The following is a 144,179-nucleotide window of genomic DNA, read 5'->3' as shown; positions in this document are numbered from 1 at the left end:
AAAACAATATTTATTTAATAGGGCGCAACAAATTTCACGGGGAACATGGCATTCTCTTTAACATTTTTTTTATTTAGATCGTTTTGGCTCCCAGGGCTGACTCCCGCCGCCCCCTAGCTATAGCCCTGAACGTGGGACTATAAGAATATCAGATATTGACGTTGCGAGCGAAGCGAGCAAGAAAATTTTACGAAATGTACTTTTATTTGTAAAAAAAATTGAAATCGAGGGAGCAATTGCCCCTCTTTGTCCCCTGCAAGTGCCCTTAGCCGTCTGGAGGAAAATAGCAAGAAACACTTGAAAACTAATTCCAACTTGAGTAACCATTTTGTTCTACTATTCTTAGATTCTGCTAGTCATGTTTCTTTACTTCAATGTTTGCCCCCTCCCAGATTGGACTTCCGTTCAAGATTGGGGGGGACAATGCCCCTACCCCCTGTGGTTGCAGCACTGTTTGTGATTGTCTCTTCATCAATTTCACGTCACTCCCTCTCTCTATCACATGAATCGCTATTACCAAAAGGTAGACTTGGGAAACAAAAAATTATGCTGTTCAAACTTCTTAGCAACACATCCAAGAAAAACATCCAAATACATTAGGCACTTTTAATACAAGACTACTCAAAATATCACAACTGTTCTACATACTGAAAATTGATAAATCATTTCCCGAAGTTTGAATCTGGAAGAGATTTTATTCCCCAAATCCTGATGCGACATTATACGGAATCCCACACACCTTCATAAATCACAAAATCAATAAATGTCTTTGTTATGTTGCTAGAGTAATACAGGATCAAATTGTAAAGATTAGTGAGAATTCCAGGTATATGTATTCTGTACTTTTTACACGGGGGGCAGTTGCCCCTCTGCCCCCTATAGCTACAGGCCTGCTGTGACGTCACCTACGTAGGTGAAACTTCTTCCGAGGGTCGCCATTTCAGCAACGAAAACATGTTGATTTGAAGAAGGGGGGCGTATGTCAGGCTCACACAAAGCATTTGTGGGGGGGCAGATTCGAAAGTGTTGAATGCTCAATTGATTGAATTAGGTTATTTACGTCGTTTTCTGCCACTTTGGCTAATCACGGCGATGAGGATGAGTGATGATATGATGAAATTCATATGAGAACATTCACAATGAACATCCATGCCCAGGCCGGGCATCGAAATACACGTAGAACGAAACAATTTAATAATGATTGACTACTATAAATGTGGAGCTGAAAAAAAGGAAGGGGTGGGCTGACATCTGATTGGTGTCGTTCTGTCCGAGTCACTAAATAGCTATCCAGGTTCTTTACTCTGGTAGTGAGAAATTGGAATTTCAATAATAATCCTTTGTAATGTGATAACTAGGGCTAGGATTTTGATGCAAATGCATATTTTTTTTGGTAAGGCAGAAACATTGCATAAGTAGATAGGAACGTATTTTACACGTAAGTGAATAAATGGGAACGCCACTCTTTGGGCATTTTATTGCAATTCTTTGAACCTTTTTGAAGTAAATGTAAGTTTTTAGACTATTTAAACCGTTTGTCATTTTTCGGCCATTTTTTAAGTCATTTTATGAATTTTCTACATTTTGGTGAAAGAAGGGACATTTTACATGCAAATGTAACCCTTTGAAGGAGAGAGGTTCCCGACTCTCGTCTCATTGTCTTCAGCGCAGTTCTGAATGACTGTGTTTGAAGAAACAAAGAAATTCTGTGCAGGATTGTTGACAGAAGGTGTTGTATAACAATTCAGCTCAAACAATGTGATTTCCCCTATATCAGTACATATATATTCGCGAGACGGATTATTGTAAAAAAAAAAACAAAGGGTACAAAGTTTTGTGTTCTGTATCGGATATTTTGTCAGGGAGCAATTTGCACTCTATGGAATTGAAAGTGACTTAACAGGAAGTGATATTGTTCATTTCAAGTAAGCTACTCTTGTGCAGGTGGAAGTCGAGAAAAAAAATCCGTGTACAAGGCTCTCTTGTCCAAAAACCGACAATCATTCGTTGTGTACTGCAACTCAGTACTTAAAGTGTAAAAGATGACAAAAAGTGAACTTTCTTACTTGTACTACCACCATACGCAATGAGCATGTGATAGATACTGTAACGTTGATTTGTAATTTGAATTTCTCTTGGTAGTTTATAAATTTGTTTTAAAAATCTTTCAGAATTTTTAGGTCATTTTTCTAAGTTTTTAGCGCATTTTCTTGCATGTATTAGGTCATAAATGCATTTACAATGTACTTAAACCTGAGTTGAAGAAATAAAGATGAATAAAAAATAATAGAAAAATTGGTATTCTAGGCAATATTATATAATATGGGCAGGCCCGTACCCAGGGGAGGGGGCAGGGGGGGCATGCCCCTCCTCGAACTATGAAATATTTAAATGTGAACTTACAATAAGCTACGAAAATAACATCGACGATTTTTCAAATTTGTAAAATTCCAATTTTCTTCTTGCAAAAATGAATGTGTTTGTTGTGTAGAGAGGCAGACATCAGAAGTTTGCAGTCTGCAATATTGTGTATTTTTAGTTCTATTTTACAATCATTGATGCAAGGGGGGATTCTCTTCGAGATTCAGACTTCGGGAAATGATTTCGCAATTTTCAATATCTAGAACAGTTGTGGCATTTTGAGTAGTGTTGTATTAAAGTTCCCTAATGTGTTCGGATGTTTTTCTTAGATGTGTTGGTATGAACTTCGAACTGCTTAAATTTTTGATTCCCAAGTCTACCTTTTGGTAATATTGATTCATATCATATGAATCATATGGTAGAGAGAGGGAGTGGATATTTAATTTTTGTTACTTAGCTTTGCTTTTGTGCAACTTCTAGCTAATCGCAAAATTAGTGATGACATGAAATTGATAAAGAGACACTCACAAACAGTGCCACAAGTACAGGGGTGAAGGGGGCATTGTCCATCCCCCCTCCCCGACCTTGGATTGAGTTCATTCTAGGGGAAGCAAACATTAAGGAAGAAAGAAAAACAAGGACAAATGGATACTCAAGATGGAATTAGTTTACACGTGTTCCATGCATTTTTCTTTCAGACGGCCGAGGGCACTTGCAGGAGGGCACAGAGTGGAAATTGCCCCCTGGATTTCAAATATTATACAAATAAGAATACATTTCGTAAAATTTTCTTGATCGCTTCGCTCGCAATATCTTCGCACTTATAGTACAAATTCAGCCGCGCGTTCATTATATCCCCATCGGCAACCCTTTGATAAAACTTAACACTGGAAACAATAGCCAACAATAGCCAGACCGCTTCCGATAAGCGCGTGCACTCAGACGTTGTTGCCACATTTTCTTTACATTTCTTGTAGTTGCAAGGCGGAGCAGGCGGGTGCGTGAGCCTCTCGTTATTTTTGCGCCATAACCACGTGCGGGGTTGATTTTCTTAACTAATTGTGTTGTGTTGTGTTATTTCTTTGTTGTGTTATGGTGCTGTGTTGTTGCTTTGTTATAGTGTTGTGCTTTTAGTTTTTATATTAGATTTTGGTTTTGTTATTAGCATGTGGAGACCGTGGGTTGCAAACCAGGTTCCTTTAGCAAACGCTGTTGCGCAGGAGAATTTAACTGACGAAAGTGACCCCCAGCCAAGTACTAGCAGCGGCAGTTCCAGAGTGCTGAGGAAAAGAAAGAGAATTCTGAACAAACAAGCTCAAGAATTTGTATGCAGTGTGCACGAATATGTCTCCAGGAATAATTCAGGAAGAGGACCAATATCGGAGACAGCAAATATTTTAAAATTAGACAGGAAAACAGTGCGAAAGATCAGAGAAAGAGGTCCAGTTACACCAAAGAAGCCTGGTAATAAATAGAAAAAAATTCATACAGTGGACGAGTTTGTTTGCGATTTTGTTAGGAGAGAGATTTACAATTATTTTTCTAAAGGACGCGCACCAAGTGTCTGTGAATTATTAACACAACTGAAACTAATATCAGACTTTCCTTACAAACAAACTACGCTTCGAGAGCTTCTGAAGAAACTTGGTTTTTCTTTTCGTCAGCTGATGAAAAGAAATGCAATAATGGAGTCGACAAGAATTATTGCTTGGCGGTATCGTTACCTTCACAAACTCAACAAGTTGAGATCAGAAGGCTGCCAGATCGTTTATTTAGATGAAAGTTGGTTCGACACTCACGACGTCGTCAAAAAAGGGTGGGACGATGGTACTTGCAACTGTATTTTGAAGTCGCTGTCAGCACGAGGATAATATATTTTTCGAGTAAATATGTGTAAATATGAGGATTTATAATATGCCTCTTTCCTATCTTTATTAATATTGTCCTTTTTAATCTTTATCTGTATTTCTTTTCTCTTTACATATTCTTTAATTTGTTTGTTTCTCTTTCTTTTTCTTTACCCTTTCCTTCAATTTGGCAACATCGCTTTCCTACTCCAGTTTCTTCAAAAGAAAACCGCCCGCTTGGGTGTTTCTTTTAACAAAGAGCACCGCTCCCTTTGTTAAAGTCCGCGCGTTCATTATATCCCCAGCGGTTAACAAAGGGAGCGGTGCTCTTTGTTAAAAGAAACACCCAAGCGGGCGGTTTTCTTTTGAAGAAACTGGAGTAGGAAAGCGATATTGCCAAATTGAAGGAAAGGGTAAAGAAAAAGAAAGAGAAACAAACAAATTAAACAATATGTAAAGAGAAAAGACTCACGCACCCGCCTGCTCCGCCTTGCAACTACAAGAAATGTAAAGAAAATGTGGCAACAACGTCTGAGTGCACGCGCTTATCGGAAGCGGTCTGGCTATTGTTGGCTATTGTTTCCAGTGTTAAGTTTTATCAAAGGGTTGCCGATGGGGATATAATGAACGCGCGGACTTTAACCGCTGGGGATATAATGAACGCGCGGACTTTTACCATGGGGCGGCGGGAGTCGGCCTTGGGAGCCAAATGATCTATGTGGGGGAAAAAATGTTAAAGAGAATGGAGCCCCGTAAAAATTATTTGCACCCTTTTAATTAAATTTCTCTCTATGAAACTTCATATGAAATATTAATGATGCCACTGTAATCCAAGAAGTAACTGATCAATCAAGGGATTCCAATTTGTTTGTTGGGTGTCAAACACATTTATTTCAACAATAAAATAACAAAATTCACACAACATTTTGCAAAATGATTAACGTAACCAGGAGGCAAACATTGTCTGTTGTGATGCAAGAGTCTCTGCCCTTTGAAGGAAATAGAAACCGTGGTGGACTAAGGGACCCATGTTTTAGCAAGTAGAAAAAAAATATTACAAAGTTTTACATAATTTATCATCAAAGTGTAGATAATATGTAACCATTATTATTTAATTAATTCGATTTTTCTTGCATAACACAACACAATGGTGTTGTTGGTTTCTCGTTAGATTCCTTTGTGAGTAAAAATCTTGCATACTGGAAACTAGTGGGAAACATTATGAAGCACGATTTATAAAGGACTCCGTTAATCAGCTCTGCAGAGAGGCCCAAAGCTGGTGTTTTTCTGGCTTTGATTCTCGGGATGGGTTATCTAAGGTTGGTACTTTTCCGGCCTTGTGCCTCCAAGGTTCACCCACCCTTATATCAATGGGTACCCGAGAGTAAATCAACGTGGTAAAGGCTGCCGGAGCGTAGTGATCACATCACCTCCAAAATGGTCGAGATCGAGAATGTGTGGGCCCCACCCTTGCATATGCCATCATGGCACGGTCATAGGAGCCGACTCCATGGGGCTTGGGGGGCTCGAGCCCCCCCCCAATGTTAATGATATGGGAGAAGAGACCCTCAAATAATTTTGCTTAAGAGAATCTAATGTATTATTTTGCTTCTCTTGTAAAGTTTACTCTGAATTGTGCAACATGAACTTAACTTAAAATACACATTTGAAATGTTCTAGACCATCAAATTTGGGGGCTGAGACCGCTAAACCATCAACTTTTTGGGGGGGGGTGCTATTAGCGGAGACAGCAAAACACGTGACTTATTACTATATACTAAGTATATAATTATGAGTATTGATAATATTTTTACTAAAAAGAGTTTCAAAATAACGAGGTGATATGACAATTATACCAGTATGTTGTTTAGTTAAATCGGAACAATTTGAGGTCGTAAACACGACTTTCAGGCAATATTGATATGTACGATATTTAGTTATCCTCGAAATCTCTTCCTCTAGTCCAAAGAATAAGGGGAAAATAATTCTAAAGTCTTTGAGTTTATTTAACACTGGCTTGCAGTAAAGTACGCAAGGAAAGCTTATGAAAAGTCTGTATTGCGAAAGTGGGAAGGGCTATGATCAAAGGCATTATTGCTAAAGCACGGCGTGCTATGTGTTTATTTATTATAAAAAAAATAAATTTAAAAAGTAAAATATTGTAGCAAGAACAAAAAAGTAAAACTATTTGCCTGCGATTTGTGTTAGCATTTATGTAAATAATTAAATAAAACTGTTAAATATTGTAAATATTCGCTATTTTTATGGGTACGTCAACACTAAGGTTCTTTGCACCCGTCACATGTCCTTTCTTTACAAATCTGTTGCGGACATTAAAACACACCCATGCCCTCGCCGGGACTCGAATCCGACACCTCCGGATCAAAGCGAGTTGAGCCGACCACCCAACACGCTCGGCTACCGAGGCCGGCATAAAACTGTTATGTTGGCCCCTTAATGTAAATACATAGCCTACTTTTAAATAAAAATGTTAATTGTTATCTAAAAAACAAATGAGCAGACACACGTTTTTCATGTTACATTTCATTTGCATGAGGAATATAATAGCTGCTTAAATCTGCTATACGAAGACGTAATTTTTATTTTTAAAAAGGGAGGGAGTGAGTCATTCATTCATTTATTTCAGTGATCAGAGCCACCCCAATAATTTTGACAAGTCGGCGCCCCTGGGCACGGTGTTATATGCACGGGAAAATTTACATTACCTTTACCTATGGAACTCACCAGAATACATGTTGCTAAATTCCACTGAGTCTATTTTTGCGTTCAAAAGTAAATTTTAAAAAATTGCAACGCATTAATCACTTCTAGGCTATTCAGAAAGCACTTCATCAACATTATTTACTGATGTAGATGTAGATTCAGTACCACTTGAGAGTTCACAAGGGGATACGAAATCAATACCGGGAAGAACGTTCGCAATAACGACGACCCAATGCGACGAGGAAAGGAATTTTCACAATTCTGGCAAGAGTCACCGCGTGACTTTTTTTGGGCGGCGGGGAGCGGGAATGCAAAATTGAATTTTGCGGTGGCGGTAGCTTACATGGTTTAGACATATCGAAAGTTCTCAAACGACACTGTAAAGATTCGTGATAAACCTCCAATACCGCTCTCCAAATTTTCCATTATATAATCAAAGCTCAAGAATGGGTTTAAACTCGGTACACTCAGTGCACTCCACTGATGTTCACTCCACGTGAACACATCACAGGAAGGCAAGTTCTTCGAGCCGATGTGACGATGACGTCACAGAATTTTCAGACCGCGAGGGTTGACAAAATCCCATTCATTCTCTTTGCAAAAGGGGACCTTCAGGCAGTGGGCAGAGAACACAACGTAACTTGACTGCGGGACAGAAGGGATGCCTTCTTGCGAGGCATAGAGGACCAGTCGTCCTTGAGCGAGGGAAGGTTGGGGGAGAGACGAATCCATTGACCATAGTTTGATGTCGTGCGTAAACGATTTCTTTAAAAACAACCCGCAAACTCCGTGCTGTGACTTCCTGCGTGATGTAGGCTTTGTCTTGGTTGGGACCAGAGGCGCAAACACGAATTTTTGTCTGGGGGGGGGGAGGCAAGTACCAGGATAATCGTACCAATAATAATAATAATAATAATAATGTTAATAAAATAATGTTAATAATAATGTTGCTAATAATGTTATTGTAACATTATTATTATTATTGTTATTATTGATTTACTTTATTTTACTTCTCTTCTTGTGCCGATCACCACTACTAATTAGCAGTCTTAAAAATATTCCCGAATCAAACGATAGTATTATATATATTGTAATATTGGGCAATGTTTGTTAGAAGTTTTAATTTAAATTTTAGATTAACTGAATACTTAAGAAGAAATTATGCCTCTCGCTCGAGCGCGTTCGTCTCCCGAGTTTTTCCCATTTACTTCTGAAAGAAGTAATCAATTCCACTTCTCCGTAACTATTGGACTTACGACCTTCAAATTTTTATGGGACACTTTTCAAAGGTTTATTTCATAATCTATTCATTCAAATTTTCATTCTCACAAATGGTTTGATATTTGGTTTTATTTACATTAAATTTGGCAATGTTCATTCCAAATGCCATAAACAGGAGATGTCAAAATCGACCCTTTACACGGAACGGGGTCTTTCCCGGCGGTTGGAGTTTTCCCCCCTCATTTCGGCAGGACCGCGAAGGAAGTGAGGGGTGCTGCTAATGGCCCGCCTGCTTTTGACCACAGAATGCTTGAACCTCCTTTCAGTGTGTTTTACGAAGCAACGGGAGTTTGTGTTATTTGTAACAAGTGCCAAACCTTCGTTGGAAGAGTAAACCTTCAAGAAATGGAAGATCGAAGAGAGAAAAGGCGCAGAACACCATATTCAAAGGTTCCAAAGAATAAATCTCGGCAGGGTGCTCTTCTTCGGAATTAATGGAAAAACCACCATTCATCTCTTTTCATTTAGATCGTTCGGCGCCCAAGGCAGACTCTCGCCACCCCCAGCTACGGTTCGGAACTTGATAATACTAAGAAAATCAGGTACTGCTAGCGAAGCGAGGAAGAAAATTTTACGAAAAGTATTTTTATTTACATGAAATTTCACAATATTTTTTATTAGCTTTATTTTTGCTTCAACGTTTGTTCACTTTTTGGCTAATTTGCGAAGACGGGGATGAGTGATTATATGATGAAATTGATGAATGGACACTCACAAACATCCATGCCCAGGCCGGGAACCCGAGACCCCTGGCGTTGGAGCGCAATGTGCTAACCACTCCGCCACGGGAGCCGGCTGAGTTCACAATGAAAATTGTTTGCATGTCCGGGTAAAAACAAATATTTAATTTCGATTTTGTGGTTTGATTGAATTGGTTTATTTTATTTGCTTTTCTGCCACTTTTAGCTAATCGTGAAGATGAGGATGATTGATGTTCTGATGAAGCGACACTCACAAAGAACAACCATGAAAAGCCCTGGCTTCGAACCTTGCATCCCTGGCATTGTTGCGCACAGTGCTAACCACAGCGTCATGTAGGTCGGCGATTTGGTGTATTAAAAATAAACAGAGAATCCTTGTGTATTAAATCATTCTTAAGCGAAGTGATAGCAAGGGACACCAGATCACCAAAAATAAAAAAAAAATAAAGACAAAATGAAATAAAAATAAAGAATACTGCTTCGGTAGTCTACTCGGTAGGGCGTCTGACTGCCACGTGGGAGACACAGTTTCGATTCTGGAGGTGGGCCTTGTCTCCTCATAAAGCGGCTCTGAGGCTCACCTAGCCTCTAATCAATGTGTATCTGGGGGCAACCCTTGGGATAAAGGCGGCCGGATCGTGGTGCTGATCACATGACCGAAACCGAGAATGTGTGGGGCCCTACCTCGCGTCCCCTAAATGTGTGTTATGGCACGGTGAACTTTGCTTTACCTTACCTGTGAAAGTAATGACGTCCTATACAGAAATTTATCCACGCACCCCTAACGACTACAAAATTTCTCAACTCTCACCAAAAGTTTTTCACTGAAGTCAAATTTATGATTATTTCGGCTCTAAATTTACCCTTACACTTCTGTAAAATTCTAGGTTGACCCCTGGTCATATAAAATCAGTATCGTTCGGCTTGCAATTGCAAAACAGTGATAGACTTTTTGCTAGCTTCCTAGTAATACAAACTTTCTAGTAGAACCATATCAAATTCTTACTTATTATACTTGGAAAATATTTCTACTTAGTAACAACTTTTCTCCCGAAAATTTTGGCCAGGGTATGAGGCCGGAGGCCACTCACCATCGTGAGCAAATTGGGGAGCAAGGAACGATTAGCGTAATCAGGTCGTGGAAACCTATAACAACAACTGAGGGTTCGTCGTGCTAATCACACGTCATCCCGTAACTGGTAGCATGACAGAGGCGGAACCACGAATTTTTTAAATTTTTGTCTGGGGGGGGCAAGTACCATAATAAACGTACCAATAATAATAATGTTATTATTATTGATTTTCTTTATTTTACTTTGCTTCTTGTGCCACTTTTGACTTATTTGCGAAGATGGGGATGAATGATATGATGAAATTGATGAATTGACACTCAAGCCGGGATTCGAACCCGGGACCAACATTATTATTATTATTATTATTGGTAGTAGTAGTAGTAGCGGTAGTAGTAGTAGTATCAAAGACGTTATTACCCTCGTAAATTATGCAAAAAGGGGTAGAAGTTGGTGCTAAAGTATTTGTTTTCGATCAAACGATCTAAATTATTTTTCAACACGTTCAATTTCACATTAATAATGGAAAACAAGTACTCAAACTATTTTTGAAAAATAGTAATGCTTGATAAATGCATTCCAAATATAATTCCCTTTTACATTAACATGTATAACTCATGCACGATATATGTTTCGCACATATGCAACACTAAATTGTGTACGTATTCAAAGTTTCTTTAATGCATATTATATACACTATAATATATTATTTAAATACATTACACAATAAATTCATCCATCTCACAATTAACCAACAGCAAAAATTACATAAATTGTGCACGCTCCTTTTCCTCAACAATTGCTCATACATTTAAAACAAAATCAATTAATAAAAGTGTTACTCTCTCTCTGGTAATTTACAATGCATTACAGAAAACAACCTGCGAGCAAGAATATTTTTAGATCCATTTTTTTTTAAATTTAATAGGGGGCAAATAATTTCACGGGACGCCAACGCATTCTCTCTTTTACAACTTTTTAGCTTCCCCGATGGCGTAGTGGTAACGTCGTCACCTTTTGATGGAGTCCCGGGCTCGATACCCGGCGGAGGCACATGACAGTGCTTCGGATCCCACTTTAAACTGTACGTCCAGTCCCTATTAGCCTTTCTGTGCATAAAGTGGACTTAAAACCACAATTCATCTCTTTTGATTTAGATCGTTCGGCGCCCAAGGCCGACTTTCGCCATTCCCAGATATGTTTCGGGACTTGATAATACTAAGAAAAGCAGGTACTGCAAGCGAAGCGAGGATGAAAGTTTTACGAAAAGCATTTTTATTTATATAAAATTTGAAGTTGTGGGCGGTAATTGCCCCTTGCAGATGCACTTGGCCGTCAATGTTTCCCCCCCGCCGAACTCATTTCCGTCCAAGGTTGGGGTGGGGGGCAATGTCCACCTGTAGTTGCGCCACTGTTGCATGATCTCCCTCTTCTGAGGCATGTGGGAGTGATGCCGGCAGTATCTTGACCTGCTTGGACCTTTGCGCCATGGGTTATAATTAGTGTTGCCCACGAGACGAGACTTTGGCCTGTCTCGTCTCGTGGAAATGCTGTGAAATGCTGTCTCGTCTCGAAAATATTCGTTTGTCTCGGGACACATGATCAATCTCGTCTAGTCTCGAATTTTTAAAAGCCTGTCCCGTCTCGTCCCGTGGGCAACACTAGTTATAATTATAATTATTGTTTACACGGAGAGAGAAATTGTATTGTATACGCTTCATCATCCTCATAGTCCCGATTAAGCTAAGAATTATAAAAGCAACGAAAATAATAAATACAGTCAGTTTATGTGAATTATAAGACTGTGTTTTCCATAAAGACCTCGTATGCTTTCTTTCAATTTTCTTTATCTTGAAACTTTTTCCCATCAAAGTTGATCTAACGGTGAGGTGAATATAAGTGTAATAAACTTAAATATATTGCTCTTTATATCATTAGATTAAGAAAGACGAGATGGAGGAATAAAAATATGAAACTGGGAGGAAGAGCCTCCATTATGGTTGCATCTTAGAATTTATCCGGAGTGATTAAGTACAAACTGATACACGTACCTATATTTTCTACATTTAATGGACAGCCTCAGTGGCCAAATGATTTGAGTTATCGACTCAAAATCTCACCGCCGAAGATTCCAGGTTCGAACTTCGCCCTGGGTAATGTACACGTTTTCTTGAAAATTCTATTAATGTTTGAATTAGTAAGATTTTCGGACAGATTTCATTAGTATATATCCCACGACATATATTGATCGCTGATCATATAAATTAGAAACTATCTGTTGAAAATATAAATTACAAATTTGCGCTGTCTGGATGTCGTTCAATTTGTCTTTCGAACATGGATTCGTATAAAGTGTACGCAATTGAGGCTTTTCAAATCTCATTTCACAGTGGATGTTTTTTATGTGGAAGCAATTCTGTGAAGACGGGACTAAATATAATATAAAAACTAATTTCTGACATAAGCACAGAAATAAGCATAATATTTCAAATACGCCTTCTTTGACGAGATCACAAGAGAAGAAATGGAGGACCTCTTCAACCTGGACATTAACGATAGGTTAATTATCATCTCTTAAACATGTAATTCAATTTCTGTAACAGTGCATTAATTATTATAATAGGCGCGAACCCGAAGTGACATTGGAACATGCTCTTCACAGGAATATTAGAAAATGGAATCCAAGAAGTTAAATGAAGATAGAAGTGTTTTAGTGTTCCAAGGTAAAAACCTGCAATTTTGTGACTGTCTTCGTTTGGATATCACTTTAATTCATTCCTGAATTAACATACTTACGGACAGAAAACGGCAGCAAAAGTTTCACTAGAATAACTTACAAAAAAAGAAGCTCAGTTGTAATAAAATAAGCCAACTATTTTTTCAGCGAGTTTGCAGATTCAAAATAAAATACCAGGCTGTTCCAGAAGACCTGCACCATACTAGAACGAAAACGAAACACAGAATATCAGAAACAAAGACAGACTTTATTCAGCAAAGTACAGGCCTCCATGTTCAGTTACCTTCACCCACCTCTGCGACAACAGTTCAATCTGATGGCGATACCAGGTGGCAGGTTTAGAATTGAAAACCTCACGACAGGCAGAATTTACCTCATCATATGAACTGAAGTGCCGACCACACAGGAAATGAGAGAGAGCGAAACAAACCGTAATCCGATGGTGCAACTTCCCGACTATAGGCGGGATGAGGTAACAACTCAAATCCGTCAAGCTCAGCTAGTGTGTTGGCCACTCTTCGAGACCGGTGACTGGGAGCATTGTCATTTTGCAGCAGTAACCTCTTCCTCCTCGTTAATGCCGGGTATTTCCCGTCCAGAATGGCATACGCTCGGCGTAATTGTTCAGAATACATTTCACCTGTTACAGCATTGTCTTCTGGAACAAACTCATAATGGACAATCCCGTCAATATTCCACCACACACTCAGCATGAGCTTTTTCCCAAATCTGTCCTGTTTCACATGGGCGATGGCCTCCTGCCTTCTTTTCACCCACTGTTTACGTGTATCGGGGTTTTCAGAAACACATACTTCTCGTCTCCTGTCACAATTCTCCTCCAAAAACGAAGATCATGCGGGTTTTGTAGCAATGTCTGGCAAATTGCAACTCTGCGCTGGGCCTGCACCTCTGTCAGCTTGTGTGGACTTTGTCGAGACTGTTTATTGGTGTAATCCATGTCATGCAAGCGAAGTTTTATTGTCGATTTGGATGCCCCAACGACTCTGGCTAACACGTGTGCTGGATTGTGGTGTAGCATGCACAGCATCCTGCAGAGACTCGTTAATGTCCATCGGAGGTCACCCCGTGCGGGCCTTGTCCGCGAGGCGTAGATCACCCGAAGCGAAATTTTTAAACCAACGGGAAGCTGTCCATCGATTCACCACTTTTTCGTTCTCCACACGACAAATTTCCTCCGCTGCCGCTTTTGCTGTTAGACATTTTTTCCATAAAAAAGCTAGCACTGCACGAAGTGCAATTTGGTCCTCACTCATCGTGCCCACTTTAGTTTCAAAGGAACACTCGCTACACATGCTGTGCGTGCCTTCACTTGATCCCACGAACCTGTCCTCTATGCCTGCCAACAGCCTTTCACCGGTGGCGCCACCTACCCTCGCAAACTTCATCTCTTGGGGCTCAGTGTGCTGATGGTGCAGGACTTCTGGGACAGCCTGGTATTAGTGTTGAACTAGTGTTTATTGACTAAATTATATATTTTACGCATGTACATATTTGTTGTGTGTATATGATAGGACAGGGTTTCGCCGATAAGCTGTCATTCTTCTGCTGGCTTCCTGCTTAATTGACTTCTATAGTGAGTACAGTTTTAATTAAAATTATTGATTTGATTTGCTTTATTTTACTTCGCTTTTTGTGCCATTTTTGTCTAATTTGCGAGGATGGTGATGAGGAATGATATGATGAAATTGATAAATGGACACTCACAAACATCCATGCCCAGGCCGGAATTCGAGCCCAGGACCCCTGTCGTCGTAGCGCGATGTGCTAAGCACTCCGCCACGGGGGCCGGCAGTTTTAATTACACAATTAAAATCAATCAATTTAATAAAACAATAATCAATTTTATACGGAATAATATTATATATTTTTTATCAGAAAGGGGTTTGTCAATAATAATGATCAGAAATTAATTTAATGATGACGGCTTGAGGAACTTATATGCAGCGGCGGCTCGTGACTTTTCAAAGATGCGTGCTACAACTGATGCTTTTTTTCATGCACTTATAATGACTCCCCCCCCACACACACACACATACGTGCTGGTTCTGTGGCCGCGAACGTTAAGTGGTCGACTTTCGATCTCGCCATCGAAGTTCCGGGTTGGAATCTCGGCCCGGGTATGGGTATTCTTTGTGAATGCCCCTTCATCATATCATCTCTCATCCTAATCGTCGCGATTAAACAAAATAGATAGAAAAGCGTCGCAAAAGAATACCAGTGAAAAATGTTTTGTTTTACTCACCAACAAAGAAAATAAAATAAGAAAGCTTCCATGCATTAACTCACCTATCGCCTGAAGGTTAATTCCATTCTTCTGTTCTTCCTTGAGCAAAATTTTTCTATCACCTCCGCGTTGAAGTCACTCATATTTGTCACCAGCCTCTTCTCAATTGATAGCATAGCAAGGGCAGTCAAGCGGTCCTGGGCCATTGTATTTCTTAGAAAAGTCTTGATTCTTTTCAGGGAAGAGAAGCATCGTTCAGGTTCGGCGGTTGTCATCGGCGTTGTGGCTACGATTCTTAGTAAAATGGTAATTTGGGAAAATGTATTTTCCAAATTATTCTTTAGAATCACGTTCAAAAGAGGGATGGCTCCTTCTACAGAACGGAAGTCATCTCGTTCGTACACACAAAATCGAATGAAACGCCCCCCCTTACGGTTATGCAACCCGGAATTTTATATCATCTAGTTTCGCCTGGTAGAGTAGTTCCCGAGAGGAGCAGTGTTTCCAAACCTATAACCGTAGTGTTTCCAACCCTGTATTGGTTGGTTGGTTGGTTGTTGATTTGGTGTTTTTAAGTCCACAATGCACAGTATGACTAATCGGAACTGGACCTACAGTTTAAAGTGGGATCCGAACCACTTTGTGCCTCCACCGGGACCCCTTGATTACAAGGCGATGACGCTACCACTGCGCCATCCAAGCCTGTATTGCTTCGTAGAAGACTAAACCCTCACGTAAACTTCTTCATTCGTGAGTTACATTTGGTTTACAGACTCACATTACAGGACACTCTTTTCCTGAATTGCATGTTGTCTGGAGCATTTATTTTTCCTTCTGCGGAGAAAATTCTGTTATTATTTTACATCTTATTTTTCGCAGCTTCTCTACCATTTATTGGCTAATCGCAACAATGAGGATGAATGATGACTCGATGAAATTGATAAAAGGACAGTCATAAAGGAACCATGGGGGGCTAGATTCATATTATTATTATTACTAATATCTTTATTTTTTTTACTTTACTTTTGGCTAATCGCAACGATGAGGATTAGTGTATGATAAAATTCATGAAGGAACACTCATAAACAATCATACCCAGGCCGGGACTCCAACCCGGGAATTTCGGCTGCGAGATCAAAAGCCGACGGCTTACCACGCTCGGGCAAAGCGGCGGCCAATTATTATTAGTGCATACAATCATGAAACGGATGAAAATTAAAATGTTAAAATAGTTGCCTACTTTCTTTTTTTAAGCTTGCAATATAAACCCATACTGCACGAAGCCAAATTGTGGGAATACGAAACAGAACCAACTTAACATATCTTGACCGTGGAAAGTGTTAATACAAAATCTAGAAAAGAGCCATGTAATAGTTGCCTGATTGTTTTTCCATTTGTTGTATGGGAAGAATTGTCTGAAATGTGTGTGTAGTGGCAGGCAAAAGAGAATACAAAGATCGAATAGAGAGGCAACACTGTCACTGTTCTGCACTGCACAGACAACGCGTCTCGTCGAGTGGGCGGGGCACTGTGGGTGCGAGCGAGCTGCTGTTGCTTCTGCAAAAAGAACACTCACAAACAACTGAATGACGCTCCGCATAAAATATTTTCAATCGAGAAAGGATTTGTTGAGGAAGTGAATTGAAATATAAACGCCAGAATTTGGTCTAAGCCTATAATGGTTACTCGCAATAAGAGCTGATCAATTTTTACATTTGGTTTTTGGTTTGAGTTGGTGTTTTAAGTCCACTTTGTGCACAGTAAGGCTAATCGGGACTGGACCTACAGTTTAAAGTGGAATCCGAACCACTATGTGCCCCCTCCACCGGGTATCGAACCCGGGACCACAATTTTTACATGTGGAATTCTGTAATGAAAGAGGCAACAGGCCGCACTCCACAACTTTAGCCTGGTAACACTAATAAATCATCTCATTATATGCTTTCGGTTATGCTGATAGTCATGTTTAATTTTACGCTTTACTTTCATGAAGATATTGTAGCAATATAATCATTCCGCTCCATTTTTGTATTCTCAATTGAACTCGCACTATTTTTTTCCAGAAGTTGAGCCCCACCTCCTTTCTCCCACCTTAAAAATTCTTGGGTAAGAGGCTACAAACTATACTAAAACTGAATTACAGACAATACTTTACGACTCAAAGTGACGTGACCTAGAACGTAGTGAAAAATCACTGGTGCAAATTTCAACGTAATGATGATAAAATGAAGGTAGGAAAATGGATGTGCTACAAAGTTTTACATACATACACACACATAGCTAGTTCCGTGTAGAAGATATTTCTTCACATTTTTCTCACCTTGGCTTCCTTGAATTCACGAAACTGTAAAGCCATGAACGCGTTAACCCCCTATAATCACGGAGTCCCAGGTTCGATTCCTGGTGGAGACACAACTGCCTAGTGGTTCGGATCCAACTTTCAACTGTAGGTCCCACTTCGGGTAGCCTTTCTGAGCATGAAATGGAATTAAATCAAAATTGGAACACGATAACCCATCACAACACACGCGCAGAGGGCGTTGAACTTAATGACTGACAACTATTATATACATCGAACTTTCAGCGAAGCTGGAATAAGGTCTATTTGCCATGCCAAATAGTGTGAATTTTCAGTCTCGTGGTGCCTTCTATACGAAGTGAACGCAAGTTATCTAAAAAAAAAAAAAATCAAATATGAGGGTGAGTCGAGCTATGTTTCATTCAATAAGACTCTTCACTTCTAACTTATTTTGCTCTATAGCTCTCGATTTCGAATGGGCATCTAAGACTGGTTGCTTAGCGGACCGGATTTGGAAAAAATCACGGACTGTCATAGTTCCAATCACACTACAGACATAGCAAACATTGTTCGTCTGAAGATGAGAGAAGAGGTGATATCTTGATATGTCTCGAAATATATAGATAGAATATATAGTCAATCAAAAAGAAAAACAATGGATAATGTCCAATTAAGTCGAAACGCTGTTTGAACCGGTTTTCATTCACAGAGCAGAAGGGTTATTTTGACAAAATCCTGTTTCTCTGCTGGCTGCTTCGGGGAGAAGGGCTTTGTAAAGTTGCCGCTTCTTGCCCAAGAGGTAGGCCTAATTCGTTGTTTGGCCACGAGTTCCTTCGTAGGTAAACGCGGCAACAGATGATCACTGCCATAAAGGTGGTTCCCGCGCCGGCTGAAAGAGCGACGGGAAATTAAAGAACCATTGTCACTAACTTCAGACAGACATCTAATCATTTCCTTAGGTTTCGAAGCTGATCCGAAGGGACAACAAATACCAAAAAAACGACATGAATTAAATGATCGATTGGTCCGTCATTCTGTTGATGGATGGCAATTCATATTAACAATAATAATCGTAAGCTTATCATTAAAGAATCAACAATCAAAGCTAATACGCATCTATTGATCAGAAATTACTAGAGTGTTAAAGTTCTTTTTGTACCTTTTGTTATGTTAAGTCGCTCTTCTGCCACTTTCGGCTAATGAGGATGAGTGACGATTAGATTAAATTGACACCATGATACCAATAGTGAAGCCGTGGCTCGAACCCGGAAATTTCGTGGTATCGGAAGTGGACCACTTAACGCGCTTGGCCACCAAAGAGAACCGGCTCTGCGGCCAAGCGAGGTTAGTGGTGGACTAACGATCCAGACACCGAATGTTCCGGGTTCGATTCCCGCCCGGACCTTTGTCAATTTCTAAATCGTCAGAAATCCCTTCGCAATCTAAGACATAACACTTTATCAAAACTTCATTCCCCTCCCCTCGACCTCAAATTTAATACTCAATCTTCCCAACAAAATTCCCATGCCAATTTTAGACTTCCTGTTGATATTGCTCCCTCCAAAAAAGCAATCTAAGACGTAATAGTAATACACAAGAGTTGGGATTCCCTGCCCCCCAAAATAATTATCAATCCCGCAACCTGAAAATACCACTAACTTCATTAATCGCCCACCATAATTTCCCTATCAATCTAAGGCCTAATATATAAGAGTTGGATATCGCCCCCCACCAATATTACTTATTATCCGTAACAATTCCCCTGACAATCTACAAATTACTATTTGTATAACAGCAATGGCTAATTGATAACGTAATTCAATTTGTGCCCTGTTTACTCAGTCAAATTTCCATCACAGTCTGCGCTTCCCCCTGGGCACCACTGATCTAGAACTGTGACAACGTGATAGGTGTAATGTAACTAACAGTTAAGTGTTAGGAATGGGTGCATGTGTGCTGCGCATTTGAATTTCATGTGAATCAAATCTGTCAATAATGTGAATATTAATATTATAGAATATAATATAATGGTGCAAGTGTGTGAAAAAGTAACCATGAGCACCAAGGTATCAATAAGAAAGATTTGGAAACATAAGTTGCATATGGAGATGTGTGTAATTAGTTTTGTTCTGTGATGTAACAAAGAACATCGGTTAAACCGTGCGGGGTTTCAATACTGTGTCCACCCGCCGTTGGATTCAAGCACTGCATCTAGTCGACGAGGCAAGGATTCCACGAGCAGATGTTTGGTCATCTCCTTAAACTCTCCCAAACATCAAACACGTGAGCCAGTACAGCTTCCATTGTTCTCAGCTGTCTAGGTTCCCACTATCTCACCATCAACGCCCAAATGTTTTCGATTGGGAGACTTCGCTGGCCAATCAACTCTTGAAATTCCTGGGTGCTGATTAAACCAGGTGGTGTTCGCTTTCGATGTATGAACGCTGCTGTTGTCTTGATCGAAACTCACGTGCGGAATCTCATCTTCAAGGTGTCTCTCTCTCACGCTTTAAGCATGTGGTTTTCCAGAACTGCGACGTATCCCTGCGAATTCATTCTCGAGGACACTTCCACCAATCCATCTACTCCAGACGAACTGATCCATCCCCACACCGCCACGGATATCCTGCCACTCCTAGCATGGGTAGAAATGTTCTCGGGGCCGTAGCGAGTGTTGTCGCGCCTCCAAACATAAACCTGACCATTTTCGTCAGACGAAAATACTTTCTCGTCGCTCAAAATTACGTTCTGCCAAAATTCTTGAGGAGCTGGTAAATATTGTAAAGCAAAACTGATCCGTGTTTCTTGATGCAAATGCATCATTGCTTCTTTCTTTGCCGCTCGACGGTGCCGAACTGTTGCAGCATGTCACTCCAGTTTCAACTCTTGGCGAATCTTCCTTGCAGCCATGAAGGGATTGCCCTCGCTCATCTCAATGATGCCTGCATCTTCTTCCCTGGTTGTCTTCCTCGGCCGGCCTTTGTTGGGTCTTCACTTCATTCCTTGGTCCCCTTCTTCCTCGTAACACCGAATCCAACGCCTGACGCATGAATCGCCCACACCAAGAGTCGTAGCAATCTGAAGTGCAGGAGATCCGCCGCACAAAAAAATGCGGACTATATTCTCTCTTGTAAATTCCGAAGTGTAAGGCATGATGAAATGATATCGTAAGGGAACATTCGGACCGAAGGAACATGCTGCACTTTGCACATGCCTCTTGAAAACAACTTATCATTGGTGCATGTAGAGTTTCACGCCCATTCCGGTGCAGAAAGTTTCATTTTATTGGTTCCGTTGCAAGTGACATGCTCAAGGCATAGATACGAGTAAAACTGCTGCAGTATCTCGAACGAAGCACCTACCGGGGCTCGAATTAAAGCCAAAGCGTGGTGGCAAAAGGCAACCGCGAAGTTACTGCATCTGATATTTACGTCAAGCAGGGCTTGCGTGGTGTGTGCAAAGAAACTCACGCTTGCTTTAGGAAATAAGGATACTAATGAATCAATGCAATATAAAAGAGTATATACAGTAAAATATACATTATTATTGACTCATGCATTCCCTGAAAAAAATGCAATGTTTTCTCTCACATTTCTTCCCGCAATGAATATAAATGTATAATCTATTTAATTAAGCAGGTGCATGCAGATTTAAAAATATTGATAAGATGATTCAATTGAATTGAATTGAATTGTTGTTTTTTAAGACCACTTTGTGCACAGAAAGGCTAATTGGGACTGGACCTACAGTTTATTGTGGGTTCCGAACCACTATGTTCCTCCACCGGGTATCGAACCCGGGACCCCTTGATTAAAAGGTAACGACTCTACGACTGCGCCATCGGGGAGGCCCTAGTCCTCTTACGGAGATAATTCGTTCAGAGCAATAGAAATGCCCTATCAAAACAATTGTGGAATATTATTTTCAATGTGGATATTCTTCGGAAAATATGTTTCTAACAACAGTTTACCTAAATAGAAGAGAGAGAGAGGGAAAGCACACAATTTTCTGTTTAGTGCAAACCTTTGGGATTGCTTTTTCCTACCGCACCAAAAACACAATACGTATAACCCAAAAACAACCCAAACCTTCAATGGCGAAATTGTGAGTCAATCACTCAACTGGAATAAAAAGTAAGTATTTAAATCTAGGAGGCCAGAAGATAGTTATTGCGCTACCATGTGCCAAAAAAAATCCACTTTGCCCGCGAGAATTGTCATGCCTGAGTGACATGTAGTTTACGTTAATTGTGAGAGTTGCTTCAATTCCATTGCCTACCAAGAATAATGATAGCGCTGAAAGTATAAAATACGGAAATGTGCATGTTTGGCGAGCTATGAGAAAAGTAGATCCTTGTGTTTTCTTTTCGAAATTTACTCATTTTATGTCAAGTTTTACATATAGCCAATGGCGACAGAGGATGAATGATGCTTCAGGGAAATTGATGAAGATTGAAGAAACAACGAAAAGGCTAGGACCCAAGAACCCTGGCTACGCAGCATGTTATGATATTTAAGTATATCACGGATTGCTGCTAAATCCTTTCCTAGATATTTGTAATGAATGAACCCCCGCCCACGCTACGAGAAAAAGAAAGATTACAAGATGTGATTGATTGATTGATTGATTTAGTTTATTTTACTTCGCGTTTTGTGCCTCTTGGCTAATTTGCGAAGATGGGGATGAGTGATGAAATGATGAAATTGATGAATGGACATTCACAAACAACCAAGCCCGACCGGGATTCGAACCCGGGACCCTTGGCGTCGCAGCGCGATGTGCTAACCACTCGGCCACAGGGTCGGGCTACAAGATGTGAAACATTCACAATGTAATTGCATTGCCTTACATCGCTTTTGGCTGTATTCCAAATGTAGTAAGAGTAGTAGTTTTTTTTGTTGTTTTTTTTTGCCAAGGTATAAGTGTATTTGAGCGCAAGGGCTACCTATTTCATCATTTATAAAGAGTTAACTTCATCGTTCTACTAGCACCAGGCACAAATGCATCAATTTCTATTTCGGTTATTTTACATCACTCTTCTGCCTCTTGAGTTAATCGCGATAATACGGATGGAATATCAATTTATAAAATTGTGACGGGACAAACTCAGTGATACATTCATGCCTGACCAGAGTTCGAATCTGGAACATATGACCTCGCTTCGCTAAAAAGGCTGGCAGAAATGTATCGGAAAAGTATAGGAGCACCAAGAACCGGTTTCACCCAGCACAGACGATGAAATCATTTACAGCGACTCGCTGTGGCAGTGTTGCTCTTCACCCCCTCCCCCTCGCTCGCAGATAGCATAGCCTTCTCAGCACCCCACCTGCTGATGGAAGAGTGGAACCACAAGCAAAACAACCTGCGCAGACCCACGACTCCTGTTCACCGTACTCCCGCGAGGAGGGGCGGGGGAGAGTGGACCATGCTTCCTTATGGTCCGAGCTGAAGGGAAGAAGGGAAATCTGCGCGGGGACTTTTCGTCCCAAGGATTTTTTCCCTTGTGGTCGATCTATACTTTTCGTTTCAGGCATATTCCGTCTGGAAGGTTTCTGGCACCCCTCAGCCCCCCCCCCCTTCCCATCATGGTTAATAAATGAGACCCTTGCACTTTCAAAACCCTTATCCCAAGAAAAAGCTGGCATCAATTTTACACCACCATACAATAAGATTTACACGGGAAACATTTCCTAACATATTTTCTTGATTCGAACTAAGGGCAAATTAAATAGTCAAAGGAATTATACACAAGAGAATTAAATTACTGAAAATATGGAAAAGCACGATACCGAAATCTGTAACGAGTGCGAAGGGAAAATCGAGAAAAGGAAAAAAAAAAAGTATAAAAGTATTCGAATAACCAGATTAACAGAGAAAGTTATCACGGCTCGAACAATGCAAATGAAAAAAAAACGGGAAAAGAACTAATACGAATTGAAATATACGACAATCGGAAGTAGGCTGAAGGAAGCAAATTTTAATAAACGTGGAAAGAAAACATAATCAAAGGAGCGCTGGTTCGATTCGCGACGGAAGCTCATATTTGTTGTTCGAATCCCACTCTACACTGTATGTCCAGATGCATTTACATTTAAAACAAACTTCGTAGAACTTTTTCCAAATCAGATGTCGCCAAAAATTTAAAAACAAAAGGAATAACTGAAGGAAAAATGCCGAAAGCGTTATTGCAAAATGAAAAAAAAAAAAATCTTCACATATTCGTTCGGAAGTGGTAAAAGAATAATAAAAAACTCAAGCAGAAAAGTTAATAACACTTGATATTATTACAAGAGACATTCTCAAAATAAACTTGTCCTTTGAAATCAAATCAAGAGGAAAGCAAGATCTCCACCCATTCGCGTGAATCTGTAGCTATTCAAGAGTTGGAAACACTACGCTTCTCGCGAGCTGCTCTTCCTGGCGAAACTAGATGATATAAAATTCCGGGTTGCATAACCGTAAGGGGGGGGCGTTTCATTCGATTTTGTGTGTACAGTACGGAGAGTTCAGTATGCAACTCCCTTTTGTTAAGGACTGGATAACTTCGGACTGCTATGTCCAATTCGCGTTCTGGAAAGTCATTCGTGTATTCCGGGAATCTTGAAGAGTTAAGCAATTGCGCAGAATCCAAATGATTTGAGAATTCAAATCTGTGTGAAGCTTCGGTGGTGATGCGATCGCACACTTCTTTTGCATCTGATGTCAGATCTGATTCACGACGCATTTCCAACGTTCTTTTCACGCTCACTTCAGCGACTCTTGTCATTGGAAACCGAGGTTGAAAGCAGTGGCGGCTGGCCAAGTGCAACAAGTGCAGATGTTTTCACCTAATTTTCAAATTAATATTGACATTTTTCATTTGCTTATTAAATTAAACTATTTCCCAGCAGAACGCACACGATAATACTCAAATAACACGCCGCTCGGCGCTACACACGTATTGAGTTCGTCCCAACCCAAGAGCAAACACCGCTAGGTTGCGGAAGACTTAGCCGGTTGTCATGGCAACGGTGACGTCACCTAGCGTTAGCCTTGAACATGGTGTCGCCCTCTACGTGAATCAGTTCTCTCGTCGGAGAAAACATCGCATCCAGTGCTTGTGGCAAAATCTTCGCGTTCTCGCGAGATCTTGTTCCGCGTGTGTGTTTCGCGTTTCCTATCGTGTGTTGTGTTCATGTGTTGAGCTGTGGTTTCTACAATGAACCCAGTAAATGACTTAGTGTGTAATTTGTTGCAGACACCATTTTCCAGATGGACGGATGAAGACAAAAAAGGCGTTTTAAATTGGGGTGGGGGGCACTGGCACTTACTATTTGTTTTCATTGCCTATAAATATACTTCTTCACCTGTTATTTTAGGCACGAGCCGCTACTGGAAAGAAAGAAAGCCAGAATACAAATTCGCGATCCTCCAGACTGTGACGCAGGCCTCGCGCTTCTTGAATGGTTGTGCATGACGCTGAATTTTCCAAGTCATGCAAACAGTTTGCAAGTTCTTCTTGATATTCGTACACAACATTTACCGTACGCGACTTAAAATTCCACCGTGTTCTTGAGCCAGAAGGAATACGACGTGCAACCTCGGTTTCCAATGACAAGAGTCGCTGAAGTGAGCGTGAAAAGAACGTTGGAAATGCTGACAAGCTGCAAGAAAACACCCTAGCTGATTGATTTTGGGAAGCAGCTCGCTCCATTATTAAATTCAATTGGTGCGCATAACAGTGAATGTAATGAGCAAGTGGAAAGTGTTCTTTGATGCGAGATTGAACTCCATTTTTCTCTCCTCTCATCACCGAAGCTCCATCAAATGTTTGGGCAATTATTTTATCCGGTTGCTCACCAAATAAACTGTTCATCTCTTTCATGATGCAACGGGAAATTGCCTCTGCGTTCTGTCCGTCCGGATTAAGGAAGCTCCAGAATCTTTCGTGTACAACCCCCTTAAGTTCGTACCTGTATACGAGAACCAACTGCAACTGATCGGATACGTCTGTGGTTTCATCACACATCAATGCCACAAATTTTGCTTCCGACATTTCTTTTACAATTTTCTCCTGGCACACCTCAAGCATACAGTCTAATAATTCATTTTGGATGGTTTTCGAGGTGCCTTTAAATACAGTGCTGTTGTTAAGATGTTCTTTAACAGCATTGTCTAAACTGCTGACAAAATCAACGAGCCCCAAAAATACCCCAGGGTTTGCGGAGGAATCTGTTTCATCGTGGCCACGCAGGGCCAACTCAAAAGCTCCACAGAACTTGATGCAGTCTATGATTTTTGACAAGACGTAGAGATTTTTTTCAACTTGTTCATTATGCTTTTGAAGCGATTCTAGATAAGCGCTGCTTAACTGCGTTGCTATGTTGACAGTTCCGAGAGAGACAAAATTTAACTCATTATTCATGTGCTTTTTGCTTTCACTGTGCTTTCTCATATATTCACTTAAATGTCCTAGATCTTTTACCCCTCCTTCAGACCACGAATCATTACTTCCAAAAAGTATGCAAGGAAAACAAAATAATGCATTTCGAATTTGACACCCACAAAGCCATGGTTCACTATCGTACAGTTTTCTATTAAATCGCCTTTTATATGTAGCGTTCTTACCTCCCTTTGCATTTTGCGATAGATCCAAATCTGGCAACGGCCGTCCTAACGCTTTTATTTCCAACTTTTCTTCAAGTGTTCTTGAAGAGAAAGGTCGCTGCAACAAAGAATCCACCGAATTCATCGTACACTAACACACACTCACTTTCACTTCTAACAACAACAAAAAGCTAATCCTTAACAACAATGACCACCACTTCACGCGCCACGCGATTTTAACACAATGAACCGCGCGGAAAATTTTTGGGTCTGAAAGCCGGGGAAAAATGACGGTACTCTGCAAGTTTGTTTCTGGACGATTGAAGTGCTACATAAACGTAAGGAAATATATTTCTAGCATTTAAAAACAGGTAATTTAGATAAAATATAAAATTAAAATTTCCTAAATATAAATTACATAGCAGAATCCACTTTCGGAAGCAAGAAAGGCACGGACTATAGTTTCAGAGTTGCAATATATACAACTTACCACCGAAATAGATAAAACGCTAAGGGATAATGTCAATTCGCGTTCCAACTTTTTGCAGGTGCTGCTAATGTATACGACATGTTACAAACATTACATAAGTCTACACTGATAACGTAGAGAACGTTTGAAAGTGACATTAATAAACGTTGTTCTGACAGAGGTTGTCGTAGACTTTCTTCTTGTCCTGAGATGGCACACTTACCGTGCTGAGTCTGCCTGTAGCACGCTAGCAGACGATCTTCTCGAGCCGAGACCCTATCCCCCGTACGAATCGAGGAGTGGGGGTGTACAGTATTCATGCGCGGAGGGATGAAAAAGGGGCGAAAACGTGCTGTTGAGATTCGGTATTCCTTATAGCACCAACAGCGCGAGGGAAATATGTGGCGCCGCTGTTAAATGTTGAGGCTCTTAACATGAGAAGTTTCATTTCACTTTGGGGCTTCATTAAACTTCTTGCATCTCTGAGATTTGTTTTTTCTTCTTTTCATTTTATCAAATTTAGCAACGTGCTATAGCACGGTAGCACGTATTAAGCAGCCGCCGCTGCTTATATGCTATAATATTGCATTGCTCCAGTGATTGGTAACTAATTTAAATTTATATTTGTCAGTCTTTATGATTATACCACACTTTCCAATTGTTAGTATAAACTATAAAAAAAATGAAAAGTATTTACGAATAAATTTGTTGGGATTGGGCATCGTCCTATAAAATAAAAAAATACTAGGCCGAGGTCTCGAAAAGGTTGAGAACCACTGGGATAGAGTAACCAACCTACCATCTGCTCTGTGTTCCTATGGACACAAGCAAGTGGAGAATAGAAGCTGCTGCGAATTTTGTCACGCTGCCCCTGCCCATGGCTATGGTAAAAGGCCGAGGCTATTTATTCTGGAGGAGGCAGTTCACTCCCCCCTCCCCTCTCTCTCAATCCCTCCCATCGGGCGAAACACTAGAAACCACTGCCCGCTCGGTCCCGTCGATTCTCGAAACCTGTTTTGTTTACCCTCGGAATCGGAAAGTGAGAAGCCGACCATTTAGTGAGGCAATTGTACGCTGTTACCAAACTCAATATAATTAAAATCAAGTATGAAATCATTATTGCTACAGAGAATTTGAGTGAATAGATTATGAAATAAACCTTTAAAAAGTGTCCCATAAAAATATGAAGGTCGTAAGTCCAATAGTTACCGAGGAGTGGAATTGATTACTTCTTTTACAAATAAACGGGGAAAACTCGTCTTTCTAGGAAAGGGAGGGGGAGACGGTCGCGCTCGGGCAAGGGGCATGATTTCCTCTTAAAATACTATTTTTATATTTATAAAGTTACTGGACAAATGACAGTTATACAAAATTTTATTGCTTGAGACCTCAATTCGAGATGTTGGAATGAGCTCTAATTTATATGACTGAAAATGTAAGAACATAACCATCAACAAAATTTTCAATATGCAGTTATTCTCACAAAATACTTTAAAAATGAGTATTTCACAAAATAATCGTTTATTTTTTAAAAATAGATTTATTGATTTAGTGTGAAAGTTTATACTATTTGGAGCACTTCTGAGAAAACCAGACATTCATAGGCGTCACCGTTCCCGAGAAATATCAAACCAAAATAAATCTAATACGGTGGACTATTTTGAACATGGGAGGCATCGGCACGCACATAGCGATTGGCTCCTCGACTGAAAATTCCTTAAATGGCATAACAATTATACTACCAAGTCTCTTGCTTTTATCAAAAAGTGTAACAATTCGTCAATCATTAGGGACTTAGCCGCTGGACAGTGATCAAGATTGTGGGTACGAGTCCTCTATTTGGAGACACATCTTATGGCGATTCTTTGATTAAATACATTAAAAGTTATATCAGTTTAACGCTTATAAATTAGGCTATAATTTTTATTCCAAATAATATTCTGTCGCATAATTTATCTGATAGTTACAATCGAGAAAATTCTAAAAGTACAGGAAGACTTGTCTCTATTTTACAGGGGAAGACAAGACTTGTCTTTATTTTAAAAGATGATTTCTTACATAACGTGAAAACCACTTACATTCGTATCATTGCCTATCCTTCCAATTTTCATTTATTTCGAATTGAAATAAATGAATATCCCACATCTATCACCACGTGGGATCGTACTACGGGTAATGTAGCTCATTCATCATTCATCGCCCCCAACTATTGGCATACTCGCTGTTCATGGCAAACCTGATGGTAAGGTGCAAGTGGTACTGACTAAACACATACGTGTGGCTAGGGTTAGCACTTAGCAGATCGCTGTAAGGGAAATGTAGGACATGCTATCCAAAATGTAGGTAGGACACAAAACATTCTCAATAAATAATAGATATTTCTATAGAACACTTTAGAAAGTAGTTGAAAAGTTACACTTTTCAGTTTTAAAAAAATTAATTCTTAATGAATTTTTAAATGCAAAATTTCAAAACTTGCAATCATACTAATCAATGCACCTCTCACTACATGATTTAAGCGGTACTTCTCAGAGGAGACAATCTTTATCAAAATTTCAGGTTTAGCCAAACTATATTTATGTTAGAGTGGACAGTCAAACTCTTTGAAATTATAGGGACCAGTGCCAAACAAACATTTTACAGACTTCATGAAAAAATAATTTCTCTCGTGAGTCTGTTGTGCTGATGGTAATGAAAGTACTCTCTCAACATTTGAATTATGACCTGTAATGGCAAACAAATATTCAGCAGTTACCGTAATTGAAAATGGTTCGAGAAGTTTCATCTTGAGTAGTGTCCAGGGTGTCTACCAAAATAACACATCCAGAATTCTTGACTTTTTCTGGACTTTTCTATACCTTTTTCCGTTTTTCTTAATGTCTATTTATTCGACCGCTACTTAGGTAAAGTTGAAAATTAGTAATTAAGAAAATAAATATTTATTTAATGAAAAACCCTACTAAAGAGCCTGAACTGTGTTTGGCAGATAAGCGAGGCTTTGGCGTCTACTCATGTGGGGCTTGTGTCGGTTGTCCCTATATGTTTGTGACTGTCTCTTCATCCATCTTATCTTACCACCATTCATCCTCATCTTCGCGATTAGCCAAAGGGACAGAAAAAAGTGAAGTAAAATAAACTAAATCAACTAATCAGTCATTTTGATAGCAAAACTTCTTGACCACAAGAATAATTTATTGCCTTTTTATTGACTTCTTGACCTACTTGTTAATATATTTACTTTTTCTTGACTACCATGACTTTCTTGACTAGCAGACACCATGAATAATTTTGTTATCTATACCCCTGCTTTACAATCAAATTGTATTGAATATTGAATCAGAATGGGCAAGACCTTGTTCCATCAGTATAAACCCTAAGGCAAGAAATTCTGCTCAGGCATTGAACAGTGACGTTATCAGAAAGTGGTCCCAAAACTTTGTTCATTAAGTGCTTCCGTTTTCCTGTTTGTTTAATAGCAGGACAAACTTTTTTTTTGGGGGGGGGGGGGGAATGACTCATGGCCGCGTTCACCAACTCCGATTATTTCGAAGTTCAGATGAACGAGATCAATTTTAATCCACAATAAATGAACTTGGTTTCCGTTCAACTGATCCGAGATTAATTTGTAAGGCTATACCTGATTGGTTGGCTAACACAAATCACAACCAAGAACTCCATAGAGTAATGTGATGTGGTAAAGTATCAACATGTAGGAGAAGAAGATAATTCGGGCTGCAAACTTCTCTGAATTTGAGAGATGTACTAATCAACCTTGTCAATATGTACAAGGATGTAGTGGAGTGTAAAGAAATAATGATATTAAAAAGAACTGACGGCACAACACAAAAGGAGGAGAAAGCATGGAACCTTCTTCTACGGGACTTTAATGCCTTACGAAATACATTCGATTTTGAGAGAACAGTGTACGCTGAACCTCGCCAGCAATAAAGATATATTATTATTATTATTTCTATTATTACTGTACTGTGGTAACTATTTGAATTTTTCATTTCTTAATTCTTATATATTTATATTGTCGTGTCGTGTAAATAGCCAGTAACATGTATTTTCGTAAATTTATACAATCATATTTCCAACACCATGTAGCAATATCGTAAACATTGCTGTGTTCTAATTTACCTTGCGCGTAATATATGACATTTATATATGTTTTGTGTTCTGGGATAGGAAGTACAGTATTTATAAATATTACAACTTTGCACCACAGAACCACAAATTATTATTATTATTTTAACAGTTTTTAGTTTACATAGTTCTCGAATTATTAGCATTGTACATCCAACATCTCTAGCGTTTGCACGCCCTCGATATCACTTTCCGCTCTTTTTATATTAAAAAACAACTGCCTGCAGTCGAAGCGTCAGTATTGTGAACCAGGATCACACACCAAAACGGTCGCGAATGGCCGATCAGAAGGTAAACAAGTGTTGAACCGTCTTCGTGCAATGGAATTTTCCAGTGATCCTTTCCCGATCCGAGTTTAAAATTTGATCTTCGTTCGTGCACACGGACATCAATGACTGAAGCAAAATAAATTTCACTATTGAGTTTGGAAGCGTAGTCCATAGACTTGTAACTAGCATGATTTCTTTCTGTTACCTATTTTCCTAATTAATATTTTGTGACGCTCAAAATGTAGAACTTTTATGATATTTTTCAAATTCCTCCCGGACGCCGAACATAAGGCTAAAATGTAGGACATGTCCGGGAAAAACCGGACGTCTGGTAACCCTACGTGTGGCAAGACACACCACTTGAGTTTTAAACCCCCAAAGACTGGATCAACATGGCTTATTGGAAAGGGTATACTTTTCTCTGCACTACTGAAGATATGCGATGAGAGGTTACGCTCGAGACTATACAAAGAGTCTGACTTGCGACTCGTCTCGACACGGTCTTCCCAAGGCGTCCTCTTATCTCTCTTCGTAATCCTCGTACTCGCTCCTCGATTGACTGACTTAGAACTGACCACTGACCTCTCTCCTTCCAGACATTTATTCCAATCGAATTTACTCAGTAATGCCGACTCAGTTATCTGTAGACTCTTCCTTGATTGCGATCGTTTACACCTGTTTGCAACGATGGCGATCAAGGAAGCTCGGCAATATCTGACAAGACATTCATTCCTTAGATGGTTCTAGCAATTTCCTGATTAAAAAGGTGATGGCTAAATGTCTGGGATTTTAGAGTTTGTTGTACGTTACATTTAAAAGATTCTACAGATCGTTACGATGCCCCTCTCGGGAAAATAATTCCTTTGAATTCGTCTTTATATGTGATCCAATCTTATAGGGGTATCGTTCATTACCAAAACATAAAATCCTACAGATCGTTACGCATTATTGAACAACGAAACATTACCTTTTCTTCAGTCTATCTAATGAGGATCAAAAGTTTAATAGAAAAATAACTGCTTAGATATAAGCCAGTAACTAAGAGTCTGTGAATCCGATGCTTGAGGGGAAGCACAGGGGAGAAGGACGTGAACTTTTGAGATTTTTTTCTTCTAGTAGAGGTCTAACAACTGACCAAAATCCATCTTTTACGGAATCATTCCCAACATTCGTCGTTTTCAACTTAATTTTTTTTTTTGGCAAACACAGAAGTTTTCACAACACTCCCACATCTCGTCCCCATGAACGCGGCTAAAAATATGAAAACAGTAACGTATAAATTAGCAATTACAGCACAAAATAAAGGCAATTATCAAGAGGAATATCATCTGTCCCTGAACAGTACGTATGTATATCCTCTAGCGCGACACAAATGAAAAGTCTCATTATAGCTCAGTTCATTGCTGATGCAGGACAAATTTCAAATTCATTTTTCTCTCTTATATAAAAAAAAAAAAACCTTGATAAAACTTTATTAGTATGAAGAGGAAGGATGGTAGTTAAAAATATTCAAAAATGAGAAAAATCGATGAGGGGATGTTTTGAGCTGTTCAAACTTGAAATTTGAACATTTGAACAGTGTGTTCAAATTTTACAAAGTTTCAACATTTTATCATCTCATAACATGCAACCGTTTTTCCCCTTTACAACGAGCTCAAGAACGCTTCTGTATCTTCGTTCGTTCCCGAGATATACTTAATTGAAAAGAGCATGATGCTCAAAACTGACATTTTGAACAACCCTCATATAATTCGTAATAATCATATTTCAGCAAAATCCTTTCACAGGTTTTGGAGCAAAGCAAAGCTGTGTCCGAAATATCATCAACATCGTGACTATGAGGGTCAACTCCTGCCTGATTTGACATGGAATGAATGACCCGACCCATATTTATATATATAATGTAATTAAATGTCTCAAATTATTTTATAATATATACAATATATTATATCGACTGTCTTTCATTCAAAATGTATAATTGCAAATAGATGAACAATGATGTGCATAAGGGAGGAGGGATACAAAATAAGATATATTAAGATGATATAGTTTCATGTATAAAATTCACATATAAATGCTATTACGTGTTTTATTAATATATCTATGTACTTCGTGGTTGCTAACGAAAGACGATGAGAAATGGAGAAGAAGTAACAAGTCGGTCTAATTTCTGTGTTCTGGTGATTGCTGGGTTTAGTGTCCTTAGAGGTGAGGCTCTTTGTTGTCCGTTCTTTTTGTATGTTCTCGATATTATTCCAGTCATGTATATTCGAATCTCAAATTAATTGTTTATATTTGTTGTTAAAACAAAAACTCTTCCCCCCTTGGAAGAATTTTTGTGGGGGGAGGGGGGAATTTCAAGACAAGATCGTTGGTGGGAGGAATTCCCCCGTCCCCCCGGGATTCCGCACCTTGGTTTGGAACATTTATGTTACATATTATGCTGTTCATTAAATCACATTTTTGTAATCTGTAATTTTAAGGCAGTATATTGTTTGAAATAAAATATGCCAAACCATTTCAAAGGTAGAATTACAAGTATTGTCAACTGACCCCGAACATATCGTCAACTCACTCCACATACAGGTTGAATTGACAATTGTCACTCTTCAAAAAAAAAATTAACAAAATAAAAAAGCAATAATTTTACAAGTTTTTTGGAGCATGGTGAATTAAAAATTTGTAGTGGTTGAGGAAAATACAAATATTGCTCGTAGGATTTCATCAATAGTATATCTTAATTTTTAAAAGCTGCAAAAATTTAAACATAAAAACATGGTCAAGTACGATTTGATGTTGCTCTTAAAGTAGGGTGTCCATAATATTTTGACCCAAAGGTCACTTTACTCCCTCCTAAAAAATTGGTTAGGCCTAATTAGCTATAAAATTATTGTCATTAACGTATTATTATTATTATTTATAGTAACCGCTGTAGCTCAGTCGGTGGTCGGCCTCCGTGGAGGAGTGGTTAGCATAGTGGTCCCGGGTTCGAATCCCGGCTAGGACTTGGATGTTTGTGTTGTCCGTAAATTTAGAAAACCGAGAATATAGAGAAAAACTGATATGTACGAATGTTGAGAAAATGTGTGTGAATGACGGGGGATACCACCGAATAGGGGAATTTCTTTATTTTATATATAAAAAAGTCGGTATGGCGTCTGACTACCATGCGAGAGGCCCGGGTTCGATCCCCGGCTGAGAGAACCGGGACTTTTTCCACCTGTTTATGCGGCTCCGGCGCTCCCCCAGTGTTGTATAAAGTGGATACCTGGAGGAAACTCTGGGAGGTAAATGCGGCCAGGGGCGTGGTGCTGATCACATGACTCCAAGCTTCGGCCGAGATACGCCTTCATGGCGTGGTGCAAAGCACAGGGGAGCACTTTACCTTTTTTATTATTTATTATAGTATGGATCACATAAATGATACATCATGAACAATATCTATGTAAAATATGATCTCTCGTTGTCAAGAGCTATTAATTTTTATAATCTCGATATGACTACTATGCCAGAAGTATTTTGCAGAAGGACCAATCTTCTTGAGAACAACTTTATTCTTTACTAACCGTTAATAAAGCTCCCCGAAAAAGTTGCATCACATATTAATATCTAACACAAAACACGGGATTTGACATTTGAATTTCCGCCAAGACACAGAAAGTCATTCTTTTTAAGAATCTCTCAAATTTAGACTTGGTTTTCAAGCTAATTCCTAGACTTTTAAAAAACGGGACAAATAGTGTTTCTTGTATAATATCGATGGGACAACTGGGACACGCCTATGAAACGGGACTCTCCCGGTCAAAACGAGACGAATGGTCACCCTATCTTAAAGAAACGATTTTATTTCGAGCAAAGTGAAACAAAAATTATTTTAATTTCACGCTATTCAGTTCATTTTCATTTCTTGTGCGGCAAGGCCGAGTAAAGATTGTTGCAGTCAAGAAATGATTGTTGCGCGGGTGCATGGAATTCGCCGCCCCCCGTTTGTACTTCAGTTATGAGCTATTATTTTTTTCTTTTTGCTCAGGCCCAATCGGGACTAGACCTACAGTTTAAAGTGGGATCCGAACCACTTGTAGCTCCACCGAGTATCGAACCCGGAACCCCTTGATTACAAGGCGACGACGCTACCACTGAGCCATCGGGGAGGCCCACACACTTTACTCGTTATTTCAAAAGTGGTAATGAAAATTTCCACAAGCGAAGTTGAAATATTTTTAAAAAAAAGTTTTTTGAGAACTGAATTTGAAAATTCAGGCGCCAGTTGAAAATGCCTACATTTTACATTTCCAATTTCGCCTTCAAATAAACACTCAAAGAATCTGTTAATTGCATAGGAAAGGCAACCTTACTTTCGAGTAAAAGATTCCGAAGAACTTTGCGGTGGCGGAAACGCAGGCATCACCCATCCCATCTCTTCACCCCACCCCTAACAGCGGTGCTTGGAAGGGAACCAGCGAAAAAGGAAGCCCTTGCCATTGGTAACAGCCTTGATGGGATACAAGAGATCTGACCAATAAGGACGTTTGAAACCCACGTGACTGTCACCGAAAGAGCTCTCCCCCAATTTGTGCTGGAAACAGCAAAAGAAGACGGCCGCGCCATCTACTGGCCACCGATGGAAATGCAATTTCAAAGCGCAGCGAGGTTTAAATGTGGGGTAATCCTCTACTCCCTAACTCCTCTATGATAAGGTTTACTATACTGCGGGGCAGAATTTTTTGGGTCGGGGCGGTAAATTCTTTAAATCCCGACATTCGGGACGGAGAAAATTCTCAAGTTCACGACAAAGTCGAGATATGTTTGAAATTTCCCAAAGCTCTTGAAATCTCGAATTCTACACGTAATTTCCAACTGAAGTGCTTGTTTTTGCACTTCTGGTACAAATACTAACAATTTCCGATAAGTTCCAGACATTTACAATGCAGAAACATCAAGAATTGACTACTTATTAAAATGACCAATCGGCATTTCCCCGACTGCTTGGGATCCCGAAAAATCGGGAAGTCATTTTTTGCCGATCCCGACTTCTCGAGATCCCGCACACCTCTACTGCAGGGACAAAAGTTGGGGGTAATAGCCCCCTTTTGACGCCACTGCTGAAGTAGGTTAGGATTCATATTCATCTAAATTTCAAGAAACTAAATATTATAGAATTACTATCCTCGTCCTGGAAAAATCAGAGTGAAATATATCCCTCTGCCTGAACAGTTTATATAGCAGAATAAAACCTGCAGTGTCATAATAGATTCTCCAGATCAATTTATCTTTCCAAGTACAAATTTATGTTACCAAAAGTAAGCATCTGCGCTTCATTCAGTTATACAAACCAATCAATCGTATCGCAAGAGAAAAAAAAAATCATGTCATGATCAAAATCACGCATTGTGTATTCAGATAGTTAGTTTCCTCCTAGCAGACGAATTAAGTGGCAGCAGCAAATTTGAGGCTTATTCTTACTGCTGACACGTGCGTGGCAGCAGACTCGGCCATGTTACAAATCTTAAGAACAGATAAAGACGAGAGAAATGCAAGTTTATGATTAGTGGGAATGAATGTACAGGTAATCTAGAACCTTTTTCTTTAGAATGCATTTAGCGATATTATTTAAGGGCCGTATTCATAGTTAAATCTCAAGACACTGTGTAAGAGATTCTTAGCCAAGACGATCTTGGGAAGGTAATCTCGTCTTGAGACAGTGTCGTTTCATAGTCGTATCTTGAGAAACTCTTGGCTAAGAGCCTCTCTTCCCAAGGAAAGAAACTTTCTCTTCGCCAAGACAACGATCCTGAGATACGATTGCCTGAAGTGATACCAACTTAAAAGAACTGCAAGAGAAATTGTCAAAAGAAACAACAAAACACATTTTGAAATACATTAATAAATAACGTGAAGTTATGAACAGAGTCGTAAAACTACATTTATTTCGATAAGTGATGATTTTGTTACAGAAGATGAATTACTTTCCTGGCTTTGTACGTTTTTCTTGGGTTAGCGATAGGGTTGTATGTTGGTAGTAAAACAAAAGAAAATCACGCAGCGGTGTGCAGTGAAGACGTAAATTCACAGCAGGCGCTCTGCTGTAGCTTCATGTTTTGTTGTTCATATACGTTGATGAAAGAGAAACAAGAACAACAAAATAATTATCTACTCACGGATTAAAACTTATAGATACTCGAGTTTGGATTCAAATGAAAAATTAACCAGTAATTAGTCTACATAGAAACGAGTCACATCAAAACTCAGCATACTCAATTCTGCGTTAATCTATGCTACGCATTTTTTTTTGTCTTGAGAAAAAAGTGTCCCCCCCTTTTTTTTTTGCATACGATCGCTCTCTTTGAAATTCTATAAAAAAGAAATGGGTGGTCCGATTCTAATGAAATTTTATTACGGTGCAACCAGGAAGGTTTTAAACAATTCTTAATTTTCAGATTTTTAAAATTTGTCAAAAAACTATTCTTATCAATTTTTGCGAAACTACTTCTCTTATAGTATTGTAGTCCTACAAATACAATTTTGGTCTTGCTTTGAAGGTCTTTGCATCTGTTTTTCAAATCCATTATCATTGTCAATTCACATTGCAAAACAGATTTTTAATCAACGGAGTACAGGGTGTCTACCAAAATTCTTGATCTTTCTTCCCTTTTTCTTAACCTTATTTAATTGCTCACTACTTAGGCATAGTTGCAAATTTAGATATTTTTATTCAGTGAAAAACCCTTACCAGAAGGCCGGTGAAGATGAAAACTGAAGCTGTGCTTGACTTGCTTTAATTATTAATGCATGTAAAAATTAATGCTCCAGATATCATCTTAGATGGGGAATGGCCACATTACGTTGTGTAATATTTTTACAAAACTTTATGCATACAAAAATGTAATTCTTAAGAACCAAAGTAAACAAATTTTAAACACAACTCAATATAATTTAAATTTTCAAATATTCAATATTATTAAATCCCAGGACAGGTATATAACAATTTAACTCGCTACACTGTAAGAAAAAAATAGCAAACATTCTTGACCACAAGCATGATTTCTTGACTATCTTGACTGGTAGACAGCCTGGAGTAAATATGTACATGGAACGTGTCCAACACTGAGCACTAAGAGCCTGCAGTTTCTATGGTTCAACGGACATCGCTGCATTGATATGTGTGAGAACCATTTCAATTCAACTTTTTTGGGATACAAATTTGATACATTATATATTAGAAAAATCAATTTATTTGTGAATATATATCCATAAGCATAAGATAAAAAAAAAGTTTTAGTTGAGCAAAATGGGCATTTACAGCTGCAGGCATGCATTTGAGGAATCTTATGAACTTGAAGGTTACCAACCTTACCACTCTTTCACTGTAGCATAAATCTGTTTGAACATAATTTCCTTACATCAGTCATATCCATAAGCATAAGATAAAAAAAAAAGTTTTAGTTGAGCAAAATGGGCATTTACAGCTGCAGGCATGCATTTGAGGAATCTTATGAACTTGAAGGTTACCAACCTTACCACTCTTTCACTGTAGCATCAATCTGTTTGAACATAATTTCCTTACATCAGTCTAACACTGGGATGCTTCTCCATTTTCTACCCAAGTATCAATTTGCAACAAATGAGAAAGGGCTATCTAGTCCAAACTTACCTGCACATTGTCATGTTCTTTTCAGAAAACCATAGAACAGATGTTGTTCACTTTGTTAATATTTACAATTTTTTCCTGAAATCTACTCAATGTCCTCTTTCCACATACATAAAATAGAAGAAATCTTGAAAGAAACTAAAAACTTCAGTAAATATCTGATATTCCCCGGACACCTATAACTTCTTCGTTTTGTCAATTTTTGACATTTGTATTTACCTATCTGCTTCGTGGAACATTCTTTAATTCATTCACGTTTTTTTGATCAAAGTAATTGTATTTTTTTTTTAATAAAAGTGTTTTTGTACGTACGTTTCCGCAAATGGTTTGTGGGGCTACGCATATTTCTTTCAAAACCAATTTTTAACTATTGTAACCTAAACGTGACCCTACCTAACCTAACCTTACCGGGAATCGTTCATGGGGCTATGTGTCAATGGTTGAATTTCCGCTATGAAACATTCCCACATCACACAAAACACCTTCCAGATGTTAAACAATGCTACAGGAACTTATTACCGTTAAGTAGTTTCTTCTGTAAAAATGAAAAAATCTGTCCGGGGAATATCAGATTAGTACCAAAACTACTTCTATGGATTCGAAATCCCAAGCGGAATACTCATAATGAATTTCCACAATGTGCATATAAATTGTTCACTTCTATTCTCAAGAGTATAAGCGAAATGCAATGACGACATTCGACACAAGTACAAGTAAAATTCATCAACGAAGAAAGCGTAACATCTAGAAGTTGGAATTTCAAATGGTTGGTTACAATACACGTGAACAAGATATGCGGAGGGATTATAGCCTGGCATTTATCCACAAAATGAGTGTATAGCAAAGGACATCAAATATTCAGAATATGTTAAGAGCTAAACTTTTGACAGAAGACAAAATAAATCTACTGTCATTTAATGAATATCTGAGATGTATCAAAGTTTAATGCAAAAGTGTATAACAATACACTGGGTGTGTTTTTTATTCCATCATAAAACAGAAGGTACAAGATTATGGGATTCTCACATATGAGGAGATGCACAAACATTACCAAACTAATTTATCCCACTCCCTAATCACAGCCTCTCTGCCTTTGCTCATTTACGCTGTATCATAGGCTATAGAAACAAAGTGAGAGTCCATGGTCACAATAAAATGTTCCAGCGAGCTATGATCAATTGAAGGGCTTGGGTGGAAAACATGGTAAGTGACATTTTGGTATTTTTGAGTTACAAAGTAAAATGTGCCATCCTTCAATTTTAGAGTGAAATTGCCATGTCATACAATTTGCATTGGACTCGGTGAAGCCTTCTGAAATTGGTAAACACAACACAAAAACAATTTATCTACAGTATAGCTTCTAATAATATTTTTTCATAATGAACTCGGAAATGACCAAGGTGTCACTTAGCATGTTTCACACAGAGACCTTCAATTGCTTCCTATGAACATTTCTCTTGCATAAGTTACTCATTATTTTTCAAATCGTATAAGGAGTATATATTTTTTTACCCAGTCAATTAGAGTAACATTAGCTTGATGGTACACTATCATCAGGCCTTTTCCCATTAATGAATGATATCAAGAGAATTTGATGCACTTACTTACCTCAGTAACTCTCAACTGTACCAGGCTATACTGAATAGTTGAAAGCATATAATTCCTGTTGTAAATAATTTTTGGTGTGATACCACAGATTTTTATGTTACTTTTTTATCGATTGTCTGTGCATGTGTGCACATGGTGCATACATACTCCCTCCCATGGCTTCCAAGAAAATCCACATGTTACAAATTCATAAAATTGATTGATTGATTTAGTTTACTTTACTTCGCGTTTTGTGCCTCTTGGCTAATTTGCGAAGATGGGGATGAGTGATGAAATTGATGAATGGACATTCACAAACAACCGAGCCCGAGCGGGATTCGAACCCGGGACCCTTGGCATCGCAGCGCAACGTGCTAACCACTCAGCCACACGGTCCGGCACAAATTCATAAAAGAACCAAAGGAATTAAGATAGTTAATTTTCCTAGACACATGGACATCACTGAGAAGTTAATTTTACTAGACACATGGAAACATTAAACTGTGTAATAAATAAAAATCAAAACTAATTTACAGGTAAAGCACTAATTTATTTTGAGAATAATCTTGTTCACTGATCATACATAAAGGAAGGTCACATTTCATTATTTTCTTTGACTCTAAAAAAAGGGGAAAGAACATAAGTTAAATGAAATTATGTTGTCCACGTATACAAAACACACATGCTTTTGGTGACATTAAAACCATGTAGTGAAATGCATGGTTTTAAGGAAAATACAGTTTTGCATGATAACTTTTTGATATTCTTAGTATCAATCAATAGTATCAATGCACACAGCACTTGGATGAATACGAATTTAACGTCATGGAAAATGCTAAAACAGCGTTCACAATAAAAATCAAACGAAGAGATACTTAGGTGGCATCTCATAAAACTAGGATTCCTACCACTATAATTCACTGTCACACACACATGCTGATGCAGAAAATTGTGTGCGAGAGAAAAAGAGAAACATTGAAAACTTGAGTGAATAGTCTTTGACAAAGTATAAGCTGACCACATTGTTATATTCATATGAACAGTCTATTCACAAGAAGCTCCTTTGCAGCTCACCATTGTTACGATGCACACGTGTAGGCTCTATTTCTACAGACATGATATCTGAGGTTCCTTGAAAATTTCAACATCGCCACTGTATATGATACCCATATTGTGGAAAACTGTACATGCGATAACAATGTCTCGAACTGTTTCCAAGTCTTCTGGACAAACGTGTAAAACGTCGCTTCCATATCCCAAAGGTACTCTCCACAACATTCCTCTGCTGAGCATGGGCATAGTTGTACCTCTTTCAGGATCAGTTGGTGGGTCTTGGAATGGACTGTAGAGGTATGGTCGAGCTGAGCTGATTATCCCTTGCCATGAAGAATTGCATCTTGTTCTTTGGAATATCGAATTATCATAAATACTTCCTGCCCATCTAGCCACGAAGTCAAGAACTCACTTTTGGGACCTGCACTACCTGAAAAAATAACAACAAAATATCCTTAAGACTGATCTCACAATTTAAAATAAGAACATGGAAAGTTGTAAAGAAAATACATTCCACATAAATTAATGCCTAACCACAAATTAACCCAATACACATATCTGATTATTAAAATGTCCATATCTTGTGCATTTTGAAATGCAGAAAATACTAATTTCTGAAGTTAATAACATGAAAATAACTGTGTTTGTAAAAGTTTTTCAGTATTATTCAAATCTAAACAATTGCTACATACCTGCCTAAACTACTTGCATAAGTGCACACGAGCAGGATGGTAAAATTATTCTCATCAGAAAACCTGTTCAGTATTTGCTTATAGGCACATGTAGAATATGATTTATGTAAATGCATGTGTGTACTATGAGAATATCGAAATTACAAAAGCAGAGTTTGGACCTATATTAATTTATGTCAAATAAAAATTATCTGAAGGGATACAGCCTCTTCTGTGTACACCTTTGGAATGGAAAATAGAAGAGAAATATTCATGATTTCACAATTATGCTTGTTCAAATATATTCATGTTAAATCATATATTTTTGTGTAATCATATATACTGTAGTAATAAAATAAAATCAGCGACTACCTTCATTCACCAGGTGATGAACCAAGCTTTGGGGCTATTTTCACCAGGTCTCGTGATTTGTCACTGTGGAAATTTATTTTTAAGACACAAATATTTTCTTGTATTCTATCTTTTGCACTGCATGTTAGGGAGGGCAGTTAGGTATTACATTTGTGTGTCTAAAAATAATCAGAAACTTCTATAGTGCACAGGTTAGGTAGTTTGATTAACTGTTATTGTCTTGTTTATTTTCCCAAGTTAGTGTGAGTAATTTGACATACATACATTGAAAATGTGTGAAAGATATATCTGGTCTCACCACATTGTGCCAGTAGTTGCCCAAAATAGAAATACTAGGTACCCTTAACAATCTGTACTCCCTCAAGAAAGTAAATGCCTTGCATGGTTTATGTTAAATGTTGAGGTTTTTCACTATTTTTAGCTCGCACAGATGTGTCATTGTGAAATAAAGTACGTCTGTTACCTTACTGTGAAACAGCCTGAGCACTTCGTGCAAGTGAATATAGCACCCAGCACGACATTCCACAACAGGAGCTAATTTTTCTTCGTTAAGTTAGGAGTGTTAGGTTTGGAGTTGACGTGTTCTTTCGCTTTTTTGTGTGCACATAAACGGTTTTTTACTAAAAAAAAAGGCGGCGAAAGTAACCGTAGATGGAAGGTTTTAACTTACGCCGGTCATACTTTGGAATCAAATACATCTGTTATTTGTGTTTTCCGCGAGTTGGAACCAATTTAATATTACGTAAAACATCGAAATCTGTCCATTAAAAAGAAAACAAAACAATTCTCGAGGGAGTACATTGGGTTAACGGCACCGAAATCCTATTGTATTCAATTATTTTGCTATACAACTGAGTAACAAATCGATGCACTACTTCAGAATCAAATAATGTTCATGCAGAAGCAATATTATTATAATACAGGATTACACTTTTCTTTATGAATCAATAAACCGAAGAAAGAGAGGCAGTACAACCAATTAACAAAGTTTATGTTTCCTCAAACTAAGATAATTACGTAGAGAGTAGTTCAATTTACATACCTGATGCAAAACTGAGGCATAAAAACTGGACAAAACAGCTGTTGCAATGAGAAAATCTTCAAAATATCCATCCTCTTCATCATAGTTTCTAACTGCAACGTCCATTTTTATTTTCTCAAGAGAACATTCTGTATCTCAAGAGACCTGTTTCGTTCTCTTGGCGAATACAGGATCTTAAGAGACCGAATATCGGTCTTACGCTGCCAAGAAGTGTCTATGAAACAGCGAATCTTAAGAAGGATCTTGAGAGAGAACTATGAAACGCCAAAAGTGTCTCTTGGCACAGACTGTTCTTATCCAAGATGGTGAAGTAAACCGTCTCTTGGCTAGTATCTTGAGATACGTTTATGAAACAGCATGGCGTCTTAAGAGAGGTCTCAAGACGCTTTCCTTTCTTGAGAAACGACTATGAATACGGGCCTTAATGCTAACAGAACTTAACCTAACTACCAGAGCATTTTGGTTTATTATTAGAAGAATGCTGAGGGACATAATCTTAAAACATTTTTGTGAAAGTAATCGCTACAACTTCACAGTATGTGTTACAGACGTAATTGCATACATAGCATGATGAAATCACGATAAAACAAAGACCGAGTCTGCTGCCACGCGCATCTTTTTTGAGGTTCCAGCAGAAAAAGGACGTGGCAGCAGACACTGCTTTGTAACATCCTCCTAGCAGACGAATTACGTGGCAGCAGCAAATTTGACGCTTATTCTTACTGCTGACACGTGCGTCGCAGCAGACTCGACCTTAATTGACACAGATTCAATGAAAAGACAGGATTGCCAACCACTATATGGCTTCTTTATGGATATTCAAGAAGATGTAATTTGACGATCTAACAAACAGTATATATATATATATATATTTCATTCTTGTGAAAAATAAGTGCACAGTGAACAAAATACATTTTGGAAAAAACTCAGAAAGATGACTAAAGCCCCTATCACACGGAACTGGATTTCTAGTTAGTTGGCGATGAACTAACTTTCTGGGTAGTAATCATGGCCGCCTGGCTGACTGCTTGACTGGTTTTGAGGAATAGGACATGTTCTAATTGCTACTAACTTCTTCGACTAGATTCTGTGGAACAGCCAATCAGAGCAAAGTTTGGCCATGTGAAGATATTCTGTGAGTTTGTAAAGTAGCCTTTTTTTTGTCTGTGGCTTCCGAGTGCATACAACACGAAAGGCAAGTTTACAATTGAAAAAGCTAAAATATTCTTCCATACGTGTATAGTAAACGTTGTAAAGTACATATTTTATCAGCGCCGTTCTTCTCTACCTAAAACAAAACCATTTAATGCGATGCGATATTCCTCTCGGTTGGATAGTTATCGTATTTTAAAAGTGTGAAGTGATACGTTGTTTACATCTCGAGCGGCCGCCATTATGGAAACGAAAGACTATCGACAAGTACGGTATAACAAGTACCGTGTGAGGCGAAAACTAGCAAATGGGTAGTCAGTCCAGCGTCAACTAGAGCATTCCTACTAGAAATCTAGTTCCGTGCGAGTTGAAGAAGAAGAATGTTGCTGTAGTATTGTGCGAGAAGAGTAAACCTGCGTACAGGGTTAGTGGTTTAGTTAGTAATCTGTGATCTCACAAGAGTGTACTCAGTTTTCTTCGTTCTCGTTGATGGGCGCGCACGTGTTGTCGGCTTGGGTATTTTGTTCATTCATCGAGTTGAAGAAGAAGAATGTTGCTGTAGTATTGTGCGAGAAGAGTAAACCTGCGTACTGGGTTAGTGGTTTAGTTAGTAATCTGTGATCTCACAAGAGTGTACTCAGTTTTCTTCGTTCTCGTTGATGGGCGCGCACGTGTTGTCGGCTTGGGTATTTTGTTCATTCAATTTGTGATTGTTTTAACGAATGGGACGACCAGGTAAGAAAATTATAAGAAGTGATGCGAAGTTTTGTTAATTATGGGCTGTTTTCCATTTCTTAACTAAATTCTTTTGAATTAGTTATCAAAGTGTTATCGAAACCTTTTTTATTTAAATAGACTGCATGTGTCGATGGTAAATTTTTGTCTGTTGTTTCAACTTACACCAAGAGGAGGCATTTGCGTTATAACATATTTAGACACACAAGTAGCAAACACACCAGAATATTCAAGAAAGTCGCACATAGTTACTTTTGCACGTGGACGTAAAAACTGGTAGCCAATCATTCCAGTCGTCGGTTTCTTTTAATATTATTTCCACATGGACAAGTCCACTATATACACAGATGGGTTGGCCAGCATTGGACCTTCAGTTTAAAGTGCGATCCGAACCTTGTGCTTCCACCAGCTATCAAATCCGGACACCCTGATTCTAAGCAAAATGAGAGTTTCTACATGGGATAAAGTACACCTCATAATAAGTAACCAGTCAACATGCCACATACTGAAATGTAAAGATAAACGTTCTAAGCATAGATAAAATAGCCGAGGGGAGATTCGCTGTTTCTCAGTTAAATTCTGTGGTCTTCGTCCTCTGTAGTGTGACCACAAGTAAAAGAACCTGCCCAGTCTCACGACTCCCGTGCACTGTACTCCAGCCTGGAGGGGAGGGGCAGAGTAAAGCCCCTATCACACGGAACTAGATTTCTAGTAGGAATGCTCTAGTTGACGCTGGACTGACTACCCATTTGCTAGTTTTCGCCTCACACGGTACTTGTTATACCGTACTTGTCGATAGTCTTTCGTTTCCATAATGGCGGCCGCTCGAGATGTAAACAACGTATCACTTCACACTTTTAAAATACGATAACTATCCAACCGAGAGGAATATCGCATCGCATTAAATGGTTTTGTTTTAGGTAGAGAAGAACGGCGCTGATAAAATATGTACTTTACAACGTTTACTATACACGTATGGAAGAATATTTTAGCTTTTTCAATTGTAAACTTGCCTTTCGTGTTGTATGCACTCGGAAGCCACAGACAAAAAAAGGCTACTTTACAAACTCACAGAATATCTTCACATGGCCAAACTTTGCTCTGATTGGCTGTTCCACAGAATCTAGTCGAAGAAGTTAGTAGCAATTAGAACATGTCCTATTCCTCAAAACCAGTCAAGCAGTCAGCCAGGCGGCCATGATTACTACCCAGAAAGTTAGTTCATCGCCAACTAACTAGAAATCCAGTTCCGTGTGATAGGGGCTTTAAGCATGCTTTCTTATGGCCCAAGCTTAACAGAAGAAGGGAAAGCTGCGCATTAGCACAAGGAGTTATTTGTATCCGAACTATACGTTGTTTCTAGACTTCAACACTAAATGACAATGTGCAAAAAGCAAAAAACTGGATCAAAAATGCGAATTAATATTCTACCTATATATCATGCCAAATAAACTGTTATTTTACCATAAAAGTTAACTTTAACTTGCTATTTGATTAAATATTTACTATCGCACAAACACATCTCACTTCTTTGTTCCTACTTACCTATTTGCTTCGTGGAACATTCTTTAAGGTGTCCTTACGTTTTTTTCATGAAAGTAATTTAAATTTTCGACATTACGAGTACTTCTTTCTTTTCGTTTTTTTGCTTGTGTAAGAGACAAGACACAATGTACACCTTCGTAGATCGTCGTGCTTGTGTTTTGTCGATTTTCATTGGATATGCAGTGTTTCAAACCTTCTTCACCCAAGAAATACAAACATAGTTAACCATTGACGATAGCCCCAAGAAACATACGTAACATTAGGTTAAGCAAACAGTTAAAAAATACAAACATAGTTAACCATTGACGATAGCCCCAACAAACATTACGTAATGTTAGGTTAGGCAAACATACAAAATCCACTGGATCTTCCACACCCGGTATGAATTTCATCACACATCCACAACATGTCATCTTTTCGGAAAACAATGGCATGATTGGAAATAGTGACAGGTTGTCATCAAATGCACGTACAGGAAGCAAATGATAGCAAAGGCTATTGTGCGTCGGAGAATTAATTTAAGAAAAAAAATTCTGCTAGATGATACATTCACACATGACAGAAAACACCTTCCAGATGTTAGACAATGCTACAGGAACTTATTTCCATAAGTAGTTTCTTCTGTAAAAATGAAGAAATCTGTTTGTGCAATAGTAAATTTTTACTGCGATTTGTTTATTTTTTTGAGGGAGCCTGAATGATTTGTGTGTATGTATATGTATACACACACACACACACAAACAAAAGTTAGGTGACAGGCACAGCCTTGGAATACAACAAAACATGGTATCTGTTTGCTGGACATTCTTGTGTTTTCACCGACATACCCGACCATGCCTTATCATCCAGGGGTACCCCCCATTCCACCCAAGTCCAATGGCACATCCCCCCAAATCAATTGCGCCCTCAAACCATATCATAATCCCCACAAATTTTTTAATTTCGACAGTAGGAGTACCGAAAGTAATGGTTTTCTTTACTGAACACTATACTTGATCTGCTCCTCCTACCTAAACAGGGGTGCTAATCACTCAGACCCCTCCAAAAATCGTTCATCATAAACCCCCCAAAATAGTTTGGATGAATACGTAATACAGTTGCTGATACTCTTCCATATAGACTACTTTCAAATGTTCACGCACCCATGACAGACTGCCTTTCCACCACCGTTTGTGTTCGATGTGATGACCAGCACACTTGACGATTGCCCAGCAGCCCAGTTTCCACTGGAGAAACCTTGTTGCAGGTGTACAAGGGTATATTGTTCTAGTCTTGTTGTCCTCTTTCCAGAGGCTGAAAATTGTGCGCACCTTACGAGAAGAAAGACTGTTTTAGAAACCAAAATGTGCAGTAGTCCATGGGGCTGGCATCGGGAGGCCCTTCCCCGTGGTGCAGTGGTAGGGTCGTCGCCTTGTAATCAAGGTGTCCCGGTGGAGGCATGTAGTGGTTTGGATCCTACTTTAAACTGTAGCCTTACTGTGCATAAAGTGGACTTAAAACACTAAATCAACAACAACAAATCTTCACGGGGATGTCTGAGAAGGGAATAGCCAAAACCCGGTACTAGCTTCCATCCATCTGTAGAATGCCAGTGATGATTTTACTGTGTAACTTGACGCCTTGTCTGGAGCAGCTCTACACAGTTGGTATCCGTGCCATACATTGTGGGCATTTCATTGTTGTACATATCAGTCAAAACATGTTACCCCCACAATTGTTGTACATATCAGTCAAAACATGTTCCCCCGCATTGATTTTCACATCGTTGTCAAGGCGACTAGCTTCAATTTTCCCCTGTATCAAAAGCCAGCCACAACCATGATACCCCATGGATAACTTTCGGTGCACTGACGAATGAAATTGCTTCATCATTTACATTGACACGTCTGTATGTAATTGCTTGAACCTTTCCACAATCGGTGAGATATATCCATGCCTCATGTATGGTGACTACAAACTTCCAATGATCTCCAGCCAGGTGACGCTTGTACAGTTTTCTGCAGTACATGGCTGGCTTTCAGTGCATTGGCATTCGCCTTATGGACCGCCTTGAGACATAACTTTTGGTGGATGGTTGGTTGGGACACACAGAACCGGCTGCTATAGCTCCGACGCCATCAATGTCTTAATGCCGGTGGTGTTAGCTTCACTGGGGTCCATTTGGGACGTGGCTTCGTCAGAAACAGTCCGGGAATTGTCACGCTGCAGAATGTCGTCACAGTGGAGCATCCAACAACAAATCTGTGTTTGTGGCACTGTTTAACTATGCTGGAACAACTGAAGTGTGCATCGGAAAGTGCCACAATGTAGCCTTCCCAGAAGATTCACTTTTGGTGCCATTACACTTCTACCAAAATGACTACTTTGCTAGCTGACACAACACATACTACTGCCTCAGTGGTGAAACTTTCATGGAAGCCTATCAGCCACTGTAATTGATGTCTATTTGAATGAACTACCATGTTAAACTGTCCATATTATTTAATTGTTTGCTTTTCAAAAAAAAACTTAAAGCTAGCACATTGATTGGTTGAATGTAAAACTTTAAGCTATCACATTGATTGGTTAAATGTAGTAAATTAAATTATGAAAATATGCATATAAATAGTCTGTGAGTGGATTTATAAAACTCACAATTTGAGTATTTAACACAAATTCATATAACCTTGGCAAACCAAATAACATATTCCAGCCATATGACTGATTAATTTATTGTTTCACTAGGTATTACAGAACCCTGGCTAAACATTCTTAAGCTCAGTGCGATAATATAATACGGTTCGATTTTCAAAGATCTCACCCAATAATAATTATGGGGATTCTATCTTCAGTGCAAATGTAACCTGTTAAAGTAAAATTTACCTGTGACAAGAAATTCCAAATAATGCACCTGCTTTAAATTAAGCAGTATACCAACACTAAGCATTATGTATTTTAATAAGTGATGTTATTATTGAATATTGAGAATATCGCTTATGTCTTGTAATGCAGCTATAGTATAAAACTTCCCATCCACCTCAGTAAAGTGCCAAACACGCAACATAACATTGAGAGCGAAACGAGCAAGATAAATTTTTCTTTCCATTTCTTTGCAGGCTTTCAAGAATATTATTTTAATGGGCTGTCAATGCTTTCTTAGGATCCCGAGATATTTAGTCTTTTCCAGCTTCTCTTTTGTTCAAACTCTCTCTGCACTACAGAAATCACTTGACAATCTTAAGATTTAACACTTTATAAACAGCTTCCTATCTCCCCCATTAAATTAATACTCAATCCTACCACCAAAATTTCCATGCCAATTTTAGACTTACTGTTGATATTGCTGCCTCCAAAAAATTAATTCTGTCTCCACACCAGAATTTCCGCAAACATGTAAGAGTTGCATATCCCCCTTCATTTTCGATAATACCCTTAAACACTTTCTTTTCTTCATCTGATGCATTTAAAATTTTTACATATATTTTAGAAAAATATATAAATGTTGAATTTTATATTATTTGAAGGGAAAAATTTTGATGATGCAGCCTGTGCCCTAATCCCCCTTGTGAGCACCCCTGCTATCACCTAATGAAAAAGTACCAGAACAGGAGAAGATATGTGAAAGATCTTTCTCGCCTTTCATACATTTCTTTACATCCTAGAAGACAGAATTTCAGCCTTCCTTTTCGCAACTCCAAGTTCCTTATGAGATCACTTAATTCACATTGAGTTACTGTGGTTCAATTTCAATGGTTCAAAATCAGTTTAATTTTCACAAAATTGTGCCTTTTTTTGTTTGGCAAGTCTGAGAGGATGAATTGCTGATGGTCATGATAAGTGATAACAAGGCTTAACAGTGTTACCGTGGTCCCTTGGTTCTTGCCATATCCTGGGGATAGTAAATGGCATTGCTATTCCATGTAAGCATATCCTAGTAAATGTACAAGATAAAGAGGTTTTTATCTTGGCCACGAATTTTATGTCTGGCCTTGCAATTGGAGTAATGGTTCGGTATCATTTAACAATACAGGGAATTTATCCAATTTGTTTAAAATTTGGGATACTTACTAATTTGGGCCTCGTAATATTGGATCTGCACTTAAAATTTGGTGCTCAAGTATAAATTTGGCGATTATTTGGGGGCAGGTTAATCCGGCCAATTTCTAACATGCCTTTAACAGGGACTCTATAGATATAGGCGGGGCCGCGATAGCGGTTGGGGGCTCTAGGTCAATTACCCCAGGGGCGGAGCCCGGAATCGGCGGGAAATTTGGAAATGTAGGGTGTGGAAATAAGAACTTAATTTAGATTATTTTGCTATTTCCACATGTGAGCGCCAAATTTTGACTGCAGATTCGTGATTAGGGGTCCAAAATTAGTGAGTATGCCGAATTTCAAACAAAATGGAGAAATTCCCTGTATTGTAAAATCGCTCCAATGGTTCTCCTCTTGTGTTTTTAACGTAAACTGTCCACTAATCTAACAAAATAAGTCACTAGTGCATTTCACTAATATTACGGTATGTTTTCTGTACACAAAGATAGCGTGAACCCTCTTCATACAATATTTTTCAACACAAAGTGTCAATATGTATTTCTCAAGACACAGTGGAATAAAAAGCACTTGTGCCACATGTGGAAAAATTCCCACTGTTGCTGACACATAAGACAAAATGTTTCTTTCCTGACCAGTTCGAAAACAAAATTACTAATTTCTCATAAACCATGGGTGATGTGTACAAATGTGGGCCATATCTGTTTGACGAGTAAGTGCCCACCAACCACAAATGCCACACAAAATCCAGGAAGCAAAACCTTGGTTGCACAGTGGTAATTAGGACACAAAGACAAGTGAATGCAATCACACTAGAACAACTACAACAAACAAATAGGCAGCAATTTGAAGATTTTTCAGCATGTGAAACAGGACTATTGTTTTGCTCGAAGCACGATGTTAGATTTGAGAATCACACAAAGCCTGTAACAAAAGGAGCCTAGACAAAGGGTCTTATCGCACAATGTGCTACCAATCTCGAGTTCTGACGTCACTGCCTTCATTGTTACGCTAAATGCTTAAGTTGTAAGGTTTAGTTCGCTTAACATTAATAATACATTTGCAGGGTATTATGCTGAGAGAACCTAACCTAACAATGTAGGCATTTTGCCTCTGATTAACATCAGAACATGAAGTTGGTAGCATGTTGTGCCATAAAGGAGACCATAAAACACAACGGGCCTGCACTGCCATCTAATGTACCAGTAGAGAAACAATTGTATAGGCAGAATTCGAATAACTCCTTGTGCTAACAGTTAATGTCGCAAAGCCACGAGGATGCATTTGAGTCTCGCACCGTTAATAATAAGTCTGCAAAACTAGAAAATCCTACAATGGATAGTCTTCAGTTTGATGGCAGCGGAGTAGGGAAGCATGGGGAATCTGGCTAAGACAACACGAGGCTTGGTGACCCTATTGAAGTGTGGAATTTAAAAATGAAGTTTCCCTTCTGTTAATTTATCCACTGTGCGTGTGCACACGCACTCTCCCGTGTATATGTATGCATGGCATTGCTTATGTATTAATTGTGGAATAAGATCCTGCCTTCATGCAGTTGCATCAGTTAGGTTGGCTTTATTTTCCCAATCCACGGTGAAATATAAATTGTATATGCAATGCAAGTACAGTTTTTAGGACTTGCTTTATATGCTACTCCTTGCATCCTGATAATTTCTAATGCATGGGTTTGCACAAATAGGCTAATCAGGATTGGACCTAAAGTTTAAAGTGGGAACCAAATCACTATGTGCCTCCACTGCTGCAAGATTTTTTAAAGTGCAAAATTTTGAACTTCCAGAACACATCTGATCATTTTTACAAGGCAGAGTTTGTTTGAAATTCACTTCTTGCTTGGGTGGAGTGATTAGTACTAGATCTATTAGTTGAAAATGTGTCTTGACTGGATACATGTATGCATGCGTATGTAATTTGTTTTATGTGTTGATTTATTATTATCTTTTATAATTATACTTTGATATGTATACATGTCTGTACCATGATTAAGATTTTGGTTCGATGCAATCTTTTATTCAACTTTGCAGCAACTTTCCACATGTAAACCCCAAAAAATGTGGGCAGAGCAACAAAAAACTTGTTTAATGTAATACGAGGGTTATTTTTTAAGTGAGGTCCGTTTTGCAATAAAGACAAAGTAAGTAAATGTTTTTCAAGTAACCATTTATTTTCTGAATTTACACACACTTCTCTATTTTTGTACATTACTTGCTTGCCGGCTTAAACATTTTTCGTAACGAACTACAACTTTTTGGATACCCTCCTCATAGAACTCTGCCTCCTGTGATGAGCCAGCTGTATTAAATGTTGTTCCTTGTGGCACAGTTTTCATGATGCTGCTCAAAGAATGCCAGGAGCCTGCGCGCCCACTCATTCCCATGCTCACACGCAATTTCAAACGGTATTCACAAACAGACCTTGCACCTAGTGACTACCACCTCTTTCGCCATCTGGAGATCTTCCTGGGTGGCAAGCGTTGAAACACTGATGAAGTGAAAACGACCGTGAGTAACTGGCTATTATCACAGGCAGCAGAGTTCCATGAGGAGGGTTTCAAAAAACTCATTACGATAATTGTTTAAACCGGCAAGGAAATAAAGGAACAAAAATAGAGAAGTGTATGTAAATTCAGAAAATGAATGTTTTTTTACTTCGTTTTTATTGCAAAACTGATCTTACTTAAAAAAATAACCCTCGTATATAGACAAAATGTTTTTTGGATGAACTGATTGCTTAGTCACTGAGCAGTCACCAATTGTACTGCTGCCCTCCGTGGCATAGTGGTTGGCTTAGGGTCGAATCCTGGCATGGGTGATCTTTGTGAGTTTCCCTTCATCATTCCCATCTTTGCGATTAGCCAAAGTGGCAGAATAACAAAGTAAAATGAACCAAATTAATCAATAACCAACTGCAGTATCGTACCGTAACGCAACTCCCATGCTGCGTTTGGGATCGAACCAAGAACCTCTAGATTGAATTGGGTGATGTAGTTATTTCTCATTCATCTCTCAGATGGTTATCACTCGCTTGGCCTAAATGTGATAAATGCAAGAGGTTACCTTTTAAAGGAATGGCGATAGAAATTAACTTATTAGATGTGGGTTTTATATTCTCCATGACTGAACCGATATGGATTGGTTAAGAAAGGATATTACTTGCCTTACAAATATATGAAGATTGTTCCTACACTTGTCCTCTCAACTATCACTTGTCTGACCTCCCTGTCAGACATCGAATCTATCACACACCATCGTCCAATAATCGTTCTCCACTTTGCTTCTCTCTCACAATCCGCAGTCCTTACTCTCTCTCCTATTCTCGCCAACTGATCACACCTCCTGACAATTCCAACACTCATGTCACATACACCTTCCAAGTCAATCACCCGACCTTTGTCTGATTACTTATTCAGCATTCCTTTCTCTGATACCTGCTATGCTAAGACTTTATACTTCTTACCCAATACCTTGGGTACGATACAGTACCCTCGAGGAAACCTAAGAGTGAAATGTCGTTTTCTGAATTGTGGAGTTTAACGCAGAAACGGAAACAGATCAATATTACCAACCATATTGTATTGACCATTCATACACTGTAATTAATGCTCTGTGCAGATTTATGTTTCGCTAGATTAAGACTTACAGATGATATGTCAATAACACACTTCAGCACTAAAGTTGACTCCCTGCTCCTGATATTTTTCGCAAACAGGAAACAAGTAAAAACTAATTGAATAGTGGAATCAGTGCCAGCTCCAACTCACAAGTCATAGCAATTGGCACAGAACAAGAATCTCTTTATAAATGTGAATGTACTGTGGTATTTGAAAGTTTTGGGTCAATTTCCATGGAAGGTATGTCTATATAACATATGGTATCATGACCACTAGGTGTGTTAAGGATAATGCGATCATATTTCTTTTTAAACAGTCTTATAGCAACTTTAATGGCGTCAGGTGGCCATTTACTTTACAAAATGTGGGTCAAATGAAGGTGTGGAGGTACAACATTGTGCTTCTTGGGCATGCCACTGTGTGTGCCCTATGCACATACTAATATACAGTAATTATTATCAATTAAATTTACATCCCACAGTAGTTCAAGTGTCATTTTTTCTTATTTGACTTTTCCATAAATTTTTGTTTCATGGCTTCTGGTATTTTTGGCTTTTGCAACACTTGGGATACATTTGATAACCCCGCTTAGAAACTTTTTTCAAAATTTGAAATCAATCAACACAATCACAATGATATTAGATTTTCTGTTTTCTCAGAACACTAACATTTTTGTTATTCCATTGTGTAAGGACCAGGGATACTTTTATTCACCCTAAATTAAAGTGTATGGTCAAGTAGTAAAGAGAAAATCAAAATCACATGAGAGAAGTATGTTGCTCAGCAGACTGGCATGGGGAAAAACTATGCCCAGTTCACGTAAACTTTCTTGATTTCTTGCAGCATACATGTGGGTATTTTACAAATGAAGGACTCTGGTGTAAACCATGGTGACATTTTGGTCATTTTTGAGTTACAAAGTGAAATATGCCATCCTTCAAATTTTGAGTGAAATTGCCATGTTATACCGTGCGTCCATTTCGATCTGCAGCCGAGAGATCGGGAGAAGCGTGGCGGGCGGTGCTGGCGGAGATGCCGACATTTGCGGCCTGTAATGCTCGCTTATTTTTACGCACATATCCAGACATTTATATAAATATTGCAAAACGAGCACTAACCTGGGTTATAATTCATCATCTGTAATTCATCCAAGTTCTGCAATTATATACACAAAAAAATACGCTTTAGAAGTGACGATAAGAGTCACAGATAATAAAACATTTTAATCATAGTTTTGACCAGCAACGTCCTGCTTAAGTTTATATCCTTGAAAGAGTTTTGTGTCGATGGGGATCGTTTGGAGGTTTCGAATGTGCAACACTGTATCAAGATTACGTTGCCGACGAAACCATTAAAAGTCAATGGTTTTCGTGAGCTTCCTCGATGAACTCGATGAAATTGGGGCAGCGTTAGAAAGTTATCCAAACAAACCTCTACGCCGTGTTTCACAGGAGATGGGCGTGTCAAAATCATCAGCACATACAGCCACTAAGCTACTAAAATTAAAACCATACTCTTATAACACAGGTTAGTGCTCGTTTTGCAATATTTATATAAATGTCTGCATATGTCCATAAAAATAAGCGGGCATTTCAGGCCGCAAATGTCGGCATCTCCGCCAGCGCCGCCCGCCACGCTTCTCCCGATCTCTCGGCTGCAGATCGAAATGGACGCACGGTACATTTGCATTGGACTCAGTGAAGCCTTCTGAAAGTGGTAAACACAACACGAAAACAATTTATCTACAGTATAGCTTCTACTAACCTTTTTTCTTAATGAACTCAGAAATGACCATAATGTCACTTATGATGTTTTACACCAGAGCCCTTCAAATATCTTTATACAGTGGACACTTTAATTCGTACTTATATAATTTGAATTCCTAGGTAATACGAACATAAGTTTATTCCCCTTGAAACCATCTTTAATGATGTGATGTTTTTGTTAATTTGATTATTGGATAATTGAAAATTTCGAATTAATAAAAAAAGAGTACACTGTATTTGGGTATTTTCATGCATTCTGACGAGAGGACTGAATTTTCTGGTGTAGCTTTTCTCTGAATACATACTTAAACCATGGTATTTAGTTTCTCTGCAATTATTAATACTGAATTATTTTTACCACAGGTTTTTCACCAGGAGGTGGTGGCAGAGGTGGCCGAGGTGGTTTTAGGGGAAGAGGAGGTGGTTTTGGAGGAAGAGGTCGGGACAGTGGGGGTGGATTTGGGGGTCGGGACAGTGGAGGAGGTGACTTTGGAGGAAGAGGAGGTTTTAGAAGCCCTAGAGGAAGAGGAGGTGGCCGTGGCGGTGGCGGAGGACGTGGTCGTACGAGCTCAGGTAATATTTATTTATTTATTTATTTATTTGAGAAAATTTCAGATACAGCACAGGTGGCCATTTTACACTGAAATTGTCAACAATGAGAAAGCAATAATTATAATAAGCATAAAAATAAAAAATAAAATAAAATAAATAAATAAAAATAAATAAGAAATAATTAAGAGTAACAAAACAACATAAAAGTGAATAGCAAATGAACAAAAAAATAAGTAAGAGATGGCACTATGTGATATTAATTACAAGTATTTCTTCTGATAGAAGACCGAAAGGCAAACTCGGAGGAAAATATATCAATACTTGAGGGGAGATCATTGTATTGTGCTGCAAGTCTATAAAAGAGAGATCTTTTTTGAATTTCTAGTCTAGGTTTTTTAGTATAAAATAACCTTGTATTGCGAGTTGTGCGCATAGGTACTCTAAAGTGGAATTCCTCAAGGAGTGTGTTGCAGCGGATTTTGCCATTCACAATTTTGTATAAGTAACTGAAATCATTCTGCAAACATCGCTGATAAGCAGTTTGTAAGTTTAGAAAAGACAAGAGATGCGGAGATGAAAAATTGCGTAATGAGGGAACCCTGTGACGGACTATAGCTAGGAAGAAGTGAAAGACTGAATCGAATCTGGAGAGGTGAGTGGGACATGCCATGGACCAGACGGGAGAGCAGTATTCTATTATTGGGGAGATGAATGATTTGAAGTACAAAGTGAGGGCTGAGATGTCACTAATTTCAGTGAAACGGTAGAGTAAACCTAAGAGACGCATGGCCTTTTTTGTGGTGCATAAAATATGTTCCTCAAATGTGAGCTTTTGGTCGAAAACAATGCCTAGGTCCTTATGAGAGGATACTGCTTTGATGTTATTGCCAGAGATGGAGTAAGATGACTTTAACAGATTCTTCTTGAGAGAGATAGTGAGAGTAGTACACTTGTCAGGATGTAATGTAAGGCCCCATGTCAGGCACCAGGAAGTAAATGTTGCTATGTCATTCTGAAGAAGATGAGTATCGTCGGAAGTGGAGATTTCCCTGAAAATTTTACAGTCATCTGCGAAAAGAAGGTAATTGCTAGAGGGAGCTGTGAGATGGTCGGCAAGGTCATCGACGAATAATATAAACAAGAGAGGTCCTAGAACACTACCCTGTGGAACTCCAGAGAGGACAGGAAGAAAGTTAGAAACAGTTCCAGGAAGAACAACACGTTGTTGGCGATCGCTAAGGTAGTCTGTGAGAAGGGTGAGAAATTTGCCATGAATGTTGAATCTATTGCATAATTTGTGAATCAGAAGACGATGACTAACAGTATCAAAGGCTTTGGCCAGATCAAAGTATATTACATCTAATTGTGAATTATTTGAAATGCATGCCATAGCATGTGAGAGTAAAACAGACAGGTTTGTAAGACAGGAGCTACCAGGAAGAAAACCATGTTGCTTAGAGCTTAAGTACGGAGAAACAAATTTGTACAGTCTGTCTTTGATTACTTTTTCACAGATGATGGACAGAGGAGAGAGTAAGGAGATTGGTCTGTAAGATGAAACAAAATTTTTGTTACCACTTTTGTGAATCGGTGTGATGTTAGCTTGTTTCCAAGCGTGAGGAAAGATGCCTAAATTATGGGTGTTTTTTGGTCCAACTTCTGATTCTTGGATGCTCGTCATTATGCATGCACCTGTTTTACATCATATGAATGTTAGTTGTAATTATTAATGCATGTGTATGACCTGAATTCCAGAATCAGAACTTGGCTTAAATTTTTTCTATGATCTTTTTTATACGCTCCAAGCATTATTTTAAATATATTTGAAATTTTGAAACATTTTCTCCTTCTCCCAACAAAAGTGGAAGTTACCATGCATACTTAGTTCAAAGCTAGCCATGCTGTAAAGTACAAGTGTAAAAACCCTGTTCTTTGATGCCCGACTTAAATCATACAGTCCATTTCAAATTCTGTGTGCTCTAGGAATTCTGAGAAATCTATGAATGAGCGATTTTGTTCATTGAAAAGTTATGCTGATAAGAGGTCATTCCAACGTGTACATTTGATTAAAATATTTTGAATATTCCACTCTTGTCAGAATCCACCACTGACTGCTAGCCAGTGGCGAGCCCTGGACGCTAAACAAATAATTAATCAGAGTTTTGAAGTTATTACATATTTTTGTATCAAGTATTGCCAGGAAATTCAGCTCCTGAAGTCAGCTATGAACAGTATCTTTTCCGGTGGTAGCAGAGGTTATAACAGGCTCTGCAGAGCTTCAGAAAGTATTCATTTGTGACAACATGATGAACAATTAACTGTGCTGAGAAGTGACTGCTGTCTGGGGTATTTTCTTTTAATGAAAAATCTGTATATGTGCAGGAGAGCAAGTGTGTATATACTAAAATAATCAAACCTGAAAACCATAACCTATTAAAGAAGTACAAATAACACTGAAAATTTGTGTAAATATAAATGTAATTCTAAAAAAGATCGTGAGATCCATGAGATCGAGCTAATGAGTAGCAACGTTTCACACCATAGCAGCATGACAGGCCACATAAGCCTGCCTTGGATAAGTAAAATCCTCAAGTGACATGTGTCACCTATCACTTCGGTGTGATTTCTCCTTAAGAGTACCAAACTACAGCTGACTAAATTACTTGTGTAAGGAGTGAAATTTTTAAGTAATTTTTCACACAGAATAAAATCGGGCTGTAAAGTAATGTAAGTGCAAAATAGTGAAAGCAGCTTATCTCACAATGAAACATTTTTTGGTGTCTGTGAAATATTTCATTGTGCCTGGATAATAATCAACCAATACCCACTTGCTTGTAAATATGCATTGGGATGAAAAAATCTTTTTGCACAAAAATGTATTCAGTATGTACTTAGACACACGTAATTATTAATGCACATACATAATGATACCAGAGTTTCAGAATCAGAACTTGGGCTAAATTTTTCTTCGATATTCTTTTTTTATTATTGCAGGAATTTGTATGTAATAAAAACTATTCAACTGTTTGCAAGATTAAATTTTCATGTTTATTGTGCCTTTCAAACGCGCTATGCTACTATTTTTTTAATTGCACAAGAAGTTTGATAGAAGTATTCAAGTGGCATTTCTTTTGCTTTGTCTTGTTACAGGTGGATTCAGAGGAGGAAAAAAAGTGTTCATTGAGCCTCACAGACACGAAGGAGTTTTCATAGCTCGAGGTAAAGAAGATGCCCTTGTGACACTCAATCTTGTACCTGGTGACACTGTCTATGGAGAAAAGAAAGTATCAGTTGAAGTAAGTGCTACTGTATATTGGACAGAGTAGGTGAATATGCCTTTTTAGCAGGAAAGCTAGATAAGGTTGATGTGCAGGATAGGATGTCGAATTGGAGAAATTTCAGTTTTTTTAAAATTTGCTAACAATACCAATGTACTCTTGATTATGCCATCATGTGGGGTTAGAAGTTGTAATTATTTTCACTATATATATATATATATATATATGCAGACAGTGTTTTGTATTGAATTTGTATCAATTAGTGGGACTAGAAATGGAAGCTTTTACAGTATTTGATTTTCAGAGGTTGATTGCTGGTAATTATTAACATGCCTGTGAGTAATAGTTACTAATCAAAATTTTGTGGAAGTATATTTGTATACCCATGGGAAATATTTTATACCAGTACATGTGCAACAAGTGTAAGACAATTTTTGTCCTTCATGTGAAAATTATAACACTTTTGCTTTAATTACAGGAAGGCACCGAGAAGATCGAGTACCGTGTGTGGAATCCATTCCGTTCTAAGCTTGCTGCTGCTATTTTGGGTGGTGTTGATGCAATTCACATGCCACCAGGTTCTAAAGTCCTGTATCTTGGAGCTGCATCAGGAACAACAGTATCACATGTCTCAGACATTGTAGGACCAGTGAGTGTATTTGTCTATCATTTTTTCTTAATTCCATGTTCCATGCTCTTTAGGTGTATAATTTCATCTATTTTTTTCTTTTTTTTTTTTTGGATAAAAACTTAGATAATTTTTTTATATTGTCGTGGTTTGGCAATAATAATGGTTAACTATTAGAGCTACTAAAAGAAAATTCTTGATTTTACATATTTCCAGGGTTTTCATTTTGTGCATACTGTCAGATTTGTCAGCGAATGAACATAAACAACTAGCCTAGCAATAATTGTGCCTTCCACTCTGTTTTTTCAGAACATCTATTTTCAGTTAATAAACAAATCACTGTTTAGATGTGTAAAATAATAAGTATTGTTCTTGTACAAAGGATCAGTAACATAGCTTGGAAAAAATACTGAGGGGTATCGAAACTGCAAATTGAAAAAAAGTATAGTATTTGTTTACTTAATACAATTTTGTTTTAAAGTATAAATGTGACAAACAATACACATTATTAAGTTAAGAATTTCAGTTATGAGAATTTTTTCAGGCTGAACCGATATCAATGCTGATACAATTTGAAAATTGTAACCATTAAAAGTTCAGAATATTGATGCATATTAATATATAATTATTCCACTTTAGTTACATGCATCAATTTACTGATTCAAATGCATGGCATGGCATTTTTGGAGACCCTGCAAGGGACATCCAAACTCCAGAAAAGTATCTGTGAATAAATTAACCAATACCAGTACATCAGTATTGATATCGGTTCAGCCCTATTTTCTTTTTTGAAGTGTACTAAGAACACTACTAAGAAAAGTTTGTGTTATGAGAAAATTTTTCAGTTAAAGATGTTAGAAGTGATCTTTTGTGTTGATCGTGTAAAGCATGTGTGTGCAAGTGTTATGTAATTGCGTAAAAGGCTAATTTTTAAATTACCTATTAACAGGAGGGATTGGTGTACGCTGTGGAGTTCTCGCATCGCTCTGGCAGAGATCTGATTAATGTTGCCAAGAAGAGGACAAATATAATTCCTATAATTGAAGATGCAAGACATCCCCATAAGTACCGAATGCTAGTTAGCATGGTCGACACAGTATTTGCTGATGTTGCTCAGCCAGATCAGGCTAGAATTGTTGCATTGAATTCCCAATACTTTCTGAAGAATGGAGGGCATTTTGTGATATCTATCAAGGTGAGTAAAATAATTTATTTGTGCAATTTGTATCTTCCAAGGCAGAGAGTGACAGTTCGCACCAGGTGTGCATTTATTTTAATATCATTGGAATGGGCACTTCTACTAAAAAGAATCCCCAGTGAACAAGAGAATAGAAATTTCTCCCCATTTTGCAAGTGGAATTGTTTTTTAAAGTTGATTATTAAGTTTAGATACTGTCACGTGCAACGGGGAGGGGCGAAAAGGGTGGCATTAGACTGTTAAAAAATAATTGATTCATCATTAACCCCTTTCTACACCTCTCCGTCGTGAGCACAAAAATGTTCATGCGGGATGTTTATAACATTTAAACTTTACTAAATCTGCATTGTTCAGAGTATTATAACATATTATTACTGTACCTTAAGTTCTATAACATTTGCATAATAATGTCGGAGGCCTCTTTTTTTCTTTGTTAAACACTACACTAATTAAGTCCCGGGGCCCTAATTCACTTTACTCCTCTCACCTGCCTACTTCAGTCTAATCCTAATCTTCCCTTTTATACCAGCTTCACGATGGGTCTCTACCTGCTATTCCACTCACACCACTATTTCTTATCCTTTTCTCTTAGAGTTTTAATTTATTTCTACATATCCAAGTAGTCACTCGCACACTTGAAGAATCACGCACATTCCTTGCAAAACCTTGTGGAATGCTAATTTTCTGTTACGTCTACTCCGCCATCTTTTTCTTTGTCTACCATGTAGTCCTCTCTCAGAAGAAAAAAAACTTCTCCCTCCTGGGGTGGTTCCTGAACTGGCTGGCAGAGGGGTTGTCCACTAGAGCCATTCTGTTTCACTCACTAGAGGTGCTGCCCTCTAGCGTATTATGTCACACTTGTCCGCAACCTGTCGCAGACCATATTTATTTATTTATGCTAGTATTATCCTCCTGAAAAACAGCTGGCTACCTTAGTACAACAGTAAGTCTACATGTAAATATATAAAAGTCCTAAATTTATAATACAAGATTGAATGATAAAGATGTGACTGTACAAAAGAAATGCTAAATACAATAAGAGGTACAATAAAATATAAATGATATATACATTAAAGTATACATGATAAGTACATTAAAATAGGCCTGATGAATGATTAAAATACAATTGATCTTTAGGTTCTATGGAAATCATTATAACTACCGACTATGGAGTTAAGAAACTCATTATACAGTGCAATTTCAGTTATATGTTTTATGGGGGACAGAAGGGTAAAAACGTATAACTGAGAAAAATGTATTATTGAAATATAATTAAAATGGTAAAGTTAAGTACAGAAAGGAAGGAAAGGAGTACTACATATACACCCAAGTTTGCTGTATTGCACTAATCTGTTCTAAATCGTTATTGTAAATTCACGAGAAATAGACATTGTATGACCACCTACCTATTCTCGTAGCACTTCTGGCAACTGGAGAATCGCAGGGGAGCAGCTTCCTTACTTGGATTTTTACCTTTCAGGCTTAAACCACACTCATGAAAAATGTCAAAAAACAAGTCTGGTGTTAGTAAATTCAGATTTTTATTAATTTTTACATGCAAACATGCTTGAAATTTGTTAGAAACAATCCGATTCACATGCATCGCAAAAACTTACAGCCACCGCTTCCATTAAGCTAAGCCACAGAATATCTCCACCCTCCTATTCCTCTATTTTATACAATGCGATTGCCAATATGACTTTTCTTTGCAGCGCTGTCAAAGTTATAATTTGTACAGCGTGATTGCCATTGTAGTTTTTTACACATTGCTGGCAAAGTTGTAATTTGTACAGCGTGATTATTTTTATATACAACATTTTTAACTAGAGAACTTATGATCTGTCATAATTGAAGGCACCGGGGGGTAAAAGGGCTACAAGCAAGGTTTATCATTTTATCCATTCAGCCAATTCCATGCAAAAAACTATGCTGAACATTAGGATGTTTATCTCGGTCTTATGTTTACTGTAACTCTAGTTTCCCCGCTTTATAAGTTTTCCAAACCCCGCTGATGACAAAATTTGCTAGAAGCCTGTCCTGTATGCGAGTTGACCTTCCCCTCACTTTTGTAGCAGCCTATTCATTCACAGTGCGATCTTGAACTGCTGCCTTACAATCATGGGAACAAGCTAACTATTGGCAAAACGATAGTCACTAAATGCTGCTTTCTCTAGCGTTTTAACACGTTCAAAAAGCGTGACTCTGGTGTCTTTGTTGTGCCTCCCCCCCCCAAAAAGTATGTGGACAATTGAGAACATGGCTCAATCACTATTCCCATTTCCTTATCTACGTAATCCTTCCTAGTAGAAGGGGGAAGGAGAGAGGGAACGGGGGGGGGGGGGTTGCTTGGAAATTATGGAATTTCGCTTTATAGCGTCGGCTCTATGCGTGCTGGATGAATCAAATTTTGAGGGGGACACAATCAAATACCACTCTGTGAGGATATGTAATGCTCATACCGCAACTTTGAAGAAAATATAATAAAACTTGATTCACGGCATTTCGAAACTTTTGAAATTAGAATTCCAAGTCTAGAGTCTGGAGTCTCTTTCCAGCAAGCAGAGTTAAAAATGTAGAACTGAAGTCTTAAACTTGTTGAACGTATAATTGGAAAAATCTTATATCTGAAAATCGTATAACTGAAATATAATAGCACGCAGCCTTAAGGTGAATTGGGAGGGACCGCCAGAAAAAAAACGTACTATCGCAAAACATATAATTGCAATTTGACTGTATTTATAATCTCTACATGTTGTCAATAACGACCCTTTTGTTCGTACTGGATAGGGTGTAGCTCATATAGATATTCTCGATAAAAGCTCTGGAACGGAGTAGTAACCTTCTAAAAAAATTTCAACGAATTTTAGATCATTTCTGTTTCTTCTTGCTGAAGGGTATTCAACTTTTAACTTGTTCAATAGGTTGTCATAACTATAAAATAATTTAAACAGTTTAAATCTAAAATATAAATAGGAAAGAAATTTCTTTTGTATATTCTCAATGATGTCACTTTTTCGAACACCACAGGAAAAATTCCATGTCACAGAACTGAATTCCAGAATGGGTCTGACAAATGTCATGTACATAACTAAGAGAAGGTGGAAGTTGTTCAGACCTTGCCATTTGTTTATAACCCAACCTGTCAGCTTTCTACTTGTTGACACCATATGATTAAGATGCACCTATATCAATATCATGCAAATGATATTGATATGGGAGCCATTTGGCAAGAACAATTTAGCTTTCTTATTACTTCTATAAAAGGAAATTACATACATTTTTCTTTATGGCAATTAGAAATTAAACTTTGTTATCTTCCTACATGTGGTTTATCTTCTCAATTTCTAATAAAATTCTAAATTCTGTAAAAAAGATTAAGGTACTAACTCATTTCCACCACAGTAAAACATTCAGAAAAAATAAAGAAAAAAGTTAGAGAAATACTCTGCTTTACCGAATCAATGAGACGTGTAATATTCGTATATTACGCCTAGAGTGCTTGAAAAACGTCATACACCTTAAAGCTAAGTTTCCTGTCAAGAAGAACTCCAAGATCCTTAACATCATCTACAAGACTAAGATTCACATTGTCTATGTTATAATTGTAGCAGGAGTGCTGTCTCTTGCGTGAGAAGGTCATTGCAACTGATTTAGACAAGCTGATAAGAGAGTTGATTATCATCTAACCACTTCTTAATTGCATTTATGTCCGTTTGTAGTTTATAGTGGTCATTTACGTACATCATTAATCTCTGCATACAGCTTAGTCATCAGCATAAAAAAGACATTTCGAATACTTTAAGTCTTCTATATCATTTAGAAATAAAATAAACAAAATGGGACCCAGGGGAAACCCTTGAGGTTCACCTTTGTTGATAAAACCAGGTTTAGAAAAAGCATTTTGAAACCTGACTTTAATAATCTGTTCCTAAGATAGTTACTAAACCAGTCACAATAAATCGGTGTACAACCATAGTTACTAAGTTTAGCAACCAATGCTTCAAGGTTCACAGAATCAAAAGCCTTAGACAGATCTAGGTAGATGGCATCTGATTGGTGTCTATTGCTAAAAGCCTCAGAGATATCAGTTAAGAATACTGAATGATTTGTACTTATTGATCTCCCAGCCATAAATCCATGTTGGTTAATACTAATCTGATTCTTAAAATTAAAATAGTGATTTGAAAACAATCTGTTCAAACAACTTACTAAAAATATTAATAATTGAAATAGGTCTAAAATTAGATACCTCAATGTTTCCTCTCGCTTTTGGGATAGGAATAATTGTTACTTCTTTCCAAATTTTAGGGTATGTACCACTTGATAGAGACCCTGTTGAACATTAGGAATGTGTTGAATGCCGGAATCACTACTGGGTTTGGGTTTAAGTTTACGAAAAGCATCTAAGATTTCCTTTTCATCAATAACTGGAGGAAATATTGTCATAGTAGACCACTCTTTGTTTGCATAATTACTAGAGGCACATATTTTTGGTAAATAAAAAAGCAAAATTTCGGTACAAAAACAGTCGATTTCGGGTTCAAAAGCGGTAAATAAAATAAAATTTCAGTGCTATAGCGGTGAATAATCACATCAAAAGTGCTGTATAAGATGACATTTTGTTTTTAAAATTGTGAATATAATCCTAAATTTGATTTAAAAAGTGCACTTATTACACAAAATAAACTTATCCCTTCTAATAGCACATTTATGAAGTTACCAGAGTATTAAGTTTATTCCTGTGTAAAGGGGTCCATTTTTGCTTGTCAAATATTTACAGCAGAATTAATCCATTTTCTGTGAATTGCATAACTCTCAGGATACTTCAGACTTCAGAAAGTATCACGTCTGTATATAAATAGTAAATTTCGTGTTTAAGAGTATATTTCGCATTTTGCAGTTCATTTCGCATTATTTTGTGACAAAACAGGGTAGGAAAATGCTCCTCACATCTTTCAGAAACATGAAAAATTGAACATTACAGCATGTTATTTCATATTTCGTGTTTTCGTCAAAAACGAAATTTGCATGCCTCTAATAATTACCATTTGAAGGAAGAGAAAAATTATTTTCAAACATTTTACAAAATGTATCAACTATATTTTGTTTGTCAGTTAAAATTCCGTTAACGGGATCCAAGATACAAGAATCATTGGGAGTTGAAGATTTCACTTTTTTCCCAAATGAGTTTTTGTCATGCATAAAACAAAAATTTAAGTCATTGTAATAATTAAATTTTGCTTTTCTTATATTCTTCTTCACTGCTTTCCTAATATACACAAATTTCAAAAACCATGAAATGTTGTTTATCTCAAAATATTTATTCATAATTGGGAAAAGAGACAAAAAGTTTAAAGTGTAAAGTGTTCCCCTGTGCATAGCACCACGCCATGAAGGCGTATAGGGGGTGTGGGGGTAACGCCCCACACTTTCTTGATCCGGTCGTGGGTGGGGGTGATGTGATCAGCATCACGCCCCTGACCGCCTTTACCCCCCAGGGTTTCCCCCAGGTACCCATGTTATTCGACGCTGGGTGGGCGCCGGGGCCGCTTCCATCGTTAGAAAAGTTCCCGGATTTGAACCGGCCGGGGATCGAACCCGGGACCTTTAGCATGGTAGTCAGACGCGTTACCGACTGAGCCACCGAAAAGAGACAAGCGGTAGTAAATAAATACGGAGGAACTAGTGCTCACTTTTATCCGCGAAGCTGTTTTTTTTTCTTCTTTTTTGATTATTTCAGTGGCGACTGCCACCATCCTAGTTAAGAATTACTACAGTACAGCAAGTTCCAACGAGGATGGTGGCAGTGGCCACTGAAATTAATCAAAAAAAGGAAAAAAACAGCTTCGCGGATAAAAGTGAGTACTAGTTTCTCCGTATTTAAAATATTTGATAATATTTTTTCTTTTTGTTCAGCAATCTTTTAATTTCAGTGGTGAGCCAAGGGGATGTGAATTTTCGATTGATAGACTTTCTAGTTGTCACATTATCATTAATGACCTGTACAACAGTTAAATGTAAAAGTTCTACTAATGAATCTATATCTAGGCTGATATCTATGAAGGTTATCTTATTCTCAAGATGTGAAGGTACATTGGCTGTACCTGGTCTCAGTTAATCCCCACTATACAAAGTACCCAAGGAGAATCGGAATATGAACAAATACACACTAAAAATATATAAATAAAATATAAAATTCTACCCTCGCTTTCTTGCCAGAGTTCTACTTGAGTGGCTCACTTATATTCCAGACGAGTGCAAACTACACACAAAACAAAAAAATATGTATGTATATATTCAAAAAAGAATATGGTGGTTGCATCACAGATACGTTGAAAAATATGGTGAATAAGAATTTTCAGAATCTCATGTATGCAACAACTTTAAGTTACCGCTAATCAAATGAAAGTTTTGACTTTTCCACCTATCAATCAGAATCTTTAACATGTCCTTTTTCCGTTCATGTGATTTTTGTTTCATCTGAAGTTTGGTATTCCCATGAGAACAAGTAAAATTATACTCCCATAAGCGTAATGGTAAGTTTTCTCCTCCTCGTACAACCATCCAGCTCGCAGACCTCTTTTGGTACATACAATAGCCATTATACTAATACATTTTTAATCTTTTACAGGCAAACTGCATTGATTCAACAGCACAGCCTGAGGCAGTGTTTGCTGGGGAAGTCAAGAAATTGCAAGCAGAGAGATTTAAACCTCAAGAACAGATTACTTTAGAACCTTATGAACGTGACCATGCTGTTGTTGTAGGTGTTTATCGACCACCACCTAAAAATAAAGCAGGATAAATACCTCTTGTGTGTTTTACTTTTATTGCCATGTTGCCAAGTCACACAGTTTACTTTCTTTTATGAAATGATAGAAATAAAACAGATACATCTTAATTTGTAATACTGTGTTTTTGTGTTATCCTTGAATTATTCCATGTTATGATTTTTATGGATACATATACTGTCAGACAAATGGGCATTGTTAACTTTTATTATGCCCAAAGGATATATTGTAATCTTATATTATAAATACATAATTTCTTATATCACGACTGTGTAATTAATCAATTTTCCTTGTTGCATCATATTTAACAAGTTAAAGCCACTCATATTCCTTGTATTTAACGATAACTATAACCAGAATTATACCAATCCAATGTGAAATGACACATTTCATTGTACAAAAATTATCAGTAATTTTACCATCCAATGCAGATACAATACTAGTAAATTTTGTCTGTCTGTGCATTGTATTGTTAATGTGCTCTTTGCTGTACAGTTATTATCAGAAGTGGTTGTAGTTACACATGAGCACACTATATCAGAGAATACACTTGTAAGTACTGTCCTTGGCCCCCTGCCCCCTTCCTCCTCAGTTTTGGCACCCAATCGTCTCTACTGCCTGCACAGTCCCAAGAGCAAACTTCTGATCTGTGTGGCCTTGCTCACTTTCGTGTCAGTTTGGTCCTTTTTTGACATTCTCGCTTTGCAAAGTAATATTTCAGCATTCAAATTAGCACTACTGACTATGTTTCTGTTGAAAGATAATTTTCAGCACATGAAATGATCCTCATGGACAAAAGGTGGAGTTTGAGTGTGGATAACGCAAAAAGATTCATGGTGGTCACTAGGACCATGATAAAATTCAAGTATAATTCCTGGTTTTCAAGATGAACTTTCCAAAAATTCAAGGATACAAGCAGATGTTTTCTCTATTCCAACCTTATTTATTACAGACTCTCAACCTCTCTTCCATACACAACTATATTGACAATATAAAGGATTTCTATGATTTCAATGTAACAAAAAACATTACCTAATCAACTTCAAGATATATTTTGTAATAATCTTCCGTTTGTCAGATAGATTGTTCTGTAAAAGACACTAACAAAGTAAACGGATTGAGAAAATTTTGTTTTATTTTCTGTGTAGCTTTTTTTCATCCTCAAAAAAATGAATAAAATAAAAGCTAAACTGACTGGATTTAATCAGCATTTTTCAGGAATTTTGTACCAAATTAACTCTCTTGGCAACCTAATTCAGGATTTATCGAGTCTGATTTAAGGTTTTTTAGAACCTATTTTCGGATTTTTAGTGCCTATTTTAGGAACCTAAAAAGCACACTTTTTAGAACATAAAAATCCGAGGTCTAGTTATCACAAAAACAGCGATGTTTGATTTCATGGTGAATAGGGAAACTGTTGCCTTAGAGTCCATTGCAAACATTTTTGTAGATACCTGGTACCAACATGTTAGATTTCATCATTTCCTCTACATACAGACGTGCACTTGTAGCACAGGTGTTGCCCCTGATATAGCAAAATGAGAACATTTGCGGAACTGATTCAAGATGTAAACCCCACTTTCCAATACGCTCGGCTTTAATGAAATTCCAACGAATATCGAGCATGCTAATGTATTGCAGCCACAGGGCAGCAGTGTCCTGTTATCTTTCAGACTTGAACCAAATGTAGATAAAGATGTTTCAGCACTTTAGAGCTTGAACATACATCAGTGAGTGTACTTCTGAATTGAGCAGGCAAAAGATTTATTGAAGGTATATCAGAAATATGCTCATTTGCAATGCACTATGCTACTTCAAGATCAAGTAGCGTGAAGAGTGCTGCACAAACTATAAAATGACTCCTTGTGCCTCTGGCTATGAATTTTTCGGATTTACTTGATTTGTTTGTTTATATTAGGTAGTTTTCCTGCCATTTTTGGCTAATCACGAAGATAATGGATTGAGTTGGTGTTGTAAGTCCACTTTATGCACAGTGAGGATAATCGGGACTTGACCTACAGTTTAAAGTGGGATACGAACCACTGTGCCATGTGCCTCCACCAGGTATCGAACCCGGGACCCCTTGATTGATTGATTTATTTGTTGTTGCAAGTCCACTTTATGCACAGGAAGGCTAATCGAGAGTCTGAACTGGACCTACAGTTTAAGGTGGGATTTGAACAACTGTGCCATGTGCTGCTACCGGGTATCGAACCCAGGACACCTTCATTACAAGCAGATAACTCTACCACTAAGCCAATCAAAGATAAGGATGATTTAATGGACAATCTTAAACACACATGAACGACAACACGAGTCCTTATGTGGCTGGTCCTGCAGTCAATAAACAAAAGGTGATCATCCAGGGAAACCAGCAATTTCTTTACTTCCAGATATGCATTCAATCCACATTGCACTGTATTTGTGGGCAATCAAAGAGGTAAATCACACAAGCATCACATTTGATCAACAAATATTTCTGAAAGCACTCTGTATCGTAGCCAATGAGAACTCTGCTAGTCCTCTGAAGTAGCCCATAATAAGGCTGGGTGCTCTTCATGTCAAGATGAGTTTCCCCGAGATGTAGTGTTTATTGGCAGATTCAGGTCTTCAACAAATCCTTGAGATCATTTATGGAGGTAATACTGTTAAACGTATGATCACAGGAAAAGTGCCTTCCAAGCAGTACACCTTAGACTAGCTAGGCTCTGGGGTCCAGATTCACAGGCAGTGTAATCCTCTGTGTGGCTCGTGTCATCCATATTGTCCCTTCATCCATATCACCATATTATCATCAGTCTTCGTCCTTGCAATTAGCCAAAAGTGGGAGAAAAAAGACTTAATATAAACTAAAACAAAACAAATCAAGTCAATATGAAAAATCCAGAGGCACAAGGGGTCATTTCATAGTTTGTGCAGCACTCTTCACGCTAATTGTGGCTTGCAAATGAGCATATTTCTGAGAAATGTTCAATAAATTGTTGGCTTGCTCAATTCAGAAGTAGACTCTGATGTAAGTTCAAGCTCTGAAGTGCTGAAAAATCTTTATCTACATTTGGTTCAACTCTGCAAGATAACAGGACACGGCTGCATCAGGGACAGTACCTGTGCTACAAGTGCAGGTGTATGGACTCTAAGGCAAAGTGACTGACCGGTTTAGATCTGTATTTTAGAATATCATATTAGTTCAATGTATTGACAGTGACTGTGATTAGGGATGGGGGGGTGGGGGTGGGGTATGGGGAGCAGTCATCCCTATACACATTTTTTTGTTCTTGCACTAACTAACTAACTCTCTAGCCTTCTTAAACCCGAAGGTTCATGGCTGCAGCAACACAGGCCTTCCATCTTTCCCTATCTTGAGCAAGATCTATAAACTCTTTTCCATCCTTACCGATTTCCCTTAGGTCCATCTCAACGTTGTCCCTCCATCTTCGACTTGGCCTTCCTACAGGTCTCTTACCATCAGGTTTCCCAACAAGAATCCTGTAAACTCCTCTTTCCTCTCCCATTCGTGCCACATGGCCTGCCCACCTAAGTCTTCTTGATTTAATTATTCTAATAATATCTGGACATGAATACAAATTATGTAGTTCTAAATTATGTAACCTTCTCCAGTCACCTGTCTCCTCATCCCTTTTAAGTCCAAAGATTTTCCTAAGGATTTTATTCTCAAATACTCTCAATTTATGTTCCTCTTTCAATGTAAGGGACACATCCATATAATACTACAGGCAAAATTATGGTTTTGTATATTTTAACTTTTAGTTTCTTAGATATTAAACGAGAAGACAAAAGTTTATGAAGAGAGAAGTAACATGCATTTCCTGAATTAAGCCTACTTTTTATTTCCTCTTTAATATAATTTTCATTTGTTAATATTACTCCTAAGTATTTGAATTTGGAAACTGGTTCAAACGAGTTATCAATAATTAGATTTTGATTATTACCTAACACTCGGTTTCGGCCTGTAAGCATATATTTAGTTTTCTCTTTGTTAACTTCCAAACCTATCTCTTTAGCAGTTTTGAAAAATATTTTAGCATTATTCTTAATTGTATTCACATCATCCCCCAGTAAGTCTACATCATCTGCATATGCTAACAACTGAGTCATACCATTTAATTTTAGTTCTTCGTTAGTTTCCTTTACCTTCCTAACAGCATATTCTAAGGCAAAATTAAAGAGCAATGGAGATAATGCATCTCCTTGTTTTAACCCATCATGAATTGTAAATTTGTCAGACATATTAATACCCACACGAATTTTACTTTCTGTTCCACTGGTGCATATTTTTATCATACTAACAAACTTCTTAGGTATTCCAAACTGTACTAATATATTATATAATTTATCTCTTTTGACCGAATCATATGCTTTTTTGAAATCAATGAATAGCTGATGGACATTTTGATTATATTCCCACTTTTTTTCAAGTGTCTGTCGGATGTGAAAAATTTGATCTGTAGTTGATCTGTTACGTTTAAATCCACATTGATAATCACCTATAATTTCATTAGCATATGGGGTTAGTCTTGTTAAAAGAATGTTAGATAATATTTTATATCTTGTTGAGAGTAGAGAAATTCCATGGTAATTATTGCAGTTAATTTTATCACCTTTTTTAAACACAGGAACAATTATGGATTCTTTCCACTGTTGAGGGATTTCTTCTTTATTCCATATTAAACAAATTAATTTATGAATTTGACATATTAACGAATTTCCACCATATTTAATTAACTCAGCTGGTATTAAATCAATGCCAGGTGCTTTGTTATTCTTTAGCCTTTTCATAGCATCTTTAACTTCAGTCAAGTTAGGTTCTGGAACTAAAGGTTCTGCTGTGTGTACTTCATTTACTTCTGATTTATCTCCTACATGGACATTTAAAAGGTCATTAAAGTAGTTCTTCCATCTATTTAGAATATCGCTTGGGTCAGCTAGAAAATCACCGTCTTTATCTTTTATCAAGTCTACTTTAGGTTGCCACCCCTTTCTAAACTAATCTACACCTTTATATAAATCTCTGATATTTTTATTTTTGCTGTTTGTTTCAATTTCGTTAATTTTGCTTTTCAAGTAATCTCTTTTTTTACTTCTAAACGTGCGGTTAACTTCTCGCTTTATTCTATTATAATTGTTTAGATTTGTATCATCAGAGTTATTTAACCACCTAAGTCTAGCCTGATTTCTTATTTCTATTAGATTATGACATTCATTATCAAACCATGGCTTACTTTTTCTTGGTTTATGGTATCCTATACTTTCTTTAGCTGCTGATTCTATTGCATTACGTATAAGTTCCCAATTCTTATTTACGTCTGTTTCAGTTATATTTTCATCATCATTTAAATCCTGCAAAACATCAAATCTATTTGACAGTTTAATTTGGTAATCTTTCTTAATTCTTTCATCAGTAAACTTTCCTGTATCAAATTTTATAACTTTTAGATTTTGTTGCTTATGATTTATCACTGCGAGTCTTTCTCTTAATTTAGCAATTACTAAATAATGGTCACTGGCACAGTCAGCACCTCTATGTGTACGAACGTCAATTATACTAGTATGCCTTCTCTTATCAATGAGAATATGATCTATCTGATTATGAGTTTTGCCATTTGGAGAAGACCAGGTATGTTTATGGATATCTTTATGTTTAAAAGTGGTACTTTTCACAATTAAATTCTTTGAGGTTGCAAAAGTAATTACTTAATCATTACTTAATTCATGAAGACTTTCTTTACCAATCGTGGGTTTAAATGTCTCTTCTTTGCCAATCTGTGCATTACAGTCACCTAACAGAATTTTCATATCATACTGAGAAAATTTATCAAAGATCTGTTCTAACTCTGTATAAAAATCATCTTTAGTATTATCATCTTTATCTTCCGTTGGTGCATGTATGTTTATTAAAATAATTTTACACCACCTACCCTGTAAAACTGCATATGATATCCTATCATTAATAAATTCTACTGTTTTAAGAGCCGAGATAATTCTATTATTTATGAAAAAGCCTGTTCCAAAATTATGATTTTCAGTACCACCATAGAAAAAAGTATAATTTTTAGTTTTACAATTCCCTTCTCCTGGCCACCTAACTTCCTGCACAGCTACTACATCTAATTTATACTTAACTATCTCATTAACTGTACACTGAAATGCCCCTGGCCGGTAAAGGCTCAGAACATTCCAAGTGCCTAATTTAATGTCCTTATTCCTAATGTAGTAGATCTTATCCTTAGTCCAGGGACCTCCCAAAGTAGTCCCCACCCGGATATCCGAACGGGGGACTATTTTACCTCCGGAATATTTTACCTTGGGAACATCCATGGCCTTATATTGCTGTTTCTTGACATGTCTTTTTACAGTGCAGAGTTGTCAGCTCTACGCCTAACCCCCAATATGAATGGAGGAACTACTACACAAGACAAACACAAACACATTAGACAGCACAACTACTACACAAGATGAACACAAACACACCACAACTACTACACAATATAAACACAAACAAACAAGTATTACATATTATTACAAGTAAAATTTAAAAAATTTTACTTGTAAAATACATGCAGTCTGATACTCCAGGAAGGTCGTCTCGTCAAAACGGACATGCGCAGTTCGTAGGATCACCAGCGAGCTGGAGTGAACCACGCTCTTCTCTCTTCCAGTGTTGCACTATGTGTTTCAATTTGAATTCATTTGGCATTCTCTTTGTATTATTTATATTTTACAAGACTTATTAGATTAATGAAGAGGGTGTAATATAAATGTAGAGGTGACCCCAAACGAAAGCTAGAAGTAAAGATGATGGGACAAATAAGATAAATATGATAGAAAACAACTTGACTACACATTCCGAGTTTTCATCTTTAAGATGGAAACACTTCAGGTGGAAGAAGCCGAAAAGTCAAAAATAGGGCGAGGGGTCGTTTATCGGACAAGACTTAACCTTTTGGTCTTCTTATGTCAGACTAAATGCTTTCGTTCACATGTTAGGCTTTTTAGTTTTAGTTGTCTTAGAATATATACACTGCAATTTTCGGTGCTTTACCGTGCTTGACCAAAAATGTAGTATTTGCTATTTATTCAAGCCTAACCTAACACTGAAGGTATTTCGCACTTACATCAGAAGATGACCAAAAAGTTGTTTGGGTTTCGTGTGATCAGTTACACTCTAGCGCGAGAGGGTGTTCAAGGGGACGCTATTTCATCCAAAGAATAAATTGTTCCACAGTTTTCAAAATTATAAAAATTGTTTTTTTTTAAATGAGAGGTCAAAAAACAAACTTCACGGGGACTCGTCATATACACAAGACTATATTCTCCTTTTGGTTCATTTAGCAAAAGTTGAATCATTTAATAAGTATGATGTAATTTACTCTTGATCGGCATAGCAACAGCTTTACGATCTACAACTAAGAACCTGAATTGTACTGCATGCATTACATATGAGATATAATTTTTTAAAAAAGGTAAAGTGCTCCCCTGTGCTTAGCACCATGCCGTAAAGGCGTATAGGGGGTGTGGGAGTAGGCCCACACTTTCTTGATCTGGTCATGAGTGGGGGTGATGTGATCAGCATCACGTCCCTTACTGCCTTTACCCCCCAGGGTTTCCCCCAGGTACCCATGTCATTCAAGGCTGGGTGGGCGCTGGGGCAGCTTCCAACGTTAGAAAAGTTTCCAGATTTGAACCAGCTGGTATCGAACCCAGAACCTTTAGCATGGTAGTCAGACATGTTACCGACTGAGCCACCGTGGCCACTAGATATAATTGTTTGTTGATTTTCCAAATCAAAAACCAGGGTGTGCATTATACACACAGAAATACAGTATTTCATTAAAAAGTAGGAATTTTCTAAACATTTCCAGTTTGCGTGATAATCTGGAAAAAAAAAAAAATCCTACCTGTAAATTTCCACTATTTCTCTTTCCAAACCAACTAGACTTCCTGTTTCCTACAATCGGCACATAAAGGTGAAAAAAACGAAGGCATTATGTGTAACAAAACATTTTAATACAGAACATCACATTTTTTTTAAGAAAAATTTCGAACAGTTTTGAATGCCAATAGTTCCAGATACATAAAATGTTTGTTTTCAAGTATTAGCTTTTTTTCACTTTACTTCTTTTTATTTAAAAAATATTGCAGACAACATGCTTAAGTTGCATTCACAATGGAATTAAAAAATACAGCCAGTTTCATCTGAACTCTAATAGTACGTATTAGTTCTGATCCTACTAAAGACAACTATTACTGTTCTATTGGAATTGTTTTAACAATAACACCAATATGCACATAGTCACTGCTGCCCGTATTTACGCCCACAAATTACTGCTTTATGTATGTCACACATTTCTTTGGAAAAGAAAAATAATGAAAGTCATTTATAAACATAAGTTCTTATTCTTTCTTTTAACAATTGCTTGCAACAATAAATACTGCACTTTTCAAGTTTTCACATGAATTTTCTGTACACTATGTACAGTCAACTTGCTTTTATTTTTTAAAAAGAAAAACTTCTGTTTGGCTGCACTTCTGGAAAGACCAATCAATGTAATTATCCAACAATATAATCAGACATGTTGGTTGACGGGTGTTACATCACAAAACTCTCTCCATGAACAAAACTGAAGCAATGAGGGGGCAAGAGGTTTGTGCTCTGTTACAGTTCCAATGCAAGTCCTTTTTTGCATAGTTGGGCATTCTTATAATCATCTGTATTGATTCCTTTCTGATGCACAGTGATGTATGAAGACTTGGAACGTTCCTGTCATTAGATGAACCACATATTAAATAATGACGACAGTGATGACTGTCGGCAAACATTCTTAACAAGTACGTTCAACACTTTTTTCTATTCCCGTTGGCACTCCAAATTAAAAAAAGAAACACTGTGCAGTTTGATTTCTGCACAATTAAATCACAACCATGTGTTTTTAAAAACATTCACTACTGATGAATAGGTTCTAGCAACTTAATAACAGTTTTGGCAGCTTCATCATCGTCTGCAGCTTCATCTTCATCCTATGAAAAGAAAGGACACGGCTATCATAGTTTGCACTCACCAGATTACACAAGGCTGACATTTTAAAGACCAACCTGAAGTGAAGAAATACATGGTTGAAATTGAACTTCAGACCATGGAAAGGGAAGGGGGTTACAGTTTCTCTATGACTCCTTGCCCCATTCCAGTTTTAGAAATGAAATAAATCAGCTATCAATGTACCACACCAAAAATATTATTACCACCTTGAAATGATATGATGAAGTTTCATTAGGAGGAGAGTATCTTTCAATTTCTTTAGTGAAAATGGGTGTTAGTAAAGATTACTTGCAAGTTTCTGTTTATTTCTTCTAGTAATAAGGTATATTTTATATGTAAATTTGTTGCAAGGGGTTACAAACTAACATTCACACAGTCATTTACATTTCCTTTCATTATCACTAGAGGCACATACCCTTGGCAAACAAAAGAGCAAAATTTAGGCACAAAAACAGTCAATTTCGGGTTCAAAAGCGGTAAATAATATAAAATTTTGCTGTTACAGTGGTGACAAAGCAATATATAAATATGACAGTTTGGTTTCAAAATTGTGAATATAATCCAAAATTTAATTGAACTCACTACACAAAATAAACATAAAAAAAAGGTAAAGTGCTCCCCTGAGCTTAGAACCATGCCATGAAGGCATAGACATAATTCACACCACATGCCAACATTTTGATACAGGAAAGTCATGCTGGCTGGGGTTGATAGTTCTACGGAAGGATGCTCATTGTGACAGAGCAACGGGTACCTTGATTTTAACTTCATTTTGACCTTTTAACCAAATCTTGTCCAATAAAAATAAATTGGTGATTACTTGCACTGCCAGAGTGCCATCGTTGAGGTCTGCTGAATCATAAATTGTGGTCTCAATCTCTGTGTACTATAATATACTTACTAAATAATGCTCATTTGGATGTTACTGGATTTACATCAGCGTAATTATTCTTACACAGTGATCATTATGATGAAATCCTTGATAAAATAGATTGGCCTCAAGAACTTACAAGTCTATCATGGAGGAATAAGCATTTGTTAGCAGAAGCTAATGTAAGGAAAAGATGTAAACAAAACTAAGTGATCAATGCAGAAGATAGTGTATCAATCCATAGGATTATTCTCTATTTTATTTAAACTTTCTCTAGAAGCTTGATACAATAGCATAACAGTTGATGACTTCCCAGCTGGAATTTTTTCCAATTGGTTCCGATAGCCAATATGAGTTTTTAGATACACTATCAGAAGTCAGAACCGATTGGTCTATCGGAACCGATTGATCAATTGTAATGAATTGGTTTCTATTGGAAAGTATTTTATTGTTCTCAATATATTGCTAATGAAAAATTCTTATCCATACATCTGTAAATGCAATGGAGAAATCATATAAACAACTAAAATAAATCTCTGGTAAAGCATGTGGAATTTGTAACTTAGAATAACTTTCACATACAAAAATTTTTCAAATATATGAACGTGTTTTTAATTGGTGAAAACTCATAATAAAAGTACTACACAGTCAAGTCCATAAATTCTTCGATTTGTATGCTGTACCTTATAGTGTTATGTAAGTAGATAATCAGGTTCTACTCTCTACTGTCAATACTCCAATAGAAATGCAAAAACAAAACATGCATAATTTAAAATTGTTGAAGTGCACTGAAAAGAGAGGAATGAACTATTGAAAACATGTCCTTAAATGTGTACAATATGAACCTAACCTTTTTTTTATAGTTAATATCATAGGCGACGACTCCATGGGGCTTAGGGGGGCTCGAGCCCCACCAATGTTAATGATGTGGGGGCAGAGCCCCCCAAATAATTTTGCTTAAGAGGATCTAATGTATTATTTTTCTTCTCTTGTAAAGTTTACTCTGAATTGTGCCACATGAACTTAACTTTAAATACACATTTGAAATGTTCTAGACCATCAACTTTGCGGGGCTGAGACCGCTAAACCATCAACTTTGGGGGGGCTATGACCGGAGACAGCAAAACACACGACTTATTACTATATACTAAGTATATAATTATGATTTACTATTATACATATATTAATCAGAGACATAATGAATTTAGCCAATGTTAGACTTGTTAAAGACTAAAAGAATGCAAATATTTAGGAATATTATTGATGTGAATGAGAAGGCTGGTCATACTGGACTGCGACCACTTTGCCCTCGTCGGTGGACGTTGAGAGCCTCCAGTATGCAACTGATATTAAGGAACTATGAAAACCTTCTCAATTTTCTTGAGAAATTTTCTGAAGAAGATTCTACTGACGCAGCATTAAAATGTGCTGGATACCTGGAGACAATGCTTCACTTCAAGACATGTTTCTTTCTCTCCCTCTACTGCCATGTGATGGGTCCAATAGAAGAGGTAAACTGTAAGATTCAGTCTCCACGCATTGGTGCTACAGAAGTGGAATCAAAACTAAAATAATTGACTGACATCTTTCAAGAAAAGCAAATGTGTTTTGAGCAGTTCTGGCTGAAATGCACAGAGGGCAAACCCAGCTTCGTTGATGAGCCAGAATTGCCCCGGCAACGTCACGTCCCTAAGAGACTTGAAAATCCTGATGCTGCTTAACATCACAAGTTCTACACTCCAAAATAGTATTATAAATCAATATACACTGACGATGTGACACAGCAAAATCACGTGTTAAACAAGGACATGAATCTACAGGACTACAAAAAGTAACAGCCGTAGAGAAAGAATGTATCTCAGCTGTGAACAGTTGCACAACAAACTTTCAGCAAACGCGAGAATTCTTTCGCCAAGATTTGTATGCCGATAGGCTCTCCTTACACATGTCCATGCTTGGTGATATCGCCAAACAGAAGAAAGTGGTTCTAACTACCACGCGTGACATAAGGAAGTTTCTTTTGGAAGACAGCACCCTCCAGGATCCAAATTCATGATGGTCCTCCACACTGTGCCAGTGACGACAGTCACAGCCGAAAGGTCATTCAGTGCTATTAGCCGACTTAAGACATATTTGAGATCTACAGGGTAAGTCAAAATGATGGACCCGATTACAGAAATGTGAAATGTGAATGTGAAATCTAATAAACATATGTTATTGTGAGACATGCGCTTCGAAAGGATAACTTTCAAAGTTTAGTTTCCATGCAGTGTTTCCACTTTCTACCACTAGGAGTCAGCAGCGAGCAGGAAAATGGCGTTGACTGGAGAACAGAGATCTTTCTGTGTGCTTGATTATCATGTGCACAAGTCTGTGATTAGTGTGCAACGGCAATTCCGTACCAAATATCTGAGAGAACCACTTACGGGGAAGGCCATTCGTAAGTGGTATGAACATTTCAGAGATTCGGGCTGCATCTGTAAACGAAAATCGACTGGCTGTCTGTCGACTGGAGAAGAGACAGTGGAAGAGTGCGCACTTGTTCCATGTGGAGTCCACAGAAGTCCACCTACCGGGCAGCGAGAGAACTTCAACTTCCACAGAAAACTGTCTGGCAGGTTCTGCGTAAACGTTTACAAGTGAAACCCTACCGCGTGCAACTAGTTCAAGCCCTAAAAGACACTGACTATGCTTTGCGCGCGTCCTTCTGTGCTGATTTCCTCGCATTCATGGAAACGGATGGGTTCTCTGAGAGGTTAATTTACAGTGATGAAGCAACTTTTCACCTTTCAGGGAAAGTGATAAGACACAACATAAGGATTTGGGGAACTGCTAACCCCCATGAATTTGTAGAACACGAACGCGATTCTCCCAAAGTGAATGCCTTTTGTGCCCTTTCCCATGAAAAGATTTATGGGCCCTTTTTCTTCCATGAACGTACTGTGACAGGACTTGTTTTCCTTGATATGCTGCAACTATGGCTCCTTCCACAGCTTGCAGAGGATAGCGCAGATTTCATTCTCCAATTTGGATGGTGCCCCTGCGCATTACCATAGCAGCGTTCGGGACCATCTCAACGGGGCATTGGAACAACGTTGGATAGGCCGTGCATCTCCGGAGGATCGACCTCTCCTTCATTGGCCACCTCGTTCCCCCGACTTGACCCATGTGATTTCTTCATGTGGGGTTTTGTCAAGGATCATGTTTACGTACCACCACTTCCAACAACATTGGATGACGTGCGTGCCCGCATCACAGCAGCCATTGCTGATATTGACCGCAACATGCTACACAAGGTTTGGCAGGAGGTAGACTATCGGCTTGATGTGTGCCGTGTTACGCGAGGTGCTCACATAGAACACTTGTGATTTGTTTGAAAAAAAACTTTGACAGTTTACCTTTCTTAGCACATGTCCCACAATAAAATTTGTTTATTATATTTCACAGAATAAATGTATGAAATCGGGTCCATCATTTTGACTTACCCTGTACAATGAGGCAGAAGAGACTAAGCAGCTTAGCGGTACTCCACATACATCAAACTCTGCTTGATAATTTGGACCTGAGACCGCTTGTTAATGAGTTCATAAAAAAATAACCCACTGCATAGAGCAACTTTTGCTTTATTTTTAAATCATGTTCATATGTTTTTGTATGTCACTTTATATCTTAGTGTACATGCTACTTTTTTATTATTGCAAAATTAAATTTAAAATGTAAAATATTGTAGCAAGAACAAAAAAGTAAAACTATTTTCCTGCGATTTGTGTTAGCATTTATGTAAATAATTAAATAAAACTGTTAAATATTTGTTATTTTATGGGTTATTTGCAACCCGTCACATGTCTGTTGCGGACATTAAAACACACCCATGCCCTTGCCGGGGCTCGAACCCGAGACCACCAGATGAAAGCGAGTTGAGTCGACCACCCAACACGCTCGGCTACAGAGGCCAGCATAAAACTGTTAAGTTGGTCTCTTAATGTATATACATACTTTTCAATAAAAATGTTAATTGTTATCTAAAAAACAAATGAGCATATACAAAAGACATAAAGATACTTTGAAACCTTTTCTAAACGTTTCTCATGTTACATTTCATTTGCATGAGGAATATAATAGCTGCTTAAAAACTGCTATACGAAGATGTAATTTTTATTTTTAAAAAAGGGAGGGAGTGAGTCATTCATTCATTTATTTCAGTGATCAGAGCCCCCCCAATAATTTTGACAAGTCGGCGCCCCTGGTTAATATTAATGTTCATAATCTATGTAAAATGTTCTCTTTTGTCTAAACTCAAGTAGAGTTGCAAGACCAATTCGAAAATTTTCTCTGGGAAGGGGGAATGTTGAGACGAGCCCAATTCTATCAAATAATTTAATATTTGAATTTATAACTTAATATGTATCTTGTTTTTCAGTTGAAAGACTGAGTTGTAATAAGAAACATAATTATGGGCTGAAACTGCCAATTGAGCAGTCTGTACATTTTCTTCTTGTATTCCCGCATAATCCTTGTTGATTTAACACATGAAATTCTGTGTAATCTTGTATTGATGTGTAACTATGGAGATTGAAAGAAAGTATTTTGCAACAATATTTTATTTAATTAGAAAATTGTTTGCTGAAGTAAGTGTTGATTAACTAAGGGCTGAATCTTCTGATCAGTTAGATATTGAATGTTAATCTTAATTTTCTCTGCTGAGAAACTGAAAATTTGTGTTACTGGAATGGACATTGCTACCATGTTTTGTGTGATTTTGTTTTACTTAGTTCAGTAACTTTAATTAGAAATAACTTGATGAGATTTTGATATTAGTTTGTCTCAAAGTGACAAACAACGAGTGATAAATAACATCAAAGTGACAAATGACATGTGACATGACCACAGCAATAGGCACTGTAAAGAAAAGCATTCACTGCACATATATGACAAACACACCTGGACACTACAGTGCAAGCTATTGATAAAACAGCCCAGTACAAGAGTGGACACATGCAACAAGAAACACAAGTAGCTAACGACAGCTTTAACAACTTGGGAAACATGCTGTCGACAGTGATGTTTTACTTTTAAGTTTTTCCCGTGCATATAGCACCTTGACATGAATGCACATTTTGGGGATGTGGGGGTAGGGCCGAAAAAATCCTGACCTTAGATCAACCACCTGGGAATCGAACCTGGGTCTCCTGTGTGGTAGTCAGATGCCCTATCAACTAGACGACATCATGTACTTACTCGTGCTGTCAACCTATGCTAACAACACAAAAACTAATCTACCTAACCTATTCATATATTTATTACTATTAGATGCATAGGTGAGTAGGCAAATCCTGTCATTCTGTCTATTTATAAAAATTAAGATGAAGCTGAAAGGCATCCATTTTGATATTATTGTAAAGTTTTCAGTAGAATCATAGGCAGCGCTTGACTCTCTCAGGGAGATATCAGACCAAAGTGACAAGCAGCAGGTCGTTCAAGGTTGACCGGGACTTTTATTTCTGCAAAGGAAATAGGTAACAGAAGAAACACAAAACTATGTCAGTTTTTCAAAGTATTCTCCGTGCGCGCCAAGGCACCGTTGCCATCGTTCTGGCAGCTCCCGAATTCCTTTGGCATAGAAAGAACTTGGTTGTTGTCGTAGCCACTGGAGGACATCGCTCCGCAGTGCTTCGTCTGTCGTGAATTTCTTCCCTCCCAGATGGTCTTTAAGGGGTGCAAACAAATGATAATCACTGGGGGCTAAATCCGGACTGTAGTGGGGATGGGGCAGAACTTCCCAGCACATGTCAGCCAGAGTTGTTGTTGTCACATTGGCCGTGTGAGGGCGGGCATTGTCATGGAGAAGAATGACATTTCCAGACAACATCCCAGGTCTTTTTCTTGCGAATGGACTTTCGTACAGCACCACTCAACAATGTGGAGTAATACTGGGCATTAATCGTGCTCCCTTTGTCCAGAAAACACGTGCGATATTCACTGGGTGACTGCAGTCGGGCGAATGTGTCCATGCGCTTCATTTGTCACCACCTCCCGTCCTTCGCGAAACTGCTCACACCATTCGTACACTCTTGTCCGCGACATCGTTTGTTCACCATACTGTGCTTGCAATCGTCTGAAAATCTCAGCTGGTTTCACTTTCTCCTTCACGAGAAATTTGATTACACACCGCTGCTCCACAGCCACAGACACACTGCTTGCTGCCATGTTCGCTGCAACTGCTGCGCATGCGCGAAATACGTCATGCCGGGCGCTAGTTACTCGCGAAGGAATACATTACGTCACCCGCACGTTTCATCATGATCCGGCTATTCATCGATTTTTTACATACGAAAATCCCGGTCAACCTTGATGACCCTTGTATATCACTTGAGAACAATCCAATCACACTGTAATGGCATGACAGGCTGCATTTGATTGGTGATATGTGTTGCGATGTGAAATCTCCCTCATAGAATACAACTTCCTCTTGCAGATTACTGTTTTTACAAGCATTTAAAGATTTTTTTTTTTTTAATGTTTCTTGAGAACACGTGCTCCCTCCATTTCTTAAAAATGCCTGATGGAAGCATGTTTTCTCCCACAACATCTAGAAGTGTGTTTAAATGCATGTAACAACCATAAACTAAAGGAGAAAAAAATATATAATGGAAGCAATACATATACAGGGTGTCCCACTAGCTTTCGAACCCGAAAAAAACGTTATAGTTTCCGAACAAACATACATAGGAAAATGAAATTCACAATACAGGTACCTTGTTTCATGCTGAATACATGATCGTCACAGCAGGTGCTGCAAGTGTCTTCCCTGGACGTCCTGACATGTTTATACACGGCGTTCCATATTGTGAAAAGTCCGATGTAGAGTCTCCGGTGTGATCTCGTGAATCGCATTCTCGATGTTGTTTCGCAACTCTTGCAGTGATCATGGTTTGTTTCTGTAGACACAACCTTTAAGGAAACCCCATAAAAAGAAATCTGGAGATTCAAATCTGGGGATCTTGGCTGCCACAATCTTTTGGAGATGATTCTGTCACCAAAAAAGGACTCAATTTCTGCCATGGACACATTGGAAGTATGGCATGTCGCTCCGTCTTGTTGGAAATAACCGCGATGCAGTTATTCATCATCCAGCTGATTTACAAATGCACTGCAGATGCGTAAGTAAACTTGTGTGTTTACTGTATCTTCAAAGATGATGGGTCCAATGATACGCTCTCGGGAAATTGCACACCAAACTCCCATCTTCAATGGTCCTTTACGGCGTCCAAATTCAAGTTGAACGGTCTGATACGATCCCGATATCCAATATTTCTTTACAATGAACGCACGTTCTGGTAAGGTGTACCAATCCATCCTCGTGATGCAGGGACTCGCGCATTACACTAACCCACACGCTCCACTTCCCCTGGCACCACCTACCATCTTTGTTTTGACACGTGCGTTTATGTTCAACCCTGCCTCATGTTCAGCATGAAACAAGGTACGTGTATTGTGAATTTCATTTTCCTATGTATGTTTGTTCGGAAATTATAACGTTTTTTTTTCAGGTTCGAAAGCTAGTGGGACACCCGTTAGTATACATGAGAAAAATTCCAGGCAGAATTTTGAAACTGTGACTTGTATTCATGTACAGAAGGGGACTATGTCAAGGCTGATAGCGGTAACTAGACCCTACAATGAGTTTTACATCACCCCAGAAAATTCAGGAGATTACCTCCTATTATATTTCTTCTCCAAGAAATTAGTGCAAAAGCATCAATTTTGGTTGGAAGTGACTTCAAATTAAGACTAGTAGCAGTGCTCGAGGTGAGGGAGTGTAGGAGGATGGTATTCCCAGGTAGTAAAAATTTTGCAAAACATCCTTGTTTAAACCATGGTAGTTATTTAAAATTCCCCCAACTAACATTTTCCACTTCAAGCACTGATTAATACTTTATTCACAACTAAGGTTAAAAAGTAAGGACCACTAACTCAATTGCATAACTAACCAGGGGCAGTCCGTGATTTTTACAGCAACGGAAGCACATGCCATAAGAAATTAAAACAAGCATTGTTATTATTGTTGTTATTATTATTATTGACCACCATGCTCAAGGTCCCGGGTTGGATCCCTGGCCAGTTCAAATCCGGGAACTTTTCTAACGTTGGAAGCGGCCCCGATGCCCACTCAGCATCGAATGACTTGGGTACCTGGGGGAAACAATGGGGGGTAAAGGTGGTCATGGACGTGATGCTGATCACATCACCCCCACTCACGACCGGATCAAGAAAATGTGGGGCGTTACCTCCACACACCCTATATGCCTTCATGGCATGGTGCTAAGCACAGGGGAGCACTTTACCTTTATTATTATTATTATTATAACTCCTCCTTTATGAATTATTCTGTTACTATAATAACTTGTTACACATTCTTTTTTGTTAAAATAATTTTACTTCTAATTTTGATTCATTATCGCCAGTTTCCATGGTTGAACTCATAGTTTAAAATGTTGTCAGGTTAATTTCAGAGCAGATGCGAGTTTGTGTTTTATGATGACTCTGTGATGTTTTAAGTAAACTCTACATGTCACCAAAAAAACCTGAACTTCTCCAAACACACTTTTAATTTGAAAAGAGGGCCTGTTGGATGGTGTAGTGGTAACGTCGTCAGCTTGTAATCAAGGGGAGCCAGGTTCTATATCAGGTGTAGGCACATAGTGGTTTCGATCATACTTTAAACTGTAGGTCCAGTCCCGATGGGGACTGTGCATAAAGTGGACTTAAAATCAAAACCCATTTCAAAATAGAATGCTCTTCTGCAATCAAACTATTTTTCCACATTGGTGGGCCTACCCAATGGAAGTCAGCCTTCGTGGTGGAGTGGTCAGCGCAGCATGCTATGATGCCAGAGGTCCCGGGTTGAAATCCCAGTTAGGATATGGATGTTTGTGTTTGTCCGTAATGAGAAAACTGAGAATATAGTAAATATGTGATATGAAAAATCAATGATGGGGTATACTACAGCTAAGTGGCATTCATGGAGTGTATCTGGAAACTGACTGAGATAACTCACAACATAAAATTCCCTGCAAACGAAGAAAAAATATTGCAATATAAATAATCTTTAGGCAGCTTTAACTTGAAAGAAGCTATCGGGCCGGAATGAGTAGTGCTCAGGAGTTCCCTTTGCCGAAGATCTACGAACAATGCTGAGTGCTCCTTTTCCCGAAGTGCCATGGAACAACCAAGCTCCGAGTGTGAGCGATATACTGGTGGCATCGACTGGCTAATAGGACCAGGACCAAGACACACGTCTCGTGGCTTTTTCAACAACACTATGATAGACGCATGATAAGAGGAAGAAGAAGATTTTTTATTTTATAGCATGTTATTGATTTTTTGTCATAGAAACCGTGTGTAAAATGTACGTGAATGGCTTCCATACATTAAAGTTATATTCTTTAATTTGAACCTACGTATTTTGTATGTCTTGTGCATGTATAGATAAGAAATCACACACACAAACAAGGCTTACACACTATACAGCATGTCCATAAATATACTGTCATACTTTAAAGTGGTATTACGTCGCTTTGGATAATCGTATTTAAATGAAATTGGTGACATTTGAAAGAAAAACTCAAATATTTTATTTTACAACTCATACACATAGAATGTGGCCCATACGAGTGGCCCTGCAGACATCAAGGCGATATTCCCATTCATATCACACACGCTCCAACATATCCACAGGGATGGACTGGATTGCAGAAGTGATGCGAATTTGCAGTTCTTGCAGGTTTTGAGGCAATGGGGGTATATAGACACAATCTTTTATGTAACCCCATAAAAAAAAGTCACAGACCGTCAAGTCAGGTGACCTTCACCAACTCTGCGTGGAATGATAAAACACACCAACACGTTCACCAAACTCTGCGTGTAATGATATTCTAAAACACACCTACTACATTTTTAAATCTTCTGTAATAACAACACAATTTTAAAGGAAAACATTCACATGTAACCTGCCTACCTGCTAAATATCCAACAATGAACCTGCATCGTCCATTGTTGTCAGGAGTGAATTTATTTCAGTTTCTATGTTTGATCTCGTTCATTGTTGCCCATTGCTGATATTGGTGTCCATTGTTGACATGCACAAAAATATTTGAGTTTTTAGTTTTTCTTTCAAATGTCACCAATTTCATTTAAATACGATTATCCAAAGCGACATAATACCACTTTAAAGTATGACAGTATATTTATGGACACGGTGTATATTAACCTCTGCTCTAGGCCTCAGAAAAAGATATGCGTCTACCTAAGGATAGTTTGAATGAAACTAAAAATAAATTTACCATATAAACATAGTTAATAAAATAGTGTGTGTGTTCTACTTTGTAAAGGAATGACTCAATCCCTTCATTCCATGGAATATCCCACCCAATCCATAGAAATGACTAGTGAATCACCAGTGTCTTATTTGACTGCAAAGTGTACTGCTGCTTGTTAATTACAATGGCATTTGTTGAGAAATCTTTTTTTCTTTTAAGACATTTTTTTATCAATGATTACATATGAGTTAAAATTAGTAAATAAATTTGATAGGAATTAAATAAAAATTGTCACCTATATCATACTTTGGAGTCTGTCTACAGATTTTCAATCCAAGGATGATCCAGGGCATGCTCTGCATCAGGCCTTTGATCTTGGTCGGGGTGTAATAACCACCTGAAATAGAAAAATATACTAGATACTAGATACTATGACTGAATCTTTACACAGATATCAAAACATTTATGTCAAATTTGTAATAACACGTGGACGTAATACCACATATCTCATGAATATCCAGAATGGGACGATCTATGGATATCCAAGATGGGAGATTCTCTGGAAAGAATGGGACATCCATGGGACATCTTATGGACATCCACAATATCCATGGATCTGAATTGGACATTGTGGACATCCTATGGATGTCCCTTGAGATGTGTGCTGTATGGGCAGGGTTTGAATCTGAGACATCTGGCTTTGTAGCACATTAAAACTGACCACTTCATCCTGGAGGTTGAGGCATTTCTTTTTGTTATCTAAGGTGTGCCCAGTGCATACAAAACACATCACTTATCCAGAGGCGAAGATATAGTACAAGTTCTGCTTGCGTTATTCAAATATCATTTAATTTACTTAATGTTTTAACCGTATTTAGTTTCAATCGCACTCGATTTCGCGAAAAATTACGGGCGCAAACTCCCTCAGCAGCTCTGTAGCAAGCACCAGGCTCAATGCTTGTGGCCGCTCTTCGGGAGAATAATGCACCCAAAGGAGTCACATGGCGAAGTAGGAAATATGGGTGGAAACCGTCCACAATGCTTCTACAAAAAGCTTTGCTTCCTCAGCTTGCATGATTCCCGAAAATAGCCGAGCTCAACCGAAAACAGAAGGATATATTGCCACCAAAAACAAGTAACAAATATTTGTCTTCATTAACACTTAAACAAGATCGTGAATATAATATTAATTCTTAGTCATAAAATAACTAAAATAAGTTATCACTGTTCTAAATTCCATATATATCATATTATATTAAAAATTATTTTAGATTTCGCGAAATATAAAACGTGTAAAAAATTGACCTTGGAAGTTGGGGCAAGATTGCAAAGGGCGAGTGTTTGTGCTTCCAGGAAGTAGAATGTGCACCTCCGTGAAGAGTTTCCCCAAGGGGGAAGATTCGACGGAACCTTGGTCTACACCCTGTGTCCAGCTCGGTGATTGTGATTACATAACTGGTGTTTTTCATATTCTGGTGTAATTTTTTGATATTTTAAAGCAAGCCTCTGCTAAATTGATGCTTATAATTGGGTGGAATGCTCATCCACTAATATTAATCAACATAATGGGTGTCCGTTGGAATCAGTATAGGTATCGGTTCACATTGGTATCAACTCACAATAAAACTTATCTAACACATATACAGGGTGGGTCAAAAGTCGCAATACACCTAAATAAAAGAAGCCACTAGCCTAAAATTATGTCACACGACCCCCTTCCCATTTAAAAAATGAAGTTGAATCCAAGATGGCGGACTTCAAGATGGCGGCCGTCAAGATCAACCTCATCATAAAGTTTTCCCCCACCCCCAACACGCATATCCAACATTCACTGACACCTATCCCCACAGTGGCTTCTTTTATTTAGGTATATTGGAACTTTTGACCCACCCTGTATATATATTTTCCCTTACACGTAGCATAGACATAGACATGTAGCATTAATATTAGCATGTAAAGATAAAACATTGATACATACCTTATAAAAGCCCGTGCCTGCATTGAGATGTTCAAGTTTTGTGGCCAGGGCAAGTTCCTTACCTGCATCTGTTCTAATCTGTCCTCCTTCGTACCACTGAATGGCACTCTGCCGGCCATTAAACGAAATGCAGTGCATCCGACAGAAAACAAATCGTTCTTTGTGCTTAATGAGTACTGCCCCTAGAAATGTAAATTTACTCATTATTACAAGTCCTGTAACACACATAAAATAAGTATTGAAGCAACATCACTATGTATTATCAGAATAAAAAGGAACGGGCCTCCTCTTACAGAATGGAGATGGAAACACTTCACTGCAGTGTCAATGCTCAAACAGCATGCAAGACCGGGAGAGAAGGGAGGGAACTGCACAGCTATCAAGGTTGTCAGCTCCAGAAGAGAACAAACAGTGTGAGCCACAGGTGTTGAAGGAAGTAATATAGCTTTTCGTTCTTCGACGATTTGGCCTCAGAAAAGAGATTTGATGTCATCTTGAGCTCACAAAGAATGAGCATCTGAGATGACGATTTATTCACGAAACATATATTTCCTCCATTAATGCATACAGTAAAACCTCGTTAATCTGGACTAATAAGGGGGATAATTTGGCCAGTTTAACGAAAGTCCAGATTAACTGAAATAACCTAAAAGAAAAGTAGAAAGTGTATTAAAACTCCATTTATAGCAACAAAACACATTTATTTATGGTGTATTTAAAGGGCATAGGAATAAATACACTATGCAGAGGGTATTCCTGTGTCAATGCGACTTCTTCCAGAAAGTCTGCGGGAAACAGAATTCCATCAGTGGTTGACTGCCTTTTCTTTGGGAAGTTCTCCCATGGATGTTGGATATACATATTCTTAGCCATTACAGAGCAATATGACGAATGCAATTGTTGACTTCTAGCCACATTTAAGACCTTGCATTTTTTTTTTTTGGGCCTGTTCCGATTTAGCAAAGTTTGGCTTATCGGGGTCAGGATTAACAAGGTTTTACTGTATTGGTTGTTTTTATTTTTTTGTTATTGTGGTTATCATAACCTCTACAACAAATATATATAAAAAGAGCAAAGATTGAATAAATAACACAGGATTTTCAAATATTATCCAAGGTTCATAGAATAGTGTGCTAACCACTCTGCCTTGGTGGCCCTCAGTGAAATAATACTTGCACAACAAAAAAACTGAAATTAATTTTAGGCAGATTAACAATCCACACCAACCACAAACAACAATTCCATCTGTATTGTAAGAGATACGGTTCCAACGTAAGAATTGAACATGCTCTTCCTGCCCTCATTAATATCTTTGGTCGTAATAGACAGACATTATTTCATTTTAAATTTTATTTTCTTATTTTACCTAAAGTTTCAGATACAGTAATGAATGTCCATTTTACATTGGAACAGTAACAGCAGAAAAATAACAAAATATGGCACAGAAAACAAACAAAAACCACATAATTTTTTTTGTCTCTAACTTGTCTGGTTTCATTTTTATAGCCCCTCAAACTTTCAGTGATTCATCCTTTCTTCCATTCCCAGAGCCTCCAAGTGTGAGTCTTAGAAAAATAATTCTATCTCCCTTATAAATTATTCAATCTTTTTGAAACTTCCCACATTATTAACCAAACAATAAGGATTCCAGAAAAAAATATGCCAGCATATCATACAGTAATAAATTCATAAAATTTTATTATGTGATTTTTTTTTACCAAAAACATTGTTTACTAAAATTTGAATTATCATTGAAAGGGAAAGGTGCAACACCATAGTTTAACTTAGTTTAACTTACACAGAAATAAAATTGATGGCTTTTTCATTTCTTCTGAAAATATGACAACTTATTTCTGAAAATTTTTTAAAAGGCTACCGGATTTTATATTTTTCAACTCAAAATGTAAGAATCTAGCTTCAAAATATCATTGAAGCAAATTTTTAGAGCATTAAATAATGTTTGCATGTGTTCTGAATATGTGTGTTTGGATGGGGGTGATATCTGGTATCATTCAATTGATGATGCTTGTTGTAAATTGAATAGTGTTGGTCGAGCACTTGTTATACCTTCTCAAGTAATAAAAATTATAATAATTAGAGCTGTACATATCCAACCAGAATGATATTTCATATTTGCATACACAATTCTACGATCAATTCCAAATAAACTAGGGGGAGTAATAGCCCTAGTAATATCTATCATAATTCTACTAATTATGCCAGTACATTATAAAAGAAAATTTCGGGGCTTACAATTCTACCCAATAAACTAAATACTATTCTGAATAATATTTGCAACCTTTATTCTATTAACTTGAATTGGAGCCCGACCAGTAGAAACCCCATATATTATTACTGGACAGGTATTGCCCAAACCCTCTTTTTTTTGGTTGAATTGACATTAGAATGTAAATCCAAAAACAGCAAATAAGCAAAACTTGATATTGGTTAATTTGTGCATCTTTCTAGTATCCACAATATTCATAAGAAAAATGTGCACAGAGTGAAGACAAGAATATACTTTTTCTTATTGAAGCTCTCATATTTTCCTAAGAACTTATGTCTTGAATTTGATGGGGTGAGCAATTGGGTGGGCAGAGGAATTTTTGGGTGGGCACTTGCCCACCCTCGCACACCCATCCTGCAACTATGATATACTGTGAATAAACTGTATTGAAGCATATATAAAAGTCATCTATCTTGTATTGAATAGTATTTTTGTTGCTTGTAAGGAACTGAAATAAATTAAAAGAAGCTGTTTGTAGCTGCAGCAGACAGAATTTATTCCAACGTAGACACAACACTGCACTCATAAAATAATTTTTCATAAATTAAAGTATGAAATAATCACTAAAAATGTGCCGCATCTTGATAAAAATAAACTTTATTTTATTTGCGAGGTGAAGAATCAACTGATCACTACAGAACATGGGTGTGGAGAGGGGGTAACCCTGGGGAGTAAAGGCAGTCAGGGGCATGGTGCTGATCACATCACCCCCACTCACGACCGGATCAAGAAAGTGTGGGGTGTTAACCCCACACCTCCTATATGCCTTCATGGCACGGTGCTAAGCACAGGGGAACACTTTACCTTTACCATTACCTTTTATTCTCATGTGCACCCTCAGCAGTCTCTGCTATGAATGTTAAGCTTGGTTTCAATCCTGGGTAGATTCAATTCAATTATTCTTTATTGAAGGACAAGGTTCACCCTCCAGATGTTCTGCACCAAACCCAATTAATACATACTACATACTAAAGACACATTAACTCTGATTCGTATGTGGGGTCAATTTGACCCCCAAACGTGCAATTTTGGATAATTTCTTTTCTGTGTTATTTTAATATTTGTCCATACTTATTGTAATCTTCTATTGGTCTTTTCGCTTCCACCCAAAATATTTATTGTTTGAAAATGTTTTCATCATGATAAAAAACAACATATTTTAGTCTTACCGCACATTTACATGTCATTCTGACCCCAGTCATATTTCTTCTTGTCTGGAATAAATTTGAAACACTGACGGTATATATTCTGTGACTGGGATTCTCTACATTTCAATCTGTGACATCATTGCCAACATCAAGTACTGCGAGGACCTTTAGCAGCAATCAGGGTGGGGCATGGGGCAGTTGTCCCCAACTTGTGGACCAATAAAATCTCTAAAATGGCTCAGTTTAATTCATTTTCTTCCGAAAATGTAGGGCATAACATAGAGCTAGCAACATGGGGAAAATAAGTTTTTCACCCACCATCTTGAAACACATTGTCCTATTTTGTTCACAGGTTTTCTAGCTGCAGAAATAATTTTACTTAAATGATTCTAAATTTACAACAGTTATCATAGCCACTAAATAGATTACTTATCGCTCTCTGCCCATCCACCCTAACTCGACTTATCGTTATCTGCCCATCCACACTAGCTCATGCTTCTCCTAAATAATGTATCATATTTTGATAATATTATTGTCAAATTATAGTGCAAGTACATAATGCTCCTATAAGTTTCATGCACAAAGCTCAAAACTATAGCCTATTGAAAGGTTTAAAAATGTCAAACCTGATCAAAATACAAAAGTATACATTTGCACTGTATTTACTTGAGTGCCCTACACTGTAAAAAAAAAGAAGTAAGGAAAAAAAAATTGAAATTCTGGTAGATCATGAAGGTGCATGACTTACATGGGTATAGAGCTCCTAACCAGACATAAATAACATTTATCTTGCATAGGCAAGCAACCCATTATCATGAGAAATGAAAAAAAATATTTAAAGAGTGTTCCCATTTAATTATGCCACAACTAACAACATTTCAATAATATGTACTCGATTCTCCCTTGTAATGCTTAATCGCAAATATTTATTGTCTCAATTAACCACCACAGTTGAAACTATGATGTGCCACTATGGTTTCCCCCACATAAGGAAGTGCCTGATAACCAAGGTGCTACCACATTTCAAAATTATAAGGTCTGTACAACTATGCTGCATCAACCAATGCAAACGTTTCATCTAAAAATCTCTGATACTTTTTCTTTTTTGTTTCTTGGATACATATTCTTTTTATTTCTTTAGAATTCAATTTCTAGGGAAAATTTTTGAGGAAAATAGCCTGAAAAAAAAAAACACTATGACTTGTACTACTAAGCCTTTTTTTTTTTTTTTTTTTTTTAAGTTTTCCAAAAATATTTTGACAGTCATAGAACCTCACAAGCATTTGAGGCAATAATTTACATTTTCTGAAAAAAATAGCTCTTTGACTGGGTTTTTTGGCAAATTTTTCGAGGTGGGTTTTCTGAAGAATAAAAAAACCTGAGGAAAAGTGGGCTGGGCCTACCCGTGCCACCCTGGTTTTATCTGAAATAAAAAGAAACGAAAAAGCCATGCACAAAATGCCAACCATGTTATGATGGGCTCTTCTACACCACTCCACATCTTTGCTAGGGGTTTCATGACTGGCCAGATATACCGGGATGTGAAAGCACAACTGTGATATACTGTGAAAAAACTGTATTGAAACAGATTTAAAAGTAATCTACCTTGTATTGTAGTGTCGTGGCATGACTTTTTCAAAAGTGTTACTGGCTATCAGTACGACAATTATGCCTGCTAGAAATTATCACCCCCTCCCCCTTCCAGTAAAGAAATCATGTCTTCGAGCTAGATATTTGTTCATTTCATTCTTGTTTTACAATCAGCACAGTGATTTAGCCACAAACACTCCTAGAAAAACTACCACTCATGAGACAGTTGCCATGAAAATCCAATGAATAGTGGTAGACCCTTGTCAATTCTTTACCTGTCTCTGCTTCTCTGCAATGAGGTGCGAAGGGGAAGAAGAAGAACCACACTTTTCTCGGGTCAGTTTTACGTTTGTGTGGTGAGCACTGAGCAGAAGACAGAATTCTGCTCCATTGTGGAAGGGAAGCCCAGCTGTACGTACTACTGTTGCCAACTTAGTATTTTGGAGCAAGGTTTAATCCAAATCACGAATCACACCAAGGAACTATATTTTCGTCTATTACCTAACTGGTCTCAGTTGTAGTTCAATCCAGCCTTGGCTCTGCAGCCTACCTCTAGTTGCTTCACAGAAATGGTATTCCTATTTTAGGGAGGATTTAGCTCTTTTCTGCCAATCCGATGTGACAACACTGGCTGATCCGGTAAGTCACAACTGCAACAGGGCCCCTTAACAGGCATATGAATAACCCCATTGCACACTATGCCCCAAAGTCCTTCCCTGCCTTTTCCTTCTCCCTTGTTGCCTCTTCAGAGTAGTGGAACGGCCTCCCTCTTCGCTTCTGTCGGCTGCAGAAAAATTGTCCTAGGCAATATCTACTCAACGGCAACGGTGTTCATTAACGTATTTAACAATGTTGTCATTTTATTGAAACAACTTTTTAATTCTTTACATTTTACTGTTACCTGCGATAACACTGGCTACATGCACGCCACGCCTCTGTTGTATTGTATAGTATTTTTGTGTTGTCTAATGATCTATGGTGGCTTGTAAGGAAATTAAATAAATGAGACAAAAAATGTGTTTGAAGCTGCAGCATGTCTGCCTATTCAGGGGTGCAATGGGACTTGCTTTCCTGTTTATGGACAATAATGCAAGTACCCATAGAGTGGACTGTGTCAATGAGTCCCTGAAATCAGAAGATATTCGGGACATAGACTGGCCAACAAGTTCCCCCAATCTGAACCTAATAAAACATGTATGGGATATGCTCAGGTGACGCATTGCAGGACCTCCCCTACTTTCTCTCCTCCAAGAGCTTCGTACAGTATTGTTGCAAGAGGCATGCTACTCCTCAGGAACAGCCCAATACTCTCACCTACAGTATGTCACATTGTTGTATGACATGCATTGCTGTCAGGGGAGACACCATATTTGCTATTAACATTTCTATGGAGCATTCAATTTTGCTTTTGTGCGAATACACACTTTACTTGTTTTTCTTTTTTCTGCTTTCTGTCACGATGTTGGTTTCTTGTGTTTTCTTATTTCTTCAGTTGTATTTCACATATGTAAACCAAATTGGTGCATGGTAGATAGCTGTGTGTACCTGATATGCCATGATCCTTAATTTATGGACATGAGTGTATATTAAATATATGCAATAAATAAGAATAGTTGCAGTAAACCATGCTAAATTTCAGAATACACCACTGGCTATCTATCTACTTTTTAACACACCAATCTTTTTGCTTCAAAACAAAATTGATATATTTTTATAATTGCAAAATCAGAAGACTAGACCACCGTGACTGGGTAAGCCATAACAATATTCTGAATTTTAGGACTGTTTTTTTTGGAAATAAATGCATAAAGCATAAAGTTAGCTACTATGATTTTTTGCATGGGGTTAAAAAATAATAAATTTCAAAGGGCTTCTTTGTTATAAAGCCTGAAATAACACTCCTTTAATCAATTTTGGGAGAAGATAGGGATCATGGTTTCTCTCTCATTTGTAAGGCAAAAAAAAGGGGGAGGTGTTATAAATTGTAATACTTACGTCTATCTGTAGTGGAGAACTGTAGTCGTAAGTTCCACCTTGAAATTTACTTGTTATTTCTTAGTTATTTTTACCAAACACATATTTGGAGTGTCCAAAATCAGCAAGCAGCAAATTCCCATTGGCTTGTAACAGTAAATTGTCAGGCTTTACATCCCTGTGAGCCCAACCTACACCGTGACAGTGGTGCACTGCTTGGAGAAGCGATCTGAAAAACAAAATTTACATTTGTACTGAACACAATCAAGAAGGAAAATAATTTAAAGCTACAAAATTTCTATGTAATAAAACATATTCTAATTAGGACGTTCGTTTGTCAGTTCTGAGTAACTATAACTGCCTAATAGATTAGGGAATTGATTATTATAATTGTGAGAAAATGTTATATTTTAATTGCCACAGTGGTCACTGCATATGTCCCAAATATATATTTATTATTTCAACATCCAGAACATAAGAATATACAATTTCTAATAGTCATTCTGGACATGTCACAGTTTCTTAGCTCAGCAGAAATTAACAAAATTATGGTTTACTAAGAAATGTTTTGTGCAGTCACGGACACATCTGGGTTGTAACAATCTCATTCACTCCCAAGGAAATTGTTACAACACAGAAGTGTCTGTGACTGTACTAGTTAATCCTGTCTAGGGTTACCAGATCGATATAAGGGAAATGTAGGACTCTATGTCAAAATGTAGGACACACAACTTTCACAATGAATAGTACACATTTCCAGAACATGTTAAAAAGTAATTTAAATATTACAGTTTTCAGATTTTTAAAAAAAAAGATTTCTTAATGAATTCTTAAATGCAAAATTTGCAAACTTGTAATCATTTTTTAACTGATACTTCTCAGAGAAGCCAATTTTTATTAAAATTTCAGGTTTAATTTCAGGCAAAGCAACTGTTCATGATAAGGATTCCACCAATATAACACATGATGATAATGATTTGTGTACTGACAGGGTTAGATGCTCTGACAGAAAAAAAATCATCTCGTGCAATGGAAGCACTGATTTTTTACAGTAAAATCAAACAGTCCCCAAATAGCTTCTGCAGACAAAGTAATCAGTTTACAAAATCTGAATGCCAGTGTAGATGTACACACAGTCAATATAAACAAAAATGAACTACTTCCTAGCTTGGAAAACCAAAAAATATTTTTAGGTTAATGAGTCAAAATTTCCAGTCATTAAGGAACAAGGTCCATGCTGGATGTGATACTTGGATCCCTCAAAAAAGTCCCATATATATAAACTGTGCCACTGAACATTGGTTTATGACCGACTTACATTACCAGCTCGGTCTTCCCAGAGATTTTTTCTTGCTCTCTGAAAACAACACAACTGTCTCTATCCGGCAAACAACTTTCCCACGAAACCAGGCTTACGATTAATCAACGAACCTACTCTCTGACATGGGGAACAGTATGGTCCCGCAACAGACTGCGATCGCCCTTCATATTCATTTGGACCCATTACTATAAAATTTCATGCTCTGCAGAGGGTGCAAGGTTAAGAATTTAGAGGAGGACCATTAAACCACCAAGCTCCAGAAGCGTAATTTATATATATATCCAACCAAATCCTGCTGGAACATGACTCTCAACTTTATTGTAAACTTTGAGGACAAGGAGTGCTCTGTTTCCTTAAAGCCGAACGTCTCCCAGGCGTTGAGAGTCCTACTTACCGACTCGTAAAGACAATGACGACCTCTGTTCCAGTGATAAGAACCGACTGTTCCAGAGCAAGCAGACCTAAACAGACTAGCATCTCAGCATGTATCATGAGCTGAGCAGAAGACATAATTTGCACAAGCCCGCCAGCCAGTCTGGCCCCTCAACAGTAAGGTGACAACAGAAAAAAGTGCTGGATGATGAACCCCGACCTCGCTCGAGAACATTTCTTTCCGCCACTGGAGTTAAGACAGCCACAAGACACATAAGTTAATCAAGTATCAAAGTGAAGTGCTCGCAGTGAAGTTGTGTGTGACTTACTTTAATTAGAGCCAGATTCTTCTCCATTCTCCAGATCAGCCCTCGAACAGGGCTCCGTTGTGTATCCGTGCTAGGCTATCATCCCTTCTTTCATCCCTCTCCAGTGCAAACAAGTGAGCGGGGCTTAATCGCACTGACAGAAAGCCATTTTTTCTTCGAGTGCGACGAGATGGAGAAAGCTCAGGAGAAAACACAGCATAGAAAAGGCAGTTGACGTACATCGCCCGGAGTTACGCGATAGTCTCTTGTCCTCAAGGAATAGTCTTGTCCTCACCCAGTGCATGATGGGCCTGTCGACTCACACTGCGACATTCAGCTGTCTTGGTAATGTATGTTGTGTGGTGAGATGTAGTAAGTATTCTACGTAATCTATTAAACATTTTCTTTTAATATGTCTGAGTGTTCTGATTTCTTGTCAATAATAATAGTGATTACTGAACTTGACTTGTGATCGAAGACCGATGTTCAAGGAGCATAATATTCTTTAAGCACTGGCCAATCCCTGGCCCGTTAACAAAACATACGCTCCACATATTTGATATTGTACACAGGTCATGAATTTGTATTGTGTATTTTCTTGCAGTACTATAAATTAACAAATATCCATGTCAAACTAAGATTCGAACTTCCCATTCCGCTATAAATATGTTGTTTCCCGAACAGGGACTCGAACCCTGGACCGCTAACAAAACCCACTCTCCACGTATTTGATATTGTACACAAGTCATGAATTTGTATCATGTATTTTCTACTAAATAGGACACCAACATTTCTGTTATAGGTTGCGAAAAGAAGAGGATTCTTCCACACAAATTCCAAATTTTAATTTAGCCAGTGCATATTGCTGTAAACACCACAAACGAGGTGGTGCTGCCATACTAGTTAGAAGCAATATACCATTCGAAAACCTAATGAAAACTGATTATTTATTTAAATGAAGAATTCAATTTTGAACACACAGTAGTGAATTTAAAATTACAACACAATGAAGTAACAGTAGTTTGCTTATATGTACAAACATGGAAGAGGTATAGTTGAAATTCATTGAAAGTTTGTTGGGCTTGAGAGGGATACATTTTTCTGTAATTTTTAATATCCGTTTTTGCCAAATAAAAATTTTCTGCATTTTGGGTGAACTGCCCCAGAAAGAGATACCATATGTAAGTACAGGTTGAATTTGTCCAAAATATAGTGTCCTTAAAACATTTAAAGATAAAACATTTCTCAGGATTCTCATCATGTAGCAGAACCTGCTTAACTTTTGAGTTAAGATAGTAATTTGCATGTCCCATGACAGGTTTGTGTCTATCCATACTCCTAAGAATTTTATTGCATTGCTTTCTTTGACGACTTCATTGTTAATAATTACATTTAAGTTTTTTGTTTGTTTTACTGGATTAAAATTTATTAGAACTGTTTTATTAAAATTCAGGGAAAGCTTCTTGTTTTTTAGCCAGGTGTAGTTCTGTCGTTATCAAAACGGAATTCTTTTGAAGTTGTTCATGTTCCAGGCTTTTTACTATGATGTTTGTATCATCCACAAAAAGTATTGTTTGAGAATCTGATAAAGTTTCTGGAAGATCATTTACGTATAGTAAAAATAAAATTGGTCCTAGAATTGAACCTTGCAGTATACCTGTTTTGAGGAACAATTTGTGTGATTTGATTTTGATAACGCCAACAAGTAAATCATGTATTGACCAAGTAATAATTAATCAAGATTTTTTTTTTGAACACTCCACAAATATTTTACCTTTAGCCTTGTCCAATCATGAAGCAGTTTCCATAAGTTTCTATATACCAGAGAATATAAAACAAAAATATGCAAAACATACCACTACTATATAGAAAGAAAATTCACCAAGGAAAATATAGGAAACTTTGTAATTTCCTTAAAGAAAGAAAACTGGACTGATGTGCTCACTGAGGAAAATTTAAATACAAAAGTAAGCCTATTCACAGACAGTAAAATATCATTTTGAAGTAGCATTATCATACAAAACATACAAACAACACCTTAATCAAACCAATTCAACTCACTGGATAACCAAAGGGATAAAAAAATCCTGTGAAACGAAAAGAAAATTATATAAAGAAATCCAGATAACAAGAATCCCATACTTAAAGACCACTACAAAAAATATGTAAATATCCTCAGGAAGGTAATAAACAATGCAATGAAATTAGCCATTGCAGATAAAATAAGCAATCTGCAAATAAATCAAAGAAACTATGGGAAATTGTTAATGATGAAACTGGCAGGAAGAAAGTGAACGTAAATGAAAAAATAGAAATCATATCTGGAGAAAAAATAAGCAATCCACTTGATGTAGCACAAATTTTTAATACATATTTTGTGAACATTCCCAATACAGTAAATAAAAATGCAGTAATATCTACATCTACATTAAGAGCATACTTTAGCAGTCCCCGAAACATAAACACTATGTTTCGCACACCAGTAACTGAGGAAGAAGTCGAGAAAGTAATTATAAATCTAAAAAATAAGTATTCATCAGGGCCAGATGAATTTTCAAGTTCTCTACTCAAAAAATGTGCAAATAGTAGCAACCACTAGTAAGTATTTGCAACACATTTTTAGAAACAGGTATTTTCCCTAGTGAGTACAAAATAGCAAGAGTGAGACCTTTATTCAAGAAGGGCAACAAAGAGGAATGCTTAAACTATAGGCCAATCTCTCTTTTATCGGTTTTCTCTAAAGTAATAGAGAAAATTATGCTAAACAGATTAGTAACTTTCTTAGAAAAATATAAAATTCTATCCAAACATCAATTTGGATACAATAAAAGCAAATCAATATCAGAAGCTATTTTCGAATTAGAAATAACATACTACAATCGACAGACAAAAAATGCATCTGTATGGATTATTTTTAGATTTTACCAAAGCATTTGATTTGGTACAGCATTACATTTTACTAGAAAAATGGAACATTATGGAATCAGGGGATTAGCAAAAAAATGGTTCACTTCTTATTTAAAAGACAGATGCAGTATGTAGATATTAACAAAATCAAATCAGAAAAATTGTTCCTCAAAACAGATGTACCACAAGGTTCAATTCTAGGACCAATTGTATTTTTACGATACGTGAATGATCTTCCAGAAACTTTATCAGATTCTCAAACAATACTTTTTGTGGATGATACAAACATCATAGTTAAAAGCCTGGAACATGAGCAACTTCAAAAGAATTCCATTTTGACAACGGCGGAACTAAACACCAGGCTAAACAACAAGAAGCTTTCCCTGAATTTTAATAAAACAGTTCTAATAAATTTTAATCCAGTAAAACAAACAAAAAACTTAAATGTAATTATTAACAATGAAGTCATCAAAGAAAGCAGCAATAAAATTCTTAGGAGTATGGATAGACACAAATCTGTCTTGGGACATGCAAATTACTATTTTAACTCAAAAGTTAAGCAGGTTCTGCTACATGCTGAGAATCCTGAATACATGCAATTGACCTATACCATATCATAGTGCTATTTTTACTCATATGATCAAGTGGATGGAAATAAATCTAATCTAATATAAAAACCTAACACATACCTCAATATGTTGGCAAAAGGACTTTTTCTGAAAATAATCTCTTTCATGTACTTACAAAGTAACAAACAAGACATGTTAGTAACCCCTTGATTAAAAGGGCAAGAGCCTCCTCTCCATTATCAATTTAGTGCACACACAAAAGTACTATAAACTGCAATGAACACACACACAGTACTTTTCAGCTAACCATTTAGTGTTTGAACACACTAGCCTTGGACAGAAATCCAATATGTCAGTGCTGTTCTCTGGCTCTGCTGAAAAAGTTCTCTATCTATCGGCAGTGCAAGTGTACCAATCTCTGATGTGCATCAAGGACCAAAGATAATTTTACCACATTTTCTGTAGTAAACAAGGCTAATAACTTTGAAAAAGTTAGATGAATAAATCAACTTACTTTAGCAGAGTCTGGGCTTGATTTTCACTTAGTCTGTTATTCGGACTACTCTGCACATATTCTTCTACAGACTGTGGTGCGTATGGTAATACTAAGTAATGATGCCTTTCTCCTCTTGATAAATGTTCCTCGAGCTTTATGATGTTGTCGTGGTTAAGGCTAGATAAAGCTGCTGCCTCGTTGTTTACCAAGTTCACTGTCTTCCAGGTCACTTTTCTCAGACATATTATCTTGATGGCCCAGTCTGTCACACCATCTTCTTCATCATTGGAAGTTGCACGATATACCGTGCCATAATTTCCACGTCCTCTTTGTTCCTGTAACTCATACCCATTTGTGAGTAAAAAAGCCCTATCAGCATTCCCCCCAACATGTTGGCAGGGTGTCACAACTGGCATCTATAAAAACATAGAAGAAATATTTCAATACTATTATTATTATTATGTAACATGTTAGTTTGCATTCAATAAATTCCAAGTAGCCACATGCAAAAGTAATGGATATAGAAAACTTAGTCTGTTATTCGGACTACTCTGCACATATTCTTCTACAGACTGTGGTGCGTATGGTAATACTAAGTAATGATGCCTTTCTCCTCTTGATAAATGTTCCTCGAGCTTTATGATGTTGTCGTGGTTAAGGCTAGATAAAGCTGCTGCCTCGTTGTTTACCAAGTTCACTGTCTTCCAGGTCACTTTTCTCAGACATATTATCTTGATGGCCCAGTCTGTCACACCATCTTCTTCATCATTGGAAGTTGCACGATATACCGTGCCATAATTTCCACGTCCTCTTTGTTCCTGTAACTCATACCCATTTGTGAGTAAAAAAGCCCTATCAGCATTCCCCCCAACATGTTGGCAGGGTGTCACAACTGGCATCTATAAAAACATAGAAGAAATATTTCAATACTATTATTATTATTATGTAACATGTTAGTTTGCATTCAATAAATTCCAAGTAGCCACATGCAAAAGTAATGGATATAGAAAACTAAGGGTGCATTTTTACTTCATGTTATGCAATAATAACACAATTCCATGTCAACAATGCAAAGCAATTATCCTCCGGCAAGCAGAGAGTTTGATGTGAAGATAACTTTTCATGTTATTATTTGGAATTCGCTCCAATTTTCAGTAAACATCCAGAAATGTTCCCTCTTTTGAATCTTGCCACTAGTTTTACCTTCCTGACTTTGTACACCACTAGAAAGAATTGCAAACCTTAGGTAGGCCATATTGGGTTCAGGTACCTTATGTAAAAAACAATGGCAAGTGTTTTAAACATTTTAAACAGGTTGGTTTAAATACTTTTGTTTTAAACATGCCAACTCTGATTAACACTAGAAGTGCCAAGCCGGCCATTTTCACCGTTCCTCAAATTGCAGTTTCTGCTTTGTACAGAAACTTTTTTCTTCGTGCCTTGAAATTTTGTGACTTTTTCCTAAAATGTGCAGTACATTATTACTGCTATGCGTTATTTACAAAAAAAAATAATACTAATGGAAATATTTGTGTTTCTACCTAGAAGCACCTTTTATAACCGATGTGCCAATTACCATTTCCATGTGCCAATTACAAATCTCCATCGGTCTTTCTACGCTTTCCCCCAAGATCTTATTTTCTGCTCTCTGAGAAGAAACCCAGCTGCCTCGCCGAGCGTTCGTTCCCATGAAGCCTCCCATATATCACCGCCCCTACTTCAAGGTGAAGGAAACAGTGTGTCCGGCAATAAACTCCCATAAACTCCCATATCTGTTCCGTACAAATTCATCTAAACTCTGGCTCACGTCAAGATAATTTCAGCCCAGATGGAGCCTATCGAGATAATTTCGGCAGAGAAGGAGCTAATCACCTGGAACTTCAGGCATTTAAAATTTAAAACCCCAAGAAGACTTTCTCCCTTGTTTTGAACAAAGATCCTCTGTCCTCGTGAGATTTTGCAGGTGGCCAGGCTCGGAATCGAGACAATTGCTCCACACATGGTGTTCTCCACGAGACGCATAACTTCCACGATCGCCGCCAGCCCGTCTGGCTCACTGACGTCGAATTGACAAGAGTAAATAGCAGAGAATCTTGAACTCCAACCCTGCCAGAACATTTCTCTTCGTATATCTTCGCCTCGATGCGATTTCGACAGCAAAGGAAGGAATAACTTTACCGAAGTGTCCGAGTTGTGTGCGATAAAATTTGAGCTGAGAGCCATTAAAATTAATTAGAACAGATGCTTTTCATTCCTCGAGATCAGCTCTCAAACAAGGTGCTATTGTGTTTTCATGCTATGCGATTATCGCCTCTCAGTAAGCAATTCTCGCCCTTAACACCCCCGTGTGTTACGATTCTCACCCCTACATCCAGAAGTGACCACGTGTGGGCGGAGCAAAAAGTTCAACGACCAATAGAGTGAAGGACAATTCTTGGGAGAACGGAAAGAAAAGACGAAGTAAGGACTTAGCAGTAGCAGTGAAAAGTGAGAAGGGAAATAGACAGTTAGATAGACACAGTTTGATATAGACCTTCGATTTAGGCAGTGGAAGGTGAGAGTGGAAATAGACAGTTCAAAAGACAGTTCGATTTGGCAGTTCGACATTCACATTTTAGAGAGACAGTTTTAGAACATTCGCAGTTAAAACTTTCAGCACCTTTATAGGTCAGAGAGAAATTGTTTTCTCTTCTCTGGACCATGTTTAAAATCTAAGCTTTGTGATTTCAAACTTCTTTAACGTAACTGGTTAGGCCATGGTGCTCGAATGTAGTGTTTACATATAAAACCGACCATCAGCGGTCTGCGTTGCTCACTTCTTTAGAGCGGTGCATCATGGGTCCGCGAGTGTTTTCTCTTGTGTCGGTGAGCGACCAGAGATTGTAAGTATATCAACAGAAATGTATTAAACATTATTTTGTAACATATTTCAGTGTCCAGTGTTCTGATTTCTGATTTTTTCAATTTTTGATTCCTACCTGTAAAACAACATTTGACTTGTAAACGAAGTCCGATGAAAAGGGAACTTCATCGTCTTTTTCCATCGGCCGTATCTTGGACCGTGACTAACTTTAATGGTACATTTTGATTTCTCCTAGCATGAAAGAACATCCATGCCTTTATAAAAAATTAGCCGTAACCTTGGTTCGAACTCAAAACGCCACCCATTCTCTTGTTAATTTTTAATTATTGTTATAAATGGCTTTTCCCGAACAGGGACTTGTTTACAAAGCCAAGTTGTCATTTGTTATGTACTGCTAAAATTCTAAAATTGCCCTAAATTTTAAAAGAAATCAGGACACTACAATAGTAGTTGCATGCCTCGCGAGTGAACTAACTTCCGAGTAGCATAAGTTAACAAAGTGGAAACAACGAGTTGACAATATTATTGAAAAGCACATACGTAAAAAGTGAAAGTACAAGTAAAGGGGAACTATGGAGCTAAAAGCTAATTTTGAGGGCGAGATAACTTAATCGCTACCATGAAAATGAAGAATGATAAATAAATAGACGACCATGCTTTACGAATTTCTAGTGTTTGTTTTAAATGCCAGGGGGCAGAGATAGATTTGTTACATAACTAAATAAAGTGAAATTGTAACTGCAATTATGGCAGTGACAATAGAAGCATTTAGAGCTACCTTAAAAGAAGCATTGAAAGTTACATTTGGGAAGTTAGAAGCAAGTTTGAGCCAAAGAATAGACTCATTAATAAGGGGAAATGAAGAATTGATAAACCAAGTAGATGAGTGTAGGGATGAAAATAGTTCTAAATTAGATGCATCCCCAGATTGTTATGATGAAGTGCTAGTTGTAGACAAAGTGAATGATGATGAATTAATTGTTAGTGAGGTACAGCAGGCAGAAGTTAGGCCTAATGATGATAATGCTAGTGTTAAGGATTTTGATAGAGCTAGGAAGCATAAGTTTGCTATTAGTAGTAAAGTAACTTTTGAGCTAGGAGTAAAAGGGGATATGACCCACTTTAAGAAGATTATTGCTGATGAATTAAGGCTAATTGAGTATGGTGAAATAGGATGGATGTACCGTAATGGGAAGGTTAGGAGTAGGCTGCGTAGCTTTGAAAGTTTGAGGATTAATGAGAGAAGGGGAATAAGAGGGAAAGTAGAGAATAATGGCAAGAATAATGCATCTACATTAATGATAGCTCAAGGTAGCAAGTACATGAATGAATTAATGAAACCCCTCTTTAATTTGCCTGCCAGCAAGGAACTGGTCAAGGGCAGTAAATGGTCCGAAGCTAGCATTAACCTAACCAGCAATGAAAGTATGGAGCCATTCATGAATCTTAAATGTAGCCAAGACACTAAAGCATATCTTTTTAGCATTCTAGTAGACGAAGTTAACGTAGCATTGAGCAACACCCGTACGGCTCTGCGTAATGTCAAAGGTAAAGGACGGCACGACGTTTCCGCCTCGTTCCGTAACCATGTAGGCCAGACAACACCCAACATGCACAAAATATTTCAAGTATGGAAGGGTAACAGAAAAAAGAAGAGAGGTAAAGTACACAAATGTACCAGAAGGTAAGAAGCCAGATTTTTATGATGACTGTGCAATGTACACACTTATTACACCAATATGAGTGTAAATAATGAGCAATTTCTTCCAGAATTAATTTTTTCAGTAACTTCGTAGCTGCGGAACAGCAGAAACACCTCATACTTCTTACCAACATATAGTTTTTGAGTTGTATACAAAAATGAAAGCTAAATTAGATCAGAAATTAGCTGTATTTTACAAAATTTCTGCAAGATGGCATAGCAGCCACTATGATTATCATTTTTTGAATGAATAGAAACTTTGTATACCTGATTTATTGGTACCAGTAGTGTTTTTAGACTACCATGATATTTTAATACATTTATAGAGTAGAAAAAAGGAAGAGAAACATTTTTTAAAACTGTATTTTGGAGAAATCTATAGATAGATGGCATATCATATGTTGCGAATAGCATTACGTAATCCCATGCCGAAAGGGAAGTCCTCTTCAAGGACTGGAGGCTGGGAGACTCTTTTACACTTGATTCTCAGGATGGCGTAAATAGAATCTTGTTCTTTATTTCTCCTTCAACCTAAAAATTGGTTCTTAAAAACAATATTTGGCTTATCTTTCATTTTCCAAACTAAAAGCATTACGCTGTTAAATAAGGCACTTAAAATGAATTTTCAGCATAAAAGCTACGATTTTTGTAACAAATTTTTACACTTAGAACTTAATAATAACAATTAAACTATAAATTACTTAAATATAAAGAGTTAAGCTTGTATTGCTTCATAAAATTGAACTACTATGACATAAAAATCCACATTTTGTCTGAACTAGTACTTTCGCGGAGAACTTTAATTTTAAATCAACCATAAAATGCTTAATTACAGTTGGATCTTTATGAAAACTAATTACTGGAGTCATAAATAGACTACCCTTGAAGGAAATTACAAAATATCAACCAGGACTTGAATAATTTTATTTTTAATTATCCAGTTTTTATACGAAGGTGTCGTATCGGAGGCTCGTAAACCGAGAAACTTCAAATTTATGTAAAAATTTTACTTTTATTTCAGGATATTTACTTAAAACTTGTTTAATTATTTAATATAAGTGTTATAGATGTTTTGCAACCAACTACCATTTAAAGTTAGTGAAAATCAGTGTTGCCAGCTAATTTTTTAGAAAATTTTTGACGTTCCGAGGAATTATTTTCCGAAATCACCTTTCTTCGATGTACTGATTAAACCAGCATACCTGTGACTTGTGTAAGGGGAAGAAGAAGAACCACACTTTTCTCGGGTCAGTTTTACGTTTGTGTGGTGAGCACTGAGCAGAAGACAGAATTCTGCTCCATTGTGGAAGGGAAGCCCAGCTGTACGTACTACTGTTGCCAACTTAGTATTTTGGAGCAAGGTTTAATCCAAATCACGAATCACACCAAGGAACTATATTTTCGTCTATTACCTAACTGGTCTCAGTTGTAGTTCAATCCAGCCTTGGCTCTGCAGCCTACCTCTAGTTGCTTCACAGAAATGGTATTCCTATTTTAGGGAGGATTTAGCTCTTTTCTGCCAATCCGATGTGACAACACTGGCTGATCCGGTAAGTCACAACTGCAACAGGGCCCCTTAACAGGCATATGAATAACCCCATTGCACACTATGCCCCAAAGTCCTTCCCTGCCTTTTCCTTCTCCCTTGTTGCCTCTTCAGAGTAGTGGAACGGCCTCCCTCTTCGCTTCTGTCGGCTGCAGAAAAATTGTCCTAGGCAATATCTACTCAACGGCAACGGTGTTCATTAACGTATTTAACAATGTTGTCATTTTATTGAAACAACTTTTTAATTCTTTACATTTTACTGTTACCTGCGATAACACTGGCTACATGCACGCCACGCCTCTGTTGTATTGTATAGTATTTTTGTGTTGTCTAATGATCTATGGTGGCTTGTAAGGAAATTAAATAAATGAGACAAAAAATGTGTTTGAAGCTGCAGCATGTCTGCCTATTCAGGGGTGCAATGGGACTTGCTTTCCTGTTTATGGACAATAATGCAAGTACCCATAGAGTGGACTGTGTCAATGAGTCCCTGAAATCAGAAGATATTCGGGACATAGACTGGCCAACAAGTTCCCCCAATCTGAACCTAATAAAACATGTATGGGATATGCTCAGGTGACGCATTGCAGGACCTCCCCTACTTTCTCTCCTCCAAGAGCTTCGTACAGTATTGTTGCAAGAGGCATGCTACTCCTCAGGAACAGCCCAATACTCTCACCTACAGTATGTCACATTGTTGTATGACATGCATTGCTGTCAGGGGAGACACCATATTTGCTATTAACATTTCTATGGAGCATTCAATTTTGCTTTTGTGCGAATACACACTTTACTTGTTTTTCTTTTTTCTGCTTTCTGTCACGATGTTGGTTTCTTGTGTTTTCTTATTTCTTCAGTTGTATTTCACATATGTAAACCAAATTGGTGCATGGTAGATAGCTGTGTGTACCTGATATGCCATGATCCTTAATTTATGGACATGAGTGTATATTAAATATATGCAATAAATAAGAATAGTTGCAGTAAACCATGCTAAATTTCAGAATACACCACTGGCTATCTATCTACTTTTTAACACACCAATCTTTTTGCTTCAAAACAAAATTGATATATTTTTATAATTGCAAAATCAGAAGACTAGACCACCGTGACTGGGTAAGCCATAACAATATTCTGAATTTTAGGACTGTTTTTTTTGGAAATAAATGCATAAAGCATAAAGTTAGCTACTATGATTTTTTGCATGGGGTTAAAAAATAATAAATTTCAAAGGGCTTCTTTGTTATAAAGCCTGAAATAACACTCCTTTAATCAATTTTGGGAGAAGATAGGGATCATGGTTTCTCTCTCATTTGTAAGGCAAAAAAAAGGGGGAGGTGTTATAAATTGTAATACTTACGTCTATCTGTAGTGGAGAACTGTAGTCGTAAGTTCCACCTTGAAATTTACTTGTTATTTCTTAGTTATTTTTACCAAACACATATTTGGAGTGTCCAAAATCAGCAAGCAGCAAATTCCCATTGGCTTGTAACAGTAAATTGTCAGGCTTTACATCCCTGTGAGCCCAACCTACACCGTGACAGTGGTGCACTGCTTGGAGAAGCGATCTGAAAAACAAAATTTACATTTGTACTGAACACAATCAAGAAGGAAAATAATTTAAAGCTACAAAATTTCTATGTAATAAAACATATTCTAATTAGGACGTTCGTTTGTCAGTTCTGAGTAACTATAACTGCCTAATAGATTAGGGAATTGATTATTATAATTGTGAGAAAATGTTATATTTTAATTGCCACAGTGGTCACTGCATATGTCCCAAATATATATTTATTATTTCAACATCCAGAACATAAGAATATACAATTTCTAATAGTCATTCTGGACATGTCACAGTTTCTTAGCTCAGCAGAAATTAACAAAATTATGGTTTACTAAGAAATGTTTTGTGCAGTCACGGACACATCTGGGTTGTAACAATCTCATTCACTCCCAAGGAAATTGTTACAACACAGAAGTGTCTGTGACTGTACTAGTTAATCCTGTCTAGGGTTACCAGATCGATATAAGGGAAATGTAGGACTCTATGTCAAAATGTAGGACACACAACTTTCACAATGAATAGTACACATTTCCAGAACATGTTAAAAAGTAATTTAAATATTACAGTTTTCAGATTTTTAAAAAAAAAGATTTCTTAATGAATTCTTAAATGCAAAATTTGCAAACTTGTAATCATTTTTTAACTGATACTTCTCAGAGAAGCCAATTTTTATTAAAATTTCAGGTTTAATTTCAGGCAAAGCAACTGTTCATGATAAGGATTCCACCAATATAACACATGATGATAATGATTTGTGTACTGACAGGGTTAGATGCTCTGACAGAAAAAAAATCATCTCGTGCAATGGAAGCACTGATTTTTTACAGTAAAATCAAACAGTCCCCAAATAGCTTCTGCAGACAAAGTAATCAGTTTACAAAATCTGAATGCCAGTGTAGATGTACACACAGTCAATATAAACAAAAATGAACTACTTCCTAGCTTGGAAAACCAAAAAATATTTTTAGGTTAATGAGTCAAAATTTCCAGTCATTAAGGAACAAGGTCCATGCTGGATGTGATACTTGGATCCCTCAAAAAAGTCCCATATATATAAACTGTGCCACTGAACATTGGTTTATGACCGACTTACATTACCAGCTCGGTCTTCCCAGAGATTTTTTCTTGCTCTCTGAAAACAACACAACTGTCTCTATCCGGCAAACAACTTTCCCACGAAACCAGGCTTACGATTAATCAACGAACCTACTCTCTGACATGGGGAACAGTATGGTCCCGCAACAGACTGCGATCGCCCTTCATATTCATTTGGACCCATTACTATAAAATTTCATGCTCTGCAGAGGGTGCAAGGTTAAGAATTTAGAGGAGGACCATTAAACCACCAAGCTCCAGAAGCGTAATTTATATATATATCCAACCAAATCCTGCTGGAACATGACTCTCAACTTTATTGTAAACTTTGAGGACAAGGAGTGCTCTGTTTCCTTAAAGCCGAACGTCTCCCAGGCGTTGAGAGTCCTACTTACCGACTCGTAAAGACAATGACGACCTCTGTTCCAGTGATAAGAACCGACTGTTCCAGAGCAAGCAGACCTAAACAGACTAGCATCTCAGCATGTATCATGAGCTGAGCAGAAGACATAATTTGCACAAGCCCGCCAGCCAGTCTGGCCCCTCAACAGTAAGGTGACAACAGAAAAAAGTGCTGGATGATGAACCCCGACCTCGCTCGAGAACATTTCTTTCCGCCACTGGAGTTAAGACAGCCACAAGACACATAAGTTAATCAAGTATCAAAGTGAAGTGCTCGCAGTGAAGTTGTGTGTGACTTACTTTAATTAGAGCCAGATTCTTCTCCATTCTCCAGATCAGCCCTCGAACAGGGCTCCGTTGTGTATCCGTGCTAGGCTATCATCCCTTCTTTCATCCCTCTCCAGTGCAAACAAGTGAGCGGGGCTTAATCGCACTGACAGAAAGCCATTTTTTCTTCGAGTGCGACGAGATGGAGAAAGCTCAGGAGAAAACACAGCATAGAAAAGGCAGTTGACGTACATCGCCCGGAGTTACGCGATAGTCTCTTGTCCTCAAGGAATAGTCTTGTCCTCACCCAGTGCATGATGGGCCTGTCGACTCACACTGCGACATTCAGCTGTCTTGGTAATGTATGTTGTGTGGTGAGATGTAGTAAGTATTCTACGTAATCTATTAAACATTTTCTTTTAATATGTCTGAGTGTTCTGATTTCTTGTCAATAATAATAGTGATTACTGAACTTGACTTGTGATCGAAGACCGATGTTCAAGGAGCATAATATTCTTTAAGCACTGGCCAATCCCTGGCCCGTTAACAAAACATACGCTCCACATATTTGATATTGTACACAGGTCATGAATTTGTATTGTGTATTTTCTTGCAGTACTATAAATTAACAAATATCCATGTCAAACTAAGATTCGAACTTCCCATTCCGCTATAAATATGTTGTTTCCCGAACAGGGACTCGAACCCTGGACCGCTAACAAAACCCACTCTCCACGTATTTGATATTGTACACAAGTCATGAATTTGTATCATGTATTTTCTACTAAATAGGACACCAACATTTCTGTTATAGGTTGCGAAAAGAAGAGGATTCTTCCACACAAATTCCAAATTTTAATTTAGCCAGTGCATATTGCTGTAAACACCACAAACGAGGTGGTGCTGCCATACTAGTTAGAAGCAATATACCATTCGAAAACCTAATGAAAACTGATTATTTATTTAAATGAAGAATTCAATTTTGAACACACAGTAGTGAATTTAAAATTACAACACAATGAAGTAACAGTAGTTTGCTTATATGTACAAACATGGAAGAGGTATAGTTGAAATTCATTGAAAGTTTGTTGGGCTTGAGAGGGATACATTTTTCTGTAATTTTTAATATCCGTTTTTGCCAAATAAAAATTTTCTGCATTTTGGGTGAACTGCCCCAGAAAGAGATACCATATGTAAGTACAGGTTGAATTTGTCCAAAATATAGTGTCCTTAAAACATTTAAAGATAAAACATTTCTCAGGATTCTCATCATGTAGCAGAACCTGCTTAACTTTTGAGTTAAGATAGTAATTTGCATGTCCCATGACAGGTTTGTGTCTATCCATACTCCTAAGAATTTTATTGCATTGCTTTCTTTGACGACTTCATTGTTAATAATTACATTTAAGTTTTTTGTTTGTTTTACTGGATTAAAATTTATTAGAACTGTTTTATTAAAATTCAGGGAAAGCTTCTTGTTTTTTAGCCAGGTGTAGTTCTGTCGTTATCAAAACGGAATTCTTTTGAAGTTGTTCATGTTCCAGGCTTTTTACTATGATGTTTGTATCATCCACAAAAAGTATTGTTTGAGAATCTGATAAAGTTTCTGGAAGATCATTTACGTATAGTAAAAATAAAATTGGTCCTAGAATTGAACCTTGCAGTATACCTGTTTTGAGGAACAATTTGTGTGATTTGATTTTGATAACGCCAACAAGTAAATCATGTATTGACCAAGTAATAATTAATCAAGATTTTTTTTTTGAACACTCCACAAATATTTTACCTTTAGCCTTGTCCAATCATGAAGCAGTTTCCATAAGTTTCTATATACCAGAGAATATAAAACAAAAATATGCAAAACATACCACTACTATATAGAAAGAAAATTCACCAAGGAAAATATAGGAAACTTTGTAATTTCCTTAAAGAAAGAAAACTGGACTGATGTGCTCACTGAGGAAAATTTAAATACAAAAGTAAGCCTATTCACAGACAGTAAAATATCATTTTGAAGTAGCATTATCATACAAAACATACAAACAACACCTTAATCAAACCAATTCAACTCACTGGATAACCAAAGGGATAAAAAAATCCTGTGAAACGAAAAGAAAATTATATAAAGAAATCCAGATAACAAGAATCCCATACTTAAAGACCACTACAAAAAATATGTAAATATCCTCAGGAAGGTAATAAACAATGCAATGAAATTAGCCATTGCAGATAAAATAAGCAATCTGCAAATAAATCAAAGAAACTATGGGAAATTGTTAATGATGAAACTGGCAGGAAGAAAGTGAACGTAAATGAAAAAATAGAAATCATATCTGGAGAAAAAATAAGCAATCCACTTGATGTAGCACAAATTTTTAATACATATTTTGTGAACATTCCCAATACAGTAAATAAAAATGCAGTAATATCTACATCTACATTAAGAGCATACTTTAGCAGTCCCCGAAACATAAACACTATGTTTCGCACACCAGTAACTGAGGAAGAAGTCGAGAAAGTAATTATAAATCTAAAAAATAAGTATTCATCAGGGCCAGATGAATTTTCAAGTTCTCTACTCAAAAAATGTGCAAATAGTAGCAACCACTAGTAAGTATTTGCAACACATTTTTAGAAACAGGTATTTTCCCTAGTGAGTACAAAATAGCAAGAGTGAGACCTTTATTCAAGAAGGGCAACAAAGAGGAATGCTTAAACTATAGGCCAATCTCTCTTTTATCGGTTTTCTCTAAAGTAATAGAGAAAATTATGCTAAACAGATTAGTAACTTTCTTAGAAAAATATAAAATTCTATCCAAACATCAATTTGGATACAATAAAAGCAAATCAATATCAGAAGCTATTTTCGAATTAGAAATAACATACTACAATCGACAGACAAAAAATGCATCTGTATGGATTATTTTTAGATTTTACCAAAGCATTTGATTTGGTACAGCATTACATTTTACTAGAAAAATGGAACATTATGGAATCAGGGGATTAGCAAAAAAATGGTTCACTTCTTATTTAAAAGACAGATGCAGTATGTAGATATTAACAAAATCAAATCAGAAAAATTGTTCCTCAAAACAGATGTACCACAAGGTTCAATTCTAGGACCAATTGTATTTTTACGATACGTGAATGATCTTCCAGAAACTTTATCAGATTCTCAAACAATACTTTTTGTGGATGATACAAACATCATAGTTAAAAGCCTGGAACATGAGCAACTTCAAAAGAATTCCATTTTGACAACGGCGGAACTAAACACCAGGCTAAACAACAAGAAGCTTTCCCTGAATTTTAATAAAACAGTTCTAATAAATTTTAATCCAGTAAAACAAACAAAAAACTTAAATGTAATTATTAACAATGAAGTCATCAAAGAAAGCAGCAATAAAATTCTTAGGAGTATGGATAGACACAAATCTGTCTTGGGACATGCAAATTACTATTTTAACTCAAAAGTTAAGCAGGTTCTGCTACATGCTGAGAATCCTGAATACATGTAATTGACCTATACCATATCATAGTGCTATTTTTACTCATATGATCAAGTGGATGGAAATAAATCTAATCTAATATAAAAACCTAACACATACCTCAATATGTTGGCAAAAGGACTTTTTCTGAAAATAATCTCTTTCATGTACTTACAAAGTAACAAACAAGACATGTTAGTAACCCCTTGATTAAAAGGGCAAGAGCCTCCTCTCCATTATCAATTTAGTGCACACACAAAAGTACTATAAACTGCAATGAACACACACACAGTACTTTTCAGCTAACCATTTAGTGTTTGAACACACTAGCCTTGGACAGAAATCCAATATGTCAGTGCTGTTCTCTGGCTCTGCTGAAAAAGTTCTCTATCTATCGGCAGTGCAAGTGTACCAATCTCTGATGTGCATCAAGGACCAAAGATAATTTTACCACATTTTCTGTAGTAAACAAGGCTAATAACTTTGAAAAAGTTAGATGAATAAATCAACTTACTTTAGCAGAGTCTGGGCTTGATTTTCACTTAGTCTGTTATTCGGACTACTCTGCACATATTCTTCTACAGACTGTGGTGCGTATGGTAATACTAAGTAATGATGCCTTTCTCCTCTTGATAAATGTTCCTCGAGCTTTATGATGTTGTCGTGGTTAAGGCTAGATAAAGCTGCTGCCTCGTTGTTTACCAAGTTCACTGTCTTCCAGGTCACTTTTCTCAGACATATTATCTTGATGGCCCAGTCTGTCACACCATCTTCTTCATCATTGGAAGTTGCACGATATACCGTGCCATAATTTCCACGTCCTCTTTGTTCCTGTAACTCATACCCATTTGTGAGTAAAAAAGCCCTATCAGCATTCCCCCCAACATGTTGGCAGGGTGTCACAACTGGCATCTATAAAAACATAGAAGAAATATTTCAATACTATTATTATTATTATGTAACATGTTAGTTTGCATTCAATAAATTCCAAGTAGCCACATGCAAAAGTAATGGATATAGAAAACTTAGTCTGTTATTCGGACTACTCTGCACATATTCTTCTACAGACTGTGGTGCGTATGGTAATACTAAGTAATGATGCCTTTCTCCTCTTGATAAATGTTCCTCGAGCTTTATGATGTTGTCGTGGTTAAGGCTAGATAAAGCTGCTGCCTCGTTGTTTACCAAGTTCACTGTCTTCCAGGTCACTTTTCTCAGACATATTATCTTGATGGCCCAGTCTGTCACACCATCTTCTTCATCATTGGAAGTTGCACGATATACCGTGCCATAATTTCCACGTCCTCTTTGTTCCTGTAACTCATACCCATTTGTGAGTAAAAAAGCCCTATCAGCATTCCCCCCAACATGTTGGCAGGGTGTCACAACTGGCATCTATAAAAACATAGAAGAAATATTTCAATACTATTATTATTATTATGTAACATGTTAGTTTGCATTCAATAAATTCCAAGTAGCCACATGCAAAAGTAATGGATATAGAAAACTAAGGGTGCATTTTTACTTCATGTTATGCAATAATAACACAATTCCATGTCAACAATGCAAAGCAATTATCCTCCGGCAAGCAGAGAGTTTGATGTGAAGATAACTTTTCATGTTATTATTTGGAATTCGCTCCAATTTTCAGTAAACATCCAGAAATGTTCCCTCTTTTGAATCTTGCCACTAGTTTTACCTTCCTGACTTTGTACACCACTAGAAAGAATTGCAAACCTTAGGTAGGCCATATTGGGTTCAGGTACCTTATGTAAAAAACAATGGCAAGTGTTTTAAACATTTTAAACAGGTTGGTTTAAATACTTTTGTTTTAAACATGCCAACTCTGATTAACACTAGAAGTGCCAAGCCGGCCATTTTCACCGTTCCTCAAATTGCAGTTTCTGCTTTGTACAGAAACTTTTTTCTTCGTGCCTTGAAATTTTGTGACTTTTTCCTAAAATGTGCAGTACATTATTACTGCTATGCGTTATTTACAAAAAAAAATAATACTAATGGAAATATTTGTGTTTCTACCTAGAAGCACCTTTTATAACCGATGTGCCAATTACCATTTCCATGTGCCAATTACAAATCTCCATCGGTCTTTCTACGCTTTCCCCCAAGATCTTATTTTCTGCTCTCTGAGAAGAAACCCAGCTGCCTCGCCGAGCGTTCGTTCCCATGAAGCCTCCCATATATCACCGCCCCTACTTCAAGGTGAAGGAAACAGTGTGTCCGGCAATAAACTCCCATAAACTCCCATATCTGTTCCGTACAAATTCATCTAAACTCTGGCTCACGTCAAGATAATTTCAGCCCAGATGGAGCCTATCGAGATAATTTCGGCAGAGAAGGAGCTAATCACCTGGAACTTCAGGCATTTAAAATTTAAAACCCCAAGAAGACTTTCTCCCTTGTTTTGAACAAAGATCCTCTGTCCTCGTGAGATTTTGCAGGTGGCCAGGCTCGGAATCGAGACAATTGCTCCACACATGGTGTTCTCCACGAGACGCATAACTTCCACGATCGCCGCCAGCCCGTCTGGCTCACTGACGTCGAATTGACAAGAGTAAATAGCAGAGAATCTTGAACTCCAACCCTGCCAGAACATTTCTCTTCGTATATCTTCGCCTCGATGCGATTTCGACAGCAAAGGAAGGAATAACTTTACCGAAGTGTCCGAGTTGTGTGCGATAAAATTTGAGCTGAGAGCCATTAAAATTAATTAGAACAGATGCTTTTCATTCCTCGAGATCAGCTCTCAAACAAGGTGCTATTGTGTTTTCATGCTATGCGATTATCGCCTCTCAGTAAGCAATTCTCGCCCTTAACACCCCCGTGTGTTACGATTCTCACCCCTACATCCAGAAGTGACCACGTGTGGGCGGAGCAAAAAGTTCAACGACCAATAGAGTGAAGGACAATTCTTGGGAGAACGGAAAGAAAAGACGAAGTAAGGACTTAGCAGTAGCAGTGAAAAGTGAGAAGGGAAATAGACAGTTAGATAGACACAGTTTGATATAGACCTTCGATTTAGGCAGTGGAAGGTGAGAGTGGAAATAGACAGTTCAAAAGACAGTTCGATTTGGCAGTTCGACATTCACATTTTAGAGAGACAGTTTTAGAACATTCGCAGTTAAAACTTTCAGCACCTTTATAGGTCAGAGAGAAATTGTTTTCTCTTCTCTGGACCATGTTTAAAATCTAAGCTTTGTGATTTCAAACTTCTTTAACGTAACTGGTTAGGCCATGGTGCTCGAATGTAGTGTTTACATATAAAACCGACCATCAGCGGTCTGCGTTGCTCACTTCTTTAGAGCGGTGCATCATGGGTCCGCGAGTGTTTTCTCTTGTGTCGGTGAGCGACCAGAGATTGTAAGTATATCAACAGAAATGTATTAAACATTATTTTGTAACATATTTCAGTGTCCAGTGTTCTGATTTCTGATTTTTTCAATTTTTGATTCCTACCTGTAAAACAACATTTGACTTGTAAACGAAGTCCGATGAAAAGGGAACTTCATCGTCTTTTTCCATCGGCCGTATCTTGGACCGTGACTAACTTTAATGGTACATTTTGATTTCTCCTAGCATGAAAGAACATCCATGCCTTTATAAAAAATTAGCCGTAACCTTGGTTCGAACTCAAAACGCCACCCATTCTCTTGTTAATTTTTAATTATTGTTATAAATGGCTTTTCCCGAACAGGGACTTGTTTACAAAGCCAAGTTGTCATTTGTTATGTACTGCTAAAATTCTAAAATTGCCCTAAATTTTAAAAGAAATCAGGACACTACAATAGTAGTTGCATGCCTCGCGAGTGAACTAACTTCCGAGTAGCATAAGTTAACAAAGTGGAAACAACGAGTTGACAATATTATTGAAAAGCACATACGTAAAAAGTGAAAGTACAAGTAAAGGGGAACTATGGAGCTAAAAGCTAATTTTGAGGGCGAGATAACTTAATCGCTACCATGAAAATGAAGAATGATAAATAAATAGACGACCATGCTTTACGAATTTCTAGTGTTTGTTTTAAATGCCAGGGGGCAGAGATAGATTTGTTACATAACTAAATAAAGTGAAATTGTAACTGCAATTATGGCAGTGACAATAGAAGCATTTAGAGCTACCTTAAAAGAAGCATTGAAAGTTACATTTGGGAAGTTAGAAGCAAGTTTGAGCCAAAGAATAGACTCATTAATAAGGGGAAATGAAGAATTGATAAACCAAGTAGATGAGTGTAGGGATGAAAATAGTTCTAAATTAGATGCATCCCCAGATTGTTATGATGAAGTGCTAGTTGTAGACAAAGTGAATGATGATGAATTAATTGTTAGTGAGGTACAGCAGGCAGAAGTTAGGCCTAATGATGATAATGCTAGTGTTAAGGATTTTGATAGAGCTAGGAAGCATAAGTTTGCTATTAGTAGTAAAGTAACTTTTGAGCTAGGAGTAAAAGGGGATATGACCCACTTTAAGAAGATTATTGCTGATGAATTAAGGCTAATTGAGTATGGTGAAATAGGATGGATGTACCGTAATGGGAAGGTTAGGAGTAGGCTGCGTAGCTTTGAAAGTTTGAGGATTAATGAGAGAAGGGGAATAAGAGGGAAAGTAGAGAATAATGGCAAGAATAATGCATCTACATTAATGATAGCTCAAGGTAGCAAGTACATGAATGAATTAATGAAACCCCTCTTTAATTTGCCTGCCAGCAAGGAACTGGTCAAGGGCAGTAAATGGTCCGAAGCTAGCATTAACCTAACCAGCAATGAAAGTATGGAGCCATTCATGAATCTTAAATGTAGCCAAGACACTAAAGCATATCTTTTTAGCATTCTAGTAGACGAAGTTAACGTAGCATTGAGCAACACCCGTACGGCTCTGCGTAATGTCAAAGGTAAAGGACGGCACGACGTTTCCGCCTCGTTCCGTAACCATGTAGGCCAGACAACACCCAACATGCACAAAATATTTCAAGTATGGAAGGGTAACAGAAAAAAGAAGAGAGGTAAAGTACACAAATGTACCAGAAGGTAAGAAGCCAGATTTTTATGATGACTGTGCAATGTACACACTTATTACACCAATATGAGTGTAAATAATGAGCAATTTCTTCCAGAATTAATTTTTTCAGTAACTTCGTAGCTGCGGAACAGCAGAAACACCTCATACTTCTTACCAACATATAGTTTTTGAGTTGTATACAAAAATGAAAGCTAAATTAGATCAGAAATTAGCTGTATTTTACAAAATTTCTGCAAGATGGCATAGCAGCCACTATGATTATCATTTTTTGAATGAATAGAAACTTTGTATACCTGATTTATTGGTACCAGTAGTGTTTTTAGACTACCATGATATTTTAATACATTTATAGAGTAGAAAAAAGGAAGAGAAACATTTTTTAAAACTGTATTTTGGAGAAATCTATAGATAGATGGCATATCATATGTTGCGAATAGCATTACGTAATCCCATGCCGAAAGGGAAGTCCTCTTCAAGGACTGGAGGCTGGGAGACTCTTTTACACTTGATTCTCAGGATGGCGTAAATAGAATCTTGTTCTTTATTTCTCCTTCAACCTAAAAATTGGTTCTTAAAAACAATATTTGGCTTATCTTTCATTTTCCAAACTAAAAGCATTACGCTGTTAAATAAGGCACTTAAAATGAATTTTCAGCATAAAAGCTACGATTTTTGTAACAAATTTTTACACTTAGAACTTAATAATAACAATTAAACTATAAATTACTTAAATATAAAGAGTTAAGCTTGTATTGCTTCATAAAATTGAACTACTATGACATAAAAATCCACATTTTGTCTGAACTAGTACTTTCGCGGAGAACTTTAATTTTAAATCAACCATAAAATGCTTAATTACAGTTGGATCTTTATGAAAACTAATTACTGGAGTCATAAATAGACTACCCTTGAAGGAAATTACAAAATATCAACCAGGACTTGAATAATTTTATTTTTAATTATCCAGTTTTTATACGAAGGTGTCGTATCGGAGGCTCGTAAACCGAGAAACTTCAAATTTATGTAAAAATTTTACTTTTATTTCAGGATATTTACTTAAAACTTGTTTAATTATTTAATATAAGTGTTATAGATGTTTTGCAACCAACTACCATTTAAAGTTAGTGAAAATCAGTGTTGCCAGCTAATTTTTTAGAAAATTTTTGACGTTCCGAGGAATTATTTTCCGAAATCACCTTTCTTCGATGTACTGATTAAACCAGCATACCTGTGACTTGTGTAATCATACAGTATAATAGTTACTAAGTAACAATTCATTATAAATGGTTTTGCAACCATCAACTTTAATATTTTTCTCAGCATGCATGCTTACTTGCACATGCTGAATGCGACGGATGACCTGATGATAGATAAGAATTTAAAATGAAAAGGGAGACCAACTTCTTCGTTTTATATATCTCCCTAGGGTTAATTTCTTGCTATAGAGAACCTCAAAGATCAAAATTTCTATTCTCAAAGGAGACTAGAACCCAAAATTTATTTTGCCACCATTTTGGAATACTTTTGGTATACCCCGGGTAACTTGAAAAGATTTTTTTTTGGTGTGGAGGTTAAGGAGTTAGGAAGAGGAAGATTGGGGCACACCGCGTGTCACCTGTCCTCCCAACAGCTCATAAGACGCTATGGCAGCGTGAGCTAAATATGATTTTAAATATGGATTAGAATTAATCATTGCGGAATTCGACAGTTTTCATGCGCGGAGCATATTTTATTTTACACTTTGCCTTCTTTAGGCTTTAAGGGATTTTTTTTTTATCAACATATTATCTTGCTGTCGGATTCAAGAGGGGGACTCTTTTATATATACATGCGGGTTGGGTTTGGACGTGTTCGGTTCCTGGATTCTATCAGCCACGTGAAAGGTCGACATTTGGCTGCTAGAAGTTAGGGCCTAACTACGTAGTCCTCATAAAATAGCCCTGCGGGGCTAACACATTGCAACAATTGCTTAAGAATAAGTAAGACAACAATTACACTCGACCAAAAAGCAAAAATTTCATACACATGCATACACTTGTAATATAGTTGTATTTTAATCTTTTGATTTTTATGATGTAACTAACAGAAGGTGGTGTTAAGTCATCTGTTTGTAATAATCTCATACATTTGCTAATATTAACTTCTTCATTATATCTAAACAATAATATTATCTTAATATTTTTGATGTGTTTAAATTTTATGTTTTTATCATTTTGTAATCCTAATTTTTGTAAACTTGTGTAATCAGGTGCAACATTATGTAGGCACACACGTGACTCAGTAAGTCACCTTTTCATTTTATTAATGTCTAGTTAGTGGTGAAACTTATAATTTTGTTTATTTAGCACAGTCATAGTGCCATGTAATCCTTTATTTACTTAGAAGAAGAAGTAGTTTTCTTTGTTTTCTTTTTCATTTGTTTGTCAATATTTACAGAAAATATTAATATCAATTGATTATTGATTAATCTATTTCGATGTTTTATCTAAAGGTGTATTCTGATTTATTATAGTTAATATTTGATAGGCTAGACACACCAGACCAACCAAGGCATGGAACGGCCAGTGATGTATGATGAAGAAAATAAGTTGGGTCTGTATAGTAAAATAAGGATTAAGTTTGTATAACAACTAGATTCATGCACCATTTAGCTTTGATCAGGAGAAAATGGAGGCTAGATCTCCATAATGATTATTCACTGTTTGTTTTTATGTTGATAAGGAGAATATTTAAATTTTTGCATCTTAAGTGGCTCAAGTTGCATATTTTTACTTAATGTGAGGTATAAGACACAGAATAAATACATCTACCACATACACTTGCCAACAACACATAACAAGGATGGTATTGTTATAAGAGTTGTGTTAATTTTAATTTGCCCAAGGAGGCCTATGCTTTACATAGCATAAAGAATGTGCCTATGATGCACACATAATTCCTGCCATAGAGCAGAAGGTTTGCCCATAGTGGCCATTATAGTTTTAAGTATGCACATGTAAGGGGCTGAATGCCCGTGCAGTAAATACTGCCTAACCTATGAAGTGTGTTAGTGGAATAGACTTGTGTTGGTAAAGCCTTGAGCCCAGTAATGGAATATGAAATAAGCTAAAAACAATGAGATAAGTTGAAGAGAAGGGTGCATGAAGAATATGAAATAAAGGGAATTTTCTTATTTTAATATGTGTATTGGTAATTTTTCAATTTTTAATTTCAAAACTAGCCAACAAATTTTTATATAATATTTTATTAAATCCTGTATTGATTTTCATACTATCTTTGTAGAAGCTACAAATTTTTGTGTAATTTTCATTATTCATAAAAATGTAATCAAGAGACATAGTGGTCAAGTGCACAAAGACAAGGAACTTAAAGTGGTAAAGAGACTTGAAGTTGTGACATGTGAAGAAAGTGCATGAAGATAAATTAAGACTTTCAACTAAGCATATTCTAATGCCTTTAAAAACTTTCACAGAATAAGATACTACAGCCAAAGAGATGGCAGGAGAAGATGCACCAAGGAGACTCCGGACACATTTCTTCAGCAGATACGAGAGCTCCAGCCAGGCAGACCAGATGGCAGAAGAAGAGGCCAGGACGGACCACTATTCCAGGAATGACTAGACAAGGAGGGCAGCCCACCTTTATTACCAACCGTATTCCTGAGACACTCGACGCCCGAGTTAGCAGTCGGAAGAGAGAAGAAGATGCCATGGACACCAAATGAAGCAGCGAGGGCGCAACTCACTTGCCCAGAGCCAATCCAGGCAGGAGGAGAAGCAGCAGAAGAGAACTACAGCTATGGGAGGAGGAGAGAGGTAGGCAAACTTGCCAATAAGAGGCAGATGTGACCCGAACACTTAAGTCTACGGGTGCTAGGGTTACAGTCTGACCTAAGTTAACATCGGGAGGCAAGACATATCAGAAGTCCTGCAGGAGGCAATGCAACTGATAGCTGAAAAATTTGCTTCCCTTCATTTCAGCAAATTTTATTCGGGAGCAGGGGGATGTATAACCGATGTGCCAATTACCATTTCCATGTGCCAATTACAAATCTCCATCGGTCTTTCTACGCTTTCCCCCAAGATCTTATTTTCTGCTCTCTGAGAAGAAACCCAGCTGCCTTGCCGAGCGTTCGTTCCCATGAAGCCTCCCATATATCACCGCCCCTACTTCAAGGTGAAGGAAACAGTGTGTCCGGCAATAAACTCCCATAAACTCCCATATCTGTTCCGTACAAATTCATCTAAATTCTGGCTCACGTCAAGATAATTTCAGCCCAGATGGAGCCTATCGAGATAATTTCGGCAGAGAAGGAGCTAATCACCTGGAACTTCAGGCATTTAAAATTTAAAACCCCAAGAAGACTTTCTCCCTTGTTTTGAACAAAGATCCTCTGTCCTCGTGAGATTTTGCAGGTGGCCAGGCTCGGAATCGAGACAATTGCTCCACACATGGTGTTCTCCACGAGACGCATAACTTCCACGATCACCGCCAGCCCGTCTGGCTCACTGACGTCGAATTGACAAGAGTAAATAGCAGAGAATCTTGAACTCCAACCCTGCCAGAACATTTCTCTTCGTATATCTTCGCCTCGATGCGATTTCGACAGCAAAGGAAGGAATAACTTTACCGAAGTGTCCGAGTTGTGTGCGATAAAATTTGAGCTGAGAGCCATTAAAATTAATTAGAACAGATGCTTTTCATTCCTCGAGATCAGCTCTCAAACAAGGTGCTATTGTGTTTTCATGCTATGCGATTATCGCCTCTCAGTAAGCAATTCTCGCCCTTAACACCCCCGTGTGTTACGATTCTCACCCCTACATCCAGAAGTGACCACGTGTGGGCGGAGCAAAAAGTTCAACGACCAATAGAGTGAAGGACAATTCTTGGGAGAACGGAAAGAAAATACGAAGTAAGGACTTAGCAGTAGCAGTGAAAAGTGAGAAGGGAAATAGACAGTTAGATAGACACAGTTTGATATAGACCTTCGATTTAGGCAGTGGAAGGTGAGAGTGGAAATAGACAGTTCAAAAGACAGTTCGATTTGGCAGTTCGACATTCACATTTTAGAGAGACAGTTTTAGAACATTCGCAGTTAAAACTTTCAGCACCTTTATAGGTCAGAGAGAAATTGTTTTCTCTTCTCTGGACCATGTTTAAAATCTAAGCTTTGTGATTTCAAACTTCTTTAACGTAACTGGTTAGGCCATGGTGCTCGAATGTAGTGTTTACATATAAAACCGACCATCAGCGGTCTGCGTTGCTCACTTCTTTAGAGCGGTGCATCATGGGTCCGCGAGTGTTTTCTCTTGTGTCGGTGAGCGACCAGAGATTGTAAGTATATCAACAGAAATGTATTAAACATTATTTTGTAACATATTTCAGTGTCCAGTGTTCTGATTTCTGATTTTTTCAATTTTTGATTCCTACCTGTAAAACAACATTTGACTTGTAAACAAAGTCCGATGAAAAGGGAACTTCATCGTCTTTTTCCATCGGCCGTATCTTGGACCATGACTAACTTTAATGGTACATTTTAATTTCTCCTAGCATAAAAGAACATCCATGCCTTAAATAACGTAACGTTGGTTCGAACCCTAAACGCCACCCAATTATATTTTACTTTTTAATTATTGTTATACTTTGCCGGTCATTTTGACCCCTAATGTATTTCAATGGAAAACCACTTCTCAATTGGAATGTTGCACTTACAGTTTCCACCCCTATTCTTCCTTCCTCTTTTTGACTCGCCCATATAAGTTGGCGTATTGTCGAAGCGATAAGAAGGATAAAGTGAAGACTCAGTTTCCTTTGAACACTGCAGTTTGTAAGCATGTTTTCTAGACAATGTATCCTCAGTCCAGAGGAATATTTGAAAGTATTACAGGAGACTAGTGAAAATGAATCTGATGTCGAGGTCCCAGATCTTACTGATGATGATATGGACTACATTCCTACAACGGATGGTGATGATGTAACTGATTCTGTGGATTCCGAAGACGATGAAGTATTGAATGAATCTTCAAATAATGAAGCAGGTAGTTGTGCAATTATATCCTCTGTGTGAGGGACAGCAGGTCCCACTCCATACGCAAAACGCCCTGTTGGTTCACACGTTGCCAGTGCATGGCGACTTCTTATGACGATTCCATGCTTCGACACATACAGAAGTGTACGGAAGAAGAAGCAGCTCGAAACCAGCAACCCAACTGGCATTTGTCATTACAAGAACTTGATGCTTTCCTGGCTATTTTATATGCTAGAGGAGCGTATGGGTGCACTTCTATAGACTACATTTTTTTATGGAAAACTACTTGGGGGCCACCTTTCTTTCAACAAACAATGTCACGAAACAGATTCAGGGAAATAATGAAATATCTTAGATTAGATTCAAAATCATCCAGATCTGAACGATTACAAACTGATAAATTTGCACTGTGCTCTGAAATTTGGGACAAATTTATAGCTAATTGTAGGAGTTGCTACACTCCAGGGGAAAATCGCTAACTGTAGGAGTTGCTACACTCCAGGGGAAAATCTGACAGTTGACGAACAATTGTTTCCTTTGAAAGCAAGGTGTAGATTTACACAGTACATGCCAAACAAACCAGACAAATTTGGTATAAAATTTTGGATACTAGTGGACATACATTCCAAATACATGTGCAATGCCTTTCCATACCTTGGGAAAAATGAATCAAGGAATGATAATGTTACTGTACCTGAAAATGTTGTATTAAGAATTACTTCACCTTATCTAAATGTAGGTAGAAATGCAACTATTGACAATTATTTCACATCACTAAAACTCGCTGAGAAGCTAAAGGAGAAGAAGACAAGCCTAATTGGCACTATGAAGAAAAATAGAAAGGAGATTCCTAATGAAATTGTGAACATTAGAACACAAGTGTATGAAACATGTTTGCTAGAAAAGGGGGACATTACATTGTGTGTATACCAAGCTAAACCAAACAAAACTGTTCTACTCCTAAGCTCTGTGCATTAAGATGTAGAAGTAGATTTGCAAAGCCAGAAGAAACTCCCAGAAACAATCAAGTATTACAACAAAACTAAATGTGGTGTTAACGTTGTTGATGAAATGGCACGCAAATATTCAGTCCGTGCTTCATCACGTAAATGGCCGGTACATGTGTTTTACAATATCTTACATCTGGCAGCAATAAATGTATGGGTAGTTTACAAGGCAGTCACGGGGAGGAACGTTACGAGACATGACTTTTTGATAGAATTAGCTGAGGAACTGAGAGAAGGACATTTGAATGCAAAGTCCAATAAAATATTGTCAACATCAATATCACATGCATGGAATGTAAGTGGCTCTGTTTCCAGAAAGAGGCGCCAATGCCAGGTGGCATTGTGCAATGAAAACAAAACAAGTGACATTTGTTCAATGTGCAACAAATATGTTTGTGGAAAATGTGTTTCTGGTGTAGAAAAGGTACTGAAATGCAAAAAATGTAACATGTGAAATTTCATGACAAACTTATTTCCTTGAAGAAAATGAATATTTATTGTTGTAATTAGAGCATAGAAAACAAATCACTGGGTTTCATTATATTTTTGTATTTTTTTACAAAATATTTTGTTTTATTAGTAATGAGATGATTATTGGCAATATCCATTTTGATAAATGGTCAAATTTTAAATACCGGTCGTTTTGACCGGAGGTAGTAAAAAATCCTGGTGCTTCTAGTGTTAAAACTGCTTCTCGGAACTACATATTCTGAAAGTGAAGCAATCGGACCATACAAAACGAAGTGTCATACTTCCTTACATTATTAATAGGACTTCTTCAGTAGAAACATTCAGAGTAGACCCGAGCAGGGACCTGTAATGTAACGTAACTTGTAACGCTGTCAAGTTACGAACGGAACGATCAATATGCATTACAATGCATTGGCGTCCCAGACAGTACCGGATAGATTAGACCTACAAGCAACCTGGGTAAATTAGCCCTACCATTACTCAACGACCCATTCACTTCTGGTACTGAGTGGAACGGGTCTCAGTTGGAATGGGTACAAACATACCCATACATACTGTACCGAAATGGTGGCTACCGGGTATGAAATGGAACCATAGGTTGGTAACCGGTACTGAAGCACTATGACCAGCGTTTGTTATAAAAATACCGGTATGTGGATAGAAATGGATGAAGGAGGTAAGATTTGTAACAGGAGGTTACGGTACCATAACACATACTGAGCATATCCGAATTAAGTTTACTGTCAATCAAATTTCCACAGCAGCAAATGAAATACCAATAAAATTAGACTTGTTTGTTTACAAACTGATTATAATAACTTTAGAAAAAAAGTAATTCGTGGTTTTTCTATATCATTTGCAAGTTGAACAGTTAGTATCAAGTTGATTGTACTCTGGATTATTCGGTTCCTTCTCTCGTAAAACAAACATCGGATACATGAAAAAGTAGTGAAGTAAAATGTAACACTGACTACTAAATAAGAAGTCCATGGTTATTTGTATTTTTGCAATTTTACGTCGCTTAGCTTCCTCTTTTGGGTGATGAGGATGAGTGATGATTAGAGACAGCAGTAGCTACCAAGAAAGTCAAGGGGGCACCATAAACATAGAGGTAAAATGAGTTTCTGAATGAAGAAAATGAGAAAAGCTTGAAGGGAGTAAACATCCTGGGGCCCTTTGAAAATATTTGTCTCCTTACTAAAGTAGTATTATTGTCAGTTTCACTTTGTTTGCAGTGCTATTGATTAGCTACACACCAGGGCAGATTCAAGGGGACTGGGAGGGGTGCTGAAAGTGAAAATTTATGAAGAACTGTATTATTTTCATTATTATTATTATTTACAAATAATGGTGGATAATTTGCATGGTTCACACCATGTACGTGTGCAATTTAAATTTAACAATAAGCTTTATATGTTGACCTAATTAAACATCAACTTTTGTTTTTATCGCTAGTTTGAGTGGTACATGTCTCATTTTCTATCAGAGCTCTGCTGCTGCTAGTTACCTCACCAGATAGAAACTCTGTGAGAAGACAGGGGATAGGGATGGAGAGTATGTTTCGTAACAGGTTCCCCTGATTAGAGAAAAGTAGCAAGCCAAAAGCAATAACCTCCTTCGTCGGCCGTTACTCTCTCAAGCATTCACAGAATGCTAAGTCAGTATCAAATCAATCTTCCTGGTTGATTGGAATTATGTTGCTGATCAACGGGTATTAGGGAGCAACAACCAGGTGGTGGAAGAAAGGATAAGTTAGAGTGTAACGGGCAACGTGGGGTCTTTTGCTTTGGATCGAGGGACGAGAAAGATCGGGGAGTTTGAGTGAGCCTGCGTAGCGCAACTCTAATAGTCTTCTCTGAGGAACTCTTCATCATCGAATAGACAGGTAATATCCTTCTCTAACCATGTTGATCTAAACTGGAAGATATAAACCCAAATTCTTAGTGTTGTGCCATTTCATGTGTGAAAAGTAACCTCTCGCCTATTACCATTAAGTTATCTACCAAAGGGCGAGTGCTCACCAGTGAGGATGAATGAATGACAAAGCTACATCACCCAAGCATAATGGTTAGGATTCTGGTAAGATCCCAACGAGCAACAGTTCGTTAGATCAACACCCCTTTCCTCATTTCCCGTCTACGAAATTATACTTTATCCTTTACCTAAGTCTGTCTATTCATCACACCAGTCAAAAGCTATCAACAGGAGAAGGATTTTCCCAGCATACCTATTTGGGAATCAACATGCAGCAGTTTGGCCAGTCACCAGCGAGGAGAACGGGATTCGAACCCTAATCTGCACGCATCCCAACGGTTTAGCTTCCCAGGACAACAGCCATGTGAGCCAGCCAGACAGCCAGTATTTTAGTACATGGAACAAACACTTTCCACCCTTTCTATAAGAAGAAACTCCCACACCAGACAATATTCTTCAGTCCTTTTTCCCATCAATGCTCCCACAAAGAAGAACCTTCCAGTGTGTGCAACCAGTTGTGTAACTTTTGCACGGGAGTATACCATGCAAAAAAAAAATAAAATCAGAAACTATCTATTCATCTTTAAGTGCACCGAACTATGCTAATCAACAGTGCATTTAACACGGCATATATCTCCATGCACCCACAATAACACAAAGTTATGTGGTGCAAAAACGTACATGCCCTTGGCAATCGTTTTCATACCAGTTTTTGAATAAACATCACAGTAAAGTGTATCAATTTCCAAAGGGAAATCCCACAGTGAATCAACGGCAATTTTCACCCACTAGAGTATGTGTTTGTTTCCTGGATACAATTAAATCATACTTACTGCGTACTTCCAGTTAGTGCCTCAGCGATCCTAGGAACCTTTGTAATCAACGAACTATAGTGACAACACTTTCTGCGAATACGTGTGTTTATAAAACTACTGTGCGAGCTTCAGTGTGGATTTGTTTCAATGTTATGAAATACAGTTCCTTCACAACATGTAATTGTATAAAAGGCCGCTCGCGATGAATGTGTAGACATCAGTACTGTGCGATCTTGGGCTGTTCATGCTCGTAAAGAAAACCCAAGCTGAACATGATTCCAATGACCTCTATCAGTTGCAGTTCGTGGCCTTTCACTCCATTCTCTCACATAGCTGAGATTTCTTCAGCTGGGGTTTTCTTTAAGAGCATGATAAACTCAAGACCGCACAGTACTGATGTCTACACATTCATCCCCATAAAATGCCCTCAGTCACAGATGAATGTCAATTTGTAGCACATTTTCTGTGGTTAGAAACTCGATCACTGCAAGCTACTTCAGGCGCTTCACCAACATTGCATTTTCCTCGCAATAGTTCAGTTCCCCCTGGCGATATAAGTTTGAAACCTTCAATGGGGAAGCGGGAAAATCTTATATGTGCAATGTATGGTTGCTCAAAATCCAAAATGCTTTTACAAGGTAACAATGAAAATAAAAACATAGGAAGCTCTACTTTTCAGCATGCCCTCGTATATATACTTTATTGTAGATCCATTTCAGGATTGTAATGTTGTTGATTGACATTCCAAATTACAGTTTGCAGAATTTCAACACAAAATGTTAATAAGAAATGAAATTAGGCATACCATATTTTATGCAAAATATTGAATTTTTCACGAGTTTTGTATTTCTTAAACCAATTGAATCTCAAACTCAAAATTTTTACTGAAGTTACTTATCATGGAGTAGGGGAGACCGGGGTAATTAGAACAGGAAACAGCCTGTAGAAGTTCCACTGTAAATTACTCAGAAAGTTACTGATGGATTTTTTAAAAATTTCTACCATTTAAAAGGACATCTTTTGCATATTTTTGAAAAAAATAATGACCATACCTGCATTGCAAATACTCGTCCAAAAAAAAAATTGTCATGACACCATAAAATTGTTCCAATTACCCCATTTGGGGTTAATGGAACATAAGTTACAAATTTCAACTGAATAACTTTAGATTGCTGTTGGGGTAATACGAACATCATATATAAATGTCCCATTTACCCTGCAAATTTGAACACAATAGCTCTACTTCTTCTGGAGTTATCAATGCTTGTTTAAATAAAATCCCAAGTTAACGTCTTTTTTTCAAAAAGTTCAATTTCCCAGCTGTGAAGCAAATATGTGTGACTGAAAACCAGTGTTCTATGATTTATTTGAAAGGTTACAGGCCATTCTACAATGTAGTAAAGAAAAAAACTTCTAATAGTTACATGTTCAATCTAGTATACCCAAGCAAAATCAAGAAATTACGCAATGTTCTAATAACCCATTTGCAGAAATTTTTGGGGTAATAAGAACTTTGCTTATAAAAACCAGGCAAATTGCCCATAGACAACCAAACTCACATGAAATGATGTGTGCCCTTATGTTTTATTATAGGGGTGAAGAAAATTTTGAAAGGGTTCTTTCATTCACATCCAGTATATGCAGAAACAGAGAAACACCAAGCATGCGTCACATCATTTTTGCAGGTGTATAATAACAAATTTTCTGCATGTAGGTTTAGTGTAGGTACATAGGTATGAAATGTTATTACACCAGTCTTTTCGTTTTAAATTATTCTACATTAACATGTTCCAATAACCCCATGTTCTAATTACCCCGGTCTCCCCTACTATATTGTGTACAAATTTCAGATTTTTAAACAACTGCCCACATAACCCTGAACTTGGAATTTTTTAACAAAAAGTACATGTTTATGATCCTGTAGAGAAAAAATTAAAGTCTCAAGCTTCAAATAATTGTGACATACTCTATTGGTACACAGGTACTTGCACAAAAAAATTCAAGTGTCAAACAAACTGCCTTCCCCCCCCCCGCCAAAAAAATGTCCGAAAATGTCATTTTTAGTGATTAAAATACACAATTTTGACCTTAAAATTTATTATGAAGGAATAATATTTAGAAAATTACACAGAAATATAATTGTAGCCTATAATGTGCTTAACGTCACAGATTTTGTCTCACTGTTGTAGGACTTACCAGAGCTGAGAAAAAAAAATTTGCCGCTGATGCTTATGAATGGAGAAAATGATGCACACCATGATAAAAAAATGGCCGCTATCTTCAAATCGGTGATAGTAAAAATAAAATAACAGTGGTTCTGAACTGTCAACATATGAGGCTCACACCACACAAAAAACATTTTTTTTAAAAAAATGATCAAGCAACCATGTTGTATGACTTCATATTGATTGACCCTATATGAAACAATAATTGATGTGTCATGTGAACAAAGCAGTTTTAGTTAAGACAACTGCAGCATGGATATTTGGTGTGCCTACGTTATCACAAAGTTGTGTTATTATGTTGTTTTCCTTTAAAATTATTCCTGTCCACAAACACTGTTTATACATAATTTATTTCCTAACATTTCAATTTATGTATCTATCTAACCAATCAGTATGATAGCTTTCTGCATGTCAAAAATTTAAAATACTTGTAGTTCGGTGCATTCACATGAAAATCAGTTACTTTGTACTCATCAATACAATTTGATGGAGATTATGATGAATGAATTTGGAGGGGATTGCTTTAAGAGTTTTGGGGGATGGGCAGCACTGATCATGATGATTTGATTAAATTTATGAAGGGATACTTACAAAGTAATATTCCATCTAACCTCTGTGGCAGAGTGGTTTTCACAGCACACTATGACACTTGTGGTCCCAGGTTCAAATTCCAGCCTAGATGTTCTTTATGAGCATCTCTTCATCGATTTCATCACATCATCACTCATCCTCATCATTGCAATTAGCCAATGATGACAGAAAAGTGGTATAAAATAACCTAATTGAATCAAAGTAAAACTCATACCCAATCAAGACTCATGTATGAAACTTTGGTAGCAAGATGGTTCGTACACATGGGACTGACTATTTTCAATTGGATCTTTAGCTTCTTCACATTATTTGGTTCATTAAGTTTGGAATTAACTTAAATATTTCTTACAAAATGTAGATATAAACACAGTCCAAAAAGTTTTGCATCAGGGCAGAAAATGACAAAAAGATATATGAAACACAAGGTTTATTGACAATGACAGCGGGAATACAAAAAAAAAAAGATGAAGAACAAGATATGTTGAATGAAAAGGAGGGGGGAGAGAAAAAGCACAATTTTCTCAGAAATGTGTTTAAAACGAAAATGGCACAATTCATGATGGAGGTGAAAAAACAAAGAATTGTCACAAGAAGACTGTTCGTCATAGCGGATCCACCAGAAACATTGTCTACCACTTGGTGTGTCCTCCCCTGGCTGCAAGAAGGTCTTGAACATGCTGTGGCATACTGACGATGAGACGATCAAGGTGATCTTGTGGTAAGCGAACCCATTCATCCTGTGCCGCAAGAAGAACTTCAAGAAGATTGGTGGGAGCCACAGGATGGTTTGCAATGGCATTTTTTAGCATTCCCCATGCATGTTCGATGCAATTCATGTCGGGACTTTGCGCTGGCCAGAGCATGCGATGGATATTCACCGCCTGCAGATAATTGTGCACCATCTGTGCACCAAGCCAAATTCGTCACCAATTTCCTGATGAAATGGTTCCACAGTCGTCTGACATAGAACAGCTGTTTGTGTCCCTCTAATTGGAATTAGGGGCGTTTGATGTCCGAGCATGATCCCTGCCCACACCATGATTCCTCCTCCTTGGTATGGATAGACCCCCTGGACACCACGAAGCCACTCCTGCAGTCCAGGGCCTTGCCACACCCGTCCTATTCATGAATCTGGCCTTCGACAGAGCCTACATTCATCGGTGAAGAGCACATGAGCCCAATGATCGGGTCCCCAATTTCGATGTGCACGGGCCCAATGCACACGGTCGCACCGATGTCGTGGCAATAGGTACTAGCACCGGAGAGGTCTTCTGGAACGTAAACCACTTTCTCGGAGTCTGTTACGGACAGTTTGGTTTGACACACGCACACCAGAGGCTGCCTGGAGGTCATGAGTGATGTTCCTTGCTGTCATGGTATTCTGTCGCCAAGCTGAGAGTCGTACATAGTGGTCTTGTGCTGGTGTTGTGACCCATGGACGACCTGTCCATTGACGATCTGCTACTGTTCCTGTGTCTGTATACCGCCACCTACCGTGGCCCTACTGTCGAACACATGCATGCGCTTGCCAATTCCGGTAGTCGTCTGTGGTGATCGGTATTGCAAGTCGACCCGTGTTACTTCGCACAATGAGCTCTGCTTATCGTTTCTTGTCCGCTTTGGCATATTGCGGATGCTATCTTCATCACTTCTCGGGTGATGCAAAATTTTTTTGACTGTGTTTATATATAGCTCTCATTCTGCTCTACAAAATGAGACAAAAGGATTTTATGTAGCTGCTCAAGAAGAGTGAAAATCATTTATTTTTCTGTCCCATTTTTTAACAAATCATGAAGAAAAGGACATTTCATGTCCAAAAGTACATATCTTAAACAATCCGTATGAAAAGAGCTAAATTTTTGGAAAGATGCTCCACCTTAAAATCCGTTCCCTACTTATAATAATTTATTTCAATAATTCTGTGTTTGTAATAAAGCAAATGTTCATCTTCAACATTGTGTTAGCACTTAGTCCCGCTTTACACAAAAGCATTTTCCTTAACATTTAAGCCATGACCAAAATGTTACCATGTAAAGTAGAAAATCTTATGGCATTACATTTGCCATGGCATTTCTCAAGGATAGAATCGTTCCTATTTCCGTAGCATAACCAATCAGCTCTAAATTACGAGTGGATAATGGCGGCCGAGTGAGATGTAAAACAATGTATCATTTCACATTTTTTTAAAAACAGATAACTATTCAAGTGAGAGGAATAACGTTTCATATAAAAATGTTTTAGGTGCAAAGCAATGGCGCTGCTTAATATACTCTGAGAGTATCTTCACAAACTCACCACACCAATGACAAAATCTTTTACAAAATAATGGCACAAAAGAAATACTACCAAAAATCGTGTCACTCCATGTTGGGCCAAACTGCTCCATGATTTTTGTTACTAGGATGAGGTGATCCATGAATGAGTTAATGCCTCATTTAATCAAGTTCCTTTAGATAGCATAAATTTCGAGAGCAAAAACAGATTTTCTACACTACAAGATTTTCAGAATGAAGAAATACACCCAGAAACTAATTCAAGAACATACAGAAGAAATGTGAAGTCAAAAAACACAACCACAAACATCTCGAAAACAGAAAAATCGAGTGTTTGTCAACCAGAAGTGCTCATCTATGCTGATAGTCATGGCAGAGGAATTCATATTCATATTCTTTATTTCTGTTGACCTATGGCCATAGGTATGGAAATCGTCATATAACAATACATACAGTAATAAAATATTAATACAATTTTAGACAAGGATTACAGTAATGATTTTAAGAACTACTACATGAAGGAAAACCAAATACACTAATGAATTATTAATACAATTATAGACAAGAATTACAGCAATGATTTGAAGAACTTCTGCATGAAGGAAATCTAAATAGAGGAAGAATAAACTATTGGAGTGAAATTACATACAATATTTAAGGCGAGCACAATAATAAGCAAAGAATTTTTTTTCAGTGTAAAAATAAGATGTAAAAGTAACTATGTGACTTATACAACATGGAAGAATGCAATATATATACAGAACCGATTAATGATCATTTAGGCACAATAATAGCATATAGTGAATACTTCATACATGATAATATAAATAGTATAATTCCATTTTCTGTACAACCGAACCCTCTTTGTTGACAATTTATGTAATTTAATATTTACAAATTTAGAAATTCATTTATTGAATAAAAACAATGTCGTAATCAGAATTTTGTTAATTCCCTCTTAAATTGATTCCATTGTTTTAATGTGATCAGGTAATTTATTATACAGGTGGATACCTACGAATTTAGGACCTTTTCCAAGTAGAGTGGTATTATGAGTTTGTATAACCAGATTGTGATTTTTTCTTGTGTTGTATTGATGTACTTCCTTGATACGTTTGGAGAAACTAGACATATCTTGTTTTTCATAGCACAGTAAATGTAATATATATAGGCAAGGTAATGGTAGAATGCCAAGATCCCTGAAAATTTTCCTACATGGTTCATTTATTTTCTTTCCTGCCATAATTCGTACTACTCTCTTCTGCAAAATAAAAATTTTTGCACTGTTTCTAGCATTCCCCCAAAATACAATTCCGTATGTTAGTTGTGACTGGAAAAGACTGAAATATGTTATTCTTATTGTCTCCCTGTTTCTTATGGTTCTTAAGGTTCGTATGCCATATATGGTTTTGCTTAATTTCCCTGCTAAGTGCTCTATATGTATGTCCCAGTTGAGATTTTCCTGTATCCAAATACCCAGGAATTTTATGGAATTTGTATATTTGACGTGTTCATTTTCTATTTTTATTACTGGTTCTTCATTGTTTTTATTTATCGTCAACTTATTTGTGGGGAACCATTTGCAGAGTTCGTTTGAGGTGTTTTTATATTTGAATTTAGAATTTTGTTCATTTTTGCCAGTTATCACAATGCTCGTGTCATCTGCATATAAGGTAGTTTTAACTGAGGGTAAGTTTGAAGGCAGGTTATTTATGTATATGGTAAATAGTACTGGCCCTAGAATAGAGCCTTGAGGAACACCACATGTCACTTCTTCTAGGCTAGAGATATGGGAAGATGCATTGGTATTTGTCCCTTCTACATGTAAGATCTCTACAGCTTGACTGCGATTTTGCAGGTAAGATCTAAACGAGGTGTTTAGTATACCCCTTATTCCATAGTGATTTAATTTTTTCAGAAGTTGGTCATGCGATACTGTGTCGAAAGTTTTTGATAAATCAAGAAAGAGACCTACATACTGTTCCCTATTGTCCAGGAGTTGTCTGACATGTTCGATGTATTCAAATATTGCTGTAGTTGTTGATTTGCCTTTACGGAAACCATGTTGTGATTTAGATATTATGTTGTTTTTATTTAAGGAAGTTGTAATTTGTTTATTCATTGCAATTTCCATGATTTTTGAGAAGGGTGAAAGCAGAGCTATGTGCCTGTAATTATCTACACTACGCTTATCCCCTTTTTTATACACAGGGTTGATTTTTGCTTGTTTTAGTTTATCTGGGAACACACCAGTAACAAAGGATAGGTTCACTAAATAACATAGTGGGTGTAGGATATGGGTGTGACATTTCTTTATAATTGAGGATGGAATTTCATCCATTTGCTCTTCATGGCAGAAAAAGTGAAGAGTCAGCTAGGCGATGTTTCAGTGTTAGGTATTGTCAAGCCAAGTGCAAAAATTGGGCAGGTTGTATGTAGCCTAAAATCTCAAAACAAAGAAATAAGCAGCTATGTAGTACTAATGGCAGGTTCAAACAATGTAGCATGCAATGAAGGTCACGATGTGATATATACATTGGAAAAGAAACTATCTGAAATAAGAAACTCTAAAGTGATCATAGTTAATATACCAACGAGATACGATCTCATACCAGAATCTTGTGTTAATGTGGCTGTAAAAGAGACAAACAAGAATATCAGACACCTGTGCAAAACTTTAGTAATGTCGATATTGTTGATGTAAGCAGGCTAGAGAGAAACAATTTCAAAAATCACGGCAAGCATCTGAACCGATCTGGAATAGAAAAGGTGTCAAAATCAATATGTATTCAGTTATCACATTATAAACCAAAGAAGAAAGTGCAATCCTATTGAACTGAAATGGCATCCCATAAATAATCATGGAAGTGAAGTGGTAAATGGAAAGAAATATAGTGATGTGGTAAATAGCGGAAAAGTCTGTGTTGTGATGAATGGTGAAAAATGCAGTAAAATGGTAAGGGATGAAAAAAGTAGTGAAGCATAAAATGAACATTGCAGTGAAGTGAGAAAAGATGAAAAAGACAAGGATGTGGAAAATGATAAAAGAGTTAATGAAAAACAAAAAGAACCATCTGCACGAACATCCGATAGAATAAGGAGTGTTCCAGGCAAACTTAAAGATGATCTTTTATTGTAAAATGTAAAAATGCAACAAATATTGTAAATGTTAAATCTAAGGAACAAGGTCTTACACCCAATAGTTTCTCTCAAATGAAGAAGAGAGTTATACAATGCAATATTGTGCATCTAAACATTCAAGGTATTACAGGAAAAGTGTTAGATTTAGAAATGCTCCTGAGTGCTGGCTGCCCAAAGATGAAATTACTTACCTTCAAATTTCAAATTTCCACCTAGCTAGTTCCTCATCAAGGTCTCTAATAAAATGAGGGGGAACACGCATATTTACAAAAAATGATATAATTGCCAAACAAATTGTCCCCAAAACTCTGAAACCTAAAGAAAAACATTTTGAAGTTAGTGTTATACGTCTTGCACAATATAATTTAATAATAGTATGTTGCTACAGAACACCTGATGCACACTATACAATATTCGTAAAAAATCTGTCAGTATTGTTAGATGAATTAAAAACTTATACATGTGAAATTGTGGTATGTGGGGACCTAAACATTTATTTTCTAAAAAATACCAGATGGAAACTGCATTTTGAAGCCACAATAAACACTTTTGGCCTAAAGCAAATTGTAACTACACCCACGTGCATAACGAAAAACACACTCTCCCTCATAGACCACATGTTAATAAGTGTACCCTCACAAGAGTTTCAATGTGAAAACATATCAATCTACTTCTCTGACCATGAAGCACAATTTTTATGTCTCACATGTAAAAGAGAAGCTACTGAATATCATAGAAAGCCACTAAAAATGCAGAAACGTAAATATGATGAAGGTTCTATACTCGTGTTTATCATTAACAAACAGCGAAAATTGGGAACATATTTATAATTTACCTTCCACAAGAAGTTAACATATCCACTGAGTGTAAACCATGGGTCACAAATGGAATCAGAATCTCAAGTAGAAAACTAGAAATGCTCCATTCTGAAAGTAAGGTGAACACCAATCCATCTTTTCAGAAATAATAAAAGAGGTATAAGCTAATATATCAAAATGTACTCCACCAATCAACAATTAATCATAATGACCGTAAAATCAATAATTCAAAAAATAAATGTAAAACAATGTTGGAAATTATAAGAAATGCATCAACAAAACACCAATCTTTAAGTAATAATATGGTGATATGCATTAATGGAAATTGAAGTCCAACATCCCTGTAATGTTGTGAATGCTTTCAATGAGTATTTTGTAAATGCAGTTCCAAATAGAAAGAATGGGTTTATGGCTGCTCCAGATGAATGTTCTACACACATAACAGTAAATGACAAATCCTTGATCATTTCCCCCATTATTCCACAGGAATTCAAAATAATCTTCAGGTGTATAAAAACAAACCATCTTCTGTCATTGATGAAATACCAGACTTCCTAATTAAGAAATATTATAGTTCCCTATGTCAACCATTACTACATATAATAAACAATTCCATTGAACAGGGTATTTTCCCAGACAGGATAAAAATAGCTGTTGTTAAACCATTACTGAAGGCAAATGACCCAAAGGATTTATCAAATTACAGGCCCATTTCGCAACTCTCAGTCTTCTCAAAAATTATTGAACATGCAATAATGATGAGAGTAGAAAATTTCTTTAGTAAACACTCAATCTTAAGCTTGTCGCACCTTAGGTCCGAACATAGCACGAAAACAGCATTAGCAGACTTAGGAGAATGTGTCGCACAATTGCTGAATCATAGTTTTCACATGGTAGGAGTCTTTTGTGACCTATCAAAAGCTTTCAAGGTGTCATAGTCATGTTTATGCCTGGGGAAAATAAAAAATAAAAAATTGCCAAACCAATGCAGAAATACACAGGATTTGCCACTGCCCAGTATTTTTGAGCCAATAAGTCAATCCAATAACATTGAGCCATTCATCTGGAACAAAAGCCAAAACCACGTAGAGAACAAAGGCTGTACTAGAGCCTAGATATAGCACAAAGCCATACACTACCCTACTTTGAGTAGGAGCTGGAGTGTGTTCCTGGCATTTTTACGTATATACACTGAGAGTATCTTCACAAACTGACGCCAATGAAAAATCTTCTTCAAAATGTCGGCACAAAAGAAAAATATTTACATGTAAACTACCAAAAATCATGGCCCTCCATGTTGAGCCAAACTGCTCCATGATTTTTGTTACTAGGATGAGGTGATCCATGAATGAGTTAATCCAAATATATAATGAGTACTATGAGGATCATCAAAAATTATTGAAAGTAAGGAGTAAAGTCCATTTATTCTCTAGATTTTCCTGTTTGTGAATATAGAGATATTTATTTTTATGAACAATATACAAAATAAGATAAGATAAGATAAGATAAGATTTATTTCCATCCACTTGATCATATGAGTACAAATAGCACTATGATATGAGATAGGTCAATTACATGTGTAATTTTGAGTACAAAGGAATTAACACATACTTAAGCATATTAAAAGTATAAAGAGTATAGTATAAAATAAAAATAAAATAAAATTACATGTATAATTTTGAGTACAAAGGAATTAACACATACCCTCGAATGTATGTTGGTCCCCTCCCCCAAAATGTACAAAATTTTCATTTCAATCAATTAAACAATATGACACTGCTACTACATTAGTTTAACAGTCACGAGACAGTCTGATATGATATGATATGATTTATTTCCGTCCACTTGATCTTATAAGTACAAATAGCACTATGATATGGGATAGGTTAATTACATGTATGATTTTGAGTACAAAGGAAATAACACATACTTATGCATATAAAAAAGTATAAAAGAGTATAGAATAACTTAAAAAATAGAAGAAAAATCAAAGGTTATGGCTATTAGTGAACATAAAAATGGAAGAAAATCAAAGGTTATGTCTATTAATGAAAAATATGATTTAAGTACTCCTCTGTGCTATAAAACAAATACTTCATAAGCAAGCTTTTTACTGTTATTTTAAATTTGGTTGGATTATGATTCTTGAATTCCTCTGGCAGCTTGTTATAGAGTTTTACACCTTGAAATCCTAGACCACTATGTGTTTTGGATGTGCGGACAGTAGAAAGATGGAGGGAGTTATGCATACGAGTGCTGTACTTGTGTATGTCCAGATTTTTTGAGAAGATTTTAGAATTTGTATGAATAAAGTACAATGTTTCTAATATGTACAAACATGGAAGAGGTAATATTTGAAATTCATTGAAAATTTGTCTTGTTGGGTTTGAGAGGGATACATTCTTCATAATTTTTAATATGCGTTTTTGCCAAATAAAAATTTTCTGCATTTTGGGTGAGCTGCCCCAGAAAGAGATACCATATGTAAGTACAGGTTGAATCTGTCCAAAATATACTGTCCTTAAATCATTCAAAGTTAAAACATTTCTCAAAATTCTCATCATGTAGCAGAGCCTGCTTAACTTTTGAGTTAAATTAGTAATTTGCATGTCCCAAGACAGATTTGAGTCTATCCATACTCCTAAGAATTTTATTGCATTGCATTCTTTGACGACTTCATTGCTAATAATTACATTTAAGTTTTTTATTTGTTTTGCTGGATTAAAATTTATTAGAATTGTTTTATTAACATTCAGGGAAAGCTTGTTGTTGTTTAGCCAGGTGTTTAGTTGTGTTGTTGTTGAAATTGAATTCTTTTGAAGCTGCTCATATTCCAGGCTTTTTACTATGATATTAGTATCATCTGCAAAAAGTATTGTTTGAGACTCTGATAAGGTTTCTGGAAGATCATTTATGTAGAGTAAAAATAAAACTGGTCCTAGAATTGAGCCTTGCGGTACACCTGTATTGAGGAACAATTGGTCTGATTTGATTTTGTTAATATCTACATACTGACATCTGTCTTTTAAATAAGACTTGAACCATTTTTTTGCTAAACCTCTGATTCCATAATGGTCCATTTTATCTAGTAAAATGCCATGTTGAACCAAATCAAAAGCTTTGGTAAAATCTAAAAATAATCCATGCACATGCATTTTTTTGTCTCTCGATTTTAGAATGTTATTTGTAAATTCAAAAATAGCTTCTGATATTGACTTACTTTTTTGGTATCCAAATTGATGTTTGGATAAAATGTCGTATTTTTC

At 37.3% G+C, this 144,179-nt stretch overlaps 2 protein-coding genes across 12 annotated transcripts; one reads left to right on the top strand and one right to left on the bottom strand.

Moving 5' to 3' along the window:
• Positions 1-44,871: 44,871 nt before the first annotated feature.
• On the top strand, positions 44,872-68,678 carry Fib (rRNA 2'-O-methyltransferase fibrillarin). The gene is made up of 6 exons (XM_083111855.1): positions 44,872-44,995; positions 56,330-56,539; positions 59,669-59,814; positions 60,275-60,445; positions 61,374-61,619; positions 68,254-68,678. Exons 1-6 carry the CDS (start codon positions 44,983-44,985, stop codon positions 68,425-68,427), a joined length of 960 nt encoding a protein of 319 aa, XP_082967981.1. The 5' UTR covers positions 44,872-44,982; the 3' UTR covers positions 68,428-68,678.
• Positions 68,679-76,430: 7,752 nt separating this feature from the next.
• On the bottom strand, positions 76,431-117,913 carry LOC145978520 (uncharacterized). Of its 11 annotated transcripts, none has more exons than XR_014440717.1 (7): positions 117,050-117,913; positions 111,080-111,287; positions 103,627-104,507; positions 97,657-97,864; positions 90,637-90,818; positions 88,954-89,055; positions 76,431-77,449 (listed from the first exon to the last, which is right to left on the bottom strand). XR_014440717.1 is itself a non-coding variant. In XM_083111161.1 (5 exons), exons 3-4 carry the CDS (start codon positions 90,753-90,755, stop codon positions 88,977-88,979), a joined length of 198 nt encoding a protein of 65 aa, XP_082967287.1. In that variant the 5' UTR covers positions 90,756-90,818; positions 97,657-97,864; positions 99,658-99,924; the 3' UTR covers positions 76,431-77,449; positions 88,954-88,976. The 11 variants fall into 11 exon arrangements, 4 of the variants coding, with proteins under 4 accessions (XP_082967287.1, XP_082967288.1, XP_082967289.1 ...); XR_014440715.1 differs by lacking the exon at positions 117,050-117,913 and adding an exon at positions 113,081-113,358; XR_014440719.1 differs by lacking the exon at positions 117,050-117,913 and adding an exon at positions 113,081-113,358 and having other exon boundaries at positions 88,965-89,055.
• Between the last annotated feature and the right edge of the window lie 26,266 nt (positions 117,914-144,179).

The sequence above is a fragment of the Lepisma saccharinum genome, chromosome 25 (genome assembly GCF_977018435.1).
Source record: "Lepisma saccharinum chromosome 25, izLepSacc3.1, whole genome shotgun sequence".
Taxonomy (NCBI): domain Eukaryota; kingdom Metazoa; phylum Arthropoda; class Insecta; order Zygentoma; family Lepismatidae; genus Lepisma; species Lepisma saccharinum.
Note: the sequence above shows the minus strand (reverse complement) of the source record. Positions and strands in the feature narration are given on the sequence as shown.

Bases quoted from the DNA above. Each gene is read 5' to 3' on its own strand.
- Fib (XM_083111855.1), top strand. The intron at 60,446-61,373 runs GTGAGTGTATTT...ACCTATTAACAG, and splicing joins TCTCAGACATTGTAGGACCA to GAGGGATTGGTGTACGCTGT. The intron at 61,620-68,253 runs GTGAGTAAAATA...AATCTTTTACAG, and splicing joins ATTTTGTGATATCTATCAAG to GCAAACTGCATTGATTCAAC.
- LOC145978520 (XM_083111160.1), bottom strand. From the start codon at position 90,774: ATGCACTGCATTTCGTTTAATGGCCGGCAGAGTGCCATTCAGTGGTAC. The intron at 89,056-90,698 runs GTAAGGAACTTG...TTTCTATTTCAG, and splicing joins ACAGATTAGAACAGATGCAG to GTGGTTATTACACCCCGACC. The intron at 77,450-88,964 runs GTATGATATAGG...TTCTTTTCATAG, and splicing joins ATCTGTAGACAGACTCCAAA to GATGAAGATGAAGCTGCAGA.